At 45.0% G+C, this 144,179-nt stretch overlaps 1 protein-coding gene across 1 annotated transcript; it reads right to left on the bottom strand.

Annotated features, from left to right (window-relative positions):
* Nucleotides 1-109,306: 109,306 nt before the first annotated feature.
* LOC123186295 (uncharacterized) lies at nt 109,307-111,038 on the bottom strand. The gene is made up of 2 exons (XM_044598078.1): nt 110,359-111,038; nt 109,307-109,980 (listed from the first exon to the last, which is right to left on the bottom strand). Exon 1 carries the CDS (start codon nt 110,702-110,704, stop codon nt 110,384-110,386), a length of 321 nt encoding a protein of 106 aa, XP_044454013.1. The 5' UTR covers nt 110,705-111,038; the 3' UTR covers nt 109,307-109,980; nt 110,359-110,383.
* Nucleotides 111,039-144,179: the final 33,141 nt, after the last annotated feature.

Raw genomic sequence — 144,179 nt, 5'->3', positions numbered from 1 at the left:
GCAGAGGCGAGCTGTTCCTCCGGGTCGAAGCGTGTATCAGTGCCACTGACAAGTGTACCTACAGGCAACCAGTAAATGGTAGAAGTTAAATTGCAATTGCACAAATTATGTGAAATACTGTAAGACATGGGATGCAGTCACCTCGATGGCAAACAAAAGCATCGGCCGTTATGACCTTGCGTAAGTACATGGACAGGCATGTTAAGTGCAACAGGGTTAGCATCCACTAAAAATAGAAAATGGGCAACATCTCTAGTGATATCCTGAGTCATGTATTGTAAGTTAGATGCTAGTATTGGTGAAATTGAGCTGGAGACGGTAATATTTGAACATCACATAGTGTGTACTACTGAAATAAAGAAGGCACGAACATGCTTAATACATCAATCGTACAAATCATAGCCATTGCAAGTGGTATTGGTAAGATTTAGCTAGTCAGATCTTACCTGTTAAGTCCTGGGGGGTAGTCGCTGGGGGACTTCATCTGGGCCAGAGCCTGCATAATGTCGGCGGCGGTTGCGGAGGTGAGGTGTTCCTCCGGGTCAACACGCATAGTGGCCATCGCGCCATGGACCGCCATCAGCTCCTGGGGGGATTTGGAGGCATGAGGATGTTTCGCGGACGCAATTTAAGCAATCAGGCCAGGGATGTGATAGAGATCGATGGCTTACCTGACTGGATCCAAGCAGAACATAGATGTGGTTGAAGCTATGGTTGCGGCGGCGGCGCTTTGAGATGCCGGTAGGGGGAGACGCGGGGGAGGGGGATACTGAGGGGAAGGGGATGTGGTTGGAGGAATAAATTCTGAAATCGTGCGCCTAATGAAAATTTCGGTGCGAAATTTGAAACTTGGGCGAGGGAAACACACAACGCAGACGAAGCACGTAAAATACTCGTGTGCAAGAAAAAATAAAGTTGGCAGAGCCCGTCTCAAAAAATGTACACATGTACTTGATTTTTTTCGGTCAATGGTACGCCTGGTTTATTAGGAAATATCTTACAGGTAACTGACTTATGGGTCATTAACGCAAAAAACGCAGACAGGTACGGCATAGAAACCGTGTGTTTTGTGATCTTCTAAAGATTAACGCAAAAAAACGCACACGGGCACACATGCTTATCAACACTCAAAGCCCTCAAAGGATGTTCTTACCGACATTGTACATTAATACTACAAACTTAAAGTACTACTGGTAATTTGCTCTAATACTACAAAATTAAACTATTTCTCACATGCTGCCATCACGGCATGCTGGCTAGACGCCGGTGTTCTCCTTGCCGGCCTTGTAGGCGGCAGCCCACCGTGCTTCGATCTCCGCCAAGCTCTCCTCACCACGGCATGCGACCTCTTTTTTCTTGTAGCGGCGGGACTCTCTTTTCTTGACTGCTTTATGCCTTTTCCGCTCCTACTGTGCGGCTTTGGCCGCCTCTAGATCCACCACCCATTCGGCCATGGCAGCCTCAAAGTCCTCCCATGTAACTGTCTGGCCGCCGACGGTGATGAACTCGGCGCGGTGAGATGCTATGGCTTCCTTACCATGTGTGCGGTCGTGGGCGGCGAGGAACGCGGTGCGGCGGGATGTCATCGCTTCCTTACCAGTTACTGTGCGCCGCGGTGCCATGGACGATGCCTGGAGAGAGCTCTGGGACGGAGGGGCCGGGCAGCCGTACAGTGCGCATGGTATTCAAGAGCTCATCCACAAACGGCAAAAGAAATTTGGCTTCCCTTACAATTTTGCTCGTTCATTATCGCACATGGTTCATCTCCATCGCTTCCGAAAACAGTGTGCGCTGAGCCTATTATGTGTTGCGTTATGACTGGCCGGAACCCCAGCCACGCGGATCGCGTGTGTGCACCGTTGGATGCGCCGCGATCGAACGACAATCCACATCCCTCACATCACACCCGTGCACCTGTAGCTGGATTGGATTTATATGCGCTAAATGCCTACAAAATGCACATAATCTCCTAAATATGGAAAATGAGCCCGGAAAATGCCAAATTTGAACATGGTGATTTACAGGGTGTATGTTCATCATAGAAAAAAAACTCCAGGGCAAAGAACGAAGAAAATTTGGATTCCCCTTCAATCCTGAGGATTTCCCTTTCGAAAGCATGGAACTTCCTCGGTGATGGTTCGATTTATGAAGGGCGTGCATGACAACATAAGCCAAACCTTCTCAATTTTTTACCAAGGCATGGTGAGGTCATACCATTGCACCATGCCAGGCGTCATGTTTTTTAAGCATTTATTTCCATTTTTCTATAGTTGAAAACCCAACAAACAGACATTTGTGGTTGACTATTGCCACACATTTCACCGAAATATCTGTCATTCCTTGTAAAAGGCATGAGAATTTACTAAATGGCACGAGCATGATTTTCTAGGCCGTTCTTCTGGACCCTTTCATGCATCGATTGTTTGAACTTGAATTATGCGCATTAATGCCTAGGAAATGCACATAATCCCCTAAATATGGCAAATTAACCCGGAAAAATGCCAAATTTAACACGGTGATTTGTAGGTTGTATGCTCATCATAGAAAAACTCATGGACAAAGGACAAAGGAAATTAGGATCTCCCTTCAATCTTGGTGATTTCCCCCTCAAAACTATGAAACTTCCTCGGTGATTGTTCGATTTATGAAAGGCGCGCATCATGACATAAGGAAAACATTCTCCAATTTTTACCAGGGCATGGTGAGGCCATACCATGGCACCATGCCAGGCGTCATGTTTTCTGATACGTCTCCAATGTATCTATAATTTTTGATTGTTCCATGCTATTATATTATCTATTTGGATGATAACGGGCTTTATTTTACACTTTTATATTATTTTTGGGACTAAACCTATTAACCGGAGGCCCAGCCCAAATTGCTATTTTTTTGCCAATTTCAGTGTTTCGCAGGAAAGGAATATCAAATGGAGTCCAAACGGAATGAAACCTTCGGGAGCGTGATTTTTGGAACAAAGCGATCCAGAGGACTTGGAGTGGACGTCAAGCAATCAACGAGGAGGGATGAGGCAGGGGGGCGCGCCTACCCCCTGGGCGCGCCCTCCACCCTCGTGGGCCCCTCGTTGCTCCACCACCTACTTCTTCCACCTATATATATATATATATATATATATATATATATATTCATATACCCCGCAAACATCCAGGAGCACCACGAAACCATATTTCCACCGCCGCAACCTTACGTACCCAAGAGATCCCATCTTGGGACCTTTTCTGGAGCTCCGCCGGAGGGGGCATCGATCACGGAAGGCCTCTACATCAACTCCATGGCCCCTCCGATGATGTGTGAGTAGTTTACCTCAGACGTTCGGGTCCATATCTAGTAGCTAGATGGCTTCTTCTCTCTCTTTGGATCTCAATACAAAGTTCCCCTCGATTCTCTTGGAGATCTATTAGATGTAATCTTCTTTTGCGGTGTCTTTGTCGAGATCCGATGAATTGTGGGTTTATGATCAAGTTTATCTATGAACAATATTTGAATCTTCTCTGAATTCTTTTATGTATGATTGGTTTATCTTTGCAAGTCTCTTCGAATTATCAGTTTGGTTTGGCCTACTAGATTGATCTTTCTTGCAATGGGAGAAGTGCATAGCTTTGGGTTCAGTCTTGCGGTGCCTGATCCTAGTGACAGAAAGGGAAAGGACACATATTCTTTTGTTTCCATCGAGGATAAAAAGATGGGGTTTACATATTGCATGAGTTTATCCCTCTACATCATGTCATCTTGCTTATGGCGTTACTCTGTTCTTATGAACTTAATACTCTAGATGCATGCTGGATAGCGGTCGATGTGTGGAGTAATAGTAGTAGATGCAGGCAGGAGTCGGTCTACTTGTCATGGACGTGATGCCTATATACATCATCATGCCTAGATATTCTCATAATTATTCGCTTTACTATCAATTGCTCGACAGTAATTTGTTCACCCACCATAATACTTATGCTATCTTGAGAGAAGCCACTAGTGAAACCTATGGCCCCCGGGTCTATTTTCCATCATACAAGTTTCCAGTCTATTTTATTTTGCAATCTTTACTTTTAATCTATATCATAAAAATACCAAAAATATTTATCTTATTATTATTATCTCTATCAGATCTCACTCTTGCAAGTGGCCGTGAAGGGATTGACAACCCCTTTATCGCGCTGGTTGTGAGGTTCTTATTTGTTTGTGTAGGTACGAGGTGACTCGCGCGTGGTCTCCTACTGGATTGATACCTTGGTTCTCAAAAACTGAGGGAAATATTTACGCTACTTTGCTGCATCACCCTTTCCTCTTCAAGGGAAAACCAACGCAGTGCTCAAGAGGCAGCAAGAAGGATTTCTGGCGTCGTTGCCGGGGAGATCTACGCCAAGTCAAGACATACCAAGTACCCATCACAAGTCTTATCCTTCGCGGTACATTATTTGCCATTTGCCTCTCTTTTGCCTCTCTCCCACTTCACCCTTGCCATTTTATTCACCCTCTTTTCCTTTCGCCCTATCTTTTCATTCGCCTCTTTTCCGCTTGCTTCGTCGTTATGGCTAGTCCTTTATCCGCTCCTTTGTCTCCCGAGTTTGAGGTTCTTAACTTCAAACAAAGACAAGGAGAAAACTTAAAAGATGCTTGGTTTAGGATGATAGAATCTTATCGTAATTGCACCCTAGAGGTGAATTTTAGAATTTTGCTTTGCAATTTTTATGTTGGACTAAATACGTCCCACAGACAACTCTTGGACTGCGTTGCCAAAGGAAATTTTATCGAAGTTGATCCCAGTATTGCGCATGAAATTATAGAGGGAATAGTGGGGACACTACCTCAAAAAAAGGGGCCTCATCATACCCAGGAAGAAACCCAAGTTTTTGAGAAAATTTGCAAAGTAACGAAAATATTACAAAAATCTCTTGAACCTCTTAAGAGTGTTAGTGCGAATCTTCACCGCATGGATATGTTGATCACTCTTTGTAATAAGCGGTTGGACTCTTTAGATATAAAAATTTCCGAATATGACGGGAAACTTAAAGAACCTCCCAGATTCGAGCATGACTCTGCTAAAAAATTAAAAGACGACAATACCTAGATCTATCCTCGCTTTTATGCCTAGCTAGGGGCGTTACACGATAGCGCTTGTTGGGAGGCAACCCGATTTTATTTTTATTCCTTGATTTTTGCTCCTGTTTAGTAATAAATTATTTATCTAGCCTCTGTTTTGGTTGTGTTTTTTGTGTTTAATTAGTGTTTGTGCAAAGTAGAACCGTTGGGAAAACTTGGGGAAAGTCCTTTTGATCATGGTGTAAACAACAGAAACTTTAGCGCTCGCGAGAATTGCTGCCATCTTTTACTGGAGAGTGCTATTTAGTTAATTATTTTTGAAGATGATTAACAGATAAATTCCTCACGTACAGCAATTTATTTTAGAATTTTTAGGCTTCCAGAAGTATTCGAAACCTACAGATTACTACAGACTGTTCTGTTTTTGACAGATTCTGTTTTTCGTGTGTTGTTTGCTTATTTTGATGAATCTATGGCTAGTAATAGAGTTTATGAACCATAGAAAAGTAGGAATACAGTACGTTTAACACCAATATAAATAAAGAATGACTTCATTACAGTACCTTGAAGTGGGGGTTTGTTTTTTTACTAACGGAGCTCACAAAGATTTTCTTTTAAGTTTTGTGTTGTGAAGTTTTCAAGTTTTGGGTAAGGATTTGATGGATTATGGAACAAGGAGTGGCAAGAGACTAAGCTTGGGAATGCCCAAGGCACCCCAATGTAAAATCCAAGCACACCAAAAAGCCTAAGCTTGGGGATGCCCCGGAAGGCATCCCCTCTTTCGTCTTCGTCTATCGGTAACTTTATTTGGAGCTATATTTTTATTCACCACATAATATGTGTTTTGCTTGGAGCGTCTTGTATGATTTGAGTCTTTGCTTTTTAGTTTACCACAATCATCCCTTGTGTACACATCTTTTGAGAGAGACACACATTAATTGGAATTATTTTGAATACTCTATGTGCTTCACTTATATCTTTTTAGCTATATAGTTTTTGCTCTAGTACTTCACTTATATCTTTTAGAGCACGGTGGTGGTTTTATTTTATAGAAATAATTTATCTCTCATGCTTCACTTATATTATTTTGAGAGTCCTTTAGAACAACATGGCAATTTGCTTTTAGGCATAATAAAACCTTTCATATAAGTGCATTGAATACTAAGAGAAGTTTGATACTTGATGATTGTTTTCAGATATGGAGATAGTGATATCAAAGTTGTGCTAGTTGAGTAGTTGTGAATTTGAGGAATACTTGTGTTGAAGTTTGCAAGTCCCGTAGCATGCACGTATGGTAAACGCTGTGTAACTAATTTGAAACACGAGGTGTTATTTGATTGTCTTCCTTATGAGTGGCGGTCGGGGACGAGCGATGGTCTTTTCCTACCAATCTATCCCCCTAGGAGCATGCGCGTGATACTTGGTTTTTGATGGCTTGTAGATTTTTGCAATTAGTATGTGAGTTCTTTATGACTAATGTTGAGCCCATGGATTATACGCACTCTCACCCTTCCACCATTGCTAGCCTCTTCGGTACCGTGCATTGCCCTTTCTCACCTTGAGAGTTGGTGCAAACTTCGCCGGTGCATCCAAACCCCGTGATATGATACGCTCTATCACACATAAACCTCCTTATATCTTCCTCAAAACACCCACCATTCCTACCTATTATGGCATTTCCATAGCCATTCCGAGATATATTGCCATGCAACTTTCCACCATTCCGTTTATTATGACACGCATCATCATTGTCATATTGCCTTGCATGATCATGTAGTTGACATCGTATTTGTGGCAAAGCCACCATTCATAATTCTTTCATACATGTCACTCATGAGTCATTGCACATCCCGGTACACCGCCAAAGGCATTTATATAGAGTCATATCATGTTCTAGTATCGAGTTGTAATCCTTGAGTTGTAAATAAATAGAAGTGTGATGATCAACAGTAATAGAGCATTGTCCCATAAAAAAGAAAAGAAAAGAGAGAGAGAGAGAGAGAGAGAGAGAGAGAGAGAAAGGCCAAATAATAAAAAAGGAAGGCCCAAAAAAGGGGGCTGTGTTACTATCCTTTTTTCCACACTTGTGCTTCGAAGTAGCACCATGATCTTTATGATAGAGAGTCTCTTGTTTTGTCATTTCCATATACTAGAGGGAATTTTTCATTATAGAACTTGGCTTGTATATTCCAACAATGGGCCTCCTCAAGTGCCCTAGGTCTTCGTGAGCAAGCAAGTTGGATACACAATCACTTAGTTTCTTTTGTTGAGCTTTCATATATTTATAGATCTAGTGCATCCATTGCATGGCAATCCCTACTCCTTGCATTGACATCAATTGATGGGCATCTCCCTAGCCCATTGATTAGCTGCGTCGATGTGAGACTTTCTCCTTTTTTGTCTTCTCCACATAACCCCCTTCATTATATTCTATTCCACCCATAGTGCTATATCCATGGCTCACGCTCATGTATTGCATGAAAGTTGAAAAAAGTTTGAGATTACTAAAGTATGAAACAATTGCTTGGCTTGTCATCGGGGTTGTGCATGATGAGAGCATTCTTGTGTGACGAAAATGGAGCATGACCAAACTATATGATCTTGTAGGATGAACTTTCTTTGGCCATGTTATTTTGAGAAGACATGATTGCTTAGTTAGTATGCTTGAAGTATTATTATTTTTATGTCAATATTAGACTTTTATCTTGAATCTTTCAGATCTGAACATTCATGCCACAAGAAAGAAAATTACATTGAGAAATATGTTAGGAAGCATTCCACATCAAAAATTCTGTTTTTATCATTTACCTACTCGAGGACGAGCAGGAATTAAGCTTGGGGATGCTTGATACATCTCCAACGTATCTATAATTTTTTATTGTTCCATGCTATTATATTATCTGTTTTGGATGATAACGGGCTTTATTTTACACTTTTATATTATTTTTGGGACTAACCTATTAACCGGAGGCCCAACCCAAATTGCTGTTTTTTTGCCTATTTTAGTGTTTCGCAGAAAAGGAATATCAAACGGGGTCCAAACGGAATGAAACCTTCGGGAGCGTGATTTTTGGAACAAACGTGATCCAGAGGGCTTGGAGTGGACGTCAAGCAATCAACAAGGAGGCCACGAGGCAGGGGGCGCCTACCCCCTAGGCACGCCCTCCACCCTCGTGGGCCCCTTGTTGGTCCACCGACCTATTTCTTCCTCCTATATATATCTACGTACCCTGCAAACATCCAGGAGCACCACGAAACCCTATTTCCACCGCTGCAACCTTCTGTACCCAAGAGATCCCATCTTGGGGCCTTTTACGGAGCTCCGCCGGAGGGGGCATCGATCACGGAAGGCCTCTACATCAACTCCATGGCCCCTCCGATGATGTGTGAGTAGTTTATCACAGACGTTCGGGTCCATAGCTAGTAGCTAGAAGGCTTCTTCTCTCTCTTTGGATCTCAATACAAAGTTCTCCTCGATTCTCTTGGAGATCTATTAGATGTAATCTTCTTTTGCGGTGTGTTTGTCGAGATCCGATGAATTGTGGGTTTATGATCAAGTTTATCTATGAACAATATTTCAATCTTCTTTGAATTCTTTTATGTATGATTGGTTTATCTTTGCAAGTCTCTCCGAATTATCAGTTTGGTTTGTCTTACTAGATTGATCTTTCTTGCAATGGGAGAAGTGCTTAGATTTGGGTTCAGTCTTGCGGTGCTCGATCCCAATGACAGAAAGGGAAACGACACGTATTGTATTGTTGCCATCGAGGATAAAAAGATGGGGTTTATACCATATTGCATGAGTTTATCCCTCTACATCATGTCATCTTGCTTAAGGCGTTACTCTGTTCTTATGAACTTAATACTCTAGATGCATGCTAGATAGCAGTCGATGTGTGGAGTAAGAGTAGTAGATGCAGGCAGGAGTCGGTCTACTTGTCACGGACGTGATGCCTATATACATGATCATGCCTAGATATTCTCATAATTATTCGCTTTTCTATCAATTGCTCGACAGTAATTTGTTCACCCACCGTAATACTTATGCTATCTTGAGAGAAGCCACTAGTGAAACCTATGGCCCCTGGGTCAATTTTCCATCATACAAGTTTCCAATCTACTTTATTTTGCAATCTTTACTTTCAATCTATATCATAAAAATACCAAAAATATTTATCTTATTATTATTATCTCTATCAGATCTCAGTATCGCAAGTGGCCGTGAAGGGATTGACATCCCCTTTATCGCGTTGGTTGCGAGGTTCTTATTTGTTTGTGTAGGTACGAGGTGACTTGCACGTGGTCTCCTACTGGATTGAGACCTTGGTTCTCAAAAACTGAGGGAAATACTTACGCTACTTTGCTGCATCACCCTTTCCTCTTCAAGGGAAAACCAACGCAGTGCTCAAGAGGTAGCATTTTCCAACCATGTGTTTCATTTTTGTATAGTTGTTAACCGAGTAAACGACGCGTTTATGGTTAACTATTGCCACACATTTACTTGAAATATCTGACCATTCCTTATAAAAGGCATGAGAATGTGCTAAATAACACGAGCATGGTTTTCTAGACTGTTCTTGTGCACCTTTTCATTCGATTGTTCGAATTTGAATTATGTCCATTAATGCCTAGAAAATGCACATAATCCCCTAAATATGGTAAATGAGCCTGGGAAAATGTCAAATTTGAACACGTTGCATTTGAGGCGGTATGTTGATGGTTGGAAAAGAATTGAATGACAAATTAGGATTCCCCTTCAATCTTGGGGATTTTCCCTCTCGAAAGCATGGAACTTCCTCGGTGATGGTTCGATTTATGAAGGGTGTGCATGACGACATAAGCCAAACCTTCTCAAATTTTTACAGGGCATGGTGAGGTCATACCATGTCACCATGACAGGCGTCATGTTTTTAAGCATTTATTTCATTTTTCTATAGTTGAAAACAAAACAAACAGACATTTGTGGTTGATTATTGCCACACATTTCATCAAAATATATGTCCATTCCTTGTAAAAGGCATGAGAATTTACTAAATGACACAAGCATGGTTTTCTAAGCCGTTCTTGTGGACCCTTTCATGCATCGATTGTTTTAACTTGAATTATGCGCATTAATGCCTAGGAAATGCACATAATCCCCTAAATATGGCAAATGAAGCCGGAAAAGTGCCAAATTTGAACACGGTGATTTGCAGGTTGTATGCTCATCATAGAAAAAAACTCGTGGACAAAGGATAAAGGAAATTTGGACCCCCCCTTCAATCTTGGTGATTTCCCCCTCGAAACCATGAAACTTCCTCAGATGGTGGTTCGTTTTATGAAAGGCGCACATCACGACATAAGGAAAACATTCTCCAATTTTTACCAGGGCATGGTGAGGCCATACCATGGCACCACACCAGACGTCATGTTTCCAACCATGTGTTTCATTTTTTGTATAGCACAAGCATGGTTTTCCAGACCGTTCTTGTGCACCTTTTCATGCACCGATTGTTCGAATTTGAATTATGTGCATAATTAATACCTAAAAAATGCACACAATCCCCTAAATATGGTAAATGAGTTCGGAACAATGTCAAATTTGAATACGTTTCATTTGAGGCGGTATGTTGATCGTTGGAAAAAACTGAATGACAAACTAGGATGAAAATTTGGATTCCCCTTCAATCTTGGTGATTTCCCTCTTGAAAGCATTGAACTTCCTCGGTGATGATTTGATTTATGAAGGGCGTGCATGATGACATAAATCAAACCTTCTCAGAACTAGGGCATGGTGAGGCCATACCATAGCACCATGCGAGCTGTCATGTTTTTCAAGCACATATTTCATTGTTCAATAGTTGATAACCCAGTTAGTGACGCGTTTGTGGTTGACTATTGCTACACATTCCATTGAAATCTCTGCCCATTCGTTATAAAAGACTCCAGAAATTACTTAATACCATGAGTATGGTTTTTTCAGACCGTTCTTGTGCACCCTTTGATGCACCAATTGTTTCAATTTGAATTACGTGCATTAATGCCTACAAAATGCACATAATCCCCTAAATATTGTAAATGAACCCGGAAAAGTGTCAAATTTGAACACGGTGATTAGCGGGGTTTATGTTCATCGTAGAAAAAAACTCATGGATGAAGGACAAAGGAAATTTGGATTCCCATTCAATCTCGATGATTTATTATCGCACACGATTCATCTCCATCGCCTCTGCGAACTGTGTGTGTTCACTCACACATGCAAAAGGAAAAGAAAACCCTCGCCCACTTCGTCCCCACTCACTCGCCGCGGACTCCTCTGCAACTCTGCACCCTAAGCTCGACGGCTGTTGGTGGCGGGCGTAGGTCGCGCTCCAAACGGCACCGGATTTCGCCTCCACCGCTTTCTGCCGCCTATCTGAACCGACATTCTAGACTCTGGTCGACTGGGGTTTTCTGCGGGATTGGGCTGGGGATTTTTCTCATGGAGAAGGTAATCAACTTTATTAGCGAAATATTCACTCATCTCTTATCGTAGTCTGTCCGTCGCTGTTAATCAACCGGCGGAAATCGCCTTGGAATCATTTTTGTTCTAGCTGATTCGTGGGTGTTCATTCATGTGTGCACAGTGCGAGCACAAATCAGGCAACTGTGGTCGTGGCCAGTCGAAAACGAAGTTTTATCTCACCATTTCGGATGACTTCAGGGAGCGCTTGGTATGTTCAATATCAACCGACCACGGTTGGCATGGCCTAAATTTCTGAACATATACCGTCTGTTGCTACATTATCTATATATTTGCATCAAATCTTTGTTATATTATCTATTTTTAATTCTATATTTGCATTTATATATGGATATGTTCTATCAGTTACTCCCATATTTGCATCTTGCTCGGTTATTTCAATATATCTAATTTACGATCTTAATTTTTATTTCAAGCAGTACATCCCTTGCTTTGCAAGAACAGGAGTAGAAGGAAATCTTGGGCTTTACTTTGCTGATGACTCCCAAGATATCATATTGACAAGGCAACATGGATTTACAGATGATGGTTAGCGTAAAAATTGATAAAGATGGTCACTCCTATTTTAATGCGGACCTTTGGAGAAAAATGTCTAAGTGTTATGGACTGAAAGTTGGCAATAAAATTCTAGTGCGTGCACCACAGCCTGGTCTAATTAACATGGATGTTTACTTCCCCAAAGTCATCAGCCGATCAAAGCCTAATTGAGGTTAGTGTCCTTTCAACTTTCTCCATGCTGTCATATTACTATTTAAGCAACCAATTGATCACTATTTAAGCAACCAATTGTGATATCATATTCTGACTCCGTTCCTAGGCAGTAACAAATTTTGTTTACCAATTTATGTGCACTATATATTCGTTTGCCATGTTTTGAATAAATAATACCTTTCCACCTTTTAAGAAGGATATGTTGGATGCATAGTGAACAATATGTATGTTACTAAGCGTACCAAATTTCACTGGAAGGACTTGAAGCATGTCATAAACTATGTTGATAATCTAACAGAGATAGCACAACGTATGAACGCTGGATTTTGGATGGGATTAATTAGACCTATGGTGCACACACTGCACAAGACCAATTGTGTGCACAAAGCGCTGGTAAAAAGTCTTATTTTAATGTTCATGCTCATAAACTATATATATCTTCAACGATATGTTACAATTGTTTTTTGTTCTACATGTCAACAGAAATTGCCCCCTATAGTCGTTCCTAGATCGATTTCCTAGCGTGGTCTAATTACACTTGTGCCTGCTAATAACGCCAAAGTGATTGCAAGGTACTGCATTTCCCGCAAAAATGGAACCATTCAAATTAACAAGTTCACACTTCTCGTGGCAATGCATCCATATTGGAAAATTGGAGACACTGTTCTACTCCTGCTCTACCAAGGCACAAGAGGGCTCTTCCTTTTCATTGACGAGATGCTGAGTCGCCGTGATCAACCTGCTTCCAGTGGATAGTTGTGGTTGTTGGCCCCCAGCCTCTTAAAATGTGCTAGCTGTTACTATATATGTGAAGTATGTACATATGGACCATATGGTTGTTGGCCCTTAGACTCTTAAAATGTGATAGTTGTTACTATGTTAAGTATGTAGATATGGACCATATGGTTGTCAAAACTGTGTTACGAAGATCCTCCTTTTGTTGAATAGTGTAACCACTATATATATGTTACTCAAATGTTGTTACCCAAGTTCATATATTTCCATGGAAAGTATTAGTATCGTACACAGTTCATTGAGTTTAAGCGTGTGCCCGATGTCCAGAAGGCATTTGCATATTAACTGTCCATATTGCAAATTCACACACATGTTCACATAAGGAAACTATGTGTAACATACTAATCATCGCACATGAGTACTTGCAGACGCATCGTATGTGATACTCCTAGCCACCGCAAGCAACTAGTTTGCATTTTTCAAAGTTTTTTGTACACACAGAATCACACATGAAGTAACGGTATTGACCGTCTGTGTTGTAATTTGTCATCGCAAACAGTTCATCCGAGTCGGTTGTTTGCCACGTATTACACACATCTTGTTTACATGACTCATTTGTGTTCTTTTGGCTCATCGCAAACAGTTCATCCATGTGAACTGTATGCTGCATATCACACACATCTTGTTAAGTTGAACCGTTTCTGTTGTATTCCCTAATCGAAAATAGTTCGTTCGAGTTAACCGTATGCCGTATATTGCACACACATTGATATGGCTGCCTTTTCTATTATTCTACCTCATGGCAAACAGTTCGAATGAATTAACCATGTGTCTGCATCGCACACACATTATTATGACTGTCCGTTTCTGTTGTTCTGCCTCATCACAGACAGTTTGAATGGATTAACTGTATGCCCTACATCGCACACGCAACTAAAATCTTAACCGTGTTTGATGCAGCCATCATCACAAATGTTTTGCACCTTTTTTGATGGTTTTTTACACCACAGTTTGCGGTTATTGCATCACACACAATTTCGGCAAAAGGTCTCTGATCATAGTGTCGCGTTAACAGTCTCCTGCGGTATTGCTCCCTCTAGATCCTGGTACTGGATTTTTCCAATCCCTCAGGTAACTAGAGACTAGTCCTAGTACATGTTTCATAGAGATCCAGGGGCATCTATTAAAAACTATTGAATTTCTAAAGTTCCATAGTCCCCACAAGACTGCAGAAATAACTACGTTCAAATGTAAGGGCATCTCAAGGCGGGCCCTCAAATCTTCACTATATGTCCGGACCATAGTGTCGAATCATTTTTTAAACCAATGGGGACCTGTATATTCTGCTTAGCAGTCCAGGCGTACAGATTCCGGTATCCAAGAGATAAACCGGGGGTCCGGACATGCAATTGACCCTTAACATGCACGGTCTCCCTCTTCTCTCTCCTTCCAACCGCACATGCATGGCCCTCCTCTTCTCTCTCCTCCCAGTCAGACACTAAATCATAAATATTACACCACATGCAAGGTCTCCACCGCGGCCACCACCACCGCCTGCTGCTACGGTTCCGGTGGCTCAAGCCAAGCCCGCTGCTACGGTGCAGACGGCCTCACCTCCCCTTCCCGAGGTGGCTATAGAGATAGTACGGGCTTTGGCAGCGGTCAGCATTCCAGTGACGAGCACTTGGGATGGTAAGGTCGGTGACGGAGGTTCTAACAAGGTTTCAGACAAGCGGGATGGTGAAAAACTATCGAAGTGGGCTATTAAGAAGAAGAAGCTACCATGCTATAGATGTGGTGAGCCGGGACATTTTGTGGCAGAGTGTACAACAGAGTTATGTGACTATTGATGTAGATCGCAGCATCTGTCCGGTGAGTGCCCGCTTCTTTCTGGCCCCAAGCTGGTGGTTAACATTTATGGGGTTTGCTGTCAGGAGCTAATGTTTTTGAGTCCCTGATGTGGCACCTATGACGCATGTGATGGATGATACGTCTCCAACGTATCTATAATTTTTTATTGTTCCATGCTATTATATTATCTATTTTGGATGTTTAATGGGATTTAATATGCACTTTTATATTATTTTTGGGATTAACCTATTAACCGGAGGCCCAATGCCAGTTGCTGTTGTTTGCATATTTCAGTGTTTCGCAGAAAAGGAATATCAAACGGAATCCAAACGGAATGAAACCTTCACGAGGGTCTTTTTTGGAACAAACGCAATCCGGGAGACTTGGAGTGGAGGTCAAGTAAGCAACGAGGAGGCCACGAGGTAGGGCGACGCTCCCCCCACCATCGTGGGCCCCTCGTAGCTCCACCGACCTACTTTCTTCACCTATATATACTCTTATACCCTGAAAAGACCCAGGGGAGCCACGAAACCACTTTTCCACCGCCGCAACCTTCTGTACCTGTGAGATCCCATCTGGGGACCTTTTCTGGCGATCTGCCGGAGGGGGATTCGATCACGGAGGGCTTCTACATCAACACCATAGCCTCTCCGGTGATGTGTGAGTAGTTTAACATAGACCTTCGGGTCCATAGTTATTAGCTAGATGGCTTCTCCTCTCTCTTTGGATCTCAATACAAAGTTCTCCTCGATGTTCTTGGAGATCTATTTGATATAATTCTTTTTGCGGTGTGTTTGCCGAGATCCGATGAACTCTGGGTTTATGATTAAGATTATCTATGAACAATATTTGATTCTTCTCTGAATTCTTACATGCATGATTTGATATCTTTGCAAGTCTCTTCGAATTATCAGTTTGGTTTGGCCTACTAGATTTATCTTTCTTGTAATGGGAGAAGTGCTTGGCTTTGGGTTCAATCTTGCAGTGTCCTTTCCCAATGACAGCAGGGGCAGCAAGGCACGTATTGTATTGTTGCCGTCGAGGATAAAAAGATGGGGTTTATATCATATTGCTTGAGTTTATCCCTCTACATCATGTCATGTTGCCTAATGCGTTACTCTGTTCTTATGAACTTAATACTCTAGATGCATGCTGAATAGCGGTCGATGTGTGGAGTAATAGTAGTAAATGCAGAATCGTTTCGGTCTACTTGACACGGATGTGATGCCTATGTTCGTGATCATGCCTAGATATCATCATAACTATGCGCTTTTCTATCAATTGCTCGACAGTAATTTGTTCACCCACCATATTATATGCTATCTTGAGAGAAGCCACTAGTGAAACCTATGGCCCTCGGGTCTACTTTACATCATATAAATTTCCGATCTACAATTCTAATTTACTATTTATTTTGCAATCATTACTTTTCAATCTATACAACAAAAATACCAAAAATATTTATCTTATTATCTTTATCAGATCTCACTTTTGTGAGTGGTTGTGAAGGGATTGACAACCCCTTTATCGTGTTGGTTGCAAGGTTCTTGTTTGTTTGTCCAGGTACTAGATGACTTGCGTGTAGTCTCCTACTGGATTGATACCTTGGTTCTCAAAAACTGAGCGAAATACTTACGCTACTTTGCTGCATCACCCTTTCCTCTTCAAGGGAAAACCAATGTATGCTCAAGAGGTAGCAAGAAGGATTTCTAGCGCCGTTGCCGGGGACATCTACACTCAAGCCAAGACATACCAAGTACCCATCACAAACTGTTATCCCTCACATTACATTATTTGCCATTTGCCTCTCATTTGCCTCTCCCCCACTTCACCCTTGCCGTTTTATTTGCCTCTTTTCCGTTCGCCTTTCTTTCACTTGCCTCTTGTGTGTCCGTGTGTTAGATCGTTTATTTGTCCTCATGGCTAGTTATCCTATCATTGTTAACACTCCCGATAATGAATTTCTTAATTTTAAACAAAGGGAGGGAGAAAATCTAAAAGATGCTTGGTATAGAATTTGCAATGCTCAGAATAGATCCACTAGGAAGCAATCTACTTCCGCTCTTCTTTGCAATTTTTATGTAGGCATTACTCCTTGGAACAAATATATTCTTGATACCATTACCGAAGGGAATTTATTGGGTAGACATACATTTGATTCTTATAATGCTATGATAGATTTGTTTGGCCCACCACCTCTTTTGGTTAATGGAACTACTTTAACTTTGGAACATGTGATGCAAAGTCTAAAATTATTGAAAATAAAGTTGCCACTGTAGAGTTGATCAAGAATTTGGATAAAAAGATCCACAACCAAATTACCTAATATGAATCTAAGGTAGGAGTTACTCTGAAAAATTTGAGAGAAAAAGAACCCTTAGTTAATGAAAAGATAGATCAAGATTCCACTAGAATTGATAAACTTGAGGATATTATTACCAACTTAGGTTCTGCCTTTTATGCCGTGAGAAACACTTCAAACCTTCCTCCTACCAAAGCTGCTAAGTTTATGTATGTTCCTAAGAACAAGGGTGAATCTTCTAGTAAGGAGAATGCGGATCTCAAATCAATAAGTGTTCACCCCAATTTTTTTGCTATCATTAAGGAACCTTTTGCTACAAATCATTATCTTGATTTCTTGCCTAGGAGTTTGATCATCAATAAAAAGAAGGAAACTCCTAAGGGTTATAAGTGTTCAATTGAAGAATTGCATACCAAAGATGACAATACCTAGATATATTCTTGTTTTTATGCCTAGATAGGGTGGTTAAACGATGGCGCTTGTTGGGAGGCAACCCAATTTTATTTTTGTTCCTTGCTTTTTGTTCTTGTTTAGTAATAAATAAATCATCTATCCTCTGTTATGATTGTGTTTTTTATGTTTTAATTAGTGTTTGTGTCAAGTAAATAATTTATAAGGATATTTGGAGTTACAGAAGTATTCTAAACCTACATATTACTACAGAATGTTCTGTTTTTGACAGATTCTGTTTTTCGTGTGTTGTTTGCTTATTTTGATGAATCTATAGCTAGTATCGGGGGGTATGAACCATAGAGAAGTTGGAATACATTAGGTTTAACACCAATATAAATAAAGAATGAGTTCATTACAATACCTTAAAGTGGTGGTTTGTTTTCTTATACTAACGGAGCTCATGAGATTTCGGTTGAGTTTTGTGTTGTGAAGTTTTCAAGTTTTTGGGTAAATATTTGATGGATTTTGGAATAAGGAGTGGAAAGAGCCTAAGCTTGGGGATTCCCAAGGCACCCCAAGGTAAAATTCAAGGACAACCAAAAGCCTAAGCTTGGGGATGCCTCGGAAGGCATCCCCTCTTTCGTCTTCGTCTATCGGTAACTTTACTTGAGGCTATATTTTCATTCACCACATGATATGTGTTTTGCTTGGAGCGTCTTGTATGATTTGAGTCTTTGCTTTTTAGTTTACCACAATCATCCTTGCTGTACACACCTTTTGGGAGAGACACACATGAATCGGAATTTATTAGAATACTCTATGTGATTCACTTATATATTTTCAGCTAGATAATTTTGATCTAGTGCTTCACTTATACACTTTTAGAGCACGGGGTGGTTTTATTTTATAGAAATTATTGATCTCTCATGCTTCACTTATATTATTTTGAGAGTCTTTTAGAACAGCATGGTAATTTGCTTTGGTTGAGAAATTAGTCCTAATATGATAGGCATCCAAGATGGGTATAATAAAAACTTTCATATAAAGTGCATTGAATACTATGAGAAGTTTGATACTTGATGATTGTTTTGAGATATGAAGATGGAAATATTAGAGTCATGCTAGTTGAGTAGTTGTAAATTTGAGAGATACTTGTTCAAAGTTTGTGATTCCCGTAGCATGCACGTATGGTGAACCGTTATGTGATGAAGTCGGAGCATGATTTATTTATTGATTGTCTTCCTTATGAGTGGCGGTCGGGGACGAGCGATGGTCTTTTCCTACCAATCTATCCCCCTAGGAGCATGTGCGTAGTACTTTGTTTCGATAATTAATAGATTTTTACAATAAGTATGTGAGTTCTTTATGACTAATGTTGAGTCCATGGATTATACGCACTCTCACCCTTCCACCATTGCTAGCCTCTCTAATACCGCGCAACTTTCGCCGATACCATAAACCCACCATATACCTTCCTCAAAACAGCCACCATACCTACCTATTATGGCATTTCCATAGCCATTCTGAGATATATTTCCAGGCAACTTTCCACCGTTCTGTTTATTATGATATTTATTGATGGGCATCTCCATAGCCCGTTGATACGCCTAGTTGATGTGAGACTATCTTCTCCTTTTTGTCTTCTCCAGAACCACCATTCTATTCCACCTATAGTGCTATATCCATGGCTCACGCTCATGTATTGTGTGAAGATTGAAAAAGTTTGAGAACATCAAAAGTATGAAACAATTGCTTGGCTTGTCATCGGGGTTGTGCATGATTTAAATATTTTGTGTGATGAAGATAGAGCATAGCGAGACTATATGATTTTGTAGGGATAACTTTCTTTGGCCATGTTATTTGGAGAATACATAATTGCTTTGTTAGTATATGATACGTCTCCAACGTATCTATAATTTTTGATTGCTCCATGCTATATTATCTACTGTTTTGGACATTATTGGGCTTTATTTTCCACTTTTATATTATTTTTGGGACTAACCTATTAACCGGAGGCCCAGCCCAGAATTGTTTTTTTGCCTGTTTTAGGGTTTCGAAGAAAAGGAATATCAAACGGAGTCCAAACGGAATGAAACCTTCGGGAATGTGAGTTTCTCAACAAACAAGACCCGGGAGACTTGACCCTACGTCAAGACACAAAAGAGGAGGCCACGAGGTAGGGGGCCGCGCCTACCCCCACCAGGCGCGCCCTCCACCCTCGTGGGCCCCCTATTGCTCCACCGACGTACTCCTTCCTCCTATATATACCTACGTACCCCCAGACGATCAGATACAGAGCCAAAAACCTAATTCCACCGCCACAACTTTCTGTATCCACGAGATCCCATCTTGGGGCCTGTTCCGGAGCTTGCCGGAGGGGGCATCGATCACGGAGGGCTTCTACATCAACACCATAACCCTTCCGATGAAGTGTGAGTAGTTTACCTCAGACCTACGGGTCCATAGTTATTAGCTAGATGGCTTCTTCTCTCTTTTTGGATCTCGATACAATGTTCTCCCCCTCTCTTGTGGAGAACTATTTGATGTAATCTTCTTTTTGCGGTGTGTTTGTTGAGACCGATGAATTGTGGGTTTATGATCAAGTCTATATATGAACAATATTTGAATCTTCTCTGAATTCTTTTATGTATGATTGGTTATCTTTGCAAGTCTCTTCGAATTATCAGTTTGGTTTGGCCTACTAGATTGATCTTTCTTGCAATGGGAGAAGTGCTTAGCTTTGGGTTCAATCTTGCGGTGTCCTTTCCCAGTGACAGTAGGAGCAGCAAGGCACATATTGTATTGTTGCCATCGAGGATAACAAGATGGGGTTTTCATCATATTGCATGAGTCTATCCCTCTACATCATGTCATCTTGCTTAAGGCGCTACTCTGTTTTTAACTTAACACTCTAGATGCATGCTGGATAGCGGTCGATGAGTGGAGTAATAGTAGTAGATGCAGGCAGGAGTCGGTCTACTTGTCTCGGACGTGATGCCTATATACATGATCATACCTAGATATTCTCATAACTATGCTCAATTCTGCCAATTGCTCAACAGTAATTTGTTCACCTACCGTAGAATACTTATGCTCTCGAGAGAAGCCACTAGTGAAACCTATGGCCCCCGGGTCTATTTTCATCATATTAATCTCCTACTACTTAATTATTTCCTTTGCTTTTTTACTTTGCCTTTATTTTACTTTGCATCTTTATCACAAAAATACCAAAAATATTATCTTATCATATCTATCAGATCTCACTCTTGTAAGTTGCCGTGTAGGGATTGACAACCCCTATTCGCGTTGGTTGCGAGGATTTATTTGTTTTGTGCAGGTACGAGGGACTCACGCGTAGCCTCCTACTGGATTGATACCTTGGTTCTCAAAACTGAGGGAAATACTTACGCTACTTTGCGGCATCATCCCTTCCTCTTCAGGGAAAACCAACGCAGTGCTCAAGAGGTAGCAGTATACTTGAAGTATCATTGTTTTTATGTCAATATTAAACTTTTGTATTGAATCTTTTGAATCTGAATATTCATGCCACAATAAAAAAATTACATTGAAAATTATGTTAGGTAGCATTCCACATTAAAAATTCTGTTTTTTTATCATTTACCTACTCGAAGACGAGCAGGAATTAAGCTTGAGGATGTTGATACGTGCCCAACGTATATATAATTATTTATTGTTCCATGCTATTATATTATTTGTTTTGGATGTTTAATGGGCTTTAATATTCTACTTTTATATTATTTTTGGCACTAACCTATTAACCGGAGGCCTAGTGATAGTTGTTGTTTTTTTGCCTATTTCCGTGGTTCGCAGAAAAGGAATATCAAACGGAATTCAAACGGAATGAAACCTTCACGGGAATCTTTTTTGGAACAAACGCAATCCAGGAGACTTTGAGTGGAGGTCACGAAAGCAACGAGGAGGCCCCGAGGTAGGGCGGCGCGCCCCCCACCCTCATGGGCCCCTTGTAGCTCCACCGACCTAGTTCCTTCGCCTATATATACTCTTATACCCTGAAAACATCCGGGGGAGCCACGAAACCAATTTTTCACCGCCGCAACCTTCTATACCCGTGAGATCCCATCTCGGGACCTTTTCCGGTGATCTGCCGGAGGGGGATTCGATCACGGAGGGCTTCTACATCAACACCGTAGAATACTTATGCTCAACAGTAATTTGTTCACCCACCGTAGAATACTTATGCTCTCGAGAGAAGCCACTAGTGAAACCTATGGCCCCCGGGTCTATCTTCATCATATTAATCTCCTACTACTTAGTTATTTCCTTTGCTTTTTACTTTGCCTTTATTTTACTTTGCATCTTTATCACAAAAATACCAAAAATATTATCTTATCATATCTATCAGATCTCACTCTCGTAAGTGGCCGTGTAGGGATTGATAACCCCTATTCGCGTTGGTTGCGAGGATTTATTTGTTTTGTGCAGGTACGAGGGACTCGCGCCTAGCCTCCTACTGGATTGATACCTTGGTTCTCAAAACTGAGGGAAATACTTACGCTACTTTGCTGCATCATCCCTTCCTCTTCGGGTAAAACCAACGCAGTGCTCCAGAGGTAGCAAGAAGGATTTCTGGCGCCGTTACCGAGGAGTCTACGCAAAAGTCAATATACCAAGTACCCATCACAATCCCTATCTCCCGCATTACATTATTTGACATTTGCCTCTCGTTTTCTTCTCCCCCACTTCACCCTTGTCATTTTATTCGCCCTCTCTCTCTATCCTCCCTCTCTTTCTCTATTTGCATTCTTCCTGTATGTATCCTTGTTTGTGTTTCCGTGTGCCTTCTATTTGCTTGCATCTTTGCTTGCTAAAAATCTATTGATATGAATCCAGTTAAAGTGTTCTACTTAGATCATCTTCGATCCTTATGCGCTCGTGCTGAAACCCCAACTAGCCTAGTTGATGGGAAATCTTTAGATGAGCATGCTCATTTTGTGCGTCGCTGTTTGTCTGAAAAAGGGAGACTCTTATGGAATCAAATAAACAGATTATGTGTTATGCTTGGAATCTTTGTGAAATTTGTGATTTTACTTGTTGCTCTAAGAACCCTAAAAAACACCTCCCCTACCTATGTGAGTTTAATGATATTGAAATCTTATCTTCTTTTGCAGAAGGTGTTTATAGTTACTACGATATCGAACGAATTGAAGAATTTGTTGCTTTTAAGGGTGCTTATGAAGTTGCTTGTTTGATTGAAAAATATGATATTACTCCCTACGAATCTGAAAATTTTGACAAACTTAAATATTGCTATGAAAACTATGCTCACAATGTCTATGTCAAAGAATTTATTGAAAGAATGACCGTTGCTTCGGAAGAAAATAATGATATGCATGAATCTATAGATAATTATGATTCCGATGATTTGATTGAAATATCCCTTGATGAACATGATGCTTGCTATTCTTGTGGCCACAATGCCAATATTTATGAAGATGAATTTGCTATAGTTCCTTATGTTAAACATGAGATCGTTGCTATAGTTCCTTCGATGAAAAGCGTGATTGCAATGATGTTATTATAAATTCCTTTAATGTCAATTGTGTTAATGATATGCAAAACCCTAAGCTTGGGGATGCTAGTTTTGCTAGGACTACTATTTGTTGCAATGATCATGATTGGGGTGATTATTCTTTTGATCTTGAAAATTTATTTAAGCCCCATGATGAATATGAGATTGATAATAGTGTTTGCAATATTATTGAAAGTGGGTTTGGAAGAGTGTCAACTTTAGATCCCACATATTTGGAGAATGTTCAATCATATGAAGTTTTTGATAAAAGTGGGTTTGGAGAGGTCATGACTTTAGTTAATGTTAATCCCACTATTTTGGAAGAGTGTCAACTTTGCATGCATGTGGATCGTGTTGACAATATTTTATGTGATAGCTATTTTGTTGAATTTGCTTATGATCCTACATGTAATTATTATGAGAGAGGAAAATATAGTGGTAGAAATTTTCATGTTACTAAATTACCTCTCGTTATGTTGAGATTGCTATTGTTTCGTTCCGCTTCCTTGCATATGCTAGTTTGTGCTTGCCTTGATAATTTGTTTGCCTATAATATGCCTATGCATACGAAGTATGTCAGACTTAGATGTGTTTGCCACGTGTTTTATGATGCTCTCTTTGTGCTTCAATTCTTGTCTTTCATGTGAGCATCATTGAAATATTATGCCTAGCTAGGGGCGTTAAATGATAGCGCTTGTTGGGAGGCAACCCATTTTTATTTTTATTCCTTGCTTTTTGCTCCTGGTTAGTAATAAATAAATAATTTATCTAGCCTCTGTTTAGATTGTGTTTTTTGTGTTTAATTAGTGTTTGTGCCAAGTAGAACCGTTGGGAAGACTTGGGGAAAGTCTTGTTACACTTGCTGTAAGAAAACAGAAACTTTAGCGCTCACGAGAACTGCTTTATTTTTTATTTGGAGAGTGATATTTAGTTAATTCTTTTTGCAGATGATTAATAGATAAATTAATCACGTCCAGAAATTTACTTTAGAATTTTTGGGGTTCCCGATCTTGCGTTAGCTACAGATTACTACAGACTTTTCTGTTTTTGACAGATTCTGTTTTTAATGTGTTGTTTGCTTATTTTGATGAATCTATGGCTAGTAAAATAGTTTATAAACCATAGAAAAGTTGGAATAAAGTAGGTATAACACCAATATAAATAAAGAATGAGTTCATTACAGTACCTTGAAGTGGTCTTTTATTTTCTTTCGCTAACGGAGCTCACGAGATTTTCTACTTTAAGTTTTGTGTTGTGAAGTTTTCAAGTTTTGGGTAAAGATTTGATGGATTATGGAACAAGGAGTGGCAAGAGCCTAAGCTTGGGGATGCCCATGGCACCCCCAGAATAATCTAAGTACACCTAAAAGCCAAAGCTTGGGGATGCCCCAGAAGGCACCCCCTCTTTCGTCTACTTCTATCGGTAACTTTACTTGGAGCTATATTTTTATTCGCCACATGATATGTATTTTGCTTGCAGCGTCTTGTATTATTTGAGTCTTTACTTTTTAGTTTACCACAATCATCCTTTCTGTACACACCTTTTGAGAGAGCCATACATAATTTGAAATTTGTTAGAATACTCTATGTGCTTCGCTTATATCTTTTGAGTTATATAGTGTTGCTCTAGTACTTCACTTGTATCTTTTAGAGCACGGTGGTGGATTTGTTTTCTAGAAACTATTGATCTCTCATGCTTCGCTTAGATTATTTTGAGAGTCTTAAATAGCATGGTAATTTGCTTAAAATCCTAATATGCTTGGTATACAAGATTAATAATAAAACTTTCTTATGAGTGTGTTGAATACTATGAGAAGTTTGATGCTTGATAATTGTTTTGAGATATGAAGATGGTGATATTAAACTCATGCTAGTTGAGTAGTTATGAATTTGAGAAATACTTGTGTTAAACTTGTGATTCCCGTAGCATGCACGTATGGTGAACCGTTATGTGATGAAGTCGGAGCATGATTTATTTTTTGATTGTCTTCCTTATGAGTGGTGGTCGGGGACGAGCGATGGTCTTTTCCTACCAATCTATCCCCTAGGAGCATGTGCGTAATACTTTGCTTTGATAACTTGTAGATTTTTGCAATAAGTATATGAGTTCTTTATGAGTAATGTTGAGTCCATGGATTATACGCACTCTCACCCTTCCACCTTTGCTAGCCTCTCTAATACCGTGCACCATTCGCCGGTATCATACACCCACCATATGCCTTCCTCTAAACAGCCACCATGCCTACCTATTATGGCATTTCCATAGCCATTCCGAGATATATTGTCATGCAACTTTCCACCGTTCCGCTTCATCATTGTCATATTGCTTAGCATGATCATGTAGTTGATATCGTATTTGTGGAAAAGCCACCATTCATAATTCTTTCATACGTGTCACTCTTGATTCATTGCATATCCCGGTACACCGCCGGAGGCATTCATATAGAGTCATATTTTGTTCTAAGTATCGAGTTGTAATTGTTGAGTTGTAAGAAAAATAAAAGTGTGATGATCATCATTATTAGAGCATTGTCTCAGTGAGGAAAGGATGATGGAGACTATGATTCCCCCACAAGTCGGGATGAGAATCCGGACGAAAAAAAAGAAAAGTGGCCATAAAAAAGAGAGAACATGCCCAAATAAAAAATGAGAGAAAAAGAGAGAAGGGACAATGTTACTATCCTTTTGCCACACTTGTGCTTCAAAGTAGCACCATGATATTCATGTAGAGAGTCTCTCATGTTATCACTTTCATATACTAGTGGGAATTTTTCATTATAGAACTTGGCTTGTATATTCCAATGATGGGCTTCCTCAAAATGCCTTAGGTCTTCATGAGCAAGCAAGTTGGATGCACACCCACTTAGTTTATTTTTGAGCTTTCATACACTTATAGATCTAATGCATCCGTTGCATGGCAATCCCTACTCACTCACATTGATATCTCTTGATGGGCATCTCCATAGCCCGTTGATACGCCTAGTTGATGTGAGACTATCTTCTCCCTTTTTGTCTTCTCCACAACCACCATTCTATTCCACCTATAGTGCTATCTCCATGGCTCACGCTCATGTATTTCGTGAAGATTGAAACAATTGCTTGGCTTGTCATCGGGGTTGTGCATGATTTAAATATTTTATGTGGTGAAGATGGAGCATAGCTGGACTGTATGATTTTGTAGGGATAACTTTCTTTGGCCATGTTATTTTGAGAAGACATAATTGCTTTGTTAGTATGCTTGATGTATTATTATTTTTATGTCAATATTAAACTTTTGTCTTGAATTTTCCGGATCTGAATATTCATACCACAATTAAGAAGAATTACATTAAAATTATTCCAAGTAGCACTCCGCATCAAAAAATTTGTTTTTATCATTTACCTACTCGAGGACGAGCAGGAATTAAGCTTGGGGATGCTTGATACGTCTCCAACGTATCTATAAATTTTGATTGCTCCATGCTATATTCTCTCTTTGGGTCTCAATACAAAGTTCTCCTCGATGTTCTTGGAGATCTATTCGATGTAATTCTTTTTGCGGTGTGTTTGTCGAGATCTGATGAATTGTGGGTTTATGATTATCTATGAACAATATTTGATTCTTCTCTGAATTCTTATATGCATGATTTGATATCTTTGCAAGTCTCATCGAATTATCCGTTTGGTTTGGCCTACTAGATTGATCTTTCTTGCAATGGGAGAAGTGCTTAGCTTTGGGTTCAATCTTGCGGTGTCCTTTTCCAGTGACAACAGGGGCAGCAAGGCACGTATTGTATTGTTACCATCGAGGATAAAAAGATAGGGTTTGTATCATATTGCTTGAGTTTATCCCTCTACATCATGTCATCTTGCCTAATGTGTTACTCTGTTCTTATGAACTTAATACTCTAGATGCATGCTGGATAGCGGTTGATGTGTGGAGTAATAGTAGTAGATGCAGAATCGTTTCGGTCTACTTGACATGGATGTGATGCCTATGTTCATGACCATGCCTAGATATCATCATAACTATGCGCTTTTCTATCAATTACTCGGCAGTAATTTGTTCACCCACCGTATTATATGCTATCTTGTGAGAAGCCACTAGTAAAACCTATGGCCCCTGGGTCTACTTTACATCATATAAGTTTCCGATCTACAATTCTAGTTTACTATTTATTTTACAATCTTTACTTTTCAATCTATACAACAAAAATTCCAAAAAAATTTATCTTATTATCTTTATCAGATCTCACTTTTTCAAGTGGCCGTGAAGGGATTGACAACCCCTTTATCACGTTGGTTGCGAGGTTCTTGCTTGTTTGTGCACGTACTAGGCGACTTGCGTGTAGTCTCCTACTGGATTGATACCTTGGTTCTCAAAAACTGAGGGAAATACTTAGGCTACTTTGCCGCATCACCCTTTCCTCTTCAAGGGAAAACCAACGCATGCTCAAGAAGTAGCAATGGAGAGCTCTTTCCCCGCAGTTCTCAAGGTTACCAATGGGGTTTTGACAGAGGCACAGATTGTACCAGGTAACTGGTTGGAGAACCAGACTTACAAGGTTGACCTTGCCACTAAAGAGGACCAGTTACATATCCTTAAGTTTGGCATGTGCAGAGTACAGAGTACAACTATTATCATGGCTTTCGATGAGTGGAAGGAGAAGGAGCTCGAGGGTACACCTTTAGAGGTTGTTTGGATAAGTGGAATATATAGAATCCATTCTCTATAAACCTGGAAAACAGCCTGACCGAATAAAATCATGTTTGGCTACTTCAACTAATCCCTGGATATAGGAAACTTGGTTTCCTAAAACCTGGAAATCTGCGTTTATTGAAAAATGACTATGAGTCGTTTTTCTAAAAACTTGATTTGCATATACCCAGTCACGTCATCTCCTACTCCACGCCGTCTGTCCGTGCGGGCACTCGTGCCGGTGTCGTCCGTGTTGGTCATGACGCATTCTCCTCCATGCTGATACATCTCCGTCGGATCTACTTTTCCAAACACTTTTGCCCTTGTTTTGGACTCTAACTTGCATGATTTGAATGGAACTAACCCAGACTGACGCTGTTTTCAGTAGAATTGCTATGGTGTTATTTATGTGCAGAAACAAAAGTTCTCGGAATGACCTGAAACTTCACAGAACGTCTATTCGGAAATAATAATAAAATCCTTGCAAAAGATGAAGGCTAGCGGGGCCACCACCTGTCCACGAGGGTGGGGGGCGTGCCCCCTACCTCGTGGGCCCCTAGAGCTCCTCCGACCTTAACTCCAACTCTATGTATTTGGTTTTGGGGAGAAAAAAATCAGAGAGAAGAATTTATCACGTTTTACGATACGGAACCGCCGCCAAGCCCTAAAAGCTCTCGGGAGGGCTGATCTGGAGTCCGTTCGGGGCTCCGGAGAGGGGAATCCGTCGCCATCATCATCAACCATCCTCCATCACCAATTTCATGATGCTCACCACCGTGCATGAGTAATTCCATCGTAGGCTTGCTGGACGGTGATGGGTTGGATGAGATCTATCATGTAATCGAGTTAGTTTTGTTAGGGTTTGATCCCTAGTATCCACTATGTTCTGAGATTGATGTTGCTATGACTTTGCTATGCTTAATGCTTATCACTAGGGCCCGAGTGCCATGTTTTCAGATCTGAACCTATTTTGTGTCCATCAATATATGAGAGTTCTTGATCCTATCTTGCAAGTCTATAGTCACCTATTATGTGTTATGATCCGTTAACCCCGAAGTGACAATAACCGGGATACTTACCGTGATGACCGTAGTTTGAGGAGTTCATGTATTCACTATGTGTTAATGCTTTGGTCTGGTACTCTATTAAAAGGAGGCCTTAATATCCCTTGTGTCCGCTAGGACCCCGCTGCCACGGGAGGGTAGGACAAAAGATGTCATGCAAGTTCTTTTCCATAAGCACGTATGACTATATTCGGAATACATGGCTACATTACATTGATGAATTGGAGCTAGTTCTGTGTCACCCTAGGTTATGACTGTTACATGATGAACCGCATCCAGCATAATTCTTCATCACCGATCCATTGCCTACGACCTTTCCATATATTGTTCTTCACTTATTTACTTCTCCGTTGCTATTACTATCATCACTACAAAATACCAAAAACATTACTTTTGCTATGATTACCTATTGCTACCGTTACCACTACTATCATATTACTTTGCTACTAAATACTTTGCTGCAGATACTAAGTTTCCAGGTGTGGTTGAATTGACAACTCAGCTGCTAATACTTCAGAATATTCTTTGGCTCCCCTTGTGTCAAATCAATAAATTTGGGTTGAATACTCTACCCTCGAAAACTGTTGCAATCCCCTATACTTGTGGGTTATCAAGACTATTTTCTGGCGCCGTTGCCGGGGAGCATAGCTCTATCCTTTGAGTCACTTGGGATTTATATCTACTTATCATTATGAAGAACTTGAAAGATCCAAGAACCAAGATTTATCCATCAACTACAAGGGGAGGTAAGGAACTGCCATCTAGCTCTGCACTTGATTCACCTTCTGTTTTGAGTAAGCTTGCGACACCTAAACCTGCTTCTGCTATTCGTTCTGATATGTCACATGTTATTGTGATGCCATTTCTGCTATGGATGATACTTATGATGAAACTACTTCTATGCTTGATACTACTGTGCCACTTGGTGAATTTCTTGATGAACAACTTGCTAGGGTTAGAGAGAATGAAAATATTGAATTTGATAATATTGATGAAAGTGATGTTGAAGACTCATCTGTTATTCCTGAGGGTTATGTTTTTGAAAAAGAAGTTGCTTTAGCTATTTTAGCTTGCAAAGATAGATACGAACTCAAGAGGTTATTAGCTAAATGGAAGTAGAAATCTCTTAATGCTAGAATGAAACCTGACCCTGCTTTTTCTACTTCACCTATCTTTGTTACTAATAAGGATTATGAATTCTCTGTTGATCCTGATATAATTACTTTGGTTGAATCTGATCCTTTTCATGGTTATGAATCTAAAACTGTTGTGGCACATCTCACTAAATTGAATGATATAGCCACCCTATTCACTAAAGATGAGAGAACTCGTTACTTTTATATCCTTAAAATATTTCCGTTCTCATTAAAGGGTGATGCTAAGATATGGTTTAATTCTCTTGATCCTGGTTGTGTACGTAGTCCCCAGGATATGATTTATTACTTCTCTACTAAATATTTCCTTGCTCATAAGAAACAAGTTGCTTTAAGGGATATATATAATTTTGTGCAAATTGAAGAAGAGAGTCTCCCACAAGCTTGGGGGAGGCTTCTCCAATTACTTAATGCTTTGCATGATCATCCTCCTAAGAAAAATGAAATACTTGATATCTTTTATAATGGACTAACCGATGCTTCCAGAGATTACCTGGATAGTTGTGCTGGTTTTGTTTTCAGGGAAAGAACGCTGGATGAAGCTGAAATTCTATTGAATAGTATGTTGACAAATGAAAATAATTGGACACTTCCTGAGCCAGCTCCTGAGCCTATTCCTAAACCAACCCCGAAGAAGAGGGGTATTCTATTTCTCAGTCCTGAAGATATGCAAGAGGCAAAGAAATCTATGAAAGAAAAAGGTATTAAAGCTGAAGATGTTAAGAACTTACCTCCTATTGATGAAATACACGGTCTTAATTTACCGCTTGTTGAAGAAACATATGATCTTAGTCCTTCACCTATTGAAGAAGTACATGGTCTTGATAACCCGACACAGGTAGTAAAGGTAAATTCTCTCTATAGATATGATAAAGCTGAAATCCCATTTACTAAGTTTGCTAGCCCATGCTTAGATGAGTTTGATAAATTTATGGTTAAGCAAGAAGACTTCAATGCTTATTTTGGTAGACAATTGAAATACAATTCAAATATGCTTGAATACTTGGGTGATTATATGGCTAATGTCAAAGGTGAACTTAAACTTATTAGTAAACATGCTTCTATGGTTACCACTCAAGTAGAACAAGTACTTAAAGCTCAAAATGATTTGCTCAATGAATTGAATAGTAAGAATAATGATAATGTCGTTAGAGTTATGACTAGAGGTGGTAAAATGACTCAGGAACCTTTGTATCCTGAAGGCCACCCTAAGAGAATTGAGCAAGATTCTCAGAGAAATAATATGGATGCACCTAGTCCTTCTAATAGGAAGAAAAAGAAAAATGATAGGACTTTGCATGCTTCTAGTGAACCTATTACTGAAACACCTGAGAATCCAAATGATATTTCTATCTCTGATGCTGAAACACAATCTGGTAATGAACCTGAAACTAGTGATAATGTTAATGATAATGTTCATGATGATGCTCAACCTAGTAATGATAATGATATAGAAATTGAACCTGCTCTTGATCTTGATAACCCACAATCAAAGAATCAACGTTATGATAAGAAAGACTTTGTTACTAGGAAACACGGTAAGGAAAGAGAGCCTTGGGTTAAGAAACACATTCCTTTTCCTCCCAAACCATCCAAGAAAAAGGATGATGATGATTTTGAGCGCTTTGCTGAAATGATTAGACCTATCTTTTTGCGTATGCGATTAACTGATATGCTCAAAATAAATCCTTATGCTAAGTATATGAAAGATATTGTTACAAATAAGAGAAAGATACCGGAAGCTGAAATTTCCACCATGCTTGCTAATTATACTTTTAAGGGTGGAATACCAAAGAAACTTGGAGATCCCGGTGTACCGACTATACCATGCTCCTTTAAAAGAAACTATGTTAAAACTGCTTTTTGTGATCTTGGAGCCGGTGTTAGTGTTATGCCTCTCTCTTTATATCGTAGACTTGATTTGAATAAGTTGACCCCTACTGAAATATCTTTGAAAATGGCTGATAAATCAACTGCTATACATGTCGGTATTTGTGAGGATGTGCCTGTTGTAGTTGCAAACGTTACTATTTTAACGGACTTTGTTATTCTTGATATTCCCGAGGACGATAGTATGTCTATTATCCTTGGAAGACCCTTTTTGAATACTGCAGGGACTGTTATTGATTGCACTAAAGGTAATGTCACTTTTCATGTTAATGGTAATGAGCATGCAGTACACTTTTCGAGGAAACAACCTCAAGTTCATTGTATCAACTCTATTGGAAAAATCCCATCGATTATATTTGGAGGTTTTGAATTTCCTCTTCCTACTGTCAAGAAGAAATATGATATTCTTTTTATTGGGGATGTGCATATCCCCGTTGAGGTAACATAGTGTTATTCGAAATTTCTCCGGTTCCATGTTATTCGGAATGAGTTCGTTAACAAGACTTGATCAACCTTGTTAGTGGATTCCTTTTGATGATCATGAGATGGATGAAACTAGAAGGCACAACCTTCTGTACCCTACTTTTACTTTCTGTTATTTATATTAAATAAAATAAAAATAGTATTTTTCTGTCTGTTATCTGATTTATCCGTGCAATATAAAAATACCCCGAAAATAAAAGTTCTCCAAATGCCCTGAAATTTAAATATGATTTTTTTTCTAGAATATTTGAGAATATTTGGCACTCAGAACACAGCAGGAGGAGCTGGCACCTGGCCACGAGGGTCAGGGGCGCGCCCTACCCCCTAGGCGCGCCCCCCTGCCCCGTGGGCCCATGGTGGCTCCCCTCCACTTATCCTTGCATCCACACACTCCTTCTTCCTCCCACAAACACGAATATCCAGCTCAAACCCGAGTCCAAACTCATTTTGCTGCCATTTTCGATCTCCTTGCTCAAAGCACCTCTCACAAAACTGCTTGGGGAGATTGTTCCTTGGTATGTGACTCCTCCATTGGTCCAATTAGTTTTTTGTTCTAGTGCTTTATTCATTGCAAATTTTTGCTGCTTAGGTGACCCTGTTCTTGAGCTTGCATGTCAAATTTATATGGTCAAAAGTAGTTTTGATGCATGATATAGGCTCTAGGCACTTGTAGGAGTAGTTGTTATCAATATTATTGAGTTTGGTTCACTTTTATTTTGAAGTTACTAAAAAAATTCAGAAATTTTTCAGAGGAATAAATATGTTTAGGAAAATGTACCAAGGTGGCTCTTCAAGGGAACAAGGGCCCAGGCTTGCAATGCGTGATGCTGATGATAAGCCACCAACAAATGCTCCAGTGCGTCCTTGTGAGTAGCCTTCGGAAAATTTTATGGATCGAGCATGAATTAAGGAAGAATTTAACGCATATTTGCGTAACGCTGATCTTGTGAGCTTCGAGGAAGAAAAGTGCAGCCAGTATCACTATCTCACTAGTTCCTTTGTGAGGAGGTTTGAATTTTCATCTTCACGTAATTCTCCAACTGTCCTGTTTGATCTTTATGAAAATTCTTACACTATGGACTTAGAGGATTTTACCACTGCTTGCAAACTTCCACAATGGGGTAGTGTCAGGGAACCTCGCAAATCTGAATTTAGAGATTTTCTTGCTAGTATAATTGTGGGGGAATCTAGAGATATAACACAAGCTACTATAGGGAGCATTCACTTTCCTGCTATACATTATTTTGCTCTCTTCATAGGTAGATGCATTAATGGTAAAGATGAGGCATGTCACATGTGTGTCCCCGACCTCAGTATTGTTAGGAGTGCTGTGTTGAGAGATAAATCTTATAATTTGGGAGCCATTGTTGCACGTAGGTTGCATCTGAATAGATTTAATGGAGATTTCTTTGGTGGAATTTATGCAACCCGCTTAGCTAATTTTCTTGGTATAGCCATACGCGAAGATGATATTGAGTTGCCTCCTGCTTATTTGGATTATGATGCTATGGTTCATCACCAGTTTTTTCGAGAGGAATGAATCACCTCTCCAGTATTGTTTAATCTTTGGCAGACGTCGTGCTGTCCGTATTACTCTCCCTGCTCCTGCCTTCTTTGATTATCAGGAAAAAGGGAGATATGTTATTACCAGAGAGGAGGCAGATGAGTACGAGAGGAGGGCAGAGGCCGCTCATCGCCACGCCGCAGCTCAGGAGGCGATAGCCGCTGCATCTCAGTACGACCCCAGCTATTATTATGGATATCCGCCAGGTCAATCGTGGCCATAGACCAACTTAGGCCAAAAGCCTAAGCTTGAGGGAGTACGTATTTCTCACCGACATTACATTCATGTTCACACACTCATTGCTAGATGTCGGTGCTCATACTTTTTCATTGTATCATCCATGCTAGTTTTTTTCTTTTTATGCTCTCTTCTTGTGTGTTTGATTAACCTTAAGAAAAACCAAAAAAACTAGTTGTAGCTTTTAATTAGTTTTCTTTCCATGCTTGTAGTAGTAATTAAAAAAAACCCAAAATGATTTCATGTTCTTCTTTTGCTTGTTGGGAGCTTTCCCATGTAAATAGTTTTATTTCTTTTCTTTTCTTTGGGGGTCGATAGGAGAAGACCATAATTAAATTGTTGAAGTGGCTCTTATATGCATTATTGTTGATCTGACAAAAGAGCCCATATTGCCTTGTCTTCTCCTATTTATTGAATGCTTGCAAATTCCAGCTTAGTCCAATGCACATGCACTATTATTATTATCCACGTCATTCGGTCGTGCAAGTGAAAGGCAATTATGACGATATATGATGGACTGATTGAGATGATAAAAGCTGGTATGAACTCGACCTCTCTTGTTTTAGTAAATATGATTAGTTCATCGTTCCTGATTCAGCCTATTATGAATAAATATGTTTGCAATGACAACTAGAGATCATAGTTTCTTGTGCCATGCTTGATTACCTAGGAGCTTATAATGGTTTACCTTGCGTGCCAACATGCTATTAAAATGGTTGTGATGTGGTATGATAGGGTGGTATCCTCCTTTGAATGATTTAAGTGACTTGACTTGGCGCATGTTCACGCATGTAGTTGAAACAAAATCAACATAGCCTTCACGATATTTATGTTCATGGTGGATTATATCCTACTCATGCTTGCATTCGGTGTTGATTAATTTTAATGCATGTTCATGACTATTGTCGCTCTCTAGCTGGTCGCTTCCCAGTCTTTTGCTAGCCTTCACCTGTACTAGGCGGGAATACTGCTTGTGCATCCAACTCCATAAACCCCAAAGTTATTCCACCATACCTACCTATATACGGTATCTACCTGCCGTTCCAAGTAAATTTGTATGTGCCAAACTCTAAACCTTCAAATAAATATCTTGTTTTGTATGCTCGAATAGCTCATGTATCAACTAGGGCTGTCCGTATCTTCCATGTTAGGCGGGTTATTCTCAAGAGGAGTGGACTCCGCTCCTCACTCACGAGAAAATGGCTGGTCACCGGGATGCCCAGTCCCATGCTTTATGCAAACTAAATCAAAATAATTGCAAACAAAACTCCCCCTGGGACTCTTTTTAGTTGGAGGCACTCGTTGTTTCGAGCAAGCCATGGATTGATGCTTGTTGGTGGAAGGGGGAGTATAAACTTTACCATTCTGTTTGGGAACCGCCTATAATGTGTGTAGCATGGAAGATATTGCCATCTCTTGGTTGTTATGTTGACAATGAAAGTATACCGCTCAAAATATTATTCATCTCTATTTCAAAACCGAGCTCTGGCACCTCTACAAATCCCTGCTTCCCTCTGCGAAGGGACTATCTGTTTAGTTTCATGTTGAGTCATCATCCTCTTATTAAAAAGCACCAGTTGGAGAGCACCGCTGTCATTTGCATTCATTATTGTTAGTTTACATTGAGTATGACTTGACTGGATCTCTTTTACCATGAATTACAATGTCTAGTCAGTCCTTGATCTTTAAAGGTGCTCTGCATTTATGTTTTACGGTCTCAGAAAGGGCTAGCGAGATACCATCTTGTTATATCATATTATGATTGTTTTGAGAAAGTGTTGTCATCCGAGATTTATTATTATTGCTCGCTAGTTGATTATGCCATTGATATGAGTAAACTTGAGACCTAAGCGTTATTGTGAATGTGGTTAGTCATAATCTTTGCTGAAAACTTGAATGTTGGGTTTACATATTTACAACAACAAGAGCAAACAGAGTTTGTAAAAGTTTTTCTTTATCACTTTCAGTTTATCAACTGAACTGCTTGAGGACAAGCAAAGGTTTAAGCTTGGGGGAGTTGATACGTCTCCGTCGTATCTACTTTTCCAAACACTTTTGCCCTTGTTTTGGACTCCAACTTGCATGATTTGAATGGATCTAACCCGGACTGACGTTGTTTTCAGCAGAATTGCTATGGTGTTATTTATGTGCAGAAACAAAAGTTCTCAGAATGACCTGAAACTTCACGGAACGTCTATTCGGAAATAATAAAAAAATCCTTGCAAAAGATGAAGGCCAGGGGGCCCACCACCTGCCCCCCAGGGCACGCCCCCTACCTCGTGGGCCCCCTGAAGCTCCTCCGACCTCAACTCCAACTCTATATATTTGGTTTCGGGGAGAAAAAAATCAGACAGAAGAATTCATCGTGTTTTACGATACGGAGCCGCCGCCAAGCCCTAAAACCTCTCGGGAGGGCTGATTTGGAGTCCGTTCGGGGCTCCGGAGAGGGGAATCCATCGCCACCGTCATCATCAACCATCCTCCATCACTAATTTCATGATGCTCACCGCCGTGCGTGAGTAATTCCATCGTAGGCTTGCTGGACGGTGATGGGTTGGATGAGATCTATCATGTAATCGAGTTAGTTTTGTTAGGGTTTGATCCCTAGTATCCACTATGTTCTGAGATTGATGTTGCTATGACTTTGCTATGCTTAATGCTTATCACTAGGGCCCGAGTGCCATGATTTTAGATCTGAACCTATTTTGTTTTCATCAATATATGAGAGTTCTTGATCCTATCTTGCAAGTCTATAGTCACCTATTATGTGTTATGATCCGTTAACCCCGAAGTGACAATAATCGGGATACTTACCGGTTATGACCGTAGTTTGAGGAGTTCATGTATTCACTATGTGTTAATGCTTTGGTCCGGTACTCTATTAAAAGGAGGCCTTAATATCGCTTAGTTTCCGCTAGGACCCCGCTGCCACGGGAGTGTAGGACAAAAGATGTCATGCAAGTTCTTTTCCATAAGCACGTATGACTATATTCGGAATACATGCCTACATTACATTGATGAATTGGAGCTAGTTCTGTGTCACCCTAGGTTATGACTGTTACATGATGAACCGCATCTGGCATAATTCTCCATCACCGATCCATTGCCTACGAGCTTTCCATATATTGTTCTTTGCTTATTTACTTCTCCGTTTCTATTACTATCATCACTACAAAATACCAAAAACATTACTTTTGCTATCATTACCTATTGCTACCATTACCACTACTATCATATTACTTTGCTACTAAATACTTTGCTGCAGATACTAAGTTTCCAGGTGTGGTTGAATTGACAACTCAGCTGCTAATACTTGAGAATATTCTTTGACTCCCCTTGTGTCGAATCAATAAATTTGGGTTGAATACTCTACCCTCGAAAACTGTTGCGATCCCCTATACTTGTGGGTTATCACATGCCGCCCGCCATGTTCCCGCCTCCTCCTCCTTCATGTCGTCCGTCATGGTTGCACTGTCCACCATGGTCGCCCATCGTCTCTTCCTCCACACCGTCCATCTCTGCAGGGCCGTCGGTCGTGGTCCTGCGGTGATCACGTTGTTCGCCATGGTCGAGTCTCCACCGAGGCCAGCTCCTCGATGGTCTATTTGCAGCCTGGACGTACATCCACTCTGTTTGTAGTCTGGACGATCGGCGTCGAGGGACGGCGGGTGTACGTCCGATGCATCTTCAGTTGTTCCCACACCGTCCTCCCTGGCCACCTCAGCAGCTTCATATTGCTGGTCACTGCCTTGAACTTGCACTCTCTGGATGTGTGCATGATGGCCACGAACATCATGCTCGCTGATGCCCTGCGTACCAGTGTGGACAAAGCGGCCTGCTTACTTGCCGTCGAGGTGCTCGTGGAGGCAGAGCAGCACGGTGGAGTAGAAGAAGGCATGCATCTGTGTGGCCTTGCCGCTGTACGCAAAGAGAGTCGAAGAGGAAGCGGCGTCCAGGGACACTCGAGATGGTAGTAGGAAGTGTCAAATATCAGGAACTGCAGCTTGAGAAACTCCGTCGGTGCTCAATCTGGGTAAAAGTTCATGGTTGTAGTTCACAAGAGAATAAGGCTGAATCATTGTACAAGTAGGAAACAAGACGTACTGGTTTCATCATTTTCTAACCCAAACAAGATTTTTTTTATAAACTGATTTTTCACAAAACAGTTGGTAAAACGGGTTTTGCTAAAAATTTGCTAAAAACCTGTTTTATATAAACCCATCGCTAGTATTCCTTATCCAAACAAACATATTAATCACTTCTTGGTTGCTTGGAGCTTGGGTTCACTCATTGGTAACACGGAACAGGTTGACATGCCTTTTACTCGCACGCACAGAGCTGCAAGGTTACTTGTCAGTGTGGTCAGTCTGGAGTTCGTGTCGGATGTGGTCAAGTGGACGCATGTCGGGGTCACATATGTGCTCGAGATTGAGATTGAGGATACACCGGTACCCCAGGAGGGAGATGAGCATCAGGATATGGATACAACTGAGGGAGATGGAGCCCCCGGGAACTAGGACGATGGGCCGGATAACACTCCATGGGAATCGGCGAAGGGGCCGAAGTCGTAATCAGATAAGGTGGATACTGTCAAGGAGGCGTCTTCTTCCACGACACCGATGAACACACTTCGGTTTGGTTCTTTTGGAGCGCGGTCTGCACCTAGCCGGTTATGGAGTAACTGAGTTGAGGCGGACGATCCAGAGGAGCTCGAGTTACCGCCAGTGATGCACCCTGATGTTGGTTCGCCTAAGGTTGTTGCGTCTCAGAGGGTTGATTCCGGGGCGCAGGACTCGTCGAGCAGCGGCCTACCGATGGTGTGGGGGGCGGTGGGCAGGAAGCCCGCATCCCCAGCCCAACCGCGAAGGGGCGCGGGCTGGAGGCCCGCCGTTCCCTCTCATCGCGGGGAAGCCCCAGGCAGCACGGTCAGGAGCGCGGGCAGGAGGCCTGCAACTCTCCCTTTCTGATGTCGTCTCCATGCCGCACGGTCGGTTTCAGGGGGAATGAGACTATCGAGCAGGTGTCTCGACGGTCTCCTTCTCCCACCACTTCGGCTGGAGATACCCGCTCGACCAGGTCTTACCATTCTTCACCGGCAACTAGGGAAGGGCGTCAGAGCAGGGAGCACACGTCTCGGGAGAGGACTACGAAGGATCCTGTCGCTTTCGGTGGGATCACAGATCCTGTCACGACTGGCAGGCGTGTCAGCAACCGGATCCAGGGACAGCCAGATGCTGATGACCTGTAGTTAGCGCGCGCCAAGAGGGCGGTCATGCTTCGAGATGTAGAGACAACTACATGTATGTCTTTTGATAAGAGTTGTTCAATTATGCATTTCACCGAGCATGAAATTATTGATAAGGCAAATGACTTAGGAATAACTTTGGGTTCAAATGAAAAGGAGGTAGCAAAATCTGTCAATGACCTTTTAGATTTAGAAGCGGAGCAGGCTTCTGAAATAATTCGGAACCTCGCATCCGTTAAACCTATGAATGACGATGACATGTGTTGGAAATATGCCCTAGAGGCAATAATAAATTAGTTATTATTATATCATATTTCCCTGTTCATGATAATAGTTTATTATCCATGCTAGAATTGTATTGATAGGAAACTCAGATACATGTGTGGATACATAGACAACACCATGTCCCTAGTAAGCCTCTAGTTGACTAGCTCGTTGATCAATAGATGGTTACGGTTTCCTGACCATGGACATTGGATGTCGTTGATAACGGGATCACATCATTAGGAGAATGATGTGATGGACAAGACCCAATCCTAAGCCTAGCACAAAGATCGTGTAGTTCGTATGCTAAAGCTTTTCTGATGTCAAGTATCATTTCCTTAGACCATGAGATTGTGCAACTCCCGGATACCGTAGGAGTGCTTTGGGTGTGCCAAACGTCACAACATAACTGGGTGGCTATAAAGGTTCACTACAGGTATCTCCGAAAGTGTCTGTTGGGTTGGCACGAATCGAGACTGGGATTTGTCACTCCGTGTAACGGAGAGGTATCTCTGGGCCCACTCGGTAGGACATCATTATAATGTGCAAAATGTGATCAAGGAGTTGATCACGGGATGATGTGTTACGGAACGAGTAAAGAGACTTGCCGGTAACGAGATTGAACAAGGTATCGGGATACCGACGATCGAATCTCGGGCAAGTATCGTACCGATAGACAAAGGGAATTGTATACGGGATTGATTGAATCCTTGACATCATGGTTCATCCGATGAGATCATCGTGGAACATGTAGGAGCCAACATGCGTATCCAGATCCCGCTGTTGGTTATTGACCGGAGAGTTGTCTCGGTCACGTCTGCATGACTCCCGAACCCGTAGGGTCTACACACTTAAGGTTCAATGACACTAGGGTTATAGGGAAAGTATGTACGCGGTTACCGAATGTTGTTCAGAGTCCCGGATGAGATCCCGAACATCACGACGAGTTCCGGAATGGTCCGGAGGTAAAGATTAATATATAGGAAGTATGGTTTTGGCCACTGGAAGTGTTCCGGGCATCACCGGTAGTGTATCAGGACCACCGGAGGGGTCCGGGAGTCCACCGGGAGGGACCACCAGCCCCGGAGGCCTACATGGGCCAATAGTGGGAAGGGACCAGCCCCTAGGTGGGCTGGGGCGCCTCCCACCAAGGCCCAAGGCGCCTCCTAGAGGGGAGGGGGGCAAACCCTAGGGCAGATGGGCCTTAAGGCCCACCCTAGGTGCGCCTCCTCTCTCTTCCCCCTTGGCCGCAACCCTAGATGGGTTTTGGGGCTGCCGCCACCCCTAGGGAGGGAACCCTAGATGGGGGCGCAGCCCCTCCCCTTCCCCTATATATACTTGAGGTATTGGGGGCTGCAACATACGCGAGATCATCTCTCTCTTGGCGCAGCCCTACCTCTCTCCCTCCTCGTCTCTCGTAGTGCTTGGCGAAGCCCTGCTGGAGTTCTGCGCTCCTCCACCACCACCACGCCGTCGTGCTGCTGCTGGACGGAGTCTTCCCCAACCTCTCCTTCTCCCCTTGCTGGATCAAGGCGTAGGAGACATCACCGGGCTGCACGTGTGTTGAACGCGGAGGCGCCGTGGTTCTTGCAACGCTTCCGCTTAGCGATCTACAAGGGTATGTAGATGCACTCCCCTTCCCCTCGTTGCTAGATTACTTCACAGATTGATCTTGGTGATGCATAGAAAAATTTAAATTTTTGCTACGATCCCCAACAGTGGCATCATGAGCTAGGTCTATGCGTAGTTTCTATGCACGAGTAGAACACAAAGCAGTTGTGGGCGTCAATATTGTCAATTTACTTGCCGTTACTAGTCTTATCTTGATTCGGCGGCATCGTGGGATGAAGCGGCCCGGACCGACCATACACGTACTCTTACATGAGACTAGTTCCACCGACTGACATGCACTAGTTGCATAAGGTGGCTAGCGGGTGTCTGTCTCTCCCACTTTAGTCGGATCGGATTCGATGAAAAGGGTCCTTATGAAGGGTAAATAGAAATTGGCATATCACGTTGTGGTTTTCACGTAGGTAAGAAACGTTCTTGCTAGAAACCTATAGCAGCCACGTAAAAACTTGCAACAACAATTAGAGGACGTCTAACTTGTTTTTGCAGCATATGCCTTGTGATGTGATATGGCCAAAAGGATGTGATGAATGATATATGTGATGTATGAGATTGATCATGTTCTTGTAATAGGAATCACGACTTGCATGTCGATGAGTATGACAACCGGCAGGAGCCATAGGAGTTGTCTTAATTTATTTATGACCTGCGTGTCAACATAAACGTCATGTAATTACTTTACTTTATTGCTAAAGCGTTAGCCATAGTAGTAGAAGTAATAGATGACGAGACAACTTCAAGAAGACACGATGATGGAGATCATGATGATGGAGATCATGGTGTCATGCCGGTGACAACGATGATCATGGAGCCCCGAAGATGGAGATCAAAAGGAGCAAAATGATATTGGCCATATCATGTCACTATTTGATTGCATGTGATGTTTATCATGTTTTACATCTTATTTGCTTAGAACGACGGTAGCTTAAATAAGATGATCCCTCACTAAAATTTCAAGAAAAGTGTTCCCCCTAACTGTGCACCGTTGCGAAGGTTCGTTGTTTCGAAGCACCACGTGATGATCGGGTGTGATAGATTCTAACGTTCGAATACAACGGGTGTTGACGAGCCTAGCATGTACAGACATGGCCTCGGACACATGCGAAACACTTAGGTTGACTTGACGAGCCTAGCATGTACAGACATGGCCTCGGAACACGGAAGACCGAAAGGTCGAACATGAGTCGTATAGAAGATACGATCAACATGAGATGTTCACCGTTGATGACTAGTCCGTCTCACGTGATGATCGGACACGGCCTAGTCGATTCGGATCATGTTTCACTTAGATGACTAGAGGGATGTCTATCTGAGTGGGAGTTCATTAAATAATTTGATTAGATGAACTCAATTATCATGAACATAGTCTAAATTGTCTTTGCAAATATGTTGTAGATAAATAGCTCACGTTGTAGCTCCCTGTTTCAATACGTTCCTAGAGAAAGATTAAGTTGAAAGATATTGTAAGCAATGATGCGGACTGGGTCCGTAGTCCGAGGAGTGTCCTCACTGCTACACAGAAGGCTTACGTCTTTGATGCACCGCTCGATGTGCAAACCCCTACAACGTCGTCTGTGGATGTTGTGAACACCTGACAGACACATCCTGATGACTACTTGATAGTTTAGTGCACCATACTTTACGGCTTAGAATCGGGATTCCAATGACGTTTTGAACGCCATAGAACATATGAGATGTTCCAAGAGCTGAAATTGGGATTTCAGGCTCATGCCCGTGTTGAGAGGTGTGAGACCTCTGACAAGTTCTTTTGCCAACAAGATGGAGGAGAATAGCTCAGCTAGTGAGCATGTGCTCAGAATGTCTGGGTGCTACAATCACTTAAATCAAGTGGGAGTTAAACTTCCAGATAAGATAGTGATTGATAGAGTTCTCTAGCCACTATCACTAAGCTACTAGATCTTCGTGATGAACTATGACATGCAAGGGATGGAGTTGATCCCGGAGCTGTTCGCGGTGCTTAAGACCGCAAAAGGTAGAAATCAAGAAGGAGCATCAAGTGTTGATGGTTTAACAAGACCACTGGTTTCAAGAAGGGCAAGGGCTAGAAGGGAAACTTCATGGATGGCAAACCAGTTGCCGCTCCAGTGAAGGAACCCAAGGTTGAACCCAAACCCGAGACTAAGTGCTTCTATTGTAAGGGGAACGGTCACTGGTAGCGGAATTACCCCAAATGCATGGTAGATAAGAAGGCTGGCAACTTCAACAAAGTATATACGTGTTATTAATGTGTACCTCACTAGTACTCCTGGTAGCACCTGGGTATTGGATACCGGTTCAGTTGCTATTATTGGTGACTTGAAGCAAAAGCTACGGACTAAACGGAGACTGGCTAAGGGCGAGGTGACGATGTGTGTTGGAAGTGTTTCCAAAGTTGATGAGATCACCATCGCACGCTCCATCTGCCTTCGGGATTAGTATTGAACCTAGATAAATGTTATCAGGTGTCTACGTTGAGCATGAATATGATTAGATCATGTTCATTGCAATACGGTATTCATTTAAGTTAGAGAATAATGGTTATTCTGTTTACATGAATAATACCTTTCATGGTCATGCACCCTATGTGAATGGTTCATTGAATCTCGGTCGTGGTAATACACATGTTCACGCCAAAAGATGTAGAGTTAATAATGATAGTACCACTTTCTTGTGGCACTGCCGCTCAGGTCATATTGGCGTAAGATGCATGAAGAAACTCCATATCGATGGATGTTTGGAGTCACTTGATTTTGAATCGCTTGACACATGCGAGCCATGCCTCATGGGCAGGATGACTAAGACCCCGTTTTCAGGTACAATGAAACGGGCAAGTGACTTGTTGGAAATCATACATGCTGATGCATGTGATCCAATGAGAATTGAAGCGTGCGGTGGATATCGCTATTTTCTCATCTTCACTGACGATTTGAGTAGATATAGGGATATTTACTTAATGAAGCACAAGTATGGAATGTTTGAAAAGTTCAAGAGATTTCATAGTGAAGTTAAGAATCATCATAACAAGAAGATCAAATTCCTACGATCTGATCAATGAGAATTTCTGAGTTATGAGTTTGGCAAACACTTAAGACATTGTGGAATTGTTTCACAGTTGAAGCCACCTGGAACACCACAGGGTAATGGTGTGTCCGGATGTCGTAATCAAACCCTATGAGATATGGTGCGATCATGATGTCTCTTGCTGATCTACCGTTTTCATTTTGAGGTTATGCGTTAGAGACTACTGCATTCCCTTTAGATAGGACACCATCTAAGCCCATTGAGACGACGTCGTATGAATATGGTTTGGCAAGAAACCAAAGTTGTCGTTTCTTAATGTTTGGGGCTGCGATGCTTAAGGCTTCAGCCGGAGAAGCTCGAACCCAAAAGCGGACAAATACATCTTCATAGAATACCCAAAGGTGACAGTTGGGTATACCTTCTATCTTAGATCCGAGGGCAAATTGTTTGTCACTAAGAACGGGTCCTTTCTCGAGAAGGAGTTTCTCTTGAAAGAATTGAGTGGGAGGAAGATAGAACTTGATGAGGTTGTCGAACCTTTGTTTCAGCCAGAGAGTGATGCAACACAGAAAGATGTTTTCTGTGGCGCCTACGTCTGTTGAAGAGGAAGTTAATGATAGTGATCATGAAGCTTCGGATCAAGTTGCTATCGAACCTCGTAGGTCGACAAGGATATGTACTACTCCTGAGTGGTACGGTAATCATGTCTTAGATATCATGTTGTTAGACAACAATGAACCTACGAGCTATGGAGAAGCGATGGTGGGCCCGTATTCCGACAAATGGTTAGAAGCCATGAAATCCGAGATAGGATCCATGTATCAGAACAAAGTATGGACTTTGGTGGACTTGCCCGATGATCGGCAAGCCATTGAGATAAATGGATCTTTAAGAAGAAGACGGACGTGGGCGGTAATGTTACCGTCTATGAAGCTCGACTTATGGGAAAGAGTCTTTTCACAAGTTCAAGGAGTTGACTACGATGAGAATTTCTCACCCGTAGCGATGCTTAAGTCCGTCGGAATCATGTTAGCATTAGCTGTATTTTTCGATTATGAAATCTGACAGATGGATGACAAAACAAGTTTTCTTACCAGTTTTCGTAAGAAAAAGTTGTATGTGATACAATAAAAGGTTTTATCAATCCTAAGGATGCTAAAAGGTATGCTAGCTCCAGCAATCCTTCTATGGACTAGAGCAAGCATCTCGGAGTGAGAATACATGCTTTGATAGAGTGATCAAAGCTTTTAGGTTTATACAATGTTTGCTAGAAACTTGTATTTACAAGAAAGTGAGTGGGAGCACTACAACATTTCTGATAAGTATCTGTGGATGACATATTGTTGATTCGAAATGATGTAGAATTTCTGGAAAGCATAAATGGTTGTTTGAAGAGTGATTTTCAAAGGAAGACCTAGATAAAGCTGCTTACATATTGGGCATCAAGATCTATAGAAATAGATCAAGACGCCTGATGATACTTTCAAAGAACGCACACCTTGACATGTTTTTGAAGGAGTTCAAAATAGATCAGTTAAAGAAGGGGTTCTTACCTAAGTTGTAAGGTGTGAAGTTGAGTAAGACTCAAAGCTTGACCACGGCAGAAGAAAGAGGAAGGACGAAGGTCGTCCCCTATGATTTTGTCATAGGCTCTATACGGTATGCCATGCTGAGTACCGCACCTGATGTGTGCCTTGCCACGTGTCTGGCAAGAGGGTACAAAGGTGATCTAGGACTGGATCACCAGATAGCGGTCAAAATTGTCCATAGAGGAATAAGGAAATGTTTCTCGGTTATGGAGATGATAAAGAGTTCGACGTAAAGAGTTACGTCGATGCAAGCTTAACACCTATCCGGATAGCTCTGAGTAGAGATACCGGATATGTATAATGGAGCAACAATTTGGAATAGCTCCAAGTGGAACATGGTAGCAGCATCTATGATATGACATAAAGTTTTGCGAAATACATAGGGATCTGAATATGGCAAGACCCGTTGACTACAACCTCTCTCACAAGCATAACATGATCAAACCCAGAACTCTTTGAGTGTTTATCACATAGTGATGTGAACTAGATCATTGAGTCTAGAAGACTCTTGGATGTTGGTCACATGGCGATGTGACCTGTGAGTGTTAATCACATGGCGATGTGAACTAGATTATTGACTCTAGTGCAAGTGGGAGACTGTTGGAAATATGCCCTAGAGGCAATAATAAATTAGTTATTATTATATTATATTTCATTTTTCATGATAATCGTTTATTATCCATGCTAGAATTGTATTGATAGGAAACTCAGATACATGTGTGGATACATAGACAACAGCATGTCCCTAGTAAGCCTCTAGTTGACTAGCTCGTTGATCAATAGATGGTTACGGTTTCCTGACCATGGACATTGGATGTCGTTGATAACGGGATCACATCATTGGGAGAATGATGTGATGGACAAGACCCAATCCTAAGCCTAGCACAAAGATTGCGTAGTTCGTATGCTAAAGCTTTTCTAATGTCAAGTATCATTTCCTTAGACCATGAGATTGTGCAACTCCCGGATACCGTAGGAGTGCTTTGGGTGTGCCAAACGTCACAACGTAACTGGGTGGCTATAAAGGTTCACTATAGGTATCTCCGAAAGTGTCTGTTGGGTTGGCACGAATCGAGACTGGGATTTGTCACTCCGTGTAATGGAGAGGTATCTCTGGGCCCACTCGGTAGGACATCATCATAATGTGCACCATGTGATCAAGGAGTTGATCACGGGATGATGTGTTACGGAACGAGTAAAGAGACTTGCCGGTAACGAGATTGAACAAGGTATCGGGATACCGACGATCGAATCTCGGGCAAGTATCGTACCGATAGACAAAGGGAATTGTATACGGGATTGATTGAATCCTTGACATCGTGGTTCATCTGATGAGATCATCGTGGAACATGTAGGAGCCAACATGGGTATCCAGATCCCGCTGTTGGTTATTGACCGGAGAGTTGTCTCGGCCATGTCTGCATGACTCCCGAACCCGTTGGGTCTACACACTTAAGGTTCGATGACGCTAGGGTTATAGGGAAAGTATGTACGCGGTTACCAAATGTTGTTCGGAGTCCCGGATGAGATCCCGGACATCATGAGGAGTTCCGGAATGGTCCGGAGGTAAAGATTAATATATAGGAAGTATGGTTTTGACCACCGGAAGTGTTCCGGGCATCACCGGTAGTGTACCGGGACCACCGGAGGGGTCCGGGGGTCCACCGGGAGGGGCCACCAGCCCCAGAGGCCTACATGGGCCAATAGTGGGAAGGGACCAGCCCCTAGGTGGGCTGGGGCGCCTCCCACCAAGGCCCCAGGCGCCTCCTAGAGGGGAGGGGGCAAACCCTAGGGCAGATGGGCCTTAAGGCCCACCCTAGGTGCGCCTCCTCTCTCTTCCCCCTTGGCCGCAACCCTAGATGGGTTTTGGGGCTGCCGCCACCCCTAGGGAGGGAACCCTAGATGGGGGCGCAGCCCCTCCCCTTCCCCTATATATAGTTGAGGTATTGGGGGCTGCAACATACGCGAGATCATCTCCCTCTTGGCGCAGCCCTACCTCTCTCCCTCCTCGTCTCTCGTAGTGCTTGGCGAAGCCCTGCTGGAGTTCCGCGCTCCTCCTCCACCACCACGCCATCGTGCTGCTGCTAGACGGAGTCTTCCTCAACCTCTCCTTTTCCCCTTGCTGGATCAAGGCGTAGGAGACGTCACCGGGCTGCACGTGTGTTGAACACGGAGGCGCCGTGGTTTGGCGCTTAGATCGGAATCAACCGCGATCTAAATCGCTACGAGTATGACTTCTTCATCCGCGTTCTTGCAACGCTTCTGCGTAGTGATCTACAAGGGTATGTAGATGCACTCCCCTTCCCCTCGTTGCGGGATTACTCCACAGATTGATCTTGGTGATGCGTAGAAAAATTTAAATTTCTGCTACGATCCCCAACAGTTATTTAGGAATTGTAGCCCTTCAAAACATATGCAATAATCTCTTGCCTAGTGAGGAGGCCGAAGCTGAGGAGGGGTCGGAAACTACAGACACTGTAGAGCCTCTAATGATGGAGGGCACTGTCTCGTGTTCTACCGATCCTACGTTCCCGAAGGGTGATGGGGAGAAGCCCAAGCGAACCTGGAAACGGAAAATATATCCTACTTCAGCGGTTCGTAGAAGTGCTAGGGTTAAGCTTAAGAAAAAAAAATCCATGATGACTTATGAAATGAATATTTTGGAATAGCAGAGGTCTGGCTGACTTGGCTAAATGAAGATTCTTGGCTGAGACAACGATAGAGCAGCAATTAGATTTTATTATGCTATTGGAAACACGCCGAGATAACTTTACCTCACAGTTCCTTGGAACTCTATCCGGAGGAATTGATTTTGATTGGCACGTCTTATCTCCTAGAGGAAGATCTGGTGGGATATTACTAGGGGTTCGGTGTGACACACTTGAGATGCTTAACGTGGTTCAGGGAGATTTTGCGGTCAAGTTTCGGGTGAGAACAAAATTGGATGGTTTCCGATGGTCTCTCGTGGCTGTATATGGGGCAGCACAACCTGAACTCAAACCAGATTTTTTTAGCTGACTTGGTGCGGATATGTGGAGATGAAACTCTGCCAATCCGAGTCGGTGGGGACTTTAATATAATTCGGACGAGAGATGAAAAGAACAATGACAATTTTGATGTACGTTGGTCTATGATGTTTAACATGATTATCGAGAGTCTTAGTTTGATAGAAATTGAGCTCACCGGTAGACAATTTACATGGGCCAATTCGTTGCCCACTCCAACTTATGAAAAGTTGGATAGGGTACTTGCTAGTGTGGAATGGGAACAAAAGTACCCATTTGTGTCGGTTCATGTGATGCAGAGAGCGATCTCGGACCACACACCCCTTCTTATAGACACGGGAGAGGCTACACATGTTGCGAACAAGAATGCTTTCTCTTTCGGACTAGGTTGGTTCGAAAAAGAAAACTTTTTGGAGATCATTGCACGTGAATGGGCAAAGCCTATTAGTGGAAGAACTAGTATTGAGAGATGGCAAAATAAAATCAGATACCTGAGACAGTTCTTGCAAGGTTGGGCCAGAAATGAGAGCGGAATTTACAAACAAGAAAAAGAGCGACTCGCCCAATTGATTGAAGCGCTAGATTTAAAAGCTGAAAGCATCCTTCTTGCGATTAATGAGCAAAGCTCCAAGTCCGAATCTGAGCAACGCTTACGAGCTCTTCTTAGAGAAGAGGAGCTCAAGTGGGCATTGTGTGCTAAAGTGCTTCAGGTTGTCCAAGGGGATGACAATACACAATTCTTCCATATGATTGCGAATGGCAAACATAGAAAGAAAAAAATCATACAGCTTGAACAGGATGAGGGGACAATTGTGGGGCATGAGAATCAGAAAGCTTATATCTCTAATTACTATAAACAACTTTTTTGGCATCCAGAAGCTAGCACGGTGGCCCTAGATGAATCTGCTATTGGAGATATCCCTCAGCTTCAGGTAGAGGAGAATGATATTCTATCTGCACCGTTTACTGAGAAGGAGGTTCTGGATGCAATCTCACAAATGAAACTAAATAAAGCACTGGGACTAGATGGGCTTCCAGCTGAATTCTATAAGAAATGCTGGCATATTATTAAGGATGGTCTTATGCCTATATTTCATGATTTCTTTAACGGTCATTTAGAGTTGTTTCATATTAATTTTGGCATGATTATGTTGTTGCCAAAGAAAGAAGAGGCAGTTTGGATCGAACAATTCAGGCCCATATGTCTTCTTAACGTGAGTTTCAAAATTTTCACAAAGGTGGGTACCAATAGATTGACACAGGTTGCTCATTTCGTGGTACAACCGAGCCAGACGGCGTTCATGCCAGGGTGACACATACTTGAAGGGGTGGTCGTTTTGCATGAAACGCTACATGAAATTCATTCGAAGAAGCTATATGGGGTTATCTTCAAAGTGGACTTTGAGAAGGCATATGATAAAGTTAATTGGCCTTTCCTTCAGCAGGCAATGCGCATGAAAGGATTTAGTGAGGCCTGGTGGAACCAAGTTGGTTCTCAAGTCCAGAAGGGTAGTGTCGGATCAAGGTTAATGATGATATCAGTCATTACTTTCAGACACATAAGGGTTTGATACAAGGAGATTCCATGTCTCCTCTCTTGTTTAATGTAGTGGCTGATATGTTGGCCATTCTTATTGGCAGGGCCAAGCAGCATGGTCAAGTGGAGGGGTTAGTTCCTCATCTGGTTGATGGAGGAGTATCCATCTTACAGTACGCAGACGACACTATCTTATTCATGGAACATGACATTGCTAAGGCACGTAACATGAAACTTATATTATGTCTCTTCAAACAATTGTCTGGGTTAAAGATAAACTTTCACAAGAGTGAGTTGTTCTGCTTTGGGAAGGCCAAAGACGAGCAAGACACTTATAGACAACTGTTCGGGTGTGAATTACGTTCTTTACCATTCAGTTATTTGGGCATACCGATTCACCACCGTAAGTTATCCAATAAAGAATGGAAGTGTATCGAAGATTGAATTGAAAAAAAGCTTAGCTGTTGGAAGGGCAAGCTTATGTCTTATGGAGGTCGGCTAGTGCTGATTAACTCTGTATTGACTAGTATGCTGATGTTCCTACTATCGTTCTTCGAAATTCTGAAAGGGGTACGAAAGCGACTTGATTTCTTCAGATCTCGGTTCTTCTAGCAGTCAAATGAGGCCAAGAGGAAATATCGTCTCGCGTGATGGCACTAGTAGAAAAGGGGGCTTTGGTCCAGGTCGGGTAAGCCCATTAGTCCCGGTTCAGTTCAGAACCGGGACCAATGGGTGTATTTATCCCGGTTCGTGCGGCTAAGGCATTAGTCCCGGTTCACCTGGGCCCTTTAGTCCCGGTTCGTGCCACGAACCGGGACTAAAGGGTGCGATGCCCATTGGTCCCGGTTGGTGGCACCAACCGGTACGAAAGGTTAAACCTTTAGTCCCGGTTGGTGCCACCAACTGGGACTAATGGGCTTTGAGGCATTAGTACCGGTTCATGGCACGAACCGGTACTAAAGGTCCCATTTTCAAACTCCCCCCCCCCCCCGGACCGCCTTTTCAGTTTTAGAAAAAACAAAAGAAAATGATGGAAATGTCAATAAAAATAAAATAAAATAAGTTTCACATGTGATATGTGGTCTAGTTGTTGGGAAAATTTACAAATATGAATTTCGACTTTATTTACAAAATCTCTCTGGAATTTGTAAAATGGGCATAACTTTTGCATACGAACTTGGATTAAAAAGTTTTTTATATGAAAAATCATCTACTCGAAAAGTTACATCCGATGGAGACCGCCTACGGCCTATTTGCAAATTTGTAGAATCCTCAAATTCCAAAAGGAAAAAAGTTATGCTCAAATTTCAGTTTTTTTAAATTTTCAGTAAATCTGGTCAAACTATGGTCAAACTACTTATTCAAGAAGTATTAGTGTTACTAAATAATTATTCAAGAATATTAGTGTTATTAAATAATTATTTCACCTTTTTTGAATTTTGGTCAAATCTGGTCAAACTATGGTCAAACTGTGGTCAAACAATGGTCAAACTACTTATTCAAGAAATATTAGTGTTACTAAAAAATTATTGTTTTTTAGAACAATAGTTTTAAACTCAAACAGTGAAATATGTGACTTCATGCTCAAGCTAAATTCCTGAGGGTTAATAGGATTGACATCTTACTATTGTCAGGAAAACAACAAGTGCAGACATGGAAACGAGGGAGAATAGAACCCGGAAGTTAAGCGTGCTCAGGCTGGAGTAGTGAGAGGATGGGTGACCGTTCGGGAAGTTAGATGATTTGGAATGATGAGGGGTGATTAGAGATTAAATTGAGCAGTGATGAGGGGTGATTAGAGATTAGAGGTTAAAAAATTCAGAAATTTGAAAATAAAAAAAATTCAAAAAAAATTCCAAAAAAAGCATCAGAAAAATTCCTTTAGTACCGGTTGGTGTTACCAACCGGGACTAAAGGTGGACCAGCCACATGGAGGGCCTTTAGTCCCGGTTCTGGATTGAACCAGGACTAAAGGGTCAGGGCATTAGTACCGACCCTTTAGTCCCGGTTCCACAACCGAGACTAAAGGCCTTACGAACCGGGACTAAAGGCCCTTTTTCTACCAGTGTGGGGTCCTTTGCCAACCAAAAGACCAGGGGGGTCTCGGTATTGAGAACTTAGAAATCAAGAATAAATGCCTTATGAGCAAATGACTCTGCAGGTTAGAGACAGAGCCGGAGGGCATGTGGGCACATATTTTGCGGAATAAGTATTTACAGTCGAAAACGCTCGCCCAGGTTACCATGAGACCAACTGACTCGCCATTCTGGAAAGGGCTTATGAGAACGAAGGACTTGTTGTTTCGTAGGGTCAAATTCTTGGTTGGCAATGGGATGTCAACAAGATTTTGGGAGGATACATGGTTAGGAGAGACACCACTGGCCGTATAATATCCCACCCTTTATAACATTGTGCAACGTAAGGAGGATTACGTTGGCGCAATTTTCCAAACTATTCCTTTGAATATTCAGTTCAGACATGCGTTAGTTGGTGAGCGATGGACTGCCTGGATGCACTTGATTCGAAGATTGATGGATGTTCAACTCTCCGACCAGCCGGATTCGATGCAATGGAAATTAGCTAAAAATGGGGTATTTACGGTGAAATCTTTCTATATGGGTTTGATTAATTCTGGCTCAATCTCAAGATCGTTGCATATTTGGAAGATTAAAGTTCCCTTTCGTATTAAATTTTTTATGTGATTCGTCCACAAGCAAGTAATACTCACCAAGGAGAACTTAATCACAAGGCGATGGGTAGGTAGTTCACGTTGTTGTTTTTGTGATCATGATTAAACAATACAACATTTATTCCTTGAATGCCCACTCGCCAAATTACTTTGGAGAACGATTCATATAGCCTTCAACATTAATCCTCCAGTTGACATTGAGTCGTTGTTTGGAAGTGGTTAGCTGGGGTTGGACATACTACTGCGACTCGTATTCGGATTGGAATATGTGCGCTTCTGTGGGCTATATGGAACTGTATAAATGATTTGATTTTTAACAGACAACACACTTTAACTTTCTTGCAGGTCATCTTCAGAGCTACCGTATGGATCCGTACGTGGTCCTTACTCACTTCTATGGACTCCAGTGAGCCTTTGATTACTGGGTGCAACCAGTGGAAAATGGTAGCATGGGCTATATTCAATCGGTTCGGATGGCTGACGCATAACAGGATAGGAATCTAGGAAGCTTATCCTTCATATTGCCGGACCGGTTGTGATTGTCAGCACATAAAGTTAGTACAAAGTTGGGTCGTCTATTTTGGAACGTAGGGAGTAGGTGTGATTGAGGAATGTTGTGAGGTGTGGCCATTTGACCTACCCGAACGCTTTTTAGTTAATGAAGCTTTAATTTCCCTTAAAAGGGCATGTGCAAGTTTGAGAATGTAAAACAGCATCATTTTTATAGTACCATTTTTGACATGGAGGTGATTATCATAATCCAGCTTGCCTAACAATTCTTAGCGTGTTTATTTGTTGGGGAAATCTTCTTTGGTTGGCTAACCAGTTATTTATACACAAAAAACCCAGTTATTTTACTTTCATGGCTATTTTTCCACCACAAACTGCAGTGTAAAATAACACAAAAGAAAGTTGACTGATGCAGCTCAACAATCGGCGGTTCTCAGATCAGATCAACCAACATTCTGTCACGAGCGTACAAGAAACAAATTCACACCAAACATGGCAACAGAATCCGGAAACTTCAAAAGCAATTCCCGCTGGCAGGCGTTGCATCGCATGATCCCACTCCACTACCCACCATCGATGCCACACGCCTACGGCTGGCTGGTTTCCGGCGTCGACGACCGATGGCGACCGGCGCCATGGCATTGACTTCAGCTGCCCACATTTCCCCTGCCATAGGACGCACGCAGGTCAGGTGGTTTGCCCGTACTCCGCTCACGTGGCCGCTGCTTCCGCCCCTGCCGGCCGCGCGCCCTCCGGCCTCGACATTGCATCCGCATCGATGTGCTCAAAGACCACGAAAACAAGCGTGATCCTGGTCAAAAAAATCACCCGGCCACGGATCGCTGCTGCTGCTTCGGCTGCGCTCGGCCACGGCTAGTCAACATTTACTCAGCCGAGGAATTATCTCGAAATAAGCACGACATTTGCAGGACAAGTGTGATCAGTGTCCTAGTAGCAGCCTTTCAGTGTTAGTACTAGTAGCAATCGAAACAAGGGCCTTTGACAGAACCGTAGCTAGTAAAATGAGACATACTTTTCAGCCAGCGCGTGAGCGTGACCACCGGGACACTACGGGCGGGGAGCGTCCACACGCGGGAAAATCGGCCATGCTCCATCGCCCTCATTTGCACTGCATCCCTACTCTACGCTGACATCCAACCAACGTAGCACGACAAAAAGAGAAGATCATGCTACACTGCACGTTTTGAATTACTGTTCCCTGATTTTACTGTAAAAGCTACGGAGTACTGTAGTGATCCTAGTACTACCACACCACGGCATTTACTCCGCGGTGACTAGCGATGGCGGTACTCTCGTTTAGCCGGCCGAGACGTTAAAAGGAAATCAGGCTTTATGCAGGAGGAGGGTACAGGACTTAACTACGTGTGTGCGGCCTGAGGGTTTGATTGGGGTCTCTCGTTCGGTAGGGGCCTGGCAGAGGCAGTGATCCTTCGAGGAGATGAGACCTTCTTTAATTAGTCAGAGACGGTAAAATTCAGCAGCGCGGCGGAATTAACTTGCGCTCAGTGCTTTAATTAGGGCGTCATTAACTTGCATTCACAACGCGCACTGATCGGTACGGGAACAACGGATTCATTTCACAAGTTTCAGTACTACTACTAAGACAGGCTCTTTGATTGCAGTCAAAAAATGACAGTCTCTTTGACTACGCTCGCTTTGGTATGTAAAAAAAGTACGAAGTGTACGTCATTTTAGATTCGGTCAGTTGATACTATTAGATTAGTAATGATTAATCACGGAATACGCTTTCGTGATTTTTTTTGTCGTATCGAGAGTTGAGACATGCGTATACGCGTAAATGGACTGTATTTTACTGTATTTTCCTCTGTGACTACAAATAGTTATCTTTAAGACTGTTGTCTTTATCAAAAAGGGTTTCCCCGCTTTGTACTCCCAAAGCAGTATTACAAAGGTAGATGCCGGGGCGGAAACAATACGGTCACGCCAAAAAAAATGAAAGAGAAAATATAAGAAAAACAAATGTCGAGAACGGCGGATCGACAAAACTTAAATATGCCTCGCGACCGCCGCGACCCCCGGAGATCGCCCACCAAGCTCCGAGACTCCGAAGCGCCGGTACCAATCAACACCTCCTAGAAGGGACACAATGGTGACGACGCTGCTGCCAAGGGTTTCCCCCGATGCGCGACGAGGAGAGAGGAAGGGTAGCCCCGATGCCTTCCAAAGAGGTCCCGCGGCACCCTCAGGCGCCATTGCGTCGGTGTCGGCCAAGCCAACAGGAATTTCTCCCGATCCCAACCTTCACCTCGGGCACTTCGGAGCTCGCCACCAAACCGACCATCACCCTGCGCCAACACGATCATGAAGCTTCCCACATTGTCTCACCACAGCAGGGCCGGCCCTGAGGGGGTGGCAACGGGGCGGCCGCCTAGGGCCACGGAAATCTTGGCCCCCCTCCAGGGTTCGCAAGGAGCCCATGGCCTAGACCATAAGGAGGCAGCGACCTAGACGCACGTAGTCCACGAGTAGTCATGTTTTCCTTCTTTCCATCGCGAGTTCGCCACTTCGCGACGATACTATTCCCCCGAGGGCCCCAATCGTGATATGTGCCGCCGATGTAGATCGCTCTCCGCCATGCGGCCGGCTGGTCTTCCTCCAGGTCACTGGGCCCATTGTGTTATCCCGCGTTTGTGAGATGCCTCTCATGTGCAAAACAAAGCCACCCCACTTATAAGGTCATCCCTAACCTCCTCTTTCTAGTTGGCCACGTTCATATGGTGCAGCAGCAGTCAGATCTTTGAAGGTCTCGCATATGATGCAGTACAAAATTTTGATTTTGTGTGCACGTTGCTCTATTTCTTACTTCAATTTGAACTTTGTCAACACAACACCAATCACCTTATCTATTGAAAAAATTGCCTGCTATGTGTTCGATTGTCGTTCTTTGCATTCTCTCTCCAAATCATCATGACTGCAAATTTAACTTAAAAATTGGAAGAAGGTCTCAGCTATTCTTACAAGCATAACTTCAATCCAAGCACGGTTATATAATAAAGCCACTCAGACTCCCGTAGCCATCGGGTAGGTAAATGATCTTTTATTGTTGCAAATGAAGCTTTTAAACTTTAAGCCTTTCATCTTGATGTTTGCCCTCTATCAGGTATTCGATTTGTCTAATTAAGTAAAGGAATACACCATTTACATTTTTTGTTTTATTTTGGATCAATAGACAATAATAAGTTAAGTAAAGCAATGAACTAAAAAAATGAGATTATTATTTTGATCTTTATAGTAGGGGTCCCGGGTTGTAATTTCGCCCTGGGCCCCCAAAATATCAGAACGGGCCCTGCACCACGGCACCGCGGAGATGATCTGCACAACGAAGAAGAGGAGCCGGGACTAGGGCAGCAGCACCGCCGGCACGCGGGAGGGCTCCACGCAGTGTTGTCTTTGACACTGAGATGTTTATCGTAATCCAGCCTTCCCAACTATTCTTTAGCTTATTTTCCCTTTGTTTGGCTAACCAGCATTTACTTATTTTGCTCTCACGGCTATTTTTTCATATACCAGGCTGAAAATAACCTGAACGTAATAAATTATCCGAAAACGTAAAATGCCAAATCCAACAGAATCCGGTAACTCATGAGAGCTTCGAAAGCATTTCCCGCTGGCACGCTTGCGTCGCAGGAGGATCCCACTCCACTACCATCAATGCCACACGCCTACGGCCGGCTGGCTTCCGGCGGCGACGACCGATTGCGACCGGCAGAGGGCAACGGTCGACCGATCCATCGATGCCACATCATTCACTCCACCTGCCTTCTTCTCCCGGGCGATTTGATTTTTTGCCACAGTTTACTTTGCTCTTTGACAATTTGCCACTGGTTACATAGTAATTGATTTTTTGCCATAACTTAGTTTGGACTTTGATCTTTTACCCCTTTTGCCTAAAAAACAATCATTTAAATTATAAGTGAAATTATATGCCTAAATACAATGGCCAAACTACCCCTTGCACCTGTTTGACCAAACGAAGGAGCTCCAGTTCATATTTCCCAAGCTGCTGGGTAGGCACTCCCTACCGCCGCCGCTCTTGCTCGTGCTGCTGCTCGCCTCCAGCCCTCGCTGCTGCCCTCCACCGGCTGGTGCTGCTGCCCGCCGCCGGCCGGTGCTGCTGTCTGCCGCTTGCCGTGCTGCTGCCCGCCGCCGGCCGTTGCTGCTCCCCGCACCGGCCCTTGGTGCTTCACGCAGCCCGCCGCCGGACGTTTCTGCTCCCCGCGCCGCCCTTGGTGCTTCACGCAGGCTCACCTTGCCGCTGCCCGCCGCGCCGTTGAATCCGTGCGCTGGTAATCCTAACCCTAGGTGGCCGAGGGAAGGGGGCGGGAGAGAGAGTACTCACCTTCCTCGCCGGGATGCAGCTGCCGCTGCGTGATGCCGCCGTCGGGGACGGGCTCCCGAGAACGAGGGGACGAGCGACCAGTGCGAGAGGAAGGGGATGAGCCTCTCCCGTTCGTGTTCTGGTCAATGTGTGGGGCAGGGGTATTCTGGTAATTTTATATGGGACCCACCTGACAGAGGGCAAAAAATCAAAGTCTTAAATAAGTTGTGGCAAAATATCAAAGAGAAAGTAACCAATGGCAAATTGTCAAAGTACAAAATAAGTGGTGGCAAAAAATCAAAAAACCCCTCCACTCGCGGCCTCGCCGACCGAAAGCGCGGCCAACATTCCCCCGCCCACTCCGTCGAGCCCCCCGCATCCGCCGTCGCCGTCGCGCGCCGGAGTGAAAACCGACGGGAGGGGAGGAACGCGGCGCCAAGTTTCCACCCACGGCATCATGGTGCGCTCCATGAATCGCCCCGCGCTACAGGGCACGTAGTCCGTCGAGCTAACGGCACTTGAAAAAGCGGAATACTCCAGGAACGAAATAATCCAACGGGTGGGTACACCGTACGTACGTACCCTACGCGCGCAACACGCACATTGCAGTCGATGATGGGGGGCTCCACGGTGCGACGGATACTACTGTTTGTACGGCCAGGCGTAGGCGGACTGTGCGGCGTTGAAAAGGCTCCTAGGCTGCTCGCCTAGCTACCTGCGGGAAAAGAGTAAATTGCACAGAAGTACCACAATTGGGGCATTGGAAGCAGATTGGTACCAAGTTTGGTAATTTTTACATGTCAGTACCAAGTCTGGGGCTATACGTTACAAAAAGGTCTAAATCACGTATAAACGCGTATTGACAGTGTATCTGACCGGCGGGGCCCGCCTGTCAGCTGCCGACGTGGCATTTTTTTTGCAGAAAACCCCCCGCACCTCCTTCGTCCTCACGCGCGGCGGCGCTCGATCTAGATCGAGGGGAGGAGAGCACGGCGGAGACCCCAGCGCTGGCCGACCGGCCGCATCACCGACGGCGAGAAGAGATCCCGCCGCGCTCGTCCTCGAATGAGTCACCAGGGAGGACTCGCGAGCCTGAGCGCCTCGGCACGGCCGGAGCGGCTGCTCGATGGTGGGCTCACCAGCGGGGCGCCGAGTGGCAAGGGAGCCGCGTCCCGTGGAGGACGGCATGCACGGGTATCCCGGCAGCAAGAAGGCGAGCGCGTGGCTGGCGGCGAGGATCTCCTCCTCGTCGGCCTCATCCGAGGGGGCGGACTCGAGGTAGTCGGCGCAGGCGGCGGCGGTGCGGGCGCAGCCGAGGTGCGTGGCGGCCTCGAGCAGGGCGAGCGCGCCGCTGAATCCGAAGCGGGAGACGGGGTCGGCGGCCTCAAGCAGGATCTGGCACGTCGGCCAGGCGTCGGAGAGGCGGTCGGCGAAGTAGCCGCTCCCGGCGGCGAGCACGCCGGAGTGGCAGTAGAGCCATTCGTCCCGGCCCGAGTCCGGCATCCGCAGTCGCACCACCACGTCGCTCGTCGCCCTGTCGCCGATCTTGGGCCGCGAGCAGAGGCCGCGGCGGCGCGACCAGAGGCCGCGGCGGCGCGAGCAGGGGCAGCTCCGGCGCGAGCGGGGGCGGCGGTGATGCGAGAGGAGCTCGGGCTCGAGGGGATCCTCCCCTCGATCCAGACCGGGCGCCGCCGTGCGGGGGTTTTCTGCAAAAAAATGCCACGTCGGCAGCTGACAGGCGGGCCCCGCCGGTCAGATACACTGTCAATACGCGTTTATACGCGATTTAGACCTTTTTGTAACGTATAGCCCCAGACTTGGTACTGACATGTAAAAATTACCAAACTTGGTACCAATCTGCTTCAAATGCCCCAATTGTGGTACTTCTGTGTAATTTACTCGCGGGAAAACGTGACCACCTCTCGGTCTCCAGCTCCGACGTGCCGCAGCTTCCCCAGAGGCCAGAGCTACCGAAATGTGCGTCGTCAAGCAACAGTCTATTTCCTTTCCGCAAGGCTACACACATTTGTCCCTCGTGCCTTGGTTTGAACCATTTCAAACTATGAATCTGATGAAATTCTAAAAATGCCACCGAGTCACGAGTTAAAAAAATGTGATATAGTTATATTTTTTCCTCAAGATTACAAGGAATCCGCATTACAGTTATTTGCTCCTTCGGGAACGCAGCAGGTACTCCCTCCCCTACGTCGCCCCCCGCGCGGGCGACCGAGGGGCTCCAACCATAGCCGTCGGGTCACCGCTCCCTCCTCTTCCTCCCCTCCGTCACTGCCAGCGGTCGGCCCCGGGCATAGCTTTTGCGTGCAACGGCGGTGTTGGAGAACGTAGCAATAATTCAAAAAAATTCCTACGTGTCACCAAGATCAATGTAGGAGATGCTAGCAATGAGAGAGAGGGAGTGCATCTTCATACCCTTGAAGATCGCTAAGTGGAAGCGTTGCAAGAACGCGATTGGTGGAGTCGTACACGCAGCGATTCAGATCGCGGTCGATTCCGATCTAAGCACCGAACAACGGCGCCTCCGCGTTCAACAGTCTATTTCCTTTCTGCAAGGCTGCACACATTTGTCCCTCTTGCCTTGGTTTGAACCATTTCAAACTATGAATCTGATGAAATTCTAAAAATGCCACCAAGTCACGAGTTAAAAAAATTGTGATGCAGTTATATTTTTTCCCTCGAGATTACAAGGAATCCGCACTACAGTTGTTTGCTCCTTCGGGAAACGCAGCGGGTACTCCCTCCCCTTCCCTCCGTCGCCCCCTGCGTGGGCGACCGAGGGGCTCCAACCCTAGCCGCTGGGTCACCGCTCCCTCCTCTCTCTCCCCTCCGTCACCGCCAATGGTCGGCGCCGGGCATAGCTTTTGCGTGTGACGGCGGCAGAGGAGGCACTCCACCCTCTCGCGGGTGATAGGATGACGCGGGCCGCCATGGCTCGAGGGTGTTGACCCCGATCTGGAATACTGCGGCGCCAATCTGCTTCTTGACGGTCCAGATATGGACTACGGCGGTGTGGCGGCCGACCGGCGTCCTATTGGCGGTTATGGTGGCAATGTCAGCGACAGCGATGGCGGTGGGGCGGGTTGCGGGCGCGGCGGCCTGCCCTGTTCGGGCATCGGCAGCGGCGGCGCGCCATCTGCCTTTGGATCGGCGGCGGCATGGAGGGCCTGGTGGTCGCGGTGGCGGCACCTCCGGTTAGATCTGTTCTAACCGGTGCAGCCGGCGGTGATGGTCATCTCTTTCGTCGGAGTAGACCGGCCTATGGCTGGGTGGTCGGATCTCGAGATTCGTCATCTAGTCCCGACAACGAGTCGGGGAGACGTAGTTGCCAGTGAAAACTGAGCCGTTGGCGGGCAATGGCGACGCTTTGCGTCGTTACCTTGACGATGTTGGGGAACGTAGTAATTTCAAAATTTTCCTACGCACACGCAAGATCATGGTGATGCATAGCAACGAGAGGGGAGAGTGTGATCTACATACCCTCGTAGACCGACAGCGGAAGCGTTATGACAACGCGCTTGATGTAGTCGTACGTCTTCACGGCCCGACCGATCAAGCGCCGAAACTACGGCACCTTCGAGTTTTAGCACACGTTCAGCTCGATGACGATCCTCGGACTCCGATCCAGCAAAGTGTCGGGGAAGAGTTCCGTCAGCACGACGGCGTGGTGACGATCTTGATGTTCTACCGTCGCAGGGCTTCGCCTAAGCACCGCTACAATATTATCGAGGATTATGGTGGAAGGGGGCACCACACACGACTAAGAAAACGATCACGTGGATCAACTTGTGTGTCTAGGGGTGCCCCCTGCCCCCGTATATAAAGGAGCAAGGGAAGGAGGCCGGCCGGCCCTAGGGCGCGCCAAGGAGGAGGAGTCCTCCTCCTAGTAGGAGTAGGACTCCCCTCTTTCCTACTCCTACTAGGAGGGGGAAAGGAAGGGGGAGAGGGAGAAGGAAAGGGGAGCGCCGCCCCCCCTCTCCTAGTCCAATTCGGACCAGAGGGGGAGGGGGCGCGCGACCCACCCTTGCCGCCCCTCTCTCTCTCCACTAGGGCCCATAAGGCCCATTTCTTCTCCCGAGGGGGTTCCGGTAACCCTCCGGCACTCCGGTTTTCTCCGAAATCACCTGGAACACTTCCGGTGTCCGAATATAGCCGTCCAATATATCAATCTTTATGTCTCGACCATTTCGAGACTCCTCGTCATGTCCGTGATCACATCCGGGACTCCGAACTAACTTCGGTACATCAAAACTCATAAACTCATAATATAACTATCATCGAAACCTTAAGCGTGCGGACCCTACGGGTTCGAGAACAATGTAGACATGACCGAGACACGTCTCCGGTCAATAACCAATAGCAGAACCTGGATGCTCATATTGGCTCCCACATATTCTTCGAAGATCTTTATCGGTCAGACCGCATAACAAGATACGTTGTTCCCTTTGTCATCGGTATGTTACTTGCCCGAGATTCGATCGTTGGTATCTCAATACCTAGTTCAATCTCGTTACCGGCAAGTTTCTTTACTCGTTTCGTAATACATCATCTCACAACTAACTCATTAGTTGCAATGCTTGCAAGGCTTATGTGATGTGCATTACCGAGAGGGCCCAGAGATACCTCTCCGACAATCGGAGTGACAAATCCTAATCTCGAAATACGCCAACCCAACATGTACCTTTGGAGACAGATGTAGAGCTCCTTTATAATCACCCAGTTACGTTGTGACGTTTGGTAGCACACAAAGTGTTCCTCTGGCAAACGGGTGTTGCATAATCTCATAGTCATAGGAACATGTATAAGTCATGAAGAAAGCAATAGCAACATACTAAACGATCGGGTGCTAAGCTAATGGAATGGGTCATGTCAATCACATCATTCTTCTAATGATGTGATCCCGTTAATCAAATAACAACTCTTTTGTTCATGGTTAGGAAACATAACCATCTTCGATTAACGAGCTAGTCAAGTAGAGGCATACTAGTGACACTCTGTTTGTCTATGTATTCACACATGTATTATGTTTCCGGTTAATACAATTCTAGCATGAATAATAAACATTTATCATGATATAAGGAAATAAATAATAACTTTATTATTGCCTCTAGGGTATATTTCCTTCGGTCTCCCACTTGCACTAGAGTCAATAATCTAGTTCACATCGCCATGTGATTCAACACTAATAGTTCACATCACCATGTGATTAACACCCATAGTTCACATCGTCATGTGACCTATACCCAAAGGGTTTACTAGAGTCAGTAATCTAGTTCACATCGTTTATGTGATTAACACCCAAAGAGTACTAAGGTGTGATCATGTTTTGCTTGTGAGATAATTTTAGTCAACGGGTCTGTCACATACAGATCCGTAAGTATTTTGCGAATTCTATGTCTACAATGCTCTGCACGGAGCTACTCTAGCTAATTGCTCCCACTTTCAATATTTATCTAGATCGAGACTTAGAGTCATCCAGATCTGTGTCAAAACTTGCATCGACGTAACTTTTTACGACGAACCTTTTGTCACCTCCATAATTGAGAAATATTTCCTTATTCCACTAAGGATAATTTTGACCGTTGTCCAGTGATCTACTCTTACATCACTATTGTTCTCCCTTGCTTAACACAGTGTAGGGTATACAATAGATCTGGTACACAGCATGGCATACTTTATAGAACCTATGGCCGAGGCATAGGGAATGACTTTCATTCTCTTTCTATCTTCTGCCGTGGTCGGGATTTGAGTCTTACTCAACTTCACACCTCGTAACACAGGCAAGAACTCCTTCTTTGACTGTTCCATTTTGAACTACTTCAAAATCTTGTTAAGGTATGTACTCATTGAAAAACTTATCAAGCGTCTTGATCTATCTCTATAGATCTTGATGCTCAATATGTAAGGAGCTTCACCGAGGTCTTTCATTGAAAAACTCTTATTCAAGTATCCCTTTATGCTATCCAGAAATTCTATATCATTTTCGATTAGTAATATGTCATCTACATATAATATCAGAAATGCTATAGAGCCCCCACTCACTTTCTTGTAAATACAGGCTTCTCCAAAAGTCTGTATAAAACTATATGCTTTGATCAACTTATCAAAGCGTATATTCCAACTCCGAGATGCTTGCACCAGTCCATAGATGGATCGCTGGAGATTGCACATTTTGTTAGCATCTTTAGGATTGACAAAACCTTCTGGTTGTATCATATACAACTCTTCTTTAATAAATCCATTAAGGAATGCAGTTTTGTTTATCCATTTGCCGGATTTCATAAAATGCGGCAATTGCTAACATGATTCGGACAGACTTAAGCATAGATACGAGTGAGAAACTCTCATCGTAGTCAACACCTTGAACTTGTCGAAAAACTTTTTGCGACAATTCTAGCTTTATAGATAGTAACACTACTATCAGCGTCCGTCTTCCTCTTGAAGATCCAGTTAATCTCAATGGCTCGCCGATCATTGGGCAAGTCAATCAAAGTACATACTTTGTTCTCATACATGGATCTCATCTCATATTTCATGGCCTCAAGCCATTTCGCGGAATCTGGGCTCATCATCGCTTCCTCATAGTTCGTAGGTTCATCATGGTCAAGTAACATGACCTCCAGAACTGGATTATCGTACCACTCTGGTGCGGATCTCACTCTGGTTTACCTACGAGGTTCGGTAGTAACTTGATCTGAAGTTACATGATCATCATCATTAGCTTCCTCACTAATCGGTCTAGTAGTCACAGGAACAGATTTCTATGATGAACTACTTTCCAATAAGGGAGCAGGTACAGTTACCTCATCAAGTTCTACTTTCCTCCCACTCACTTCTTTCAAGAGAAACTCCTTCTCTAGAAAGGATCCATTCTCAGCAATGAATAACTTGCCTTCGGATCTGTGATAGAAGGTGTACCCAACATTTTCTTTTGGGTATCCTATGAAGACGCACTTCTCCGATTTGGGTTTGAGCTTATCAAGTTGAAACTTTTTCACATAAGCATTGCAACCTCAAACTTTAAGAAACGACAGCTTAGGTTTCTTGCCAAACCATAGTTCATACGGTGTCGTCTCAACGGATTTAGATGGTGCCCTATTTAACGTGAATGTAGCTGTCTCTAATGCATAACCCCAAAACGATAGTGGTAATCGGTAAGAGACATCATAGATCTCACCATATCTAATAAAGCACGGTTTTGACGTTCGGACACACCATTACACTGTGGTGTTCCAGGTGGCGTGAGTAGTGAAACTATTTCACATTGTTTTAACTGAAGGCCAAACTCGTAACTCAAATATTTTATTTCCACGATCATATCGTAGAAACTTTTATTTTTGTTACGATGATTCTCCACTTCACTTTGAAATTCTTTGAACTTTCCAAATGTTTCAGACTTGTGTTTCATTAAGTAGATATACTCATATCTGCTCAAATCATTTGTGAAGATCAGAAAATAATGATACCTGTCGCGAGCCTCAATATTCATCGGACCACATACATCAGTATTATGATTTCCAACAAATCTGTTGCTCGCTCCATTGTTCCGAAGAACGGAGTCTTAGTCATCTTGCCCACGAGGCATGGTTTGCAAGCATCAACTGATTCATAATCAAGTGATTCCAAAAGCCCATCAGCATGGAGTTTCTTCATGCGCTTTACACCAATATGACCTAAACGGCACTGCCACAAATAAGTTGCACTATCATTATTAACTTTGCATCTTTTGGTTTCAATATTATGATTATGTGTATCACTACGATCGAGATCCAACGAACTATTTTCATTGGGTGTGTAACCATATAAGGTTTCATTCATGTAAACAGAACAACAATTTATTCTTTTACTTAATGAATAACCGTATTACAATAAACATGATCAAATCATATTCATGCTCAACGCAAACACCAAATAACACTTATTTAGGTTCAACACTAATCTCGAAAGTATAGGGAGTGTGCGATGATGATCATATCAATCTTGGAACCACTTCCAACACACATCGTCACTTCACCCTTAACTAGTCTCTGTTTATTCTGCAACTCCCGTTTCGAGTTACTAATTTTAGCAACTGAACTAGTATCAAATACTGAGGGGTTGCTATAAACACTAGTAAAGCACACATCAATAACATGTATATCAAATATACTTATGTTCACTTTGCCATCCTTCTTATCTGCCAATCACTTGGGGTAGTTCCGCTTCCAGTGACCAGTCCCTTTGCAGTATAAGCACTTAGTCTCAGGCTTAGGACCAGACTTGGGCTTCTTCACTTGAGAAGCAACTTGCTTACCGTTCTTCTTGAAGTTCCCCTTCTTCCTTTTGCCCTTTTCTTGAAACTAGTGGTCTTGTCTACCATCAACACTTGATGTTTTTCTTGATTTCTACCTTCGTCGATTTTAGCATCACGAAGAGCTTGGGAATCATTTCCGTTATCCCTTGCATATTATAGTTCATCACGAAGTTCTACTAACTTGGTGATGGTGACTAGAGAATTCTGTCAATCACTATTTTATCTGGAAGATTAACTCCCACTTGATTCAAGCGATTGTAGTACCCAGACAATCTGAGCACATGCTTACTAGTTGAGCGATTCTCCTCCATCTTTTAGCTATAGAACTTGTTGGAGACTTCATATCTCTCAACTCGGGTATATACTTGAAATATTAACTTCAACTCCTGGAACATCTCATATGGTCCATGACGTTCAAAACGCCTTTGAAGTCTCGATTCTAAGCCGTTAAGCATGGTGCACTAAACTATCCAGTAGTCATCATATTGAGCTAGCCAAATGTTCAGAATGTCTGCATCTGCTCCTGCAATAGGTCTGTCACCTAGCGGTGCATCAAGGACATAATTTTTCTGTGCAGCAATGAGGATAAACCTCAGATCACGGATCCAATCCGCATCATTGCTACTAACATCTTTCAACACAATTTTCTCTAGGAACATATCAAGATAAACATATGAAAGCAACAACGCGAGCTATTGATCTACAACATAATTTGCAAAATACTACCAGGACTAAGTTCATAATAAATTTAAGTTCAATTAATCATATTACTTAAGAACTCCCACTTAGATAGACATCCCTCTAATCCTCTAAGTGATCACGTGATCCAAATCAACTAAACCATGTCCGATCATCACGTGAGATGGAGTAGTTTCATTGGTGAACATCACTATGTTGATCATATCTACTATATGATTCACGCTCGACCTTTTGGTCTCTGTGTTCCGAGGCCATATCTGTATATGCTTGGCTCGTCAAGTATAACCTGAGTATTCCGCGTGTGCAACTGTTTTGCACCCGTTGTATTTGAACATAGAGCCTATCACACCCGATCATCACGTGGTGTCTCATCACGAAGAACTTTCGCAACGGTGCATACTCAGGGAGAACACTTCTTGACAATTAGTGAGAGATCATCTTAAAATGCTACCGTCAATCAAAGCAAGATAAGACGCATAAAAGATAAACATCACATGCAATCAATATAAGTGATATGATATGGCCATCGTCATCTTGTGCTTGTGATCTCCATCTTCGAAGCACCGTCATGATCACCATCGTCACCGGCGCGACACCTTGATCATCATTGTAGCATCGTTGTCGTCTCGCCAATCTTATGCTTCCACGACTATCGCTACCGCTTAGTGATAAAGTAAAGCATTATAGCGCAATTGCATTGCATACAATACAACGACAACCATATGGCTCCTGCTAGTTGCCGATAACTCGGTTACAAAACATGATCATCTCATACAATAAAATTTAGCATCATGTCTTGACCATATCACATCACAACATACCCTGCAAAAACAAGTTAGACGTCCTCTACTTTGTTGTTGCAAGTTTTACGTGGCTGCTACGGGCTTAAGCAAGAACCAATCTTACCTACGCATCAAAACCACAACGATAGTTTGTCAAGTTGGTGTTGTTTTTGTTGGAAATATTCCCTAGACGCAATAATAAATTAGTTCTTATGATATTTCCCTGTTCGTGATAATAGTTTATTATCCATGCTAGAATTGTATTGATAGGAAACTCAGATACATGTGTGGATACATAGACAACACCATGTCCCTAGTAAGCCTCTAGTTGACTAGCTCGTTGATCAATAGATGGTTACAGTTTCCTGACCATGGACATTGTATGTTGTTGATAACGGGATCACATCATTAGGAGAATCATGTGATGGACAAGACCCAATCCTAAGCCTAGCACAAAGATCGTGTAGTTCGTATGCTAAAGCTTTTCTAATGTCAAGTATCATTTCCTTAGACCATGAGATTGTGCAACTCCGGGATACCGTAGGAATGCTTTGGGTGTGCCAAACGTCACAACGTAACTGGGTGGCTATAAAGGTATCTCTGAAAGTGTCTATTGGGTTGGCACGAATCGAGACTGGGATTTGTCACTCCATGTGACGGAGAGGTATCTCTGGGCCCACTCGGTAGGACATCATCATATGCGCAATGTGACCAAGGAGTTGATCACGGGATGATGTGTTATGGAACGAGTAAAGAGACTTGCCGGTAACAAGATTGAACAAGGTATCTGATACCGACGATCGAATCTCAGGCAAGTACAATACCGCTAGACAAAGGGAATTGAATACGGGATTGATTGAATCCTCGACATCGTGGTTCATCCGATGAGATCATCGTGGAACATGTGGAAGCCAACATGGGTATCCAGATCCCGCTGTTGGTTATTGGCCGGAGAGGTGTCTCGGTCATGTCTGCATGGTTCCCGAACCCGTAGGGTCTACACACTTAAGGTTCGATGACGCTAGGGTTATAGGGAATAGATATACGTGGTTACCGAATATTGTTCGGAGTCCCAGATGAGATCCCGGACATCACGAGGAGTTCCGGAATGGTCCGGAGGTAAAGATTTATATATGGGAAGTCCTATTTTGGTCACTGGAAAAGTTTCGGGTGCTATCGGTAACGTACTGGGACCACTGGGAGGGTCCCAGGGGTCCACCAGGTGGGGCTACCTGCCCAGAGGGCTGCGTGGGCCAAGTGTGAGAGGGGACCAGCCCTAGGTGGGCTGGTGCACCCCCCCACCAGGGCCCAAGGCGAAGAGAGAAGGGAAAAAGGGGAAACCCTAAGCTCAGATGGGCCTAAGGCCCATCTAGTGGTGCGCCCCCCTCTCTCCCCCCTTGGCCGCCCCCCTAGATGGGATCTAGGTCTGGCCGCCACCCCTAGGGGTGGAAACCTAGGTGGGGGCGCAGCCCCTCCCTTATGCCATAAGTGCAAATTGGGTTTATTTTAATGGCATATGCATAGTCACTATGAAGAGATTGCAAATAAGACATATGGTTGATCTCATGCATAGCATATGACAAGTCAAGCGGATTATCAAACATGATGTGACCTAAAGAATTGTCACAAGAAATCCTATGTAACATGGCATCACAACTAATAGACTCCACATGACAATCATCAAACTCATCATAAATGGGCAAATCATCGCATGGGGAAATCGTACTAGCATGAAGCAAGGTACTAGGTGGATCAACATCATGCAAGAAATCAATGTCAAGAATGTCCACTAGTGGGACTAGAGCATCACCGTCACCTATGATACCTTTGTCATTCCAGTCAAGTGGTGTAGGTGAGGTGGGAAAGACCAAATGGTGGTCATCTTTCCCCTATATATAGTGGGGTTTTGGGCTGCCATACACACGAGAACATCTCCTTCTTGGCGCAGCCCTACCCCTCTCCCTCCTCGTCTCTTGCGGTGCTTGGCGAAGCCCTGCTGGAGTCCCACGCTCCTCCACCACCACCACGCTATCGTGCTGCTGCTGGATGGAGTCTTCCCCAACCTCTCTGAGGGAGTCCTGGATTAGGGGGTGTTCGGGTAGCCGGACTATACCTTCAGCCGGACTCCAGGACTATGAAGATACAAGATTGAAGAATTCGTCCCGTGTCCGGATGGGACTTTCCTTGGCGTGGAAGGCAAGGTTGGCGATACGGATATTCAAGATCTCCTACCATTGTAATCGACTCTATGTTACCCTAACCCTATCCGGTGTCTATATAAACTGGAGGGTTGTAGTCCGTAGGCAATCAACTCCATATACAATAATCATACCATAGGCTAGCTTCTAGGGTTTAGCCTCCTTGATCTCGTGGTAGATCTACTCTTGTACTACCCATATCATCAATATTAATCAAGCAGGACATAGGGTTTTACCTCCATCGAGAGGGCCCGAACCTGGGTAAAACATCGTGTTCCCTGTCTCCTGTTACCATCCGGCCTAGACGCACAGTTCGGGACCCCTACCCGAGATCCGTCGGTTTTGACACCGACATTGGTGCTTTCATTGAGAGTTCCTCTGTGTCGTCTCCTTTAGGCCCGATGGCTCCTTTGATCATCAACAACGATGCGGTCCAGGGTGAGACTTTTCTCCGCGGACAGATCTTCATCTTCGGCGGCTTCGCTCTGCGGGCCAACTCGCTTGGCCACCTGGAGCAGATCGAAAGCTACGCCCTTGACCATCAAGTCAGGTTTGGAAGCTTAAACTACACGGCTGACATCCGCAGAGACTTGATCTTCGACGGGTTCGAGCCACGGCCAAGCGCGCCGCACTATCTCGAGGGGCATGATCTAGCTCTGCCTCCGGACAGTGCCCTGGAGGCCGCACACGCATCGGTTCCGACCCCTAACTCGGAGCCTATTGCGCCAATCGAGGACGAGCGGTTGGACGTCACCTCGGGGGCTGCGATCTCAAAGGCGATTGAGCCGAATACTAGCCCCGCACTCTGCATGACCCGTGACTCCGAGGATCCGGACTCCTCCCCGGACTCCGAACCCCCCGCGCCCCTGCCAATCGAATCTGATTGGGCGCTGATAATGGAGTTCACCGCCGCAGACATCTTTCAGCACTCGCCCTTTGGCGTCATCCTGAATTCTCTTAAGTCTCTCTCTTTATCAGGAGAGCCCTGGCCGGATTACGGTCAGTGAGGATGGGATACGGACGATGAAGAAATTCAAAGCCCACCCACCACCCACTTTGTAGCCACTGTAGATGATTTAACCGACATGCTTGACTTCGGCTCCGAAGACATCGACAGTATGGACGATGATGTGGGAGACGAACAGGAACCAACACCTGTAGGGCGCTGGAAGGCCACCTCATCATATGGCATATATATGGTGGATACTCCAAAAGATGGAGATGGCGATGGAACAGTGGGGGATGACACCCCCAAGAAGCAGCCAAAGCGCCGGCGTCAGCGGCACCGCTCTAAATCCCGCCAAAGAAAAAACGGTGATTCCGGCACGGGAGATAATACTACCCCGGATAGCGCCGAAGAACACCCACCTCAGCAAGATTCGGTACAGGAAGATGGAAAAGCCAGCCCTCATGAGAGAGCGGCAGACCGAGAGGTCGAGGATGATAACTATATGCCTCCCTCCGAAGACAAGGCAAGCCTCGATGACGACGAATTCGTCATACCATCAGACCCCGCCGAACAAGAGTGTTTCAAACGCAGGCTTTTAGCCACGGCAAGCAGCCTCAAGAAAAAGCAGCAACAGCTTAGAGCTGCCCAAGATTTGCTAGCTGACAGATGGACTAAAGTCCTTGCGTCCGAAGAGTACGAACTCGAATGCCCCTCCAAGAGTTACCCAAAGCGCAGGCCGCTACCCCGATCAGAGGAGGAAGCACCTACATCACCAGCGCATGACATGGCAGACCGGCCACCTCGCGGCCGCGACAGAGAGGCCTCTCGGCCCTCCACCCAAGCCATGCCCCGATGCCGCTCAACTATGGCACGGGAAAATGCGCCAGACCTGCGAGACGTACTGGAGGATAAGGCAAGACAAACAAGATTGATCTACAGATGGCGCAGGCGCCCTACGGCACGTGACGATGATCTTCACTCCGGATACAACAAATCCGGCCGGGCCGAACACAACAGACATAGCTCTTCTGAGCTGCGTCATGATATAGCCCAGTATAGAGGCGCCGCACACCCGCTATGCTTCACGAATGAAGTAATGGATCATAAAATCCCAGAGGGTTTCAAACCCGTAAACATCGAATCATACGATGGCACAATAGATCCGGCGGTATGGTTCGAGGATTATCTCCTTCACATCCACATGGCACGCGGCGATGATCTACACGCCATCAAATACCTCCCGCTCAAACTTAAAGGACCGGCCCGGCATTGGCTTAACAGCTTGCCAGCAGACTCAATCGGTTCTTGGGAGGACCTGGAAGCCGCATTCCTCGACAACTTCCAGGGCACTTACGTGCGACCACCGGATGCCGACGACTTAAGCCACATAATTCAGCAGCCAGAGGAATCGGCCAGACAATTCTGGACACGGTTCCTGACAAAGAAAAACCAGATAGTCGATTGTCCGGACGCAGAGGCCCTAGCAGCCTTCAAGCATAACATCCGCGATGAATGGCTTGCCCAGCACCTGGGACAGGAAAAGCCGAAATCTATGGCAGCCCTCACGATACTCATGACCCGCTTTTGCGCGGGAGAAGACAGCTGGCTAGCTCGCAGTAACAACTTATCAAAGAACCCTGGTAATTCGGATACCAAGGACAAAAGTGGCAGGACACGTCGGAATAAGCAAAAACGCCGCGTTAGCAGCGACAGCAATGAAGACACGGCAGTCAATGCCGGATTCAAAGGCTATAAATCCGGTCAGTGGAAAAAGCCATTCAAAAAGAATACTCAGGGCCCGTCCAGTTTGGACCGAACACTCGATCGCTTGTGCCAGATACATGGTACCCCCGAAAGGCCAGCCAATCACACTAACAGGGATTGTTGGGTGTTCAAGCAGGCAGGCAAGTTAAGGCCGAAAATAGAGACAAGGGGCTGCACAGCGACGACGAGGAGGAGCCCAAGCCGCCGAACAATAATGGACAGAAGGGCTTTCCCCCACAAGTGCGGACGGTGAACATGATATACGCAACCCACATTCCCAAGCGGGAGCGGAAGCGTGCGCTACGGGACGTATACGCGATGGAGCCAGTCGCCCCAAAGTTCAACCCGTGGTCCTCCTGCCCGATCACTTTTGATCGAAGGGACCATCCCACTAGCATCCGTCATGGCGGCTTCGCCGTATTGGTTCTCGACCCAATCATCGACGGATTTCATCTCACAAGAGTCCTCATGGATGGCGGCAGTAGCCTGAACCTGCTTTATCAGGATACAGTGCGGAAAATGGGCATAGATCCCTCATGGATTAAGCCCACAAAAACGACCTTTAAAGGCGTTATACCAGGTGTAGAAGCCAACTGTACAGGCTCAGTAACACTTGACGTGGTCTTCGGATCCGCGGACAATTTCCGAAGCGAAGAGTTAATCTTCGATATAGTCCCGTTTCGCAGTGGCTATCACGCCCTGCTCGGACGAACCGCATTTGCAAAGTTCAATGCGGTGTCGCACTACGCATATCTCAAGCTCAAGATGCCAGGCCCTCGAGGACTGATCACGGTCAACGGAAACACGGAACGCTCCCTCCGTACGGAGGAGCACACGGCGGCTCTCGCAGCGGAAGTACAAAGTACCCTTCTTAGGCAATTCTCCAGTCCGGCCGTTAAAAAGCCAGACACTGCCAAGAGCGCCCGGAGTAACCCACAGCAGGACCGCCTGGCACACTTCGAACAAGCGTAGCAATACGGCCCCAACCCCAGCTCTCGCGACATAGCGAAACCAGTACCTCGCGTACATAACTACGCCCTTGAAATACCATGGGCACAGGGGAAGGGGCACAATAACGGCATGCCCAAAATACGGCTTAAAACGTACTAGGGGCTGCCGGATTCTTTTTTTAATTTTTTCTTACTTTCGGGACTCCATACTTCGGACGACCTGTTCGGCAATTCGACTGCCGCACAAACGATGCAAGATCCAGGGAAGCAGACAAGCCATGCCGCATTATGGAACTCCCAGGTGGTCTCTGTTACGAGCGGTATACCTGTTTTAAATACAATTCCGCGGCCTACCCCTGGTCAGGGCATACTAAATAGTCCAATATCTTTTGCTTACCGCACTATTTGTATCGTTCGGCTTTGATAAATAGCCTCTCTATAAACAATGCATAGCTTTCTATCTATTTTTTGCATTATCATCTTTTCATATATATGTTTATGACATGTTGCACCCGTACACTGTGGTACGGCAAAATACGCCAGGGGCTTTAGTACCCATAAATATGGCGTGAGAAGTCCGTACACTTTCACAAGTGCGGCACCCCGAACTTATAGCACTATATGCATCGGCTCCGAATCATGATTTGGGTCAATAATTGGGTTTGCCCGGCTCCTATGTTTTGGTGCCTTACGTTTCGCTATATCGGCTAAGGTAGCACTAGGAGAACCACTGCGATTGTGCCCCGGTTGAGCTGGGTTAAGCACCTCAGTGGAGAAAGCTAAAACTGACTGTCATGATGTGGCGAGAGACCGGTCGCTGTTCGAGAGGTTTTTCGAGTCCCTAAAGGCTTATGCCGCTTCGAGCGAGGAGCTGGCTTTGTCCGGCCAAGGCGTGGATAGCGCCCCGAACTCGGTCTTCCGAACTAGGGGCTTCACCGAAATTTAAAATTATAGAGCTCTATGTCTAAGTGAGAGTGTTCAAGCATTATAGTCCGATTGCCTGGTTCGTTGTGCTGAGCGCCTCCCTCGAAGGACCCAACTATGGGAAAAAGAGCGCTCAGGTTTATCCCGAACACCCCGGCACTAGTGTCAAGGGGGCAGAAGCCGACGACTGGCCATCTCTCAATTTTTTGATAAACGGCCGCACAGAAAGTAATATTTTAAATTCAACAAGCATTGCTTGGCGCATATGAACAAGTTTTCAGCGCACAGGATAAACACAAGCGAGTTCATTCAAAAATTACATCCTTGGTACATTCATCCGCCACAAGGCGGGCACCCGCAAGAACATCCTCATAGTAGTTCTCGGGCTTGCGATGCTCCTTCCCGGCGGCGGCCCGTCCCTCACAAGCTTCTCATCGTCCAGCTTACCCCAGTGCACCTTTGCACGGGCAAGGGCCCTACGGGCACCTTCGATGCAGACGAAGCGCTTGATGACCTCGAGCCTTGGACAGGCCTCCACCAGTCGCCGCACCAGCCCGAAGTAGCTCCCACGCAGGGCCTCTCCGGGCCACAGCCGAACTATGAAGCCCTTCATTGCCTGTTCGGCCGCCTTGTGGAGCTCGACCAGCTGTTTCAGCTGGTCGCTCAAGGGCACAGGGTGTCCGGCCTCAGCATACTGAGACCAGAACACCTTCTCCATCGAGCTTCCCTCTTCGGCTCGGTAGAATGCGGCGGCGGCGGATATGCTGTGGGGAAGATCTGCGAATGCCCCTGGAGAGCTCCGGATTCGGGTAAGTAACAAGTACTTTACTTTTATACTTCTGCTTTGCATAAAGAATGCCTTACCCGCCGCTATCTTTTTCATCTCCTCCAACTCTTGGAGGGCCTTTTGGGCCTCGGCCTTGGCAGACTTGGCAGTCTCAAGGGCTGCCGCGAGCTCGGACGCTTGCGTCTTGGACTCAAGCTCCAAACTCTCATGTTTTTTCATGAGAGCCTGAAGCTCCCGCTGCACCTCGCCGACCTGGGCCTCAAGTTTCTCTCGCTCGGTGCACTCCGCGGCCGTTTTCTTTTCGGCCTCGGACAGCGCCTGCTTGAGGGTCGCCACCTCAGTCGTGGCCCCTACAATAAGCAGTACAATCCTGTTATTTTTTGCAATCACGTCTTTTTATAGGTACTTTTTCTGTAAGGTATTTCTTACCTTCTTTCTCCTCGAGCTACCGTTTTGCAAGGCCGAGCTCTTGCTCGGTCTGCTCAAGGCCCTGTTTCAGGGCAGCCACCTCCGCAGTCAGTGCGGCGGTGGCTAGCAGCGAAGCCTGCATACGAATATTGACTCTTTGTTGTTAGACTCCTGCGAAATTTAATAGATCCTCTATTCGGCTTTTCTTTCCGAACGCCAAACAGAGCATCAGGGGCTACTGTCTATGCGGTTATATTTTTACATATTTTTTACTTACCTCGAAACCTGTTAGAAGGCTAGCGCAAGCTTCACTCAGTCTGCTCTTGGCGGACTGAACCTACTGGATCACCGTACTCATAATAGTACGGTGCTCCTCGTCGATGGAGGCGTCGTCAAGCACCTCCAGCAGATTGTCCGGCACCTCCGGTTGGACGGAGGCTGCCGGCTCAGAAGGCTTACTCCTCTTGGAAGGAGTTCGCCTACCGCGGTCCGGAACTGTTGTAGATTCTGGTGCGGTGTCCGGCTCAAAGCCGGACTTGGAGCCCTAGGGGTCTTGTCCCCTTTACTCCTGGGGTCCGGGAGGTCGCCTTGCGGCTCCTCCAGGACTAGCTCCTCCTGCCCCGGAGCTCGTCGTGACGCCACTTCGGCGTCGTCCGCGGTGCGGGGGGAGACAGCGGGCGGAACTGAGTTCACGTCCGATGAATTCAGGGAGCCGCTCGACGACTCATCGAGTCCGGCCCGGGGCGGACTGCATAATTACATTCGACATTAGGGAAAGTTGTGCAACAAAGGAACATCATGAGTTACTCTGATATCCGAACTTACGATTTTGCCGGACGCTTGGCCCTGTCTGGCCACTCCTCTTCGCCCTCTTCGGCGTCGGGGGCGTAGTCCGGCGGAGGGGTCTTCCTTTTCCTAGACCCCTCGGCCTCCCCCGTTGGGGCGGCCTTCCTCTTCTCTCCTCCCTCCGCTGGGGGGGAGAGTTTTCTTCTTCCTCCTCGTTTTCACGGGAGGAGGTCGTCTCGGACTCATCAGATGACGAGTCCGACGCTACCACGTTGCGGGCACTCTTTCGAGTCCCCGTGGTCTTCTTCTTCTTGGCCTTCTTCTCCGGCACCACATAAGGCGCCGGAGCCAGCAGCTTCACTAGTAGAGCTGGAGCTGGGTCTTCGGGCAGCGGAGCCGGACAGTTAATCGGTCCGGACATCGCCCGCCAAGCCTGTCAAAGGTAAGGGAGTTTAGATCCCGCATAGAGTCAAACTATGAAAAAAGCTTAATGTCCTGTAAAAGGTGTAGATGGCTTACCTCTCTAGCGTGACGCTGCGAGCTGTATCCGCGGTCCTCGGAAGCGGATGCGGGAGCCTCGGCGCCCTTGAATAGCATCTTCCAAGCGTCTTCGTACGTCGTGTCGAAGAGCCTACTGAGGGTTTGATGCTGCGCCGGGTCGAACTCCCACAGATTAAAACCCCGTTGTTGGCACGGGAGAATCCGGCGGACGAGCATAACCTGGATTACATTAACAAGCCGGATTGGTTTGTTCACCAGGGACTGGATGCATGTTTGCAATCCGGTCACCTCTTTTTCATCACCCCACGACAGGCCCGCCTCTTTCCAGGACACAAGCCGCGTGGGGGGTCCGGATCGGAACTCGGGGGCTGCGGTCCATTTCGGATCGCGCGGCTCGGTGATGTAAAACCACCCGGATTGCCATCCCTTTAGGGTCTCCACAAAAGAGCCCTCGAACCATAGGACGTTGGCCATCTTGCCCGCCATGGCGCCTCCGCACTCCGCCTGGCTGCCGTGCACCACCTTGGGCTTGACGTTGAAGGTCTTGAGCCAGAGGCCGAAATGGGGGCGGACGCGGAGAAAAGCCTCGCACACGACGATAAACACCGAGATGTTGAGGATGAAGTTCGGGGCCAAATTGTGGAAGTCCAGGCCGTAGTAGAACATGAGCCCCCGGACAAATGGGTGGAGTGGAAAACCCAGTCCGCGGAGCAAGTGGGGAAGAAATACTACCCTCTCATGGGGCCTTGAGGTGGGGAGAAGCTGCCCCTTTTCGGGAAGCCGGTGCGCGATGTCCTTGGACAGGTATCCGGCCTTCCTTAGCTTCTTGACTTAGCCCTCCGTGACGGAGGAGACCATCCACTTGCCTCCCGCTCCGGACGTTCCTGGGGAAGGTTGAGGTGGGAAGTGCGGGCTTGGGCACTGGAGCTCGAGTGCGCAGGAGATGGATAGGCAAAGGAGGAAGAAGGCATAGGTAAAAAGGTGGATCCTTATCCCCTTATATGGGCGGATGCGGTTGTGCGTCCCCACCAGCCTAGTAAATCTCGCTTGCCTCCCAAGCGCCGTGATAAGTGGCACGATTGGGTTACCCACGTCCGTATTGATGAGAATCCCGCAAAAGGGGGGTACACAATCTCTGCTTTGACAAGATGTGCCAAGGAAACCGCCTCGCAAAACACGCTGAGGTGGAAAAGTGAAAATGATTTGAGTGAAGGACTTGGCCGTAGTGTGATGACGCACTGCGGAATACGTCAGCAGATTTGATTTGTGTTAATATTATTCTCTCTATGGCAATATGTGGAAGCTTATTTTGCAGAGCCGAACACTACTCTTTGTGTTTACAATCTTCTATGAAGGACTTGGAGGAGGAACCCGCCTTGCAATGCCAAAGACAATTTGCGCACCGTACTCGTCGTCATTGAATCCTGGTTCAGGGGCTACTGAGGGAGTCCTGGATTAGGGGGTGTTCGGGTAGCCGGACTATACCTTCAGCTGGACTCCAGGACTATGAAGATACAAGATTGAAGACTTCGTCCCGTGTCCGGATGGGACTTTCCTTGGCGTGGAAGGCAAGGTTGGCGATGCGGATATTCAAGATCTCCTACCATTGTAACCGACTCTATGTAACCCTAACCCTATCCGGTGTCTATATAAACCGGAGGGTTGTAGTCCGTAGGCAATCAACTCCATATACAACAATCATACCATAGGCTAGCTTCTAGGGTTTAGCCTCCTTGATCTCGTGGTAGATCTACTCTTGTACTACCCATATCATCAATATTAATCAAGCAGGACGTAGGGTTTTACCTCCATCGAGAGGGCCCGAACCTGGGTAAAACATCGTGTTCCCTGTCTCCTGTTACCATCCGGCCTAGACGCACAGTTCGGGACCCCCTACCCGAGATCCGCCGGTTTTGACACCGACACTCTCCTTCTCCCCTTGCTGGATCAAGGCGTAGGAGACATCACCGTGTTGTACGTGTGTTGAACACGGAGGTGCCGTCCGTTCTGCACTAGGATCATCGGTGATTTGGATCACGACGAGTACGACTCCATCAACCCCGTTCACTTGAACGCTTCCGCTTAGCGATCTACAAGGGTATGTAGATGCACTCTCCTTCCCTTCGTTGCTAGATTACTCCATAGATTGATCTTGGTGATGCGTAGAAAATTTTGAATTTCTGCTACGTTCCCCAACAGTGGCATCATGAGCTAGGTCTATGCGTAGTTTCTATGCACGAGTACAACACAAAGTAGTTGTGGGCGTCGATTTTGTCAATTTACTTGCCGTTACTAGTCTTATCTTGATTCGGCGGCATTGTGGGATGAAGCGGCCCGGACCAACCTTACACGTACGCTTACGTGAGACCGGTTCCACCGACTGACATGCACTAGTTGCATAAGGTGGCTGGCGGGTGTTTGTCTCTCCCACTTTAGTTGGATCGGATTCGATGAACAGGGTCCTTATGAAGGGTAAATAGAAATTGGCAATTCACGTTGTGGTTTTGGCGTAGGTAAGAAACGTTCGTGCTAGCAACCTATAGCAGCCACGTAAAAACTTGCAACAACAATTAGAGGACGTCTAACTTGTTTTTGCAGCAAGTGTTTTTTGATGTGATATGGCCAAAGGATGTGATGAATGATATATGTGATGTATGAGATGATCATGTTCTTGTAATAGGAATCACGACTTGCATGTCGATGAGTATGACAACTGGCAGGAGCCATAGGAGTTGTCTTAATTTATTTATGACCTACATGTCAACATAAACGTCATGTAATTACTTTACTTTATTGCTAACCGATAGCTGTAGTAGTAGAAGTAATAGTTGGCGAGACAACTTCATGAAGACACGATGATGGAGATCATGGTGTCATGTCGGTGACGATGATGATCATGGAGCCCCGAAGATGGAGATCAAAAGGAGCAAAATGATATTGGCCATATCATGTCACTTTTTGATTGCATGTGATGTTTATCATTTTTTTTGCATCTTATTTGCTTAGAACGATGGTAGTAAATAAGATGATCCCTCATTAAAATTTCAAGAAAGTGTTCCCCCTAACTGTGCACCATTGCGAAAGTTCATCGTTTCGAAGCACCACATGATGATCGGGTGTGATAGATTCTAACGTTCACATACAACGGGTGTAAGACAGATTTACACACGCGAAACACTTAGGTTGACTTGACGAGCCTAGCATGTACGGACATGGCCTCGGAACACAAGAGACCGAAAGGTCGAGCATGAGTCGTATGGTAGATATGATCAACATGAAGATGTTCACCGATGATGACTAGTCCGTCTCACGTGATGATCGGACACGGCCTAGTTGACTCGGATCATGTAATCACTTAGATGACTAGAGGGATGTCTATCTGAGTGGGAGTTCATAAGATGAACTCAATTATCATGAACATAGTCAAAAGGACTTTGCAAATTATGGCGTAGCTCACGCTTTAGTTCTACTATTTTAGATATGTTCCTAGAGAAAATTTAGTTGAAAGTTGATAGTAGCAATTATGCGGACTGGATCCGTAAACAGAGGATTGTCCTCATTGCTGCGCGGAAGGATTATGTCCTTGATGCACCGCTCAGTGTGCTAAACCTCGAACGTAGTCTGTGGATGTTGCAAACATCTGACATACACGTTTTGATAACTACGTGATAGTTCAGTTAAACGGTTTAGAGTTGAGGCACCGAAGACGTGTTTGAAACGTCGCGAAACATATGAGATGTTTCAAGGACTGAAATTGGGATTTTAGGCTAGTGCCCACGTCAAGAGGTATGAGACCTTTGACAAGTTTCTTAAGCCTGCAAACTAAGGAGAAAAGCTCAACCGTTGAGCATGTGCTCAGATTGTATGAGCACAACAATCGCTTGAATCGAGTGGGAGTTAATCTTCCAGATGAGATAGTGATGGTTCTCCAAAGTCACTGTCACCAAGCTACTGGAGCTTCGTGATGAACTATAACATATCAGGGATAGATATGATCCTTGAGCTATTCGCGACACCGCGAAAGTAGAAATCAAAAGGGAGCATCAATTGTTGATGGTTAGTAAAACCACTAGTTTCAAGAAGGGCAAGAAAGGGATACTTCATGAAACAACAAATCAGTTGCTGCTCTAGTGAAGAAACCCAAAGTTGAACCCAAGCCCGAGACCAAGTGCTTCTGTAATAAGGGGAACGGTCACTGAAGCAGAACCACCCTATATACTTGGTAGATGAGAAGGCTGACAAGGTTGACAAAAGTATGTATTGGACATATATTAAATGTGTACTTTACTAGTACTCCTAGTAGCAGCAGGGTATTAGATACCGGTTCGGTTGCTAAGTGTTAGTAACTCGAAATAAAAGGCTACAGAATAAACGGAGACTAGCCAAAGGTGAGACGACGATAGGTGTTGGAAGAGTTTCCAAGGTTGATATGATCAAACATCGCACGCTCCGTCTACCAACGGGGTTGGTGTTAAACCTAAATAATTGTTATTTGGTGTTTGCGTTGAGCATGGACATGATTAGATTGTGTTCATCGCAATGTGGTTATTCATTTAAGGAGAATAATGGTTACTCTGTTTATTTGAATAATACCTTCAATGGTCTTGCACCTAAAATGAATGGTTTATTGAATCTCGATCGTAGGGATACACATGTTCATGCCAAAAGATATAAGATAGTAATGATAGTACCACCTACTTGTGGCACTGCCACGTAAGTCATATCGGTATAAAACGCATGAAGAAGCTCCATGTTGATGGATCTTTGGGCTCACTCGTTTTGAAAAGTTTGAGACATGCGAACCATGTCTATTGGTGTATATGCATGAAGAAACTCCATGCAAATGGACCGTTTGGACTCACTTGATTTTGAATCACTTGAGACATGCAAATCATACCGCATGGGCAAGATGACTGAAAGCCTCGTTTTTAGTAAAATGGAACTAGAAAGCAACTTGTTGGAAGTAATACATTTTGATGTGTGCAGTCCAATGAGTGCTGAGGCGTGTAGTGGATATCGTTATGTTCTTACTTCACAGATGATTTGAGTAGATGTTGAGTATATTTACTTGATGAATCACGAGTCTGAATTATTGAAAGGTTCAAGTAATTTCAGGGTGAAGTTGAAAGATCGTCGTGACAAGAGGATAAAATATCTATGATATGATCATAGAGATGAATATCTGAATTACGAGTTTGGCACAGAATTAAGACATTGTGGAAAAAATTTCACAACTAATACAGCCTGGAACACCGTACTGTGATGGTGTGTCCGAACATCATAACTGCACCCTATTGGATATGATGCATACCATGATGTCTCTTATCGAATTACCATGATAGTTTATGGGTTAGGCATTAGAGACAACCACATTCACTTTAAATAGGGCACCACGTAATTCCGATGAGATGACACCGTATGAACTATGGTTTAGAGAAACCTAAGCTGTCATTTGTTAAAAGATTTGGGGCTGCGACGCTTATGTGAAAAAGTTTCAGGCTGATAAGCTCGAACCCAAAGCGGATAAATGCATCTTCATAGGACACCCAAAACAGTTGGGTATACCTCCTGTCTTAGATCTGAAAGCAATAAAGGATTGTTTCTAGAATCGGGTCCTTTCTCGAGGAAAAGTTTCTTTCGAAAGAATTGAGTGGGAGGATGGTGGAGACTTGATGAGGTTATTGAACCGTCACTTCAACTAGTGTGTAGCAGGGCACAGGGAGTTGTTCCTGTGGCACCTACACCAATTTAAGTGGAAGCTTATGATAGTGATCATGAAACTTCGGATCAAGTCACTATCAAACCTCGTAGGATGACAAGGATGCGTACTACTTCAGAGTGGTACATAATCCTGTCTTGGAAGTCATGTTGCTAGACAACAATGAACCTATGAGCTATGGAGAAGCGATGGTGGGCCTGGATTCCAAAAATGGCTGGAGGCCATAAAATCCGAGAGAGGATCCATATATGAAAACAAAGTGTATACTTTGGAAGAACTACTTGATGGTCGTAAGGCTGTTAGGTACATATGGATTTTAAAAGGAAGATGGACAATGATGGTAAGTATCACCATTAAGAAAGCTCGACTTGTCGTTAAGATGTTTTCGGACAAGTTCAAGGAGTTGACTACGATGAGACTTTCTCACTCGTAGCGATGCTAAGAGTCTGTTGGAATTATATTAGCAATTACTGCATTATTTATGAAATCTTGCAGATAGGATGTCAAAAACCATTGTTTCCTCGACGATTTTCTTGAGGAAAGGTTGTATGTGATACAACCGGAAGGTTTTATCAATCCTGAAAGATGCTAACAAGTATGCTAGCTCCAGCGATCCTTCCATGGATTAGAGCAAGCATCTCGGAGTCGGAATATACACTTTGATGGAGTAATCAAAGTTTATGGGTTTATACAAAGTTTGTTAGAAACTTGTATTTACAATAAAGTGAGTGGGAGCACTACAACATTTCTGATAAGTATATGTGGATGACATATTGTTGATCTGAAATGATGTAGAATTTCTGGAAAGCATATAGGGTTATTTGAAAGGTGTTTTTCAGTGGAAAACCTGGATTAAGCTACTTGAACATTGAGCATCAAGATCTATAAGGATAGATCAAAAACGCTTAATGGTACTTTCAGATGAGCACATACCTTGACATGATCTTGAAGGTGTTCAAGATGGATCAGCCAACGAAGGAGTTCTTGCCTGAGTTGTAAGGTATGAAGTTAGGACTTAAAGCTCGACCACGGCAGAAGAAAGAGGAAGGACGAAGGTCGTCCCCTATGCTCTTGTCATGGGCTCTATACGATATGCCATCCTGAGTACCGCACCTGATGTGTGCCTTGCCACATGTCTGGCAAGAGGGTACAAAGGTGATCTAGGAGTAGATCACCAGATAGCGGTCAAAATTATCCTTAGAGGAATAAGGATATGTTTCTCGGTTATGGAGGTGATAAAGAGTTCGACGTAAAGAGTTACATTGATGCAAGCTTAACACCTATCCGGATAGCTCTGAGTAGAGATACCGGATACGTATAATGGAGCAACAATTTAGAATAGCTCCAAGTAGAACAGTTATTTGAAATGGCTCCAAATATAGCATAGTAGCTGCATCTACAAGATGACATACAGATTTGCAAAGTACATACGGATCTAAATGTTGCAGACCCGTTGACTAAAACCTCTCTCACAAGCATAACATGATCAAACCCAGAACTCTTTGGGTGTTAGTCACATGGGGATGTGACCTTGAGTGTTAATCACATAACGATGTGAACTGGATTATTGACTCTAGTGCAAGTGGGAGACTATTGGAAATATGCCCTAGAGGCAATAATAAATTAGTTATTATCATATTTCCCTGTTCATGATAATAGTTTATTATCCATGCTAGAATTGTATTGATAGGAAACTCAGATACATGTGTGGATACATAGACAACACCATGTCCCTAGTAAGCCTCTAGTTGACTAGCTCGTTGATCAATAGATGGTTACGGTTTCCTGACCATGGACATTGGATGTCGTTGATAACGGGATCACATCATTAGGAGAATCATGTGATGGACAAGACCCAGTCCTAAGCCTAGCACAAAGATCGTGTAGTTCGTATGCTAAAGCTTTTCTAATGTCAAGTATCATTTCCTTAGACCACGAGATTGTGCAACTCCCGGATACCATAGGAATGCTTTGGGTGTGCCAAACGTCACAACGTAACTGGGTGGCTATAAAGGTACACTACGGGTATCTCTGAAAGTGTCTGTTGGGTTGGCACGAATCGAGACTAGGATTTGTCACTCCGTGTGACGGAGAGGTATCTCTGGGACCACTCGATAGGACATCATCATATGCGCAATGTGACGAAGGAGTTGATCACGGGATGATGTGTTACGGAATGAGTAAAGAGACTTGCCGGTAACGAGATTGAACAAGGTATCTGATACCGACGATCGAATCTCAGGCAAGTACAATACCGCTAGACAAAGGGAATTGAATACGGGATTGATTGAATCCTCGACATCATGGTTCATCCGATGAGATCATCATGGAACATGTGGGAGCCAACATGGGTATCCAGATCCCGCTGTTGGTTATTGGCCGGAGAGGTGTCTCGGTCATGTCTGCATGGTTCCCGAACCCGTAGGGTCTACACACTTAAGGTTCGATGACGCTAGGGTTATAGGGAATAGATATACGTGGTTACCAAATGTTGTTCGGAGTCCCAGATGAGATCCCGGACATCATGAGGAGTTCCGGAATGGTCCGGAGGTAAAGATTTATATATGGGAAGTCCTGTTTTGGTCACCGGAAAAGTTTCGGGTGCTATCGGTTACGTACCGGGACCACCGGGAGGGTCCCGGGGGTCCACCAGGTGGGGGCACCTGCCCCAGAGGGCTGCGTGGGCCAAGTATGAGAGGGGACCAGCCCCAGGTGGGCTGGTGCGCCCCCCCCCCCACCAGGGCCCAAGGCGAAGAGAGAAGGGAAAAAGGGGAAACCCTAGGCTCAGATGGGCCTAAGGCCCATCTAGTGGTGCGCCCCCCTCTCTCCCCCCTTGGCCGCCCCCCTAGATGGGATCTAGGGCTGGCCACCACCCCTAGGAGTGGAAACTTAGGTGGGGGCGCAGCCCCTCCCTTTCCCCAATTTATAGTGGGGTTTTGGGCTGCCATACACACGAGAACATCTCCTTCTTGGCGCAGCCCTACCCCTCTCCCTCCTCGTCTCTTGTGGTGCTTGCCGAAGACCTGCTGGAGTCCCGCGCTCCTCCACCACCACCACGCTGTCGTGCTACTGTTGGATGGAGTCTTTATTGGGGAACGTTGCAGAAAACAAAAAATTTCCTACGGTTTCACCAAGATCCATCTAGGAGCTCATCTAGCAACGAGTGATTAGATGCATCTACGTACCTTGTAGATCGCGAGCGGAAGCGTTCAAAGAACGGGGATGAGGGAGTCGTACTTGAAGTGATTCGAATCACCGAAGATCCTAGCACCGAACGGACGGCACCTCCGCGTTCAACACACGTACGGAACAGCCACATCTCCTCCTTCTTGATCCAGCAAGGGGGGGGGGAGAGGTTGAGGGAGATGGCTCCAGCAGCAGCACGACGGCATGGTGATGATGGAGCTGCAGTACTCCGGCAGGGCTTCGCCAAGCACTATGGAGGAGGAGGATGTGTTGGAGAGGGAGAGGGAGGCACCAAAGGCAAGGGTAAGAAGTCCTCCATCTCCCCCACTATATATAGGAGGGCCAAGGGGGGGCGCCGGCCCTAGGAGATCGAATCTCCTAGGGGGGTGCGGCCAAGGGGAGGAATCCCTCCTCCCCAAGGCACCTAGGAGGTGCCTTCCCCTCCTAGGACTCTTCCCTCCTTGAAACCCTAGGTGCATGGGCCTCTTGGGGCTGGTGCCCTTGGCCCATGTAGGCCAAGGCGCACCCCCTACAGCCCACGTGCCCCCCCGGGACAGGTGGCCCCACCCAGTGGACCCCCGAGACCCTTCCGGTGGTCCCGGTACAATACCGGTGACCCCGAAACTTGTCCCGATGCCCGAAATAGCACTTCCTATATATTATTCTTTACCTCCGGACCATTCCGGAACTCCTCGTGACGTCCGGGATCTCATCCGGGACTCCGAACAACATTCGGGTTACTGCATATACATATCCCTACAACCCTAGCGTCACAGAACCTTAAGTGTGTAGACCCTACGGGTTCGGGAGACATGTAGACATGACCGAGATCGCTCTCCGGTCAATAACCAACAGCGGGATCTGGATACCCATGTTGGCTCCCACATGCTCCTCGATGATCTCATCGGATGAACCACGATGTCGAGGATTCAAGCAACCCCGTATACAATTCCCTTCGTCAATCAATATGTTACTTGCCCGAGATTCGATCGTCGGTATCCCAATACCTCGTTCAATCTCGTTACCGGCAAGTCACTTTACTCGTACCGTAATGCATGATCCCGTGACCAGACACTTGGTCACTTTGAGCTCATTGTGATGATGCATTACCGAGTGGGCCCAGTGATACCTCTCCGTCATACGGAGTGACAAATCCCAGTCTTGATCCGTGTCAACCCAACAGACACTTTCGGAGATACCCGTAGTATACCTTTATAGTCACCCAGTTACCTTGTGACGTTTGGTACATCCAAAGCAATCCTACGGTATCCGGGAGTTACACGATCTCATGGTCTAAGGAAAAGATACTTGACATTGGAAAACTCTAGCAAACGAACTATACGACCTTGTGCTATGTTTAGGATTGGGTCTTGTCCATCACATCATTCTCCTAATGATGTGATCTCGTTATCAATGACATCCAATGTCCATAGTCAGGAAACCATGACTATCTGTTGATCAACGAGCTAGTCAACTAGAGGCTTACTAGGGACATGTTGGTGTCTATTATTCACACATGTATTACAATTTCCGGATAACACAATTATAGCATGAATAAAGACAATTATCATGAACAAGGAAATATAATAATAATGCTTTTATTATTGCCTCTAGGGCATATTTCCAACAGTCTTCCCCAACCTCTCCTTCTCCCCTTGTTGGATCAAGGCGTAGGAGACGTCACCGGGCTGTACGTGTGTTGAACACGGAGGTGCCGTCCGTTCGGCACTAGGATCATCAGTGATTTGGATCACGAGGAGTACGACTGCATCAACCCCGTTCACTTGAATGCTTCCGCTTAGCAATCTACAAGGGTATGTAGATGCACTCTCCTTCCCTTCGTTGCTAGATTACTCCATAGATTGATCTTGGTGATGCGTAGAAAATTTTGAATTTCTGCTACGTACCCCAACAGTTTTAACCTTCGCAAGGACCGGGCGTAGCCATACTCGGTTCAACTAAAGTTGGAGAAACTGACACCCGCCAGCCACCTATGTGCAAAGCACGTCGGTAGAACCAGTCTCGCGTAAGCGTACGCGTAATGTCGGTCCGGGCCGCTTCATCCAACGATACCGCCGAACCAAAGTATGACATGCTGGTAAGCAGTGTGACTTATATCGCCCACAACTCCCTTATGTTCTACTCGTGCATATAACATCAACACGTAAAACCAGGCTCGGATGCCACTGTTGGGGAACGTAGTAATTTTAAAATTTTCCTACGCACACGCAAGATCATGGTGATGCATAGCAACGAGAGGGGAGAGTGTGATCTACGTACCCTCGTAGACCGACAGCGGAAGCGTTATCACAACGCGGTTGATGTAGTCGTACGTCTTCACGGCCCGACCGATCAAGCACCGAAACTACGGCGCCTCCGAGTTTTAGCACACGTTCAGCTCGATGACGATCCCCGGACTCCGATCCAGCAAAGTGTCGGGGAAGAGTTCCGTCAGCACGACGGCGTGGTGACGATCTTGATGTTCTACTGTCGCAGGGCTTCGCCTAAGCACCGCTACAATATTATCGAGGATTATGGTGGAAGGGGGCACCGCACACGGCTAAGAAAACGATCACGTGGATCAACTTGTGTGTCTAGGGGTGCCCCCTGCCCCCGTATATAAAGGAGCAAGGGGAGGAGGCCGGCCGGCCCTAGGGCACGCCAAGGAGGAGGAGTCCTCCTCCTAGTAGGAGTAGGACTCCCCTCTTTCCTACTCCTACTAGGAGGGGGAAAGGAAGGGGGAGAGGGAGAAGGAAAGGCCCCCCCTCTCCTAGTCCAATTCGGACCAGAGGGGAAGGGGCGCGCGGCCCACCCTGGCCGCCCCTCTCTCTCTCCACTAGGGCCCATAAGGCCCATTACTTCTCCGGGGGGGTTCCGGTAACCCTTCGGCACTCCGGTTTTCTCCGAAATCACCTGGAACACTTCCGGTGTCCGAATATAGCCGTCCAATATATCAATCTTTATGTCTCGACCATTTCGAGACTCCTCGTCATGTCCGTGATCACATCCGGGACTCCGAACTAAACCCGGGCATGGGCAGCCCGGCCCGAAAAACCCGGCCCGAGCCCGGCCCGAAAAACCCGGGCCGGGCCGGGCCGGGCTTGACATTCGGGCCGGGCTCGGGCTTTGTTTTGCAGCCCGAAAGATAGTTCGGGCTGGGCTCGGGCTTCACTTTTTCTGTATTTCGGGCCGGGCTTTCGGGCTTCGGGCCGGGCTTGCACGTGCGCGTACTAGAAAATAGCATTCGGGCCGGGCTTTCGGGCTTCGGGCTTGACTTCGGGCCGGGCTCGGGCTTGAAAATATGGAGTATTTTGGGCTTCGGGCCGGGCTCGGGCTTGAGAAATGAAGGTCGGGCTTTTACAAGCCCGGCCCGAAACCCGGCCCGGCCCGACGTTTGCCCAGGTTTACTCCGAACTAACTTCGGTACATCAAAACTCATAAACTCATAATATAACTGTCATCGAAACCTTAAGCGTGCGGACCCTACGGGTTCGAGAACAATGTAGACATGACCGAGACACGTCTCCGGTCAATAACCAATAGCGGAACCTGGATGATCATATTGGCTCCCACATATTCTACGCAGATCTTTATCGGTCAGACCGCATAACAACATGCGTTGTTCCCTTTGTCATCGGTATGTTACTTGCCTGAGATTCGATCGTTGGTATCTCAATACCTAGTTCAATCTCGTTACTGGCAAGTCTCTTTACTCGTTTCTTAATACATCATCTCACAACTAACTCATTAGTTGCAATGCTTGCAAGGCTTATGTAATGTGCATTACCAAGAGGGCCCAGAGATACCTCTCCGACAATCGGAGTGACAAATCCTAATCTCGAAATACGCCAACCCAACATGTACCTTTGGAGACACCTATAGAGCTCCTTTATAATCACCCAGTTACGTTGTGACGTTTGGTAGCACACAAAGTGTTCCTCCGGCAAACGGGAGTTGTATAATCTCATAGTCATAGAAACATGTATAAGTCATGAAGAAAGCAATAGCAACATACTAAACGATCGGGTGCTAAGCTAATGGAATGGGTCATGTCAATCACATCATTCTTCTAATGATGTGATCCCGTTAATCAAATAACAACTCTTTTGTTCATGGTTAGGAAACATAACCATCTTCCATTAACGAGCTAGTCAAGTAGAGGCATACTAGTGACACTCTGTTTGTCTATGTATTCACACATGTATTATGTTTCCGGTTAATACAATTCTAGTATGAATAATAAACATTTATCATGATATAAAGAAATAAATAATAACTTTATTATTGCCTCTAGGGCATATTTCCTTCAGACGAAGGCATCGTCGTGTAGCTCTGGTGGCATCGACGGATGTCCGGATTGGCAAGAAAGATGCGGATCTCTCTCCTGAAGATGGGTCAGTGGTCCAATGATGATGGCGGCTTCTAAAACGTATGCATGTGGTGTGCGTTTTAGGTAGGCTGCACCGGTTGTTGGTCCCGATACATTATGTGGATGAATAGGTGACGACATCGATTTTAGATATGGAAATGAGAGCATTTCACATTATCGAGTTTATAGGTGTGAGTGATGGCTTCGAGTGAATTGATGTACGTTCTTGTCAGACCTTTGTGAAATAATTAATAAAGATGACTGCATACATCGATTGATGCAGAAATCAGGGATTTAACCTCCTTTTAAAAAATCCATTTTATTTTCGTGATTTGGCGAGTACATCAAGTTGCAGAAAAATACTACCATACATGAGGTAACTGCAGGAGACGGATGTGAACTGAGGCCTTTAGATACCTCCGAGTTCCCTTCACTTTCCCTTAAGCGTGGCTAGGACACACTCTTTCATGCAAACTTCATAAACGGGCCTGTGGAATTTGCCGCCCTCCCCTCCCTTTTGCCTGCTACTTTGGCGGTCAGTGACAGGGAGGGAAACCCCGGTGTTTCGGCTCTATTGAGAATTTATAATAGTTTTTGTTGTCTTCACATAGGTGAGGCTCACACGGATAATGATGCTTCTTCTTTGAGGTAGTCTTTTTGGCTACAATGCTCATCGAATCTAGTCGTCTCGACAGAGCTCCGGTGAAGATTCACAACGCTTCTTTGGGGTAACGAGGTTAGAGTTTATGACCATGCATGAATGATAATGAGATTTGGTGTGAGGCACTTCACGATTTCAAAGCGCTAATCTTTATGGGCATGTGCGTGAAGACTTACCGACTTTCATCGATGAAGTCATGTGGGCTCATGTAGTGAAGTGACGACAAGCGACAGCTAGTCGACGGCTGGTCCTGCGGCAGTTGTGCTCATTGGATGGTTTAGGGACCCTGAGGCGTTAACAGGAAATTAGTGGTGGTAATGACAGCTTTATGCAGCAGGATAATATACAGGACTTAACGACGTCGTACTGGCGTGCGGCCTGCGGACTTGATTCGGCGTCTCGTTGCGCAGTAGAGGCCGTACGGCGAGTCTTCAAAGAGATGACACCTTCGTTGTGGTACGAGGCAGAAAATCATTAATTTTGTGTTCAGTGGACCGGGCGCAATTAACCTGGGTTGAGTGCGTTGGGCGTCATTAACTTGCATTTAGAACTCTCGCTAATCAGTACTGGAGCAACGGATTGATCTTCTATATCTAGATAGTTAACCCTACTAACATATTTCTCTCAACATGCAAGCATGACACCTCATCATTCAACATGCATAGAAAAGACCCACCTTAAGATGCAATTATGCATATTAAAAATCCACTTAACATGCAAACATGCATGCATGTAAAATTACATTCTATTATGGTATTAAATTTAATTTTTATATAATTTTAAAAACTATTATTTCAAACATTCATGTTTCATATAACCAAAATCTCATTAAAATAATGCAAAATATTCCCACAACAACGTGTGGGGCATCATCTAGTTTCACAAGTAAAGATGCCCAGCGCCTGGAAAAAACAATACGGAGTGTGCACGTCATTTTGGATTCTATCAGTTGATACTGTCCTAGTTTCATCATGGAATGAACTTTTCGTATCTTCGTGATGTTGAGTTGAGACATGCGTGAGCGTGTAAATGGGCTGTATCTACCGTAGCAGGGTACAAAAGCAACCTGAACATCTCAAACGTTCGTAAAAGTTGGCTCGTCCGCCTCAACGATCAATCGATGGTTCTCAGATCAGATGAACCAACATTAATTCTGATCTGACACGGACGTAAGAAAAAACAAATTCGCACCGAACATGTCACCCTATGCGTTCGGTTTATTCGGTTTACATGGTTCAGTTTATATGGTTTTTCGGTTTATACGATATTAATATTTAGGTAAATACAGTATGAAATTAAAATACGGTTCGGTTTCGGTATATACCAAATTATTTCGGTATGGTTTCAGTATATACCATAAAAATCAAAGTTGACGCGAATTTGAAAATGACGTAATAATAATTTGCAAATTTATAACTCAAAACACATACTATTTTACACAAATAGTATATGACTATATATATAAGTATATATGCATGCATTAATTCATCTATTGATGGTTATGGACGTGCTTAGCATTTTAAAAAGAGAAAAATGACTATGTCACAAGAAAATTTTACATGCTTATTAGTGAATTGGACTCATGTACAAGAAAAATGACAACTTGTATTGTTGTTCATCTCAAGAAATATAAATTTATTTTTACTTCGGTTTATTCGGTTAACCGTTCGATTTTTCGGTATATACCATAAAACCAAAGTTCAAATCGGTATGAAGAGTTCATACCATACCGAAACCAGAAACCATAAAAACCATAAAATCGGTTCGGTTCGATTTATTTTCAGTATAGTTTTTCGGTTCGGTTTTGAAATGCAGAGAGTGACGAACATGGCAACGGCGCTTGAAAAGCGTTTCCCGCTGGCGCACGCGCTGCCTCGCAGGATCCCACTCCACTGCCATTAATGGCACACTGGCTGGCTGGCTGGCTTCCGGCGTCGACGACCGATGGCGACCGGCAGAGGGCAACGCCACTCGAAAAAGCTGGAGCGGGTGGGTTGGGTACACCGTACACGCGCAACGCGCACGTTGCCGCTACGGGTACGGTGTATTGAAGGGGGGCTCCATCGTGCGGCGGGGACTGTTTGTACCGCCAAGTGTTGGAGCACTGTGCATGCGTTGAAAAGATTCCTAGGCTGCTCGGCTACTTGGGGGGAAATGTGGCGACCGTCCGGTCCGCTGCTCCGGTTATTTCCACCCCGCAAAAACAAAACAACGACAATTATTTCCTTTTCGAAAGGATGCACTCGTCTACCTCGCTTGATTTGAAACATTTCAAAACTATGAATATGAAATTCTGAAAATAACACCGAAATGCCTAATGCCACATATTAAATGTCACAGGTCTTTACAAATACAGTCTTACAGAAAAAAAAAGATCACATCCACTTTTCTAGGGGGGACCGAAATCTTCTTCCTCCTGCATTCATCGGCGACGCGTCGTGAGCAAAGCTCGATGACACCTCTAGCCTCTGCCTCGACGGAACAAACTTGTTTAAACCGAGAACCTTGTAGAAACAATATCCAAGAAGTCGTTGTTGTAGTCCAGAAACACCTCCACAAGCCCGACGCTAAGCCGAGGCAACGTTGCCGTCTCCCCGCTCCAACCAAGACACAGAGACTCCCTGTCAAATCGATGCACGAAGGCACCATCCACAAGTAGGATGTCCCTACCGCCGCCGCCGCCGCCGCCGCGTGGGCTTTACCCGGCGGCGCACTCAAGTGGAGATATATCAAGCATCAATTGACAGCCAACTAACCGAGTTGAATCTCAAGTTCAATGAGAAAGTAATGGACCTTCTAAACATTAGTGTTACACTAATACCAAGAAATGGATTCAACTCTTTCAATGCTAAAGAAATATGCTCAATGGTGGAGAAGTACTATCCAACTGATTTTAATCAACAAGAGAGGTGCGCACTAGAGCTTCAGCTAAATCGCTTTGTTGTTGATGCTAATATCAGTGAGGACTTGAAGATATCCACTATATCACTAAGCTTTTTAGGGTTAAAGGCCTCACAATCAATTAAGGTGTCACTCGACTTTGACCAAGTCAATAATTTCTCAAAGCTCATATTCAATTTCTTTTATACTATACATTATGCTTATGATTAATTGAGGTTTTCAGTTTAGACTTAGTCAACTGATTTTGACCGAGTCAATAATTACTCAAGGAGCTCTCTCATTTAATTATTTCAATTCATCATAATCCCTAATTTGAAGCTTTTTTATTCGGTTGAGATATTCAATTTAAAATTTGGTTTACGATTTTGATCGGGCCAACGATTTTTTAAATCAATCAACACCAACCGGCTAGAAAAACATATCAACCATGTGCAACATCTTACCACTAAAAAAAGGAAACGCCACCATATGATGATACTATAGCACCAATATAGTACATGTAGCCACCGACATAGAAATTTACCCAAAAAAGTTTGAGTTAATTATAGTATAACACATAATCTCACCATTAAAGGCCCAAGAAATAACCGCATTATAAATAAACATAAAACACACTCCATCTCCGCCCCCATCCACCAAACTAAATATTTCATCAGTTCCAGAATACAAGGGGTATTAGTTCTTCAAAAAGTCAAATTTCTTTAACTTTGACCTAGTTTAGAGCCAAAAATATCGACTTCCACAATATTAAGCCAAAAAATATGGAAATTCATTTCATGATGAATCTAATAACACCAATTTAATATTGCAACTTTTGATATATTTCTCCATAAATTTAATCAAGCTCAAAGAGGTTGGATTTTTCAAAAAAAGCAATACACCTTATATTTTAAAACAAAACAAGTAATTTTTTTTAACAATCTCAACAACACCAACAACACAGTAAAGCACACCCAACCCTTCTAGTTTGTAACCATATCCGCTCTAATTGGATTGATATACAACTTCGATTGCTTGTTACCCTCCCAGGTTCTACAACAAGTATTGAGGGTGCTTTTTCTAGTTTGAAAATTATCAAGTCAAGTCATATCCGCTCTATGTCGATGCCTCGTTGAGACAGGAAGGCATATAATCTCTAACTGGATTGATATATTACTTTGATTGCTTTTAAAAAAAAGGAGGATGACCCCCGGCCTCTGCATTTGGACGATGCATACAACCACTGTATTAATTATTCTCACAAGACATTATAAAATAATACCATAGTAAGACTAAAGCTGCCGTCTAAGCAACAAATTGTCGCTACACCTATCCAGTTAATGAAGGGGCGCAGATAGCCTAGACCTAATACCAACAGACATCGCAGCCAAACCTAATATCTAAGACTTGAGGACTGATAACCCACAAGTACAAGGGATCAATTGTAGCCTCTTTCGATAAGTAAGAGTGTCAAACCCAACGAGGAGCTAAAGGCAGAACAAATATTCCCTCAAGCTCTATCGACCAACGATACAACTCTATGCACGCTTGACGTTCGCTTTACCTATAACAAGTATGAAACTAGAAGTACTTTGTAGGTGTTTTTGGATAGGTTTGCAAGATAATAAAGAGCATGTAAATAAAAAGTAGAGGCTGTTTAGATAAAGACACAACTAAGTTAGGTTTAGTAGAGAGATTTTTGTTACGAGAAAGTTATTTGTCCCTAGGCAACCGATAATTAGACCAGTAATCATTATTGCAATTTCATATGAGGGAGAGCCATAAGCTAACATACTTTCTCTACTTGGATCATATGCACTTATGATTGGAACTCCAGCAAGCATCCGCAACTACTAAAGATCATTAAGATAAAACCCAACCATAGCATTAAAGTATCAAGTCCTCTTTATCCCATACGCAAACAACCTACTTACTCAGGTTTGTGTTTCAGTCACTCATGCAACCCACTATAAGCGAATTATGAACGTATTGCAACACCCTACAACGGGGATCTCTCACGCTTGCGCGACACGGAGAGGACCATAGGACAGCACCAATAATAAAACATGCAACTCAAACCAATCATGATCATCAAATAACCTGTAGGACAAAACGGATCTACTCAAACATCATAGGATAGCCATACATCATTGAGAAATAATATATAGCGTTGAGCACCATGTTTAAGTAGAGATTACAGCGGGTAAGAGAGAGGTTACACCGCTGCATAGTGGGGGGAAGAGTTGGTGATGATGGCGGTGAAGTTGTTGGTGAAGATTGCGGTGATGATGATGGCCCTCGATGGCACTCCGGTGCCACCGGAAGCGAGGGAGAGAGAGCCCCCATCCTTCTTCTTCTTCCTTGACGTCCTCCCTAGATGGGAGAAGGGTTTCCCCTCTGGTCCTTGGTCTCCATGGCATGGGTGGGGCGAGAGCCCCTCCGAGATTGGATCTGTCTCTCTGTCTCTCTCTGTTTTCGCGTTCTCAGATTCTTCCCTTTCACCGTTTCTTATATTTCCGGAGATCCGTAACTCCGATTGGGCTGAAATTTTAACACGGTCTCTATCCGGATATTAGCTTTCTTGCGGCGAAAGAAGGGCATCAACCGCTTTACGGGGTGGCGACGAGGGTCAGGGGCGTGCCCCCCTGCCTCGTGGGCCCCTCGAGCATCGCCTCGCGTGGATTTTTCTTCCCAAAAATCATATATATTCCAAAAAAAATCTGTGTCAATTTTTATTCCGTTTGGACTCCGTTTGATATGGATATTCTGCGAAACAAAAAACATGCAACAAACAGGAATTGGCACTGGGCACTGGATCAATATATTAGTCCCAAAAATAGTATACAAAGTTGCCAAAAGTATATGAAAGTTGTATAATATTGGCATGGAACAATCAAAAATTATAGATACGACGGAGACGTATCAACATCCCCAAGCTTAATTCCTGCTTGTCCTCGAGTAGGTAAATGATAAAAAAGATAATTTTTGATGTGGAATGCTACCTAGCATAATCTTGATCACATATCTAATCATGGCATGAATATTAAGATATGAGTGATTTACAACAATAGTTAATCATTTGACATAAAAACAATAATACTTCAAGCCCACTAATAAAGCAATCATGTCTTTTCAAAATAACATGGCCAAAGAAAGTTATCCCTACAAAATCATATAGTCTGGCTATGCTCCATCTTCACCACACAAAATATTCACATCATGCACAACCCCGACGACAAGCCAAGCAATTGTTTCATACTTTTGATGTTCTCAAACCTTTTCAATTTTCACGCAATACATGAGCGTGAGCCATGGACATAGCACTATAGGTGGAATAGAATGGTGGTTGTGGAGGATACAAAAGGAGAAGCTAGTCTCACATCAACTAGGCGTATCAACGGGCTATGGAGATGCCCATCAATAGATATCAATGTGAGTGAGTAGGGACTGCCATGCAACGGATGCACTATAGCTATAAGTGTATGAAAGCTCAAACTAAAACTAAGTGGGTGTGCATCCAACTTGCTTGCTCATGAAGACCTCGGGCGTTTGAGAAAGCCCATCATCGGAATATACAAACCAAGTTCTATAATTAAAATTCCCACTAGAATATGAAAATGATAACTCAAGAGACTTTCTATATGAAGAACATGGTGCTCCTTTGAAGCACAAGTGTGGTAAAAGGATAGTAACATTGCCCCTTCTCTCTTTTACTCTCATTTATTATTATTATTATTTGGGCCTTCTCTTTTTTCTTGGTCTTTCTTTTTTTTTTGTTCGTCCGGGGTCTCATCCCGACTTATGGGGAAATCATAGTCTCCAACATCCTTTCCTCACTGGGGCAATGCTCTAATAATGATGATCATCACACTTTTATTTACTTACAACTCAATATTACAACTCGATACTAGAACAAAGATATGACTCTATATGAATGCCTCCAGCGGTGTACCGGGATGTGCAATGATCTAGCGTAGCAATGACATCAAAAAACGGATAAGCCATGAAAATATCATGCTAGCTATCTTACGATCATGCAAAGCAATATGACAATGAATGCACAAGTCATGTATATGATGATGATGGAAGTTGCATGACAATATATCTCGGAATGGCTATGGAAATGCCATGATAGATAGGTATGGTGGCTGTTTTGAGGAAGGTATATGGTGGGTTTATGGTACCGGCGAAAGTTGCGCGGTACTAGAGAGGCTAGCAATGCTGGAAGGGTGAGAGTGCGTACAATCCATGGACTCAACATTAGTTATAAAGAACTCACATACTTATTGCAAAAATCTATTAGTCATCGAAACAAAGTACTACGCGCATGCTCCTAGGGGTATAGATTGATAGGAAAAGACCATCCCTCGTCCCCGACCGCCACTCATAGGGAAGATAATTAATAAATAAATCATGCTCCGACTTCGTTACATAACGGTTCACCATACATGTATGATACGGGATTCACAAACCTCAACACAAGTATTTCTACTAATCCACAATTACCCACTAGCATGACTCTAATATCACCATCTTTATATCGCAAAACTATTGCAAGGAATCAAACATATCATATTCAGTGATCTACAAGTTTTATGTAGGATTTTATGACTAACCATGTGAATGACCAGTTCCTGTCATCTCTCTAAATAGATATAAGTGAAGCAAGAGAGTTTAATTTTTTCTACAAAAGATATGCCCACGCTCTAACAAATATAAGTGAAGCAAAAGAGCATTCTACAAATGGCGGTTTTCTATGTAAAGAGAAACAAGCAATCCAAACTTCAAATGATATAAGTGAAGCACATTAAGCATTCTATAAATCCATACTCAAAAGATATAAGTGAAGTGCAATGAGCATTCTATAAATCAACCAAGGACTATCTCATACCAGCATGGTGCATAAAAGAAAAATGAAAACTAAATGCAAAAGATGCTCCAAGATTGCACATATCGAATGAACGAAACGAATCCGAAAACATACCGATACTTGTTGAAGAAAGAGGGGATGCCTTCCGGGGCATCCCCAAGCTTAGAAGCTTGAGTCTCCTTGAATATTTACTTGGGGTGCCTTGGGCATCCCCAAGCTTGAACTCTTGCCTCTCTTCCTTCTTCTCACATCGAGACCTTCTCGATCATCGAACACTTCATCCACATAAAACTTCAACAGAAAATCGGCAAGATCCGTTAGTATAATAAAGCAAATCACTACTCTAAGTACTCTTGCAAACCAATTCATATTTTGTTTTTGCATTGTGTCTACTGTAATATAACTTTTTTATGGCTTAATCCACTGATATGAAACGATAGTTTCATCAAAACAAGCAAACTATGCATCAAAAATAGAATCTGTCTAAAACAGAACAGTTTGTAATAATCTAAGCATTCACCATACTTATGATACTTGAAAAATTATACCAAAATTAGGAAAAAAAAATTGTATAGAAAGACATTGCAAAAGGAATCAGAACCATTTGACGTTCCAGCTAAAAATGTAAAATTGCTCGTCAAAGTTTCTGTCCTGCACCGTATAAACCATAAAGCAAATGTAAACATCCTAAAGGCGAACCTTAGCACATTATTTTTTATAATACAATGGAATTGTATAAGGGGATAATTATTTTTGTTGAAAAGTTTCTGTAATCAAGATTCACAAAGTTTCAGTGGGCATGAATAAAGTTCAAGGAGCTCTCCCACTTCAACAATGCTTGTCTTTCTCACTTTCACTTTCCTTTTTGAAATTCTTTTGGGTTCCCCTGTTTATTTTTGTTGTTTTTAAACTATATAAAAGCACTCAACAGAAATAAATGACTCTCTAAAACTTTCGGATTGTCTCCCTGGCAGCGCTTTCTTTAAAGCCATTAAGCTAGGCATATAGTGCTCAAGTAGTGAATCCACCCGGATCCCAAGGTATATCAAAGCCAATTTTAATTAACGATGATTTATAATTTAGTAGTGAGCACAAAGTAACATATATCAAGCAACAACGAAGTCTAACTCTCTTCCTATGCATAGGCATGTCATAAAAGAACAATTCATTAACGCAAAGTAAAGGGCAATGCATAGTATAAACAGTTTCTTGCAATTTTTTTATATTGGAAACATAGAGAGGTGGAGATATAGTTCCTCTCTCATAATAATTGCAAGATGGAGCAGCAAGCACATGCATATTATATTCATCAAAATCATCATGTGCAACGGTAAAAGGCAACCCATCAATATAATCCTTAATAAGTGCAAACTTCTCCGACATAGTGTAGTCGGGAGAATTCAAAAAGATAATAGGACTATCGTGTGTGGGTGCAATAGCAACAACTTCATGTTTAACATAAGTAACTATAGCAAGTTCATCTTCATAAGCATAATTCATATTGGCATCTTGACCACAAGCATAGCAAGTATCATCAAAAAGGGATATTTCAAGAGAATCAAAGGGATCATAATAGTCATCATAGAAATCATCATTCGGTAAGCACGAAGGGAAATTAAACAATGTATGAGTTGAAGAGTACTCTCATTAGAAGGTGGGCACGGGTAGCTAATCCGCTCTTCCTCCTTTTGTTCTTCGCTCTCCTCATCATCTTTTTCATCCAATGAGCTCACAGTTTCATCAATTTCTTCTTCCATAGACTCCTGCAAAATATTAGTCTCTTCTTAGACAGCGGAGTAGTCCTTAATATATGGTTCAACATAGGCATTAGAAGCATAATTATCATAGCAATATTTAAGTATGGCAAAATTTTCAGATTTGTAAAGAGTAGCATCATACTTTTCAATCAAAGAAGCAATTTCGTAAGCACCCTTAAAAGCAACAAATTCTTCAATTTGTTGAACATCATAGTAATTATAAACACCCTTAGCATACGAAGATACGATTCCATTATCACTAAACTCACATTGATAGGGAAGGTGTTTCTTAGGGTTTTCAGAACAACAAGTAAAATCATATATTTCACATAAATTCCAAGCATAGCATTGCAAACGATGAATTTGACCCAGTAAAAGTTTTCCTTTTTCAGATGTACGGTGTCGCACATATCAAGCATGCTCATCTAAAGATTTGCCCTCAACTAAGCTAGTTGGGGTTTCAGCACGAGCACATAGGGATCGAAGATGATCCAAGTAATAAGCTTCAGCAGTGTGATAGATTTTGAGTGGTTCTTCAACCATTGGTTTAGTAGGTACAACTATTTTTTTGGTATTTTGTGTTTTCTATCCATAAATAAAGATAGAAAACAATTAAGAACAGCAAATAAAAATTACTTAGTGATAAAGCAAACAAGCACACACGAGAATATTCACCCCACGCTATTGCTCTCCGGCAACAGCGCCAGAAAAAGGTATTGATAACCCGCAAGTATAGGGGATCAATTGTAGCCTCTTTCGATAAGTAAGAGTGTCGAACCCAACGAGGAGGTAAAGGCAGAACAAATATTCCCTCAAATTCTATCGACCACCGATACAACTCTACGCATGCTTGACATCCGCTTTACCTAGAACAAGTATGAAACTAGAAGTACTTTGTAGGTGTTTTTGGATAGGTTTGCAAGATAATAAAGAGCATGTAAATAAAAAGTAGGGGTTGTTTAGATAAAGACACAACTAAGTTAGGTTTAGTAGAAAACTTTTTGTTACGAGAAAGTTATTTGTCCCTAGGCAATCGGTAACTAGACCGGTAATCATTATTGCAATTTCATATGAGGGAGAGGCATAAGCTAACATACTTTATCTACTTGGATCATATGCACTTATGATTGGAACTCCAGGAAGCATCCGCAACTACTAAAGATCATTAAGGTAAAACCCAATCATAGTATTAAAGTATCAAGTCCTCTTTATCCCAACGCAAACAACCTACTTACTCGGGTTTGTGTTTCAGTCACTCACGCAACCCACTATAAGCGAATCATGAACGTATTGCAACACCCTACATCGGGAATCCCTCACGCTTGCGCGACACGGAGAGCACCAAAGGACAGCACCAATAATAAAACATGCAACTCAAACCAATCACGATCATCAAATAACCCGTAGGACAAAACAGATCTGCTCAAACACCATAGGATAGCCATACATCATTGGGAAAATAATATATAGCGTTGATCACCATGTTTAAGTAGAGATTACAGCGGGTAAGAGAGAAGTTACACCACTGCATAGAGGAGGGAAGAGTTGGTGATGATGGTGGTGAAATTGTTGGTGAAGATTGCGGTGATGATGATGGTCCCCGGTGGCACTCCGGTGCCACCGGAAGCGAGGGAGCGAGAGACCCCTCCTTCTTCTTCTCCATTGACCTCGTCCCTAGATGGGAGAAGGGTTTTCCCTCTGGTCCTTGGTCTCCATGGCATGGGAGGGGCGAGAGCCCCTCCGAGATTGGATCTGTCTCTCTGTCTTTCTCTGTTTTTGCGTTCTCAGATTTTCCCTTTCACCTTTTCTTATATTTCCGGAGATCCGTAACTCCGATTGGGCTGAAATTTTAACATGATCTCTATCCGGATATTAGCTTTCTTGCGGCTAAAGAAGGGCATCAACCGCCTTACAGGGTGGCCACGAGGCAGGGGGCAACTCCGATTGGGCTGAAATTTTAACACGATCTCTATCCGGATATTAGCTTTCTTGCGACTAAAGAAGGGCATCAACCGCCTTACGGGGTGGCCACGAGGGTCAGGGGCGCGCCCCCTGCCTCGTGGGCCCCTCGAGCATCGTCTCGTGTGGATTTTTCTTCCCAAAAATCATATATATTCCAAAAAAATCTCCGTCAATTTTTATTCTATTTGGACTCCGTTTGATATGGATATTCTGCGAAACAAAAAACATGCAACAAACAGGAACTGGCACTGGGCACTGGATCAATATGTTAGTCCCAAAAATAGTATACAAAGTTGCCAAAAGTATATGAAAGTTGTAGAATATTGGCATGGAACAATCAAAAATTATAGATACGACAGAGACGTATCAAGGACCCATCCAGGACGCCTGCCGGGCATGGGTCTCGCCGGTCCGGCGTGCTCTCAGAGGCCGTCGCCGCCAACTGCCACCGCTCTATTTTTAGAACTGTACTGATGCATCAACCTTGCTCGGTCTAACTATTCTCGACGCCACCACGACGCCCAACGACACCTCCTCCCTGCGCGCAAACAGTTGTGCACGTCGCGGTCGCCACTGATACACCTTAGCACCATGCTGCCAAGTATCACCAGCCGACACAGGCTTGAAGTCTTTGCAAGATCTATCGTGCGTAGCATCTGCCGACCAGGCATGACAAAGCATAGCACCTGTCGGTCAGGCATGACTTAACATCTCCACCGAAGCTCCGTGCAAGACGAAGCCGCTCCACCTCCTGCCTCTGACTTCCAGCGCTGCTCCACAAACGGTGCTCCCAAGAGAGAAACGACACCGCAGTGCCGCCATCGTCCGATCTAGAACACCAGATCCTAGGGTTTTCCCCAGAGCAGTACGAGTGGGTCGACAATAGTTACACGACGATGCCTCCATCAAGGTAACGGCGTAGAACGCCGCCATCGCCTGCCAACGGCTCGATTTTCACCGGCAACCATGTCTCCCCAACTCGCAGCCGGGACTAGATGATGAATCTCGAGATCCGATCACCAAGCCTCTGCCGGCCATCTCTGACGACGAAGATGACCACCACCATTGGCCAGCGAGACGACGCGAGATGAAGTAGGGCGCTGCCAGCGTGTGTCCTGGCCAGCACCACTGGCGCTCGGCCCGTCCTGGACCACGCCTCATGGCTGAGGGCAACGGCAATCGCTGCCACGACAAGGACGCAGACCGGAAGCCCAGATCCGACCCCCCCCCCCCCCGCGCGCACCAACACATGGCCACCACCAAGCGCCTTTCAGGGGCAGCCCCGCCGCCGTGAGAGACGCCGCCCCACAGGCAGCAGGCGCCAGCCACCGGCGGAACACCGCCGCGCGCCACCGGCCGTCGCGAGATCTGCGCGAGAACGACGAGGACGCCCGCCGCCACCTTCCCTGGGGACCACGCGGGCTTCGCCGGTGTCCCCTCTGGCGGCGGCAAAGCGGGGAAGGAGCGGGGAGGGGCGGCGCTGTGCGGAGGGGTCGGAGAGAGCAGTCGCTGCCAGGAAATGGTAACCACAAAACCCACTTTGATTGCTTGTTACCCTCCCAGTTTGTACAACAAGTGTTGAGCGTGCTTTTTCTAGTTTGAAAATTATCAAGTCAAGTCATATCCGCTCTATGTCGATGCCTTGTTGAGACAGGAAGGCATATAACCTCTAATTGGATTGATATATTACTTCGACTGCTTGTTACCCTTCCAGTTTCTACAACAAGTGTTGAGCGTGCTTTTTCTAGTTTGAAAATTATCAAGTCAAGGCTACGCAAAAAAATGGAAGATGGATTTCTTGTGGATAGCTTGCTGGTGCAAGTAGAAGTAGAAATTGCAGCAAAAATAAGTTATGATGACATAATTGCTGAATTCGAAGATAAGAAGCCGAGGAGAGCATATCTTTAGTTTTTGGTCTCATATTTAGTTGCATTTTGCTCAGTCCGGTGTACTGAACTGTTGTTGGCTATGGATCCCTTCTTTTGGTCAGTTTGGTGTTCTATCGTTCTGGATATGGAGTACTCCCTAAGGAGCACTTGATAGTAGTAATTGTCCAGAAAACCAAACATTGTGAACAAGCTATATAGATATATGTCCGTCAGTTAATGTGAAGTGAGTTTTATACGTACAAACATGGTCCATTTGGACAAGATATTTGTCTCTTTTGTGCAGCACGCAAATAATAAAATTAGTTGATGAAATTTGTACCTACTTAAAGAATATGCATATGTACGTGTAGATTTTTTCGCATTTTTTTAAACAATTTTGCTAAAGCACATCTAGATGTGCCATAAGTATTGCACATCTAAGTCCTATGTCATTGATCTTACATTGAGATTCGTGTAGATATTTTTTTTCTTTTTTCTCTTCCTCTTTATGCTTAATTCATTCAGTTAGATGTGCAATAACTAGAGCATATCTAGATATGCCCTAGACGCATCCTTTTTTAAACTTGTAAATAGTTTTTTAAACGAGCTACGTGGAGCTCGGTCTTTGCAACGCCGTGCGCTGGAGGTGAAGCACACTTCACCGGCGATCGTTTCCAGTTCTCTCCGTTGCATTGCCAAAAGGCCAGCTGCCGCGCGCGGCCTGGCCGATGCCGGTGCAGCCCCGGCTCCGATCAGAGCACGTGAGGAGTACGAAACTGTCAACGAGTCTCACTCGGGTAGGCTGCGCACGCAGCTGCACGACAGCGACGCCCAGTCACCGACGTCCACGCAGCTGCGCCGGGACCGCGTCGCCGTCAGATGCACCAGCAGCAGCAGCGAGCCGGCCGGGCCACCCGGCACTGTAGCTGCAGGGCACGGATCGGATGGCCGCCCGAGCCAGCAGCAAGCGGACGGCGTCGGCGAACAGTCGCGGCTTGCGAGGACACGAATCAAGCACGACGCGCCCCGCCCCATCGCATCACATCAGGCTAATCTGATGCGAGCCCCGCAACGGCGACGGGGAAGGCCGGCGACGGATCGTCCCTGTCGGCCGACGCCGACGAGTGATGGATGGACGGGCGGGGATTGGGTTTGCGTGGGCGATCGGGGAGGCAGTCGCACGCACGGAATCCCCGTTGTCAACCATCAAATCGCGTTAAGACGCTGATGGGATACTGAGAAAATCGCACCGCTTGCTAGATTAACTCCGGCCAGGCCGAGCGGGCTCTGTTTTCCGTCGGTTTGTTGCGGAGCTCTGGGCTCCTTGGGATTAATCATCCTCTAACCTGTGCAGGAAGCATGCAAACCCCAAATGACCTGGGGTGGTCGGCTGTTTTAAGTTTACATTTTGTTTAAATAAAATGTGACTCCTTTTTCTTACTATTTTTCAGTACATGCTGTTTGACTCTTGCATTGGCATTCAGTTGTAGTATTTTTTAGTATATATTGCCAGGCTTGCCCACTAAGTTCTTGATGCTCTGTTTATGAAAGATAATGTGGCCAGGAATTGTACTGAAAGAAAATGATGGTTAAGAATGGGCAATCCAAAAAAGAATAAAGAAAATGATAGTGCTCGAAATTTACGGCTCCAGGGCTCCCGGCAGTCCGGTTAGCAGGCTGCCGGACATGGGGAAGGACAAGCCGTTGCTTGACGTAGACTAGTGTAGTGTATCCGTGTCGTGAGAGTGGAGCTCCGCGTGACCGTAACTGCACATAGTTTTAGCTTTTCAGTTGAAAATATGTCCAAAATGCAACCATTTTCGTCCAGTTGTTATGAAATCCGGTCTTGTTTGCACGGAATTCATCCGGTTTGTTGAAAAAGAGTTTAAAATGTATGCAATTACGGTTGGATGGCATGCTCCCGCATCCATGTCCGCGGACTGGGCCCCCCTGTTCGCGGACGAATGCAGGAGAAAATTTATGGGTTGCCGTTGGAGCCTAATAGTATGGCTGTGGAGCTCCCCGTTCCGATATTAGAGCACGTAAGATCATGTATACTTGGGCTCCGTTACTGTCGTCCACCCTTTCTCCCCCATACGCACCACCGGCCCATATCCGCGCCCTAGATGTCGTCCACCCCATCGCCTACCGCCATCACAGATGTTGCCTTGGCGTCGTCCGTGGGGCTCCGGTCCTTGGCTCCACCCTGCAAGCCGAAGAATGTCGCCAGAAGGACCGACGGAGAAGGCAGCGCGAAAGGGAAGCAACATCGCAGGGAGCTGTAGTTGTGGACCTTGAGGTGGATGTGTCTCCTCCTCCGCGCCCGCCCCCTCGAACCCCGTCCATTCAGTTCCCGGCAAGGAAGGCATCATCCGACCCTCCCACCATCGAGGATGATCTTACGACTGGTTGGGCCATTCTGTACCATTTTCCGGCAACACAAACAGCGGAGGCTATGTGTGTGACTCGTTGCAACTCCGACGGGCATAGACAAGCACGGGTAGTGGGAGCGTTCGGTCTTCCCATGTCCTGTTCGATGGAATGACACAACAAGCAATGATATGGCTCGTCGGGAAGAAGAATGAGATCAATGAACGGAGGGAGTACGAGGCGGCGAGAGTAGCGATGGCTGCAGCGGAGAAGGCGGCACGGATGGAGCCAAAGCATGCGGCAAGGATGGTCGTGGCAGAGTAGGCGGCACGAATGACGTCCGATAAGTGATCCTTCTTGCTCGGGCTTGGATTTCATTTTGACATGTCCGGATTGTCGAACTATGATTTAGTTTGCTTTGTTGTATTGTTAAACTGTTGAACTTTGATGAATTTGTGCTACCTGATCTGAATTTTGATGAATTTGTGCTACCTGATACGTGTGCATGGATTCCATGGGACTCGAGGGTTGAATTTGAGGTGTGTCGCTGCCCGACAACCCATATGAAGGGTCGCTCGGTGTTGTTCGCGGATGCGTCTGGGCGGGTCCGTGGACATTTATTGCGCCGAATTTGCCAACTTCGGATGTAGGTGCTCTAAGGGAATCTCCAACGCAGACCCTTAAAATGGGCACAGTATTTGTCCATGGACGCACAAGAGTCGGCCATCCAACCGTACCCGCATACATTCAAAATAAATTTGGACAAAGTAGATGATTAGATGCTTGTCCTGCAAAGCAAATTTGGACAAAGTAGATGATTAGATGCTTGTCCTGCAAACACGGCATAATACATAATTTACATAACACATACCATATTTCATCTGTTCAACTAAAAAAAACCTAAGTTAGCTTGTGGCGGACAGTGACCTCATACGCGTGGTCGGCCTGGCCAGTGGCACCGCCATCGCCTTCCATGCCGCCGCCGTCTGGGTTGTCCTACCACTCGCGGAAGGGCACGTGGCACGACAATCATGTCATCGTCGATCTTGGTGAGCTCCACATCGCTGCGGTTTAGCCACGGCGCGACCATCTCCGCGGTGGTCATTGACCGCTTGCGGGCCAAGGCCTCCATGAGGTCGGGGTCCTCGTGGACCCAGACCGACGCCTCGTTGGACTTTGAGAACGCCGAACGCCGAGCGCCCCGTTGCATTGCGCTGTTTGCCGGGTTGTTCTCTCCTCTGGCATGACGATGCTCCACGACGAAGAGGAGCCACCGCCACGGCTACAGAGATAGTGGAGCAAGCACCCGCGCGTCTTCGCGATCACCGACGACACCTCGTCATTCATGGCCTTGCCGCACTAGTCACGACACGACAACAACGTCGTATGGTCGATGCGGGCATACCGGCTATGGGGGGGAGGGGGGCAGCAACTCTACGTTCACACGGCTTAGAGGCTGTGACGTCGGCTCCTTCTTCATGCAATATCGCGGAGGCGACGCCAACTCCTCCTTCAAGCGTGCCGGTGGCAGCAAGGGCGGCGGCGGGCTATGGGAGCACATCGACTGCCCGATCATGAGATTGATTTGTTGTTGGAACTACTCGTCCATCATGGTCGGCTCGGTGAGGAGGTGTGCCTGCTGGTCCCCCTCATTGCTAGAGGAGATGGTAATCTCCTCCTCAAAGGAGCCGATGGCTGTAGAGGTCGAGGGCTCCTAAGAGCGGCGGCAGTGGGCCAAGACGCGTAGCGCAGCCGTCGGAGTAGGCTTCTCAGTCGTCGTGTCGACATTGAAGGGGTGCCGTCCGCTCATCCAGTCGTGCCGCTCTGACCAGCATCAATACCATGGAGTCACGTCCGCTCTGCCACGGCGCCGACTGATATGAATACGCGGCAACTGCTTCGCGCGAAGAAGGGTTTTGAACGGGGAAGGCCTTTGGGTGGGACCAAAGTGACGGACACGTACATGACGGCGGTCCGGATGTCCCCAGAGGCCCATCTGATATGCGTTCGGACCGTAGAAAAATGGACATCCAGACCAGTCCGCAGTCCCATGGCGAAGATGCGTGCGTACGAAATTGTCAACGAGTCTTACTCTACCTCGACATGCGTACCGTGCCCGCGCGTAGGCTGCGCACGCAGCTGGACGACAGACAGCGACACCCAGCCACCGACGTCCACGCAGCTGCGTTGCTAGTTGCTACGTGGGGAAGCTTAACGGGACCGCGTCGCCAACAGCAGCAGCGAGCCGGCCGGGCCACCGGGCACTGTAGGCAAGGGACGGACGTCGTCGGCAAACAGTTGCGAGCTTGCGAGGACACGAAACGACCACGGCGCCAGCCGCTCCATCACACTAATAATTAATTAAGCTAAGCCAAATAAGCCCCGCAACGGCGACGGCTGGGCAGAGGCCTGCGGTGGATCGTCCCTGTCGACGCTGACAAGAGCCGATGGGTTGATGGGTGAGGACTGGATTTGTGTGGGCGATCGGGGAGGCAATCGCACGCACGGAATCCTCGTTGTCAACCGTCAAATCGCGTTAAGACGCTTATGGGATACTTAGAGAATCGCATCACTTGCTAAGTTAACTCTGGCCAGGCCAAGCAAGCTCTGTGTTTTCGCCGATTTGCTGCAGAGCTCCGGGTTCGTTGGGATTAATCATCCTGTAACCCCTGCAGGAAGCATGAGAACCCCAAACGACTTGAGGTGGTCGGCTCTCGTAAGTTTTACAAAAAAATAAATCGAAAATGGATATAAATATATATATTTATAGCCAAGGAATTGTACTGAAGAAATGAGAGCGAACACGGGGTAATCAGAAAAAGAACCATCACAGGCAAAAAAAAATGATAGTTCTCCGAAAGCGAAGGCTCAAAGTGCGCTCGCCAATGGAGGTGGTCGATCGATCGATGCGTTCATCATTCATGTTTGAACCAAAAATACGTGTTCATCACATCCCAGCCTTTTGTGGACTACTTTCTCCTAGTATCTTCCTCGAGAAGGCTCCCTGCAATCCATTCCCTTCCTTTCTGGCCCGATGCCGTATTCTTCAATCCACATCCATTTCGTACTCATGCAATCCCTTTTCTTCGGACACGTTTGACAGAACAATAAGGAAACTCGATGCTTTGTAAAAATTTACAGCCCTTTGGCAGAATAATAACAAGGGAAACCAATGTAAGGTGAAGTTTTGGTGTGTGTGATCTGAGGCAAGATCATGCGAGAATATGGTGTCAATATATATGAACAGGTTGGTGGAGCAAGCAAACAAAAGAAGTAGTATACTCATATATGTATCTCTTTCAACCAACAGAATGGCGTTGCTGTCCACTTCACAAACCAATCGAGGACACAAGAAAATAAGGGCAAAAGACAAGCAACAAAAAGGTAGCTAGCACTCCTTACTAGGAAAGAAGAAGAAGAAGAAGAAGAAGAAGAAGAAGAAGAAGAAGAAGAAGAAGAAGAAGAAGAAGAAGAAGGAAAATCAGGGGGAAAAAGAAGAAAGGGAAGCAGAAGGGAACAGCCATACTAGAAGCTCCTATCCTCTCTTCTCCTTCCCGTTCTTCTCCTCCTCTGCTCGCCGCCCCGCACGCGCCCGGCAATGGCGCCAGCGAGGTCCGAAAGCTAACGGGCGATCAGCTAGCTACCGCTGTAGTACGTACGTGCGTACTCATCTGTTGTGCAGCGGGTTGGGCCCCGTCGGCACGCGCCGCTTGTCGCCGTCCACCAGCCCGGCGCCGTCGCCGGCGCGCCACCGCCGCCCCAGCCCGATGCTCACGAGGCCCTCCACCAGCGCGTCGAACGCGCTCCTCCGCGGGCCGTCGCCGCCGTCTTCGTTGCCGCTGGCGCTCACGCTCGCGCCGGCAGGCAGCCCTTCGGTCGCCGCTGCCGCCAGCGGCCCCGGGCGCGCCGAGTCGGCGCACGCGGCGGCGGCGAGGAGCACCAGGCACGCGAGGAGCGCCGCGCGCGACCACCGCCGCTGCCTCCCCATACGGCGCGGCCGATCGATCCACGGCCGGCGCGGCGCTGCGAGCTTAGCTAACAAGCGTGTGTTCGGCTGGCGCGTGGGAGCGGAGGAGGAGGAGGAGGAGGAGCTGGGTGGCCGGGCGGCTGGGTGGGGGGTGGAGTGGAGTCAAAGAGCGGTAAAAGCCGGGGGCGAGGCCAGCGGGAGGGGATTTATGTAGGTGGGGGGTGTCAATGGCAATGGCAATGGCAATGGTGGTGGCATGTTGCACCCATGCGTCCAGGGCAGGCGTCTGCATGGGGGCCAGCGCGCGCGGGGATGCCACCAAACCGCATTTAAGGATCTTCAATTCGCTGCTTCCTCCTCCCTGCCGCTGCCTCAGCTCACCCCAGCTCAGCTGTCTACTACTACTACTATAGCGAGTGAGTGAGAGAGAGGGAAACGCCCGCACAGCACAAAGGCCGCCACGCTTTTCTCATCTCATCGCAGATCAGATGGATGGAACGAAAAGTTGGGGACGAAATGGGAAGTTTGGTGAGCGGGGGGCCTCACGCTCATCCTCCACCACCCTGATGCACACTCGTCTAGTCTCTCTCTCTCCAAGGATTATGCGGAGGCGTAAACGCGCGACATTATTACGGCGAGCAGAATGATTTCCCCCCGTTACGTGCATGCATGTACGCTCCCAAGACCCAATCAAGCTAATGAAGCAATTATCTGCACTGCACCGCACGCCCATAAAATGCAGTGCCGTGCATGCCGAGGAAAATGAAACCCGGGCCATGTGTGGTAGTATGAACCAGTGGTACATTTTGTACTAGGCCAGGTCGTAAATTTTACCCCTGTTGTGTGCTGCAGTGTCGCTGGCTGGACGGTCGTATGTACGTCGATCGAGGTGGTATACGTGACTGTGCCTTTTTGTTTCGGTCAGTACGTGGTACCGCGTACAGTATAGTGGCTGTACAGTACAGGTATGGTCCGGGCGGAGTGGAGTGGAGTGGAGCGGGGGCACGGTCAAAACGAGCTTTCCAAAGTCCCTGCGGATTGTTGCCACACGCCCCATGCCACTTCTCGGCCTTTTGGGTGCCAATAAATATACGACCATCATGCTTCATAAATGGAGAGAGACGCACCCGGAGCCGGAGGGACAAAGTTCTATGGCCACCCCGGCCGGCCACCCGGTCATTTTCGCTTCTGCTACAAGCATGTAGTAGTACTGCAAACGTAGCGTAGAGCTGCAGGAAAAACGTCGAGAAACGGAGAGAGAGAAAATTAGCAGTGACTGCCGCTGGTTTGGGGCAGCTTGGTTCCATGATGGAGACAAGCAAGCCGGGGCCGGGGGGAGAAGGGTTGCATGCGTTTAGAGAGACAGGGTAGAGGAAGAAACGCATCAGAGACAGACGCGCGAGGCCGCCCTTCTTCCCCTCCCCCCACCTCCTCCTCCTCCTCCGGGCTGCTTCTGCCGCCTGCTGCTACGTGCCACGCGAGAGAGATCGATGGAGGAGAACAGCGACGGACGGCGGGTCTCCGGCCGAACCCCAACCACCTCCGCCCAGGTTGGGCCTTTATTATGGCGCCCTCCCTGGCTTGGCCTGCAGCGTAGTATCGGTATCTGGTCCTGGTCCTGGCCGGCCGGTCCTACCAGCTAGTCTGCCTACGCAGGCTAACGACATGCACATACGTACGTACGCTACGATACTGTGCGGTCGACCGGTCGTGTTATTGTGTAGTGCGTACTCGATCTAGGGCCTCCACTCGAATGCAGAGTGGGACACACTCCAGCACGTCCTTGTATAGATCGGCCTTTCGGCCAAGGCGACCAATGTTAATCGGGGTGGCTAGCTTAGCCAGCCTCTGCTTGCCCCATCTATCGTTGTGTACAACTAGACTGTAGACTGGTACGTACTACGTACTACTACTACTAGCCGCCCATGACATGACGCTACAGTAGCGGAGTTGAGCTACTAGCTAAGACTAAGATAGGTCAGCCATGCATGTAGCCTAATCCAGCACGCGCGGCGGTGGAGATCATGCCCCCGGCTTGGGCTCGTTGACTCCAGCCAAATCACTTCACTTGCATTGTCATTGTCATGCGCCGCACTGTTGAGCTTTGGCAATGCGGATACGATTAGATAACCCACACGAAACGTGTCGACATACGGAATTCCAGCTTCTTTTCGGTTCTCATAACAAGGTATTGTCTCAACTGTTAATGAAAGAACTTCCCTCAAAAAAAAAAAAACTGTTAATGAAAGAACAATGCGACGACGGGCCACACCATGTTATCCTTTTTGACAACCTCGAGGACCCATGCATGCGCACAAGCTAGAATTAGTTGTATGATCACCGTACGTATACACCACTTAGCATCATAGTTGTGCCGTTGGCAGTCCCATGCATTACGCTAGCGCTACTCATTTTTTGGCGGCCTTGGGCCCCTAAAGAAGGACCTTTCAGCGAAGCTAAATGCCTGGTTTCTCCACGTACACATGCACTCCTATATATAACTTCGTTTCTCCACGTACTACATTCAATATAACCAGCTAGCTAGGACCGTGTTCATGACCTGGCCAGCCGGGTGTCCGCTTCTGTTTGTAAATCGTCAGTTAAGCGGTGTAATGTGGGACCTCCGGGTCGGCCGGTCAACTTTCATATCATCGCCTCGCCGCATGTATAAATGAGAGTGGTAGTACTAAAAATATACCGGAGTAAGTGCGAATCTGCGATCGCCAGGCTTCGTTGTTACAGCTAGGGACAAACTGCGCTGGTCAGAAAAATAATCTTTTAGCAGATCATCACAATTACGCGGCCACGCAGGCCGGGTGTCCATTTCTGCTTGTAAATCGTGAATTAAGGGGCGTACGTACGTAGGATTGGCTCACCGGGGGCGTTCAGGTCGTCCGGTCAACTTTTATGGCGTCGCCGAAGATCAAAATGTGGTCATAGAACTTACTGCACGTGCTCGTACTTCTTTAAGCGATTGGAGTACTTCTAAATACTATACAGGAGTAGTAAGTGCGAATCTGCAATCGCCAGACTACCTTTTTTTTAGGGGCAAACTGCGCTGGTCAGAAAGATTGTACTCCCTCCATTCCACAATGTACTGTTTTCTCTATCCCCGTGCTTCAACTTTGACCGTAAATTTAACTATCAAGACCGATTGCGGCGGGAGCAAAATTTATATCAGTGAATTCGTATTCAAAAGAAGTTTTCAATTGCATAATTTTTACTCCCGCCGCAAAATATGGCAGCTTTATCTGTTTTGGTTAACTATAGTTGGCATGTCTAATTTATGATAATTGCCGCGTGTAATCAAATCATAATTGTTGTGTGTGATTGACTACTTGCCACATAGGGTCAAACAGTAGTTGACATGTGTGTTTACCTAACTGTCACATGTGGTATAGGGGGTGTTTGTTTACAGGGACTTTTTTGTATAGGGACTAGAAAAAGTCTCTCTTAGAGACTTTTTTACCAAACAAGAGGGACTTTTTAGGGACTAAACTAGGCATTTGGGACTAAATGAAGAAGACTATCAAGGAAAGTCTTTTTGGGACTTTTTGGGACTTTTCCAACAATGCCCCTCCATGCATCCATTGGCCCGCCACCCCATGGTGTTGTTTGATTGTTATTTTTCTATATACTAGGGGCAGCATGGTCATTTAATAATCTCTAGCAAGGGACTAGGGACTTTTTAGTCTCTGGAAACAAACAGGGAGAGACTTTTTAGGGACTAGGGACTTTTTAATTGGGACTAGAAAAAGTCCTAGGACTAGAGAACCAAACACCACCATAATCATAGTTGCCATGTATGATTAATCACAATTTCCATCTGTGTTTATCCTGGTTGCCACGTACGCGCAACTGCAGTTGCCGTCTAGTTGCCGTCTAGCAACGAATCACAGTTGCCATGTGTGTTTACCTAGCTGTCATTTATGCGCAACTACAGTTGCCATCCAACAACGTAATGGTGTCGTGTGGGCGAAAAACAGTTTGCCCACACAGTGCAGCTGGCAAACCGCTTGATGCGGGGCGTGTGGGCGAACTCTCCAACGCCCACACACTAATCCCGTCCTATGTGGCACTCAAAATCCGCCTCAATGTGTTAAGATTGATGCAAACTCGACTAGACGGGGATCCACGCGTGTGGACGAGTTGCAAAACTGCCACACGTGTAAGCGTTAGTATTTTCGGAAAGGACGCCGATAAGTGCCACACGTGTGGGTGTTAGGGGGTCTAGCCACATATTTGTGTGGTGTATAAGAGGAACAGCCCACACACCTACGTGTGGGCAAAACAAGTAATGCCCACACACCTCTTTTTTTCCCTCCCGATCTCTCTCACATGCGTGCGTGTGGGCGAAATAAATAACATCCACACGCCCTGTACGTCAGGCCTCGTACCTTGTGGTCTCGCACGCCCCGCGTGACAGTCAGCGTGCGTCCGGCAGTTGCCATGATCCAGACCCTCGTCCATGTTCGTTTAACTGTAGTTGCCATGTCGCTGAACTTCAGTTGCCATGTCGGACAACTACATTTGCCATGGTTGCTCAACTGCAGTTGCCATGTACGGTCTGGTCTACTGCAATTGCCATGATTTCAAAACTTTAGGAGTTGCTACCCACTAACACTAGGCGGTTGGCGTGTAGCACTACAAAAAGGCATGGCAAAAGAATATGTTCGGGTAAAAGAGGGAGTTGCCGTGTGCTCACAAGCACACTAGGGCAGTTGCCATATGAAGAGAAAGAGGACCATCTGCTTACATGCACGCTAAGGCAGTTGCCATGTATCATGCAAAAACACATGACAACTCGGGTAAAAGAGAGTTGCCATCTGCTTACAAGCAAAGCTAGGGCAGTTGCCATGTACCCTGCAGAAACACATGTCAACTGCCAGCTTTGGGTGTGGGCGAGGAGACGGACGTGTGGGCGAAGTGATAAACACCCACACACTAGCCTCCTCTGCGTGCGTCAAAACTGGTGTGTGGGCGAATTGTTAAACGCCCACACACCAGCCCCCCATGTGGTGAAAAAGGACGTGTGGGCGACCGGATGAATGCCCACACATCAGTTTAGTCCTACGTGGCATACAAAAAATGATAGAACGCGCCAAGATTCGTGCAAAATTGGTTGGACGAGGATTCATGCGTGTGAGTGAGTTGCCAGACGCCCACACGTATGGGCCTTACTGTTTTCGTTCCGGAAAAAAACCCGCTGCTCTTCCGATTATCTAAAAAATTGTTGCTCATCCGATATTTCGACGTACTTACAACACACACACACACACACACAAATCGAACGACACCGGCTCTGTCTCGGTCTGGGTCTCGTCACGTACAGTGATGCAATGCACCGGGCACGCACGGGCACGGCCGACCGCACGTTGCATGGGCGGAAGCGGTTGACCTGGATCCACCCAAAAAGCACTGAATACTGTCCTTGAAATTCTTTCTGGGTCCGTTTCAAAAAAAAGAAATTCCTTGTGGGTGGCCGAGTTCGGTAGTGGGAGTGGAGTCGTCAGTTAGCTGTGCCGGGGCGGCGCATCGTGGGAACGGAATTGGGCAGCGCATGCATGTGTGCAGGACGCGTTGCCGGCACTAGCTTTAAGCTCCGTCCATCGGTTGGTGAAGCTTGATGAAAAGGGGTAGCGCACGTAGTAGGATAGGAGCAACCAAAGCAGCAGAGAAGAGACCGGTCAGCGAGCCCGATGGAGACAAGTGCAGAAGCATTCGCGGTGCACCAGCGTCGTCCAGGCCAGAGAGCACTCGCCGCCAGCCCGCCACCGACGGTGCCGCGTGCTGTGGTAGGGTGGCGCAACGGGCCGGGGACATCCGTGCAGCGCCCGGCATTCGCGCAACGGTGCGAGCACCGGTCGTGGGGGCGCCCGCCTCTCCTTTTGCTTGGCTTTCCGCAAAAACTCTGTGTGCTCCACAGAGCATAGGCCGGGGCCGACACGATCTTTCCACACGATCCAGTAATCCCAGTCGGATCACCGTCGGTGCTGCGTGCTCGGCCAGCCTACCGCGTCCCGCTGCCGGTGCTGCTCCGCGCACTGCTCGACCAGCCCGTCTAGCTGGCTAGCCAGGCCTTGTCTCGGCTCATGCCCGGCCGGCACTTGACGAGCCGAGGTCCGGGCGGCCCGCCAGTTCCCGATGGATGTGACCCTTCGTCGTCCAGGTTCCGTCGGTTTTTCTGGAGTTTCTGCCAATGACAAGCTAAGGCCAACTTCATCGCGCGACTCTATCCTGTCCGCCCCCGTTCGTTTGGGGTAAAAGGGACAAACGAGACGGCCCAGTGCGCGGGCGCAAACGGATTTTTGTCCGATTTTTGTCCGCTTTCGACCCATTTCTGGCCCAAAGTTGCGCCGGTTTTGGGGTGAAACGGACAGCGCGCGGACGGGCGGGACGCGCGCGCTTGTCCTCCCCTGGCCCGCCTGTCGGTGGAAGAAACCAAACCTTCCCTCCAACGCCCATTTGGCGCCATTTCTCCCAAACCCTCCCACGTCCCTCCCGCCGCCCCCTCTCTCCTCCGTCCATGGCCGACGCTCCGCCGAGTTTCGGCGGCCTGGCCGTCGACCCGACCGCAAAGATGAAGAAGAAGGCGCCAAGGAAGCCGCGGTCGGAGTGCACGCCGGAGGAGACCGCCAAGTTGGACGCGAAATCGGTGAAGAGGAGGGAACATAGAGCGGCCGTCAAGATCAATGCCGCCGCGGCCAAGTTCGCCGCCCAGCGCGAGGAGCTGGAGGCCGCGCGGCGCAAGGCCGCTGCCGACGAGAAGGAGGACCTCGTCAACAAAGCGCACGCCATCCTCATGCTTGGCATGGGCCGTCCGGCGGGGTTCCATGCAGCGGCCGTCGTCCCGGCGAGCACAGGCTCGTCGGTCGTCCGGCCTACGCACTGCCAGTCGCCGACGTCGCGCGTCGCGCCCATGTCGCCCGGCTTTCCTCCGCCCAGGCACGACGGCCAGACCCGTTTCTCGGCGTCGCCGGACGTGGGCTTGTTCGCGCCGTCCACACCACGCCCCGCGGCCGTCATCGACCTCAACGTCACGCCTGGGTCCAGCAGCGGCGGGCGGCCGTCCGTCGAGATGCAAAGAAAGCAGGCGCGTGCACCGTTCACGGGCACCATGCCGGCCCCCCGCGTGTTATTTGACGGAATGCCAACCTCAATGCCGACGGTGGACGACCCCTTCTACAACCAGTACATGGAGGACGTGATCTTCCAGGGTGGGCATGGCCGTGCCTACGACCCTGAGGAGACCCAAAGTCAGGATGGCCGCGCCCAGTACGTGCCTGATGAGGAGGCCGACGACCGTGCTGACTACGACCATGGTGATTCGTGGCATGAAGATGACGACATCTATGTCGAAGGTGAAGATGAAGATGAAGATGAAGCCAATGATGTTGATATTAGTGGCGCTCCATTGTTCATAGACGAGCTCACCCAAAGAGCGGAAGCACAAAAGAAGCGGAAGAGCATTCGCACCGGTTCATATACACAAGATGAGGACAAGTTGATTTGTCAATGTTGGATGAAGATTAGCCAAAATCCAAGGACCGGTGCGCAACAAAAGGGCATTATTTTTTGGACGAGAGTCCACAAAACATTCCATGAAAGGAAGATGTTTGAGCCCTACCAAATTACAAGCAACCGTGACATTGGTTCGATTCAAAAAAGATGGTTGTTCATCCAACAAGAGTGCAACAAGTATTGTGCCGCATTTGAGAGCGTTGAAGCACGGCCCGTGAGTGGTCTCGGCGTTGGGGACATGGTATGCTCTTCTCTTTCTAGCCCTTTCCTTGCTACGGCCATGATACTTCGTCCGTGTATATGTTTGCATGTTCACTTATTGTTGATCATGTGGTGTAGACATTTCAATCTTTGGAGGCATTCAAGGCCCGACACAATGACAAGCCATTCACTCTTACGCATTGTTGGACGCTCATCAACAATTGCCCTAAGTTCAAGAATCAATACCGTGAACTTCAAAGGAAGATTGGCAAGAAAACGACCAAGTTCGCCGGAGGTGGGGATGGCGAGGCGTTGAAGAGGCCGAGGGGCAAGACCAACTCCAAGGTTGACGACATACGTGACGCCTCAACCATGGCCTTGCATGAGACTTTGCATGGCATGATGTCACATAAGGATGTGAGGGACGAGAAGAAGCAACAAAGCAAGGACGAGCAAATGAAGCAATACCTAGACCTCCAAAGACAGAAGCTTGAGATGGAGGAGGCGGCCAAAAAAAGGAAGATAGACATGGAGGAGGCGGCCCGGCAAAGGCAGCTCGACATGGAAGAGGCCGCCCGGCAAAGGCAGCTCGACATCGAGGCCGACGACGTCAAGGCCAGGCAGAGGCAGCTCGACATTGAGGCCACCAATGCCGCCACCAAAGCGAAGGAGGTGGCCCTTGCGATCATGAGCGTGGACTTGTTGAAGATGAGCGACAAGACGAGGACCTGGTTTGAGGCCAAGCAGAAGGAGATGCTCGACGCCGAAGGCCTGAATTAGGTTGTCCGATCGGCGTGGCCGTTCTTTTTGGAGGCTTGCATGGGTGCCGCCCGCCCGCTGGGTCGCTGACAGTGTGCCGGCGAAAAAACATTCACTTTGGAGGCCGGCTGTGTTGCCGGCCGCTAGCTGTGTTGCCGGCGAGGACAAGTATTTATTTTGGAGGCTGGCTGTGTTGCCGGCGATGGTCGTGTAGGCCGCTGGCTTTGTTGCCGGCGTGATAAACTGGGATCGTGAACTGGGGCTTGGCATTTGAAACGTCTCTTTTTTTAAAATAGATACGAACAGAATGGGGCAAAAGGATGCGTCCGCGTGGTGGGCGCACGGCCACCGCATCTCACGACAGGCCCGGAAACGATCCCAAATCCCTACCAGAAAGACAAAAACAAAATAAAACAGACATTCGTTTAGGGTTACACGCTGGAGTTGGCCTAAGTCGGCGGTGCCCTATAGTGGTAGCACGTGTGTGGCTGAGCCGAGAGAAGCGGTGACCCGGAAGAATGCTGTCGCATATGTCATCTCCGTGTCTCTCACAATCATGCTGTCTCGTCGATAGGTCAATGACGCACTGATATCATTTTTCTTTGTTTTTTTGAGCAAGAACAACTAATTGACGAGTGTTTCTTCACAAGCTTCCTAAAAATCGTTTGGGTGGGCTGAGAAGGCGTCATGTGACGCGCCCTTAGCCGCCATCACGTCTCATGCTTTGAATGTTTTCTTTGATTTTTATTTTTATCGCATGTGTTTTTGACTATTTAGATATTTTTTTAGCTTTTCACCAGTCTTTCGTAGCTTCTGAACAAAAAATATTTAAATTTTTTAATGAAAAATATGTTTTCATTTTTTCTTCCGCAGCATGCATGGCCGTGTCTCTTAAAAACGAAGAAAACACCTTTCTTTCCGTCCGCGAGAGGCACATATTTGCCTCCACGGAAGGCACAACCATGCCTCTCAGAAACGAAAAAAATGTGTTTTTATTTTTATGCTTTCGCAACAGGCACGAATTTGCTTCCGCGAGATGTACAACCGTGTCTCTTAAAAAAATACAGGTTTCTTTCCGTCCACGAGAGGCACATATTTGCCTCCACGGGAGGCATGACCGTGCCTCTCAAAAACGAAAAAAAAAAAATTTCCCTTCCGCGAGAGGCATGAGTTTACTTCTCATGAAGGCATTGGTTTGCTTCTACAAAAGGCACGGTCGTGACTATCAGATATGGGAAAAAATGTTTTTTTCTTTCACGAGAGGCACGAGTTTACTTTTCGTGGAGACACGGATTTGCTTTCCGAAAGAAAAAAATATCCTCCCGATTCAATTTTTTCATGAAAAGAAAATTTGTCAAAACCTATCAAAATGAAATCTAGTATTGAAGATCTCGACATGAGGAATGGGTTGAAACGGTTCGAGATTTGGATGCATGACTTAAGAGATAAAACATTTTGAATAAATTGCTCTACGAAAGAAAGAAAAAAACTCACATGTTGCTTGTGCGCCACTTGTTACAATCTAAAAAAGTGAGTGACTTTTGCAAAGAGTGCTTCTTAATTATCAATTTCGAAGAATAACTCGTCAATGAGTCTGGTATACATACTCATGGGACGTCGGTTTGTACTGTCGAAACGCCGACGGGCTCCCTCTACCGCTGGAACAAGGCATACAATGTTAAAAAAAAGCAAAATCACTAATTAAGAAGTACTCATTCCAAAGAACGTTCCACTTTACCAGGTCGTGACAAGTGGCGCACATGCAGCGCGCCACTTGTCACAACCAGGGAGTTTTTCCTTTTTTTAGATCCGTTTATTCAAAACGTTTTATCTTTTAAACCGTGCGTCCAAATCTCGAACCGTGTTCATCATTGGATTCCTCACGTCGAGATCTTCAAAACTAGATCACATGTTGATAGATCTTGACGAATTTTTTTACGAAAAAAACCAGATGAAAAAACCGAACCGGGAGCATGATTTTTTCCCTTTCCGAAAAATGCACGTCCATGCCTCTTGCGAAATCACACCCGTTCGTCTCGTGAAAGCAAAACCGTGACTCGTGAAAAAAAATAGAAAACGCGTTTTTTTCGTTTTCGAGAGGCACGGCTGTAACTCTCGCGAAAGCACAACCGTGCCTCTTGCAGAAGCAAAACCGTGACTCTCACGAAATAAAAAAAAATAGAAAACGCGTATTTTTTCCCTTTCTGAGAGGCATGGCCATGACTCTCGCGAAAGCACAACCGTGCCCCTCACGGAAGCAAAACCGTGGCTCTCGTGAAAAAAAAAACCAAAAAACGTGTTTTGTTTTTCCCTTTCCGAGAGGCACGGCCGTGACTCTCGCGAAAGCACAACCGAGCCTCTCGTGGAAGCAAAACCATGACCCGTGAAAAAAAACAGAAAATGCGTTTTTTCCGTTTCCGAAAGGCACAGTCTTGACTCTCGTTAAAGCACAACTGTGTCTCTCGCGGGAAAAACCGTGTCTTTCGCGAAAAACAAGAAAACGCGTTTTTTCGTGTGAAAAATTATTTTTTTGAATTTTTTTGATCGAAAAGCTAAGGAAGACCGGGAGAAAACCAAAACGTCGAAAACCTTCAGAAAAACCGTTTAAAAAGCCGAAAACGCGTGTGAAAAAATAAAATAAAAATCCAGAGAGAGCATCCAGAGCGCGACACGTGACGAATGGCTGAGAGCACGCCAAGTGACGCTGATCATTGCGAGGCTCCCAAAAAAGCGCCGTTAACTAGTTGCTCCCAAAAAAAAAGGCATACATGAAAAACGAGCCGAATTGGCCTGAGCATATTGGACCTCCTATACAACGCCTTCACCACTGGGTGCAAGGCGCTGACGTGTCTGGTTTCTTGGGCCGGCACATTCACATGAGAGCGCGTTTCGCTCAATCATTCGTTCACTAAAAAAAGCTAGTTTGGTCGTTCCATTGACCTTTAATCTTTTAAATACATTTTTGAGAAAATTTCCCGTGTTTAAGAAATCATCAATTTGAACAGAAAAGTTCACAAATTTGAGAAGAGTTCATCGGTTTTGACAAAAGTTTGTTGACTTTGAAGAAAATTTCACAAAAAATATAAATGTTCATAGATTTTGAAAAAAGTTCATCAATATTGGGAAAGTTCAAAAAAATCATTGATTTCTACAATAAACATGACAAATTTGAAAAAAAAAGGTCATCAATTTTGAACAAAGTTTTGTTTTTTTAAAAGTTCACAAATTCGAAAAACTAATATCAATTTGGGGAAAAAAGTTCATCTAATTTGGAAATTTTCATTAATGTAAAAAAAGTTCAAAATTTTGAAAGAAATTCATTGATTTCCGAAAAATGTTCATCGATTTTGTAAAAAGTTCATGGATTTCAGAAAAGTTCAGGATTGAAGAAAGCAGGAAATAAAACAGAACAAGAAAAGGGGAAAAAGAAAAGGAAAAGAAGAAGAAAAAGAAAAGAAAAGAAATAAGAAATAGAAGAAAAGGGAAAAGTTATCAGAAGCTGGCGCTGTGGCCAGGTGGTTAGTGCAGGTATTCGAGTACAACAGATTCCTGGTTTAACCAGGGGCATTTGTTTTTGCAGATTTTGCAGTTTTATAACAGAAAAAAAGGACCTAAAACGGGCCAGCCCAGCTCGGGGTGAGGGTGTGCGCCAGTTTGTGACTAACACATTAAGGAGCGTAACAGGCGCCGAATCCTTTTAGCGCTCCACAACTTCATTATTGCATGTGACGCTAAGCAGGTAGTCGAGGACATCAACAAGAACGCTAATGGCACTTATGGTATGATCATTCAAGAAATTAGGAAGAGGGCGGAGAGGTTTAATAGCAATATCCTGTATGAAGGGCGCCGATCTAATAACGATGCGCATAGCTTAGCAAAATATTCTCTACGACTAGCTCAGGGGCGCCAAGTGTGGCTGTTACACCCCCACGATCCAGCATGTATCCCACAAACTGTGGTTTTTGATGAATAAAACTTTTGTTCATCCCTCAAAAAAAAAAAAAAAAGGCGCCGAATCCTTTTATCCGGCGTGCAGGTCGCTGGTTAGCGTCTTGCACATTTTGGGCCCGCCCAACTGGCACCATTCCTATTTTTATTTTTATTTTATTTTAGTTTTTATGCTTTTTTCATTTTCTTAATTTCCTTTCTTCTTTCAGTTCCGTTTTTATTTTAATTTTTTTTCATGTTATTTTTTGCTTTCCTTTTATTTTTTTTAGTTTTTTCAAAAGGCAAACATTTTTAAAATCGATGAAGATTGTTTGAAACTTGGGATTTTTTTTCATAACTCATGAACATTGTTTCTTTGACGTTTTTTGGAAATGAATGAACATTTTTCTGAATCAATGATTTTTCTTGTAATTCACAATCATTTTTAGATTTTTATGAACATTAAAAAAATGATCATTTTTTGAATTCTTGAATATTTGTTGAATACGCGAACATGTTTGTAAAAATTACGAAATTTTTTTGAATGCACTAACATTTTATGATGTCCTGAACAATTTTTAAAAATTCATTTTTCTGGAATTTGGAGCTTTATTGAAATCCTGAATTGTTTTAAAGAAGAAAAAACAAAAGCAGAAAAGGAAAGAGCGAAATGCAAACAACAGGGCGCGTCCCGCCTCACGCATAACATGCCAAAATAGGAGCTCCCCTTCTTTCACTACATGATTATCATTTGAGTAAATAATTCCAACGCCAAAGTAACCTTATTCTCTCGAACTCAAATGCACCTGTTGTGAACAGTAAATTGGAAAAATATAGTATGAAACCAAAAAAAGATTTTTTGGCAGTAAACATTGTTGATATTTTTTTGCATACACTTCATTGTTGAATGTTTCATATACGTGTATTCTTTCATGAAGAAAAAACGTCCCCAATGCTCCAGACAAAAAAAATACAAAGCAAGTGCTCGAAAATGCTTTTCAAATATTCTTTTTGAAGCATCGATATTGGCCAAAGTATTTAGGAATGTTTTTCCTTCACAAAAAATGTAGTATTTTTTGAAAAATTGTCAATGTTTGTTGCCACAAAACTTCAATTTTTTTTAGTTTTACTTCTTTTTTTACTTTTATCCGAGAACATGTGAGCCCGCGAGCAGTTAGTCCGCGTCCATTCCAACGTTCATACTCAAGGATATGAAAGCAACGACAACTGGGAATCTCCCAATTTATCTTGACAACAGGACCTTATCTATCTAATGTAATTAATCATGATTTGTTCTAATGTTGATTTTCAGAAATATGTCAGCACCTACCGAAATTACTGAATTCCACTGATTTTGGTTTGCATTACGCTCAAGGGACTGAAACGTCCGTTGTGTACAACTGAAAGTACTTAAATATTTTGACCGAAAGGTAACTATTTTGGTGTCTAGCGAAATTATCGAAATCTCATTGAAGGAGGAAACCATCAGTACTAAGTCGCCTAGTGCAATGTAAACACTGTTGTTGCAACTTTTCTCTTCTTTTTTTTCGAAAAGGGGGGGCTTCCCGGCCTCTGCATCAGAGTGATGCATACGGCCTTCTTATTAACCAAATAAAGCAGTGCCAATATGGTCTCAAGGTCTCGAAAAGTAAAAATAAAGCAGAGAAGGCTCACACAGAGCCATACAAGGCTAGAAACACAACCTAGCCACGAAAAGACGCCACAACCGGCTGGCTAAAAATAGATAGGTAAACTAACTGCCTATCCTATTACATGACCATCATCCAAACCGGTTGAAAATATCCCGAGCTATCATCTCCCAGCGGAAAGATCCAGTAACCAAATGCTCTCTGGCCTCCATCGGAGTGAGTAGCGACCACGAACGGATCAATGCCGTTGTTTGGAATATAACCTGCAAAAAATGGATACGTGATATTCTGTTAAAAACCAAATCATTTCTGCAAGTCCAGATAGTCCACAGCAACGCGCAAACTCCAACCCGAATGTGTCTCGCTAAGTTATTTAAATAGGAGAGAATTTCACTTCCCGGCCTCTGCACCAACTAGGGATGCATACGGCCATTTTAGTACCAAGATAAACATGGTCCTCAGATTTTTTTTAAATGAGTATCAAGATATTTCTTGATGCGTGATTCCACCACACACCAAACCTGATCCTCAATAAACGGGAGAAAACCCCTGTGCATCACCTGTCAATTCTATAAATTGAACTCGGGTCGTTAGGCTGCACAACCGCATATCCAACCATTGAGCCAAGGCTTAATTCTATTTTAGTTGACATGTCCTTATTATGGAGCAGAAAACTGGATAGCTCATTGGCTAGCAAGAGACAAGATCGACAGCTCTGATAAAAGAAGCTTTCCTGAGCCTGGCCTCAGTGTCTCGAGCCCCGCGTACGGTGTGATGACATACTCTAATCACAGAGCATAATCAGCTTCAAATTTTAAATATACTACTAGTACAAGCTGCTAGCTTGCTAACGCACACTGCCAAGCATACCTCCAATCTACAAATGGACTACATAGAAAGACACAGATTTGGAATTGCCTCCTCGCTGTTGGGCATGCCGAATCCAAGCAGCTATCGGCCATCGATAACCTTGCCTGGCTAGCTGAATTGACACCTCAACCTCCAGCCTCAGCCTGGTCTGGTGTAACGGTAGATCATGTCTTGTCCATCTAATTTGATTGATTGAACGGCAGAGGATATTCAGACACTGTAGTAGTTATGGGCCCTTTTGATTCGCAGAATTCAAAAAACGTAGGAACAGAAAAAACGTAGTATGATTGCAAGGTCATGTCCATTTGAATGCTACTTCCTCCGTCCCGTAATATAAGAGTGTTAAAAATGCTCTTATATAATGGGACGGAGGATGTACATTTTTTGAGTTTATTTGATTGCACCACACGAGAAACAAAGGAATCTTTTCAAAAGGTTTGAGTAAATGCGAAAATTCCTATAGAATGTAGTAGAAAGGAATCATTAGGAGAAAATCCCGTAAGAGTCAACCATACGAATTAAACGACCAATGTAAATAAATTCTAAGAATCCTAATACTTCAAAATTCATATGAAAACCCTTTGAATCGGAAAGGACTACATGTGTGCTGGTCATGGGATTGGGAGTGGGAAAACCTTTTTCAGAGAACACAGGAAGTGCCAAGAATGATCACTATGTTCAGCTCTATATTTAACTTCCTCCCAACACAATCTACCGAAAGGGTAGACATGCCACATGAAAGCTGCCGGCAGGGCACCAGCAAATGGCCAAGCAGCTTGAGCCACACTATTGCGGTGACAGCATGCATGCATGCATGCACAGCATATTGCGCCCTACACAGAGGATAGTATAGGCCCATTCCCTCAGACACGATACGTCCTACAACATGCTCAACGTGAGGCGTGGGTCGGTGATGGCCGTCCAGACAGCATCGGTCAATTTTGGAATTTTTTGGGTGCGATTATTGGTGCTGGGTCCTCTCTGGTTTTCTTGTCAGGTTTTATCAGGATCCCCACGAGAAAAAGAAGCCATACGGCAGCAAGTAGCCAAATGTGGTGGCTCCCCGTGCCGGCCCCTACTACCAAATTATTGTATACTCCACTATTGGACTCCCAGGTTCAGTCACATGTGATGTTATGGCCCACACACTGAAATAATTAAGATCACATTATGCTAACACAGAAGGTTGGAAAGATTATACACGCTGCAAATAGTAAATCTATATCAATATTATCAAGCAAGATTAGTTGCCCCTCCCATGTTTGAATAGTTCAAATTTAAAAAGGTTCGAATATTACATCTCAATATTGTTGTCTCCTTTCACCACCCACTAATGCTCAATTAGATTTTCCTTCACCTGCTCGTGAGTTGGTCGATGCCGAATTTGTTGATGCATTTGATTAAACTCCTCAAATGTGGCTGGATTCTGGTCCGGAAGTTTGATACGATCAGCCATGTTCCTAAATTCCAGAGCTGCGGTAACATCGTCACCCTCATCCTCGACGATCATGTTGTGCATGATCGCACAACATGTCATCATCTTCCACAAGATTTTCGGATCTCATTGTTTAACAAGTCCACGATCAACTGCAAAACGGGCCTGCAGAACTCCAAATGCATCTTGACATCCTTTCTAGCTCCTTCTTGTCTATGGGAGAAGTGAGCCTTTTTCTGGCCAACTGGGTTTGAGATGGTGCTGACAAAGGTAGCCCATGAAGGATAGATACCATCAACAAGATAGTAGTCATGTTGTACTCATGTCCATTGATATTATAGCGGCAAGGAGAAGCTTTTCCTTCACTCAGCCTCGCAAACAACGACGATTGTTGCAACACATCGATGTCACTGTGAGACCCGAGCATGCCAAAGAAAGCGTGCCAAATCCAAAGATCCTATGATGCAACTACTTCAAGAATGATGGTGGGCTTCTTAACATGACCTTGATATTTCCCTTGTAAAGCCTTCTGGTAGTTCTTCCATTTTCAATGCATGCATTCAAGAGATCCAAGCAAACCTGGCCACCCTCTTGCTTCTGAGATGGCCAGGAGCCTCTCGGTGTCTATCCTAGTTGGTTCTCTCAGGTACTGAGATCCGGACACCTCGACCACAACAGTTGCAAACCTGGCCATGGCATCTGACGGTGTCCTGGACTAGGGGGTACTCACCACATCGTTTCTCGACCAGGTGGATCGGGCCAAGGACCCCCATGGCGGTTCACTCATGGGCCACTTCGGGCAGCCCATGCCGCATACAAGGAGTATTCCACAAGACTTGGTGATCAAGACAAGGACTCCTATCTACCAACGTATTCGGCTAGGACTCTTGTTATCCTAGGCCTCTGGTGCATTATATAAGCCAAGGCCGGGCTAGTCGGTAGATTATTATGACAATCATACAAGCTAGACTTTTAGGCTTTAGCCATTACGATCTCGTGGTAGATCAATTCTTGTAATACTCATATTCATCAAGATCAATCAAGCAGGAAGTAGGGTATTACCTCCATGGAGAGGGCCCGAACCTGGGTAAACATCGTGTCACATGTGTCCTGTTACCATCGACCTTAGATGCACAGTTCGGGACCCCCTACCCGAGATCCGCCGGTTTTGACACCGACATTGGTGCTTTCATTGAGAGTTCCATTGTGTGATCGGCAAAGGATCGATGGCTCATCTGCAGATTAACTGCGACATCGGCATCTTCGTCACCGGCTCGACTAGTCACCTCGGCTTGACCGAGGACTATGCCCTGCCTCCGATAGTCATGTTCTGACGAGGGCCTTCATCAACATCAACTCCGATCAATATCATGATCATGGAGGAATTATCCTCGGAGCTCTTGGGCTCAACGTCAACATTGTCCTCGGGCGACCGTGCTGTTTTTCCGGACAGCGAACTTGTATCCACTGCCACCACCTCCTCGAGCATAGCTTTGACGATTCCTTCGGTGGAATTGTGTGGAATTAAGTCTACAACAACCATGCACAATGTCGTCGAGTTCGGATGGAGGAATCTCCGGCAATCTACGATATACCGGAGCCCTACCAAATCTGGACAGGAATCTAGACGAGTTTAGGGTGTGGTCTCCAGAGCCAACCCCGGAGGGCTTTTGGAAGATCCAACCGTTCATCTGCTGCGGATTTCCCATATCTATCAGCCCTCAAAATTTCAGCTCGATCGGACCGTTCAAACTCCGGAAACCTTTCGATGCGTGGACCAATTTTCTAATCTGTTTTCTGCGCGAGAACAAATTCGACCAAAGTTCATCTTTTTTATGAACGGGATTTCAGACATCCTTTTTGAAGGAAGTATTGTATGGGGTATTGTGTTTTATTCCCAAACACATCCCATTAATTTTAAAGTCTTTTCCAATATGATCTTCAACGCGCCGGTGTCAAACCAGCCCGATAACGTTGCTCCACGGCTGCCGACCTGCGCTAGACACGTCATCGCTTTGTTGAGCCGATGTCAACTTCTTCGGATCATCATTTAGGCAAGCCGAACAAGAGTTCGGCATCGCGAACGATAAATCATCACCAACATCGCCGCCCCACGGATTACACAGAGCGGGCACACCGGCATCGCCGCACGGTCACTTCATCAAGCCGGCATCGACCGCGTCACAAGTTACGACCTGCGCCGGCATGGCCGCACCTTTGCTTTTTCAAGCCGATGTCCATCACACCGAATTGTTTCAACACCTCGGCTGACATGGCAGCTGCAACATCTCCTTACTGACCTGCTCCGTCACCTCGGCTAGACCGGGGGCTTCGCCATCCCTTCTTCAACCTACTCCGGAGACTTTGGCGTCGTCAGCCGACCAGCTTCGTTGTTAGCTGGACCGGGGGCTTTGCTTCGGCGGGCCAACCTTTACCAGCATCGCCATACCGTCGCTTCACCGCCCATCAGGAAATGGTCGTGCGGATCGATTCCCAATTTTGGGAGTCACTTTTCTTTGGACTGCTACAACAAATAAACTAGATGCTACTAATCCTAGCAATTTTTGCTTATTTGCGTTTATTTTTCTCAAGGAATTATTACTCTGGTTTGTTCTATCATCTGTACACAGGTCTATCAAATGGTGGCCACATTAACGACGGTCGCGTGGTGGTTCGGTCAGCTTCCGTACATAGTTCGGCGAACGCCGCATCCGGAACTCGGACCGACCTGTGAATTCAGGCTTTGCCACGCCTTTACCACATTACACCGATGCCTTGCATCGACATTGACTTCGGCGTCAGACCACATATTTTTAAATAAATTATCTTGCGTAAATTAATTACGCGAGGATTTTTATATATTTAAATTATTATTGTCGGCCTGCACTATTTTACATGTGCAGATAATCGACTTCGACTGCGTGATGTGGTCACTTCGGCAAGCCGACGCCGTCGTCCCAATCGGCATAAATCAGCTCGCGTGATCACCTTGTTGGTCGAATTGCCATACCGACATGCTCGGTTGCCTTGGGGACTTCGGCATCGCTGAGAGAGCTCTACCTCATCGAGTGTTCCGCACACGAGCCATATTTCTTCTATTACTCACTTTGCACAAATTATTAATTATGCAACGATTTTTATTTATTTATTATTATTACTATTATCTCCGGTTCGCACTATTTTCCGTGCATAGGTAAATGATCCGGGTCGGGCAGTGTTGTCTCCTCGGCGTACGGACATACCACGTCACCTCGGCTGGACTGGGGGCTTCGCCATCACTTCATTAACCCACGCCGGGGACTTCGGCGTCACTCTGCCGGCTTGCATTGGCCGAGCCGTGTGACTACCTCGGAGTGCCAAACTCTTGCTCGGACACCTCAGGCTTGGAGGCTGGGACCTCGTGAAGGAAATATGCCCTAGAGGCAATAATAAGGTTGTTATTTATATTTCCTTATATCATGATAAATGTTTATTATTCATGCTAAAATTGTATTAACCGGAAACTTAGTACATGTGTGAATACATAGACAAACAGAGTGTCCCTAGTATGTGATACGTCTCCAACGTATCTATAATTTTTGATTGCTCCATGCTATATTATCTACTGTTTTGGACATTATTGGGCTTTATTATCCACTTTTATATTATTTTTGAGACTAACCTATTAACCGGAGGCCCAGCCCAGAATTGTTGTTTTTTGCCTGTTTTAGGGTTTCGAATAAAAGGAATATCAAACGGAGTCCAAACGGAATGAAACCTTTGGGAACGTGATTTTCTCAACGAACAAGACCAGAGAGACTTGGACCCTATGTCAAGAAATAAAAGAGGAGGCCGCGAGGTAGGGGGCGCGCCTGCCTACCCCAGGCGCGCCCTCCACCCTCATGGGCCCCCTGTTGCTCCACCGACGTACTCCTTCCTCCTATATATACCTACGTACCCCCAAACGATCAGATACGGAGCCAAAACCCTAATTCCACCGCCGTAACTTTCTGTATCCACGAGATCCCATCTTGGGGTCTGTTTCGGAGCTCCGCCGGAGGGGGCATCAATCACAGAGGGCTTCTACATCAACACCATAGCCTCTCCGATGAAGTGTGAGTAGTTTACCTCAGACCTACGGGTCCATAGTTAGTGGCTAGATGGCTTCTTCTCTCTTTTTGGATCTCAATACAATGTTCTCCCCCTCTCTCGTGGAGAACTATTTGATGTAATCTTCTTTTTGCGGTGTGTTTGTTGAGACCAATGAATTGTGGGTTTATGATCAAGTCTATCTATGAACAATATTTGAATCTTCTCTGAATTCTTTTATGTATGATTGGTTATCTTTGCAAGTCTCTTCGAATTGTCAGTTTGGTTTGGCCTACTAGATTGATCTTTCTTGCAATGGGAGAAGTGCTTAGCTTTGGGTTCAATCTTGCGGTGTCCTTTCCCAGTGACAGTAGGGGCAGCAAGGCACGTATTGTATTGTTGCCATCGAGGATAACAAGATGGGGTTTTCTTCATATTGCATGAGTCTATTGAAGGAAATATGCCCTAGAGGCAATAATAAAGTTATTATTTATTTCCTTATATCATGATAAATGTTTATTATTCATGCTAGAATTGTATTAACCGGAAACATAATACATGTGTGAATACATAGACAAACAGAGTGTCACTAGTATGCCTCCACTAGACTAGCTCGTTAATCGAAGATGGTTATGTTTCCTAACCATGAACAAAAGAGTTGTTATTTGATTAACGGGATCACATCATTAGAAGAATGATGTGATTGACTTGACCCATTCCGTTAGCTTAGCACTCGATCGTTTAGTATGTTGCTATTGCTTTCTTCATGACTTATACATGTTCCTATGACTATGAGATTATGCAACTCCCGTTTACCGGAGGAACAATTTGTGTGCTACCAAACGTCACAACGTAACTGGGTGATTATAAAGGAGCTCTACAGGTGTCTCCAAAGGTACATGTTGGGTTGGCGTATTTCGAGATTAGGATTTGTCACTCCGATTGTCGGAGAGGTATCTCTGGGCCCTCTCGGTAATGCACATCACATAAGCCTTGCAAGCATTACAACTAATGAGTTAGTTGTGAGATGATGTATTACGGAACAAGTAAAGAGACTTGCCGGTAACGAGATTGAACTAGGTATTAAGATACCGACGATCGAATCTCGGGAAAGTAACATACTGATGGCAAAGGGAACAATGTATGTTGTTATGCGGTCTGACCGATAAAGATCTTCGTAGAATATGTAGGAGCTAATATGAGCATCCAGATTCCACTATTGGTTATTGACCGGAGACGTGTCTCGGTCATGTCTACATTGTTCTCGAACCCGTAGGGTCCGCACGCTTAAGGTTTCGATGACAGTTATATTATGAGTTTATGAGTTTTGATGTACCGAAGGAGTTCGGAGTCCCGGATGAGATCGGGGACATGACGAGGAGTCTCGAAATGGTCGAGACGTAAAGATCGATATATTGGACGACTATATTCGAACATCGGAAAGGTTCCGAGTGGTTCGGGTATTTTTTGGAGTACCGGAGAGTTACGGGAATACGGGAGAAGAAGTATATGGGCCTTATTGGGCTTTAGAGGAGAGGGAGAGGCAGGCCGCGCGCCCCCCCAAGGCCTAGTCCGAATTGGACTAGGGGAAGGGGCTGCGCCCCCTCCTTCCTTCTCTTCCCTCTTCCCCTTCCTTGTCTCCTAATCCTACTACATGGAAGGACTCCTAGTTGGACTAGGAAAGGCGGAATCCTACTCCCGGTGGGAGTAGGACTCCCCTAGGGCGCGCCATAGAGAGGGCCGGCCCTCCCCTCCTCCACTCTTTTATATACGGGGGCAGGGGCACCCTATGGACACGCAAGTTGATCCACGTGATCATATTCTTAGCCGTGTACGGTGCCCCCTTCCACCATAATCCTCGATAATATTGTAGCGGTGCTTAGGCGAAGCCTTGCGACGGTAGAACATCAAGATCGTCACCACGCCGTCGTGCTGACGGAACTCTTCTCCGACACTTTGCTGGATCGGAGTCCGGGGATCGTTATCGAGCTGACCGTGTGCTAAAACTCGGAGGTGCCGTAGTTTCGGTGCTTGATCGGTCGGACCGTGGAGACGTACGACTACATCAACCAAGTTAACGCTTCCGTTGTCGATCTACAAGGGTACGTAGATCACACTCTCCCCTCTCGTTGCTATGCATCACCAAGATCTTGCGTGTGCGTAGGAAATTTTTTGAAATTACTATGTTCCCCAACATCTATCCCTCTACATCATGTCATCTTGCTTAAGGCATTACTCTGTTTTTAACTTAATACTCTAGATGCATGCTGGATAGCGGTCGATGAGTGGAGTAATAGTAGTAGATGCAGACAGGAGTCGGTCTACTTGTCTCAGACGTGATGCCTATATACATGATCATACCTAGATATTCTCATAACTATGCTCAATTCTGTCAATTGCTCAACAGTAATTTGTTCACCCACCGTAGAATACTTATGCTCTCGAGAGAAGCCACTAGTGAAACCTATGGCCCCCCGGGTCTATATTTATCATATTAATCTCCTACTACTTAGTTATTTCCTTTGCTATTTACTTTGCCTTCATTTTACTTTGCATCTTTATCATAAAAATACCAAAAATATTATCTTATCATATCTATCAGATCTCACTCTCGTAAGTGGCCTTATAGGGATTGTCAACCCCTATTTGCGTTGGTTGCGAGGATTTATTTGTTTTGTGCAGGTACGAGGGACTCACGCGTCGCCTCCTACTGGATTGATACCTTGGTTCTCAAAAATTGAGGGAAATACTTACGCTACTTTGCTGCATCATCCCTTCCTCTTCGGGGAAAACCAACGCAGTGCTCAAGAGGTAGCAAGAAGGATTTCTGGCGTCGTTGCCAGGGAGGTCTACGCAAAAGTCAACATACCAAGTATCCATCACATACCCTTATCTCCCGCATTACATTATTTGCCATTTGCCTCTCGTTTTCCTCTCCCCCACTTCACCCTTGCCGTTTTATTCGCCCCCTCTCTCTCTCTATCCTCCCTCTCTTTCTCTATTTGCCTCTTTTTGCCCGCTTGCTTTTTGTTTGCTTGTGTGTTAGTTTGCTTTCTTGTCACGATGGCTCAAGATAATACTAAATTGTGTGACTTCACCAATACCAACAACAATGATTTTATTAGCACTCCGATTGCTCCTCTTACCGATGCTGAATCTTGTGAAATTAATACTGCCTCGCTGAATCTTGTCATGAAAGATCCGTTTTCCAGCTTCCTAGTGAAGATGCCGCTACCCATCTAAATAGCTTCGTTGATTTGTGTGACATGCAAAAGAAGAAAGATGTGGATAATGATATTGTTAAATTGAAGCTATTTCCTTTTTCACTTAGATATCGTGCTAAAGCTTGGTTTCGTCTTTGCCTAAAAATAGTATTGATTCATGGAATAAGTGCAAAGATGCTTTAATCTCTAAGTATTTTCCTCCTGCTAAGATCATCTCTCTTGGAAACGATATTATGAATTTTAAGCAACTTGATCATGAACATGTTGCACAAGCTTGGGAGAGAATGAAATTAATGATACGTAATTGCCCTACTCATGGTTTAAATTTGTGGATGATTGTTCAGAATTTTTATGCCGGGTTGAATTTTGCTTTTAGAAATCTTTTAGATTCGGCCGCGGGAGGCACTTTTATGGAAATCACTTTAGGAGAAGCTACTAAACTCCTAGATAATATTATGGTTAATTATTCTCAATGGCACACTGAAAGATCTACTAATAAAAAGGTGCATGCGATAGAAGAAATTAATGTTTTGAGTGGAAAGATGGATGAACTTATGAAATTATTTTCTAATAAGAGTGTTTCTTCTGATCCTAATGATATCCCCTTGTCTACTTTGATTGAGAATAATAATGAATCTATGGATGTGAATTTTGTTGGTAGGAACAATTTTGGTAACAACGCGTATAGAGGAAATTTTAATCCTAGGCCTTATCCTAGTAATCCCTCTAATAATTATGGTAATTCCTACAACAATTCTTATGGAAATTATAATAAGATGCCCTCTGATTTTTAATCTAATATTAAAGAATTTATTACTTTGCAAAATAATTTTAATGCTATGATTGAAGAAAAATTGCTTAAGATTGATGATTTGGCTAGAAACGTTGATAGAATTTCTCTTGATGTTGATTCTTTGAAACTTAGATCTATTCCACCTAAGCATGATATCAATGAGTCTCTCAAAGCCATGAGAATTTCCATTGATGAGTGCAAAGAAAGAACCACTAGGATGCGTGCTAAGAAAGATGCCTTTATAAGAGCGTGTTCTTCTAGTTCCTTTGAAAATAAAGATGAAGATCTAAAAGTTATTGATGTGTCCCCTATTAAATCTTTGTTTTACAATATGAATCTTGATAATGATGGGACTGAATATGATCCACCTTTACCTAGAAGGTGTTCCAAGAATTCGGAATTTGTTGATCTTGATGCTAAATTGATAAAAGTGGGATTGAAGAAGTTAAAACCCTAGATGTTGCTAAACCCACTATTATGGATTTCAAGGAATTTAACTATGAAAATTTCTCTTTGATTGATTGTATTTCCTTGTTGCAATCCGTGCTAAATTCTCCTCACGCTTATAGTCAAAATAAAGCGTTTACTAAACATATCGTTGATGCCTTGATGCAATCTTATGAAGAAAAACTTGAATTGGAAGTTTCTATCCCTAGAAAACTTTATGATGAGTGGGAACCAACTATTAAAATTAAAATTAAAGATCATGAATGCTATGCTTTATGTGATTTGGGTGCTAGTGTTTCCACGATTCCAAAGACTTTGTGTGATTTGTTAGGTTTCTGTGATTTTGATGATTGCTCTCTAAACTTGCACCTTGTGGATTCCACTATTAAGAAACCTATGGGAAGAATTAATGATGTTCTTATTGTTGCAAATAGGAATTATGTGTCCGTAGATCGTATTGTTCTTGACATAGATTGCAATCCTTCATGTCCTATTATTCTTGCTAGACCTTTCCTTAGAACGATTGGTGCAATTATTGACATGAAGGAAGGAAATATTAGATTCCAATTTCCATTAAGGAAAGGCATGGAACACTTTCCTAGAAAGAAAATTAAATTACCTTATGAATCTATTATGAGAGCCACTTATGGATTGCCTACCAAAGTGTTGGAAATATGCCCTAGAGGCAATAATAAATTGATTATTATTATATTTCCTTGTTCATGATAATCGTTTATTATCCATGCTAGAATTGTATTGATAGGAAACTCAGATACATGTGTGGATACATAGACAACACCATGTCCCTAGTAAGCCTCTAGTTGACTAGCTCGTTGATCAATAGATGGTTACGGTTTCCTGACCATGGACATTGATGTCATTGATAACGGGATCACATCATTAGGAGAATGATGTGATGGACAAAGACCCAATCCTAAGCCTAGAACAAGATCATGTAGTTCGTATGCTAAAGCTTTTCTAATGTCAAGTATCATTTCCTTAGACCATGAGATTGTGCAACTCCCGGATACCGTAGGAGTGCTTTGGGTGTGCCAAACGTCACAACGTAACTGGGTGGCTATAAAGGTACACTACAGGTATCTCCGAAAGTGTCTGTTGGGTTGGCACGAATCGAGACTGGGATTTGTCACTCCATGTAAACGGAGAGGTATCTCTAGGCCCACTCGGTAGGACATCATCATAATGTGCACAATGTGATCAAGGAGTTGATCACGGGATGATGTGTTACGGAACGAGTAAAGAGACTTGCCGGTAACGAGATTGAACAAGGTATCGGGATACCGACGATCGAATCTCGGGCAAGTATCGTACCGCTAGACAAAGGGAATTGTATACGGGATTGATTAAGTCCTTGACATCGTGGTTCATCCGATAAGATCAGCGTGGAACATGTGGGAGCCAACATGGGTATCCAGATCCCGCTGTTGGTTATTGACCGGAGAGTCATCTCGGTCATGTCTGCATGTCTCCCGAACCCGTAGGGTCTACACACTTAAGGTTCGGTGACGCTAGGGTTATAGAGATATTAGTATGCGGTAACCCGAATGTTGTTCGGAGTCCCGGATGAGATTCCGGACGTCACGAGGAGTTCCGGAATGGTGTGGAGGTAAAGAATTATATATAGGAAGTGCTATTTCGGGCATCGGGACAAGTTTCGGAGTCACCGGTATTGTACCGGGACCACCGGAAGGGTCCCGGGGGTCCACCGGGTGGGGCCACCTGCCCCGGGGGCCACATGGGCTGTAGGGGGTGCGCCTTGGCCTATATGGGCCAAGGGCACCAGCCCCAAGGGGCCCATGCGCCAAGAGAAGAGGGAAAGGAAGAGTCCTAAAGGGGGAAGGCACCTCCGAGGTGCCTTGGGGAGGAGGGACTCCTCCCCTGGCCGCACCCTTCCTAGGAGGAAGGGCCAAGGCTGCGCCTCCCCCTCTCCCTTGGCCCTATATATAGTGGGGGGAAGGGAGGGCAGCCCAACCTAAGCCCTGGCGCCTCCCTCTCCCTCCCATGACACATCTCCCTCCTCCCGCAGCGCTTGGCGAAGCCCTGTTGGAATCCCGCTACTTCCACCACCACGCCGTCGTGCTGCTGGATCTCCATCAACCTCTCCTCCCCCCTTGCTGGATCAAGAAGGAGGAGACATCGCTGCTCCGTACGTGTGTTGAACGCGGAGGTGTCGTCCGTTCGGCGCTAGGATCATCGGTGATTTGGATCACGACGAGTACGACTCCATCAACCCCGTTCTCTTGAACGCTTCCGCGCGTGATCTACAAGGGTATGTAGATCCACTCCTCCCTCGTTGCTAGATGACTCCATAGATAGATCTTGGTGACACGTAGGAAAATTTTGAATTTATGCTACGTTCCCCAACAGTGGCATCATGAGCTAGGTCTATGCGTAGTTTCTATGCACGAGTAGAACACAAAGTAGTTGTGGGCGTTGATTTTGTTCAATATGCTTACCGTTACTAGTCCAATCTTGATTCGGTGGCATTGTGGGATGAAGCGGCCCGGACCGACCTTACACGTACTCTTACGTGAGACTGGTTCCACCGACTGACATGCACTAGTTGCATAAGGTGGCTAGCGGGTGTCTGTCTCTCCCACTTTAGTCGGATCGGATTCGATGAAAAGGGTCCTTATGAAGGGTAAATAGCAATTGGCATATCACGTTGTGGTTTTTGCGTAGGTAAGAAACGTTCTTGCTAGAAACCCATAGCAGCCACGTAAAACATGCAAACAACAATTAGAGGACGTCTAACTTGTTTTTGCAGGGTATGCTATGTGATGTGATATGGCCAAAAGGATGTGATGAATGATATATGTGATGTATGAGATTGATCATGTTCTTGTAATAGGAATCACGACTTGCATGTCGATGAGTATGACAACCGGCAGGAGCCATAGGAGTTGTCTTAATTTATTTATGACCTGCGTGTCAACATAAACGTCATGTAATTACTTTACTTTATTGCTAACCGTTAGCTATAGTAGTAGAAGTAATAGTTGACGAGACAACTTCATGAAGACACGATGATAGAGATCATGATGATGGAGATCATGGTGTCATGCCGGTGACAAGATGATCATGGAGCCCCAAGATGGAGATCAAAGGAGCTATATGATATTGGCCATATCATGTCACTATTATTTGATTGCATGTGATGTTTATCATGTTTATACATCTTGTTTACTTAGAACGACGGTAGTAAATAAGATGATCCCTCACTAAAATTTCAATAAGGTGTTCCCCCTAACTGTGCACCGTTGCGAAAGTTCGTCGTTTCGAAGCACCACGTGATGATCGGGTGTGATAGATTCTTACGTTCACATACAACGGGTGTAAGCCAGATTTACACACGCGAAACACTTAGGTTGACTTGACGAGCCTAGCATGTACAGACATGGCCTCGGAACACAAGAGACCGAAAGGTCGAGCATGAGTCGTATGGTAGATACAATCGACATGAAGATGTTCACCGATGTTGACTAGTCCGTCTCACGTGATGATCGGACACGGCCTAGTTGACTCGGATCATGTAATCACTTAGATGACTAGAGGGATGTCTATCTGAGTGGGAGTTCATAAGATGAACTTAATTATCCTGAACATAGTCAAAAGGTCTTCGCAAATTATGTCGTAGCTCGCGCTTCAGTTCTACTGTTTAGATATGTTCCTAGAGTAAATTTAGTTGAAAGTTGATAGTAGCAATTATGCGGACTAGGTCCGTAGACTGAGGATTGTCCTCATTGCTTCATAGAAGGCTTATGTCCTTAATGCACCGCTCAGTGTGCTGAACCTCGAACGTCGTCTGTGGATGTTGCGAACATCTGACATACACGTTTTGATGACTACATGATAGTTCAGTGCGTATTGCTAAATGGTTTAGAATTAAGGCACCAAAGATGTTTTTGGAACATCGCATAACATATGAGATGTTCCAAGGACTGAAATTGGGATTTCAGGCTCGTGCCCACGTCAAGAGGTATAAGACCTCCGACGATTTTCCTAGCCTGCAAACTAAGGGAGAAAAGCTCAATTATTGAGCTTGTGCTCAGATTGTCCGAGTACAACAATCATTTGAATCGAGTGGGAGTTGATCTTCCAGATGAGATAGTGATGTTTCTCCGAAGTCATTACCACCAAGCTGCTAGAGCTTTGTGATGAACTATAATATATCAGGGACATATATGATGATCCTTGAGATATTCGCGATGTTTGACACCACAAAAGTAGAAATCAAGAAGGAGCATCAATTGTTGATGGTTGGTGAAACCACTAGTTTCAAGAAGGGCAAGGGCAAAAGGGATGCTTCATGAAACGGCAATCAGCTGCTGCTCTAGTGAAGAAACCCAAGGTTGAACCCAAACCCGAGACTAAGTGCTTCTGTAATAAGGGAACAGCCACTGGAGCAGAATTACCCTAGATACTTGGTAGATGAGAAGGCTGGCAAGGTCGATAGAAGTATATTGGATATACATTGTGTTGATGTGTACTTTACTAGTACTCCTAGTAGCACCAGGGTATTAGATACCGGTTCGGTTGCTAAGTGTTAGTAACTCGAAATAAAAGCTACGGAATAAACGGAGACTAGCTAAAGGTGAGCTGACGATATGTGTTGGAAGTGTTTCCAATGTTGATATGATCAAGCATCGCACGCTCCCTCTACCATCGAGATTGGTGTTCGCGTTGAGCATAGACATGATTGGATTATGTCTATCGCAATACGGTTATTCATTTAAGGAGAATAATGCTTACTTTGTTTATTTGAATAATACCTTCAATGGTCTTGCACCTAAAATGAATGGTTCATTGAATCTCGATCATAGTGATACACATGTTCATGCCAAAAGATATAAGATAGTAATGATAGTACCACCTACTTGTGGCACTGCCACTTAAGTCATATCGGTATAAAACGCATGAAGAAGCTCCATGTTGATGGATCTTTGGACTCACTCATTTTTGAAAGGATTGAGACATGCGAACCATGTTTGTTGGTAGATATGCATGAAGAAACTCTATACAAATGGATCGTTTGGACTCACTTGATTTTGAATCACTTGAGACATGCAAATCATACCACATGGGCAAGATGACTGAAAGCCTCAGTTTCAGTAAAATGGAACTAGAAAGCAACTTGTTGGAAGTAATACATTTTGATGTGTGCAGTCCAATGAGTGCTGAGGCATGTAGTGGATATCGTTATGTTCTTACTTCACAGATGATTTGAGTAGATGTTGAGTATATTTACTTGATGAATCACGAGTCTGAATTATTGAAAGGTTCAAGTAATTTCAGGGTGAAGTTGAAAGATCGTCGTGACAAGAGGATAAAATATCTATGATATGATCATAGAGATGAATATCTGAATTACGAGTTTGGCACAGAATTAAGACATTGTGGAAATTGTTTCACAACTAATACAGCCTGGAACACCATAGTGTGATGGTGTGTCCGAACATCATAACTGCACCCTATTGGATATGATGCATACCATGATGTCTCTTATCGAATTACCACGATAGTTTATGGGTTAGGCATTAGAGACAACCACATTCACTTTAAATAGGGCACCACGTAATTCCGATGAGATGACACCATATGAACTATGGTTTAGAGAAACCTAAGCTGTCATTTCTTAAAGTTTGGGGCTGCGACGCTTATGTGAAAAAGTTTCAGGCTGATAAGCTCGAACCCAAAGCGGATAAATGCATCTTCATAGGACACCCAAAACAGTTGGGTATACCTCCTGTCTCAGATCCGAAAGCAATAAGGGATTGTTTCTAGAATCGGGTCCTTTCTCGAGGAAAAGTTTCTCTCGAAAGAATTGAGTGGGAGGATGGTGGAGACTTGATGAGGTTATTGAACCGTCTCTTCAACTAGTGTGTGGCAGGGCACAGGAAGTTGTTCCTGTGGCACCTACACCAATTGAAGTGGAAGCTTATGATAGTGATCATGAAACTTCAGATCAAGTCACTACCAAACCTCGTGGGATGACAAGGATGCGTACTACTTCAGAGTGGTACGTAATCCTGTCTTGGAAGTCATGTTGCTAGACAACAATGAACCTACGAGCTATGGAGAAGCGATGGTGGGCCCGGATTCCGATAAATGGCTCGAGGCCATAAAATCCGAGAGAGGATCCATGTATGAAAACAAAGTGTAGACTTTGGAAGAACTACTTGATGGTCGTAAGGCTGTTAGGTACATATGGATTTTAAAAGGAAGACGGACAATGATGGTAAGTATCACCATTAAGAAAGCTCGACTTGTCGTTAAGATGTTTTCCGACAAGTTCAAGGAGTTGACTGCGATGAGACTTTCTCACTCGTAGCGATGCTAAGAGTCTGTTGGAATTATATTAGCAATTACTGCATTATTTGTGAAATCTTGCAGATAGGATGCCAAAAACCATTGTTTCCTCGACGATTTTTGAGGAAAGGTTGTATGTGATACAACCGGAAGGTTTTGTTAATCCTGAAAGATGCTAATAAGTATGCAAAGCTCCAGCAATCCTTCTGAGGACTGGAGTAAGCATCTCGGAGTTGGAATGTATGCTTTGATGAGATGATCAAAGATTTTGGGTGTATACAAAGTTTATGAGAAACTTGTATTTCCAAACAAGTGAGTGGGAGCACTATAGAATTTCTGATAAATATATGTTGTTGACGTATTGTTGATCAGAAATGACGTAGAATTTCTGGAAAGCATATAGGGTTATTTGGAAAGTGTTTTTCAATGGAAAGCCTGGATTAAGCTACTTGAACATTGAGCATCAAGATCTATAAGGATAGATCAAAACGCTTAATGGTACTTTCAAATGAGCACATACCTTGACATGATCTTGAAGGTGTTCAAGATGGATCAGTCAAAGAAGGAGTTCTTGCCTGAGTTGTAATGTGTGAAGTTAAGACTTAAAGCTCGACCACAGCAGAAGAAAGAGGAAGGACGAAGGTCGTCCCCTATGCTTTTATCATAGGCTCTCTACAGTATGCTATGCTGTGTACCGCACCTGAAGTGTGCCTTGCCATGAGTTAGTCAAGGGGTACAAGAGTGATCCAAGAATGGATCACATGACAGCGGTCAAAGTTATCCTTAGTAACTAGTGGACTAAGGAATTTTCTCGATTATGGAGGTGGTAAAAGAGTTCGTCGTAAAGGGTTACGCCGATGCAAACTTTGACACTAATCCAGATTATTCTGAGTAGTAGACTGGATTCGTATAGTAGAACAGTTATTTGGAATAGCTCCAAATATAGCGTAGTAGCTGCATCTACAAGTTGACATAGAGATTTGCGAAGTACATACGGATCTGAAAGATTCAGACCCGTTGACTATAACATCTCTCACAAGCATAACATGTTCAAACCCAGAACTCATCGAGTGTTAATCACATGGTAATGTGAACTAGATTATTGACTCTAGTAAACTCTTTGGGTGTTAGTCACATGGGGATGTGACCTTGAGTGTTAATCACATATCGATGTGAACTGGATTATTGACTCTAGTGCAAGTGGGAGACTGTTGGAAATATGCCCTAGAGGCAATAATAAATTGATTATTATTATATTTCCTTGTTCATGATAATCGTTTATTATCCATGCTAGAATTGTATTGATAGGAAACTCAGATACATGTGTGGATACATAGACAACACCATGTCCCTAGTAAGCCTCTAGTTGACTAGCTCGTTGATCAATAGATGGTTACGGTTTCCTGACCATGGACATTGGATGTCATTGATAACGGGATCACATCATTAGGAGAATGATGTGATGGACAAAGACCCAATCCTAAGCCTAGCACAAGATCATGTAGTTCGTATGCTAAAGCTTTTCTAATGTCAAGTATCATTTCCTTAGACCATGAGATTGTGCAACTCCCGGATACCGTAGGAGTGCTTTGGGTGTGCCAAACGTCACAACGTAACTGGGTGGCTATAAAGGTACACTACAGGTATCTCCAAAGTGTCTGTTGGGTTGGCACGAATCGAGACTGGGATTTGTCACTCCGTGTAAACGGAGAGGTATCTCTGGGCCCACTCGGTAGGACATCATCATAATGTGCACAATGTGATCAAGGAGTTGATCACGGGATGATGTGTTACGGAACGAGTAAAGAGACTTGCCGGTAACGAGATTGAACAAGGTATCGGGATACCGACGATCGAATCTCGGGCAAGTATCGTACCGCTAGACAAAGGGAATTGTATACGGGATTGATTAAGTCCTTGACATTGTGGTTCATCCGATGAGATCATCGTGGAACATGTGGGAGCCAACATGGGTATCCAGATCCCGCTGTTGGTTATTGACCGGAGAGTCATCTCGGTCATGTCTGCATGTCTCCCGAACCCGTAGGGTCTACACACTTAAGGTTCGGTGACGCTAGGGTTATAGAGATATTAGTATGCGGTAACCCGAAAGTTTTTCGGAGTCCCGGATGAGATCCCGGACGTCATGAGGAGTTCCGAAATGGTCCGTAGGTAAAGAATTATATATAGGAAGTGCTATTTCGGCCATCGGGACAAGTTTCGGGGTCACCGGTATTGTACCGGGACCACCGGAAGGGTCCCGGGGGTCCAC

The sequence above is a fragment of the Triticum aestivum genome, chromosome 2A (genome assembly GCF_018294505.1).
Source record: "Triticum aestivum cultivar Chinese Spring chromosome 2A, IWGSC CS RefSeq v2.1, whole genome shotgun sequence".
Taxonomy (NCBI): Eukaryota; Viridiplantae; Streptophyta; class Magnoliopsida; order Poales; family Poaceae; genus Triticum; species Triticum aestivum.
Note: the sequence above shows the minus strand (reverse complement) of the source record. Positions and strands in the feature narration are given on the sequence as shown.

Excerpts from the sequence above, each read along its gene's own strand:
- LOC123186295 (XM_044598078.1), bottom strand. The coding sequence starts at position 110,704 with ATGGGGAGGCAGCGGCGGTGGTCGCGCGCGGCGCTCCTCGCGTGCCTG.